The 129,734-nt window shown below is 33.9% G+C and overlaps 14 protein-coding genes and 2 pseudogenes across 28 annotated transcripts; 6 read left to right on the top strand and 10 right to left on the bottom strand.

The window, feature by feature from the left end:
- Positions 1 to 2,891: 2,891 nt before the first annotated feature.
- LOC18595991 (Integrase-type DNA-binding superfamily protein) lies at positions 2,892 to 4,021 on the bottom strand. Its single transcript, XM_007024200.3, has one exon. It carries the CDS (start codon positions 3,862 to 3,864, stop codon positions 3,145 to 3,147), a length of 720 nt encoding a protein of 239 aa, XP_007024262.1. The 5' UTR covers positions 3,865 to 4,021; the 3' UTR covers positions 2,892 to 3,144.
- Positions 4,022 to 30,185: 26,164 nt separating this feature from the next.
- LOC108662445 (cystathionine gamma-synthase 1, chloroplastic pseudogene) lies at positions 30,186 to 30,859 on the bottom strand (annotated as a pseudogene).
- A 54-nt stretch (positions 30,860 to 30,913) lies between these two features.
- On the bottom strand, positions 30,914 to 32,394 carry LOC18595989 (cystathionine gamma-synthase 1, chloroplastic pseudogene; annotated as a pseudogene).
- A 13,592-nt stretch (positions 32,395 to 45,986) lies between these two features.
- On the top strand, positions 45,987 to 49,844 carry LOC18595988 (uncharacterized). 2 transcript variants are annotated; one of them, XM_088807103.1, is made up of 9 exons: positions 45,987 to 46,402; positions 47,039 to 47,115; positions 47,729 to 47,957; positions 48,068 to 48,222; positions 48,308 to 48,353; positions 48,456 to 48,547; positions 48,721 to 48,817; positions 49,168 to 49,224; positions 49,478 to 49,844. In XM_088807103.1, exons 1-9 carry the CDS (start codon positions 46,253 to 46,255, stop codon positions 49,592 to 49,594), a joined length of 1,020 nt encoding a protein of 339 aa, XP_088663229.1. In that variant the 5' UTR covers positions 45,987 to 46,252; the 3' UTR covers positions 49,595 to 49,844. The 2 variants fall into 2 exon arrangements, with proteins under 2 accessions (XP_088663229.1, XP_088663230.1); XM_088807104.1 differs by lacking the exon at positions 45,987 to 46,402 and having other exon boundaries at positions 47,751 to 47,957.
- Positions 49,845 to 50,049: 205 nt separating this feature from the next.
- On the top strand, positions 50,050 to 52,213 carry LOC18595987 (uncharacterized). 2 transcript variants are annotated; one of them, XR_016026993.1, is made up of 5 exons: positions 50,050 to 50,222; positions 50,631 to 50,719; positions 50,831 to 50,928; positions 51,422 to 51,611; positions 51,858 to 52,213. XR_016026993.1 is itself a non-coding variant. In XM_007024196.3 (4 exons), the coding sequence occupies exons 1-4, from the start codon at positions 50,213 to 50,215 to the stop codon at positions 51,519 to 51,521; spliced, it is 297 nt and encodes a 98-aa protein (XP_007024258.1). In that variant the 5' UTR covers positions 50,052 to 50,212; the 3' UTR covers positions 51,522 to 51,751. The 2 variants fall into 2 exon arrangements, 1 of the variants encoding a protein (XP_007024258.1); XM_007024196.3 differs by lacking the exon at positions 51,858 to 52,213 and having other exon boundaries at positions 50,052 to 50,222; positions 51,422 to 51,751.
- Positions 52,214 to 53,108: 895 nt separating this feature from the next.
- LOC18595986 (uncharacterized) lies at positions 53,109 to 60,086 on the top strand. 3 transcript variants are annotated; one of them, XM_088807305.1, is made up of 14 exons: positions 53,109 to 53,845; positions 54,224 to 54,647; positions 54,908 to 54,999; positions 55,279 to 55,437; positions 55,642 to 55,978; positions 56,392 to 56,510; positions 56,597 to 56,669; positions 56,916 to 57,139; positions 57,247 to 57,303; positions 57,411 to 57,579; positions 58,580 to 58,702; positions 58,794 to 58,964; positions 59,519 to 59,578; positions 59,669 to 60,086. In XM_088807305.1, the coding sequence occupies exons 1-14, from the start codon at positions 53,688 to 53,690 to the stop codon at positions 59,774 to 59,776; spliced, it is 2,274 nt and encodes a 757-aa protein (XP_088663431.1). In that variant the 5' UTR covers positions 53,109 to 53,687; the 3' UTR covers positions 59,777 to 60,086. The 3 variants fall into 3 exon arrangements, with proteins under 3 accessions (XP_088663431.1, XP_017979110.2, XP_088663432.1); XM_018123621.2 differs by having other exon boundaries at positions 58,571 to 58,702; XM_088807306.1 differs by lacking the exons at positions 58,580 to 58,702; positions 58,794 to 58,964.
- Positions 60,087 to 60,266: 180 nt separating this feature from the next.
- LOC18595985 (ENTH/VHS family protein) lies at positions 60,267 to 65,680 on the bottom strand. 2 transcript variants are annotated; one of them, XR_001928536.2, is made up of 6 exons: positions 65,109 to 65,680; positions 63,968 to 64,714; positions 63,566 to 63,721; positions 61,775 to 62,740; positions 60,923 to 61,018; positions 60,267 to 60,512 (listed from the first exon to the last, which is right to left on the bottom strand). XR_001928536.2 is itself a non-coding variant. In XM_018123622.2 (5 exons), the coding sequence occupies exons 1-5, from the start codon at positions 65,313 to 65,315 to the stop codon at positions 60,977 to 60,979; spliced, it is 2,118 nt and encodes a 705-aa protein (XP_017979111.1). In that variant the 5' UTR covers positions 65,316 to 65,680; the 3' UTR covers positions 60,575 to 60,976. The 2 variants fall into 2 exon arrangements, 1 of the variants encoding a protein (XP_017979111.1); XM_018123622.2 differs by lacking the exon at positions 60,267 to 60,512 and having other exon boundaries at positions 60,575 to 61,018.
- A 5,431-nt stretch (positions 65,681 to 71,111) lies between these two features.
- UPF3 (Smg-4/UPF3 family protein) lies at positions 71,112 to 79,506 on the top strand. 6 transcript variants are annotated; one of them, XR_001928522.2, is made up of 14 exons: positions 71,113 to 71,411; positions 72,060 to 72,166; positions 72,372 to 72,467; positions 72,591 to 72,689; positions 72,790 to 72,869; positions 73,798 to 73,893; positions 75,479 to 75,602; positions 76,688 to 76,788; positions 76,963 to 77,473; positions 77,593 to 77,652; positions 77,770 to 77,888; positions 77,974 to 78,028; positions 78,645 to 78,744; positions 79,019 to 79,506. XR_001928522.2 is itself a non-coding variant. In XM_018123375.2 (14 exons), the coding sequence occupies exons 1-13, from the start codon at positions 71,272 to 71,274 to the stop codon at positions 78,010 to 78,012; spliced, it is 1,464 nt and encodes a 487-aa protein (XP_017978864.1). In that variant the 5' UTR covers positions 71,113 to 71,271; the 3' UTR covers positions 78,013 to 78,028; positions 79,019 to 79,506. The 6 variants fall into 6 exon arrangements, 4 of the variants coding, with proteins under 4 accessions (XP_088663282.1, XP_017978864.1, XP_017978862.1 ...); XR_016027018.1 differs by having other exon boundaries at positions 78,645 to 78,790; XM_018123375.2 differs by lacking the exon at positions 78,645 to 78,744 and having other exon boundaries at positions 76,963 to 77,203; positions 77,312 to 77,473.
- Positions 79,507 to 79,743: 237 nt separating this feature from the next.
- LOC18595983 (putative methylesterase 12, chloroplastic) lies at positions 79,744 to 83,713 on the bottom strand. Its single transcript, XM_018123376.2, has 5 exons — positions 83,009 to 83,713; positions 82,011 to 82,250; positions 81,761 to 81,904; positions 81,069 to 81,203; positions 79,744 to 80,252 (listed from the first exon to the last, which is right to left on the bottom strand). Exons 1-5 carry the CDS (start codon positions 83,249 to 83,251, stop codon positions 79,980 to 79,982), a joined length of 1,035 nt encoding a protein of 344 aa, XP_017978865.1. The 5' UTR covers positions 83,252 to 83,713; the 3' UTR covers positions 79,744 to 79,979.
- Positions 83,714 to 85,997: 2,284 nt separating this feature from the next.
- On the bottom strand, positions 85,998 to 91,641 carry TRZ4 (tRNAse Z4). The gene is made up of 12 exons (XM_018123878.2): positions 91,211 to 91,641; positions 90,574 to 90,663; positions 89,688 to 89,732; positions 89,538 to 89,592; positions 89,348 to 89,391; positions 88,872 to 89,264; positions 88,486 to 88,754; positions 88,248 to 88,395; positions 88,098 to 88,148; positions 87,440 to 87,843; positions 86,682 to 87,345; positions 85,998 to 86,343 (listed from the first exon to the last, which is right to left on the bottom strand). Exons 1-12 carry the CDS (start codon positions 91,601 to 91,603, stop codon positions 86,026 to 86,028), a joined length of 2,874 nt encoding a protein of 957 aa, XP_017979367.1. The 5' UTR covers positions 91,604 to 91,641; the 3' UTR covers positions 85,998 to 86,025.
- Positions 91,642 to 93,089: 1,448 nt separating this feature from the next.
- PNSB3 (NDH-dependent cyclic electron flow 1) lies at positions 93,090 to 94,827 on the top strand. Of its 3 annotated transcripts, XR_016026946.1 has the most exons (7): positions 93,091 to 93,359; positions 93,464 to 93,574; positions 93,668 to 93,724; positions 94,141 to 94,203; positions 94,288 to 94,359; positions 94,498 to 94,560; positions 94,662 to 94,827. XR_016026946.1 is itself a non-coding variant. In XM_018123358.2 (6 exons), the coding sequence occupies exons 1-6, from the start codon at positions 93,147 to 93,149 to the stop codon at positions 94,737 to 94,739; spliced, it is 585 nt and encodes a 194-aa protein (XP_017978847.1). In that variant the 5' UTR covers positions 93,094 to 93,146; the 3' UTR covers positions 94,740 to 94,827. The 3 variants fall into 3 exon arrangements, 2 of the variants coding, with proteins under 2 accessions (XP_088663207.1, XP_017978847.1); XM_018123358.2 differs by lacking the exon at positions 94,288 to 94,359 and having other exon boundaries at positions 93,094 to 93,359; XM_088807081.1 differs by lacking the exons at positions 93,464 to 93,574; positions 94,288 to 94,359 and having other exon boundaries at positions 93,090 to 93,359.
- A 453-nt stretch (positions 94,828 to 95,280) lies between these two features.
- DELTA-TIP (delta tonoplast integral protein) lies at positions 95,281 to 96,939 on the bottom strand. The gene is made up of 3 exons (XM_007024177.3): positions 96,660 to 96,939; positions 96,142 to 96,392; positions 95,281 to 95,814 (listed from the first exon to the last, which is right to left on the bottom strand). Exons 1-3 carry the CDS (start codon positions 96,784 to 96,786, stop codon positions 95,446 to 95,448), a joined length of 747 nt encoding a protein of 248 aa, XP_007024239.1. The 5' UTR covers positions 96,787 to 96,939; the 3' UTR covers positions 95,281 to 95,445.
- A 2,763-nt stretch (positions 96,940 to 99,702) lies between these two features.
- Positions 99,703 to 106,808, bottom strand: LOC18595979 (Putative eukaryotic LigT). 3 transcript variants are annotated; one of them, XM_007024174.3, is made up of 14 exons: positions 106,678 to 106,802; positions 106,122 to 106,185; positions 105,119 to 105,260; positions 104,564 to 104,736; positions 104,177 to 104,214; positions 104,022 to 104,101; positions 103,483 to 103,550; positions 102,517 to 102,835; positions 101,672 to 101,784; positions 101,522 to 101,587; positions 101,109 to 101,199; positions 100,885 to 100,952; positions 100,390 to 100,427; positions 99,703 to 100,223 (listed from the first exon to the last, which is right to left on the bottom strand). In XM_007024174.3, exons 1-14 carry the CDS (start codon positions 106,701 to 106,703, stop codon positions 100,037 to 100,039), a joined length of 1,473 nt encoding a protein of 490 aa, XP_007024236.2. In that variant the 5' UTR covers positions 106,704 to 106,802; the 3' UTR covers positions 99,703 to 100,036. The 3 variants fall into 3 exon arrangements, with proteins under 3 accessions (XP_007024236.2, XP_088663724.1, XP_017978845.1); XM_088807598.1 differs by having other exon boundaries at positions 102,517 to 102,742; XM_018123356.2 differs by lacking the exon at positions 106,122 to 106,185 and having other exon boundaries at positions 106,678 to 106,808.
- Positions 106,809 to 108,985: 2,177 nt separating this feature from the next.
- LOC18595978 (protein JINGUBANG-like) lies at positions 108,986 to 112,120 on the bottom strand. Its single transcript, XM_018122503.2, has 2 exons — positions 111,092 to 112,120; positions 108,986 to 109,819 (listed from the first exon to the last, which is right to left on the bottom strand). The coding sequence occupies exons 1-2, from the start codon at positions 111,740 to 111,742 to the stop codon at positions 109,091 to 109,093; spliced, it is 1,380 nt and encodes a 459-aa protein (XP_017977992.1). The 5' UTR covers positions 111,743 to 112,120; the 3' UTR covers positions 108,986 to 109,090.
- A 441-nt stretch (positions 112,121 to 112,561) lies between these two features.
- LOC18595977 (DNA-directed RNA polymerase subunit beta) lies at positions 112,562 to 116,881 on the top strand. Its single transcript, XM_007024169.3, has 4 exons — positions 112,562 to 113,057; positions 114,272 to 114,716; positions 114,840 to 114,955; positions 116,239 to 116,881. Exons 1-4 carry the CDS (start codon positions 112,613 to 112,615, stop codon positions 116,658 to 116,660), a joined length of 1,428 nt encoding a protein of 475 aa, XP_007024231.2. The 5' UTR covers positions 112,562 to 112,612; the 3' UTR covers positions 116,661 to 116,881.
- A 468-nt stretch (positions 116,882 to 117,349) lies between these two features.
- On the bottom strand, positions 117,350 to 120,839 carry LOC18595976 (auxin-responsive protein IAA27-like). The gene is made up of 5 exons (XM_007024167.3): positions 119,966 to 120,839; positions 119,270 to 119,484; positions 118,300 to 118,441; positions 117,880 to 117,941; positions 117,350 to 117,642 (listed from the first exon to the last, which is right to left on the bottom strand). The coding sequence occupies exons 1-5, from the start codon at positions 120,526 to 120,528 to the stop codon at positions 117,605 to 117,607; spliced, it is 1,020 nt and encodes a 339-aa protein (XP_007024229.1). The 5' UTR covers positions 120,529 to 120,839; the 3' UTR covers positions 117,350 to 117,604.
- Positions 120,840 to 129,734: the final 8,895 nt, after the last annotated feature.

The raw sequence follows: 129,734 nt of genomic DNA, 5'->3' as shown, positions 1-129,734 counted from the left end.
AAAAAATATAATTTTAATAATTTTTTTAATTTCAATAAAAAAGTATCTCATTTAAATATTGAGCTTTAAGCTTTTAAGATTATTGAACTGCCACTAGCAAAGAAAGATAAGAAGTAGTTTGATAGTATCAATTTTTAAAATAATATACTAACTATTAGAATCTTATATCATTTTATCTTATATGAAACTTAATCTAAAAGTTTCACATTTTCTTTTATTTTGTTTTTCAAGCACTATTTGTTGGTGTATGATCAAGAAGAATTAAATTTCAATTCAAATATTCATTTACCCAAATCTTTGAATTGAGAAAAAAAGTCAATTCTTGAATCAAATACTTAAATATATATATATATATAATAAGGTAAAATATCCTTATTTTCTTAAACTTTGATCGAAATTATATAGAAGTCCATTAGTTTTCGAAATAAACATCTCGTTTTAAAAAAATATTTTTCATCTGACTCGTAGGTCCAGCCGTTAATATTTTCATTAACTTGTTGACGTGATAAGAGTGAAAAGATAATTTTACTCTTAATTAATTTTTAAAATTATTATTATATAATTTTATTATTTTTTATTAATTTTTTAAAAAAACCTCCCAATATGGAAAGCACCAGATTTGGTGCCTCCTAAAAGGGTCCCGATCAGGGCTCCCTAGGGGAGCATCGGGTTCCCCTTCGTTGGGAGCACCAATCTGGTGCTTCCCTCCCTTGGGGAGCACTGATTGGTGCTATTTTCTTTTTATTTTTTTTAATTTTTTAAAAATATAATAATAAAATTTTAAATTAATTTTAAAAAAAGACATTTTAATTTTCTTGTAATCTCTATTAATGGTGTTTATATTTTTAGAGTGGAGTGTCCATTTCGAAAATTAATAAATTTACTTAAAATTTCAACTAAAATTTAGAAAGTTTGAGATTTTCTTCTCTAAAAAATAAATATGGAGAAAAGTCTTAAAAATTAATACTTAATATTGTGTTAATGTCAAACAATAGTTCAACTGTACACATCCATGGTTGATTCTTAAGCTCATTAGTCATGGGCACATGCTAAGAAAAAAATATAATCCCCAAAGCTTCCATCAACCTCGTGACAGAGGAAGGCTTTGATTCATTCAAAAGTAAAGTTTCTGGAATATTGTTTCGTTTTTCTCCTTTTGTAAAGCTTGACCCTTTTGTCTAATTTTACAAGTAATTTATTTCCAAGTTGTTAAAGCTAACTAAACCCTTGAGAATATCAATCCCCACTTTATTACTCACCAGTATTAACTTTTTGTTTTTTCGGTTTGGTTCTTGCTAAAGCAAGTAAAACTTGACCAATTAAATAAAACCAACTTTATACATCTTGATTTTCAAGTAAAATATGCTATTTTACCTTATGGTTAGACGGTCTAATTAACTATTCATAAATGGTACGAAGATAATAAATAATAAAATCATCAAAATTTAGCACTCATTAAGTAAAAAAAAAATTAATAGAATAGCGAACATTTTTAACATTTTTTGTTTTAGGAATTTAATTAGACTTATTGAAATGGCAATATTATTATAAAGCTTAGGTAAGTGACAGAACAACCGTGACACTGGCCCATCTTTGTGCATAGACATTAGACAGCGAAAAAGGTGGTTACGTTCTTGCTGTTTATGGGCCGTTTAGCTCTGTAATTCCCCTTCCCCACTTTTTTTTTTTTGGTTTTGTCATGAACAAAATCATGAACACTGGGGCTTGGTCATTGCCATTAAGGGTGGCAATTTGGATGGCATGTTGTTTACATGTTTATTTCCTGTTAGATTTGTTTATTTTGACTCAAAATTAACTTAAAAAGTCATGTTGTTTCATTTTTCAGTCAAATAAGTTTGTATCATATTTCTAGTAAATAATTAGAAGAAAATTCATTATTATGATAATCTTAGCACACAAAAATTTATGACACCTATTTGATGAGAATTTAACTCGAAAATTGATTAAACTTTTTTAGTTTTAAAATTTGAAATTTAACTTGAACTCGATTAAATATTCATTTTTTAAAATCTAAACTCAACTTAAGAAAAAAAAAAAGATTAGAAAACCTAGAAGACAAAAAATTGCAATGGTAAGCCTAATAGCTTTTGTATTCATGATTAATTTTTTGGCTCTTGTCCAATTGCCTCAACAAGCATAATAAGCATGATGATAGTTTACCGTTACGAGAAAGATTATGACATGAATTTGTCTTATATATAAATATATATATTAAATTAATTTCACTGAAAGCCAAGAACCAATCCAAATTGTCCTTCTTTTTAGTATGTGGGTGCCTTTTGGACGGTGGAAATCCTTTTCATCCATAAACTGTTAACTAGAGACACAAAGTCTTGTTTGGCTATCAAAAATGTTTCTCCAAAGAAATGTCTCCTCACATTTCAACATCAAAGTGAAAAACATTTTATCTCGTTCGTTTGACATGACGTCCATTCTTATCATCAGAGTCTCTCCATTTCTTTTTCAAAACCCCTCTTCCAACGGTCCATTTTCATTGCATAGGCTTTTCTTTTTTTTTTTGGATTTTTATCAAATTTCAAATATCTTCAACGGTACATTTTCCCAATTTTCTTTTTCTTGCAATTTAAAGCTAATCCTATTTCGTATTTGGTCGGTTAGTTCCCCACCCAGTTATACGTGGATTTGGGTTCACAAATACATACAAAGTCGAAGCGACGGAGAGATGACAATGACCATCAGCCATAAAAAGACTATTTTGATTTTGTGTAAAAATTATATAAAGTATAAAGCACGACCATTTCAACTTAACTTGATCAATAAGTTAAACAAGATTCCATAGGTTTGAACCAGTTGAAAAAGCTTGTTGAGTAAATAAGACAGGACTTAATTTCTCAAAGATTGTAGGGAGCTAAACAACCATAAATTGTCATTCATAAACTTGGAAATAGAGATCTCATGAGCAAAGGTTGTTCAAGTTGTATACATATTTATAGAGAAAACCTAACTGTGACTTGCGTGTGAATTATATTACAAAAATATGAAAAAGTGACAAGTGACCTTGTTAGCCCAAAAAAAGGCAAACAAACTGCAAAATCCCCCAGGACTACAGTAATCCTAAACAGGGGAACTAGTAAAAAGGGCAGGCCCATCGACTTTTACAAATTATTCCCACATGGAAGTTCCAAAGCTGCCTGGGATTAAATTCTCTGTTGCCCATATCTGATCACAAAATCCTCCATAGAAATCTTGTGGCGGATACGCCCACCCATCAACCGAGTCAAGCAGTATAAACTCGTTCCGTGAGTCAAATAGCGAGTCGAAATTCCCTTCTATATTTGGTAACTGAACAATTTCACCCAGTTCCTCAGGTTCTTCCGACGCATTGGACTCTGACAAGGATGAAGATTCCGGCGATGAAGAAGATGATGATGATAGAGTATCGAAATTGACCATTGAAGCAGCTTTAGCTGCAGCAGCTTGAATGTCACGGGGCATTAATGAAACTGGTCGGGGAAGCAACTCGGCAAGCTCAGGGAAGTTGAGAATGGCCGAGTCACCTTTGATGCTCAAAGCAGCTACATCATGCGCACGCGCTGCCATTTCTGGGGTAGGGAAAGTACCAAGCCAAATGCGAGATTTCTTGCGGGGTTCACGGATTTCGGACACCCATTTGCCCCAGCTCCTCATTCTGACTCCCCTGTAAACTGGATGCTTGCTGCTTGAGTCTCTTGGTTTTTTAGCTCTGCTATCTTCAGGGGATTGAGCAGGATTGGACTTCCTGGGCAAGTTCTGGCGAGTTTGTGAAGAAGAAGATGCGGAGGAGTTGGAGTTATTGCTGCTGCAGCTCTCAACTTCTGATGATGAATGGTTTGTCTCTGTCATTGTCTTAAAAAAGAGTGACCCAAATTTTTTGGTAATTGTAATGGCGCAACAAGGCTAGAGAAAAGAGAGAGATTTATGTAGAATATATATAGAGAGAAATTGGATGGTTTCTGCGATGATAGAAAAAGGACGCTCTCTCCAAAGTGACCCTTAACCTACCATTATTTGATTATGACAAAAACTTGCAAATAAAAATGCACGGAAATTGTAGGCATATGTGAATGAAGGAACTTTGGTAAATAAATAACCTACAACAACCCCAAAGAAAGACAGATAAGGGAAGGAGTGTGGGACCATGGCGAATGGGTCATCAGCTATGGTGAAGGTGGGTTCCACACGAACATTCAGATACAAGTGTCTCTTTGCAACGTTTGGAATTGAAACTGTGTTGTTTGCGCCCACTGCTGCTAGTCCACGTCTCACAAAATCCTTTCTTCTTCTTCTTCTTCTTCCCTGTTTTTATCTTTTTCAAAGCCACATCATGGTGACTCCAATCATCGCCATTTTCACTGTTGCTGAACGTTTCTATTCTCTCAATTACTCCAGTTTCATTTATGTTTTATATGTAACCCGTCCCAATTGAGGATATAACCCACTTGCTTTCATTTCTTTTAACAAGACAATACGATCTCAATTCAATTGGTTTATGAATTTGCTTTCTCATCCACTAAATTTAGTATTCCTTGCTTTTAAAGTACTAAATTTTCAATATCTCCTAAAGGATATCTATCAAGCATTTACAACTTCAAATTCTAATTTATAATATTGAGTCTGAATCTTGATATGGAAAGAGTAGAGTCTATGAGATAAGCCAAAGTTTTTGTTATATATATAGATAGATAGTTTTAAATCCCAATTAAAAAATATTTACTTTCATTAAGACATGCTTAATTGTAGGATGAATGAATGTTATTAGTAAAATCTAATTTGTTTTCTATTTTATTATTATAAACTTTGTTCTTATAATTAAATAGCTCAGAAGTTAACACTTGAGAGCTAACCACTTCAAGGCAAGAAAGGACAATACTGATTTTGTGATTCCGATGGCCAAAATAGCTAAACATTATACCATCGGCAAAATTTTCCTTTTCTCATTGGTTTTTTTGCTTAATGGTCAAAGATCAACCAATTCATATCCTCCTCTAATGACACTAAAATTCTAGAGATTCAAATATTTCCTATACAAGTTATCAATGCTAAAAAAAAAAGGTAAAAAGTGACAAAATACATGGACTTTTATTTTTTTCCGAAAGATGAGCTCTCTCTCTATATATATGTGTTGAAAGGAGCATCAAAATGTCGATTGAAGTCTGTCGTAATTATGAAGTGACAGATTTAGTGCAACATTACATTAAAATATAATGATTAAAATATATAAATAATTCAGACCATTGGTTTAGAATTAGAAGCTGTTATCCCTAATTTCCTCTATTTTTTTTCTTATGATAAATTAATCCCTTCATAGCACGCATAATCAAAATTTAAGATTAAAATAAAGAAGATGTGGCTGATAGCAAGAAGTTTCTACACTGATTACATCAGACTGCTCGGTGGCAAAAGAAACAACTCAGAGATTTCATTTATGGGACCCTTTCTTTGACTAATGAGATTTCCTCCATCATCAAAGAAACACACACAACAAATCAAAGATATTTTTGTCTCAAGAAATTGAGTATTTTATATATTTTGGTTTCTCAATTATTTGACTCTCATTAAACTCTGTATCTAGTTTTTTATTTAGGAAAGAGAGAAATTGAATTTACTCTTTTATATATCATCAATTATTCAATCAAAAGTTTGGATGTAATCTTTGTATTTATTATATATTAATTAGTCTCAGAATTTTAGACGAACAGAATTTGTTTGTAATAGAGAGTATATGTTTTATGCTTAATATATATATAACTAATCAACACTTGTTTGTTATTTAATTTAGCAGCCCCGGAAATTTATTTGTACGTTAGTATTTCACTTTCTGACCAGATTTCTGATTATGATATTTCTATATTTAATTCACCAATATTAATTGCCCCTTTTTATTCCTTTAAATATATCACTCAAACCCTAATCATGCATATGTTATCAAATCAAATGAATAAAAAGAGTAAGCCAAGGTTTAATTAGCTGTATGATCAGCTCTTATATAATGTGTATCATATGAAAAGAAAAATGGTTTCCATCTATAGTTTACTTTTGCAATAAAATAATTTTTTTAATCAGAATTTCGTGTCACGTGGCTAAAACTATACGGATCGATGTTGCCTTAACAGCTACTTGATTGAAGGAGGAAAAAAAGAAGAAGAAAATAATAGTGTTATTTTTTTTTTCTTAATGAATATTCCCTATCACATGGCTTATGAATTTGAGGCAGGTGTGGCTTTTTAGACCAAGGTTGAATTGTTTTCTCTATTTTCTTGCACATGATTACTAAAATAGAGCTCTAACTTTTAGACCAATGTTGCAATCTATAATACTACAAAAATATAGAAAAAGTTAAAATGTTCAAAGTTTCTCTGGAATTTCTTGGAGAGGTTAATAAACTTTCTTAACAAGAAATATCTTTGCTCAATTTTTAATATTTTTTGTCCCTAACTAAACAATGTAAGGTATAATGGATTAGGTAATATGATTTAATTTAATTAAAATTTACCGGGTTGACCTCATACTGTTGGTTGCTTACTAAGTCATTGCTCTATAGACATAAAAATTCTTAATTCTCCTACGTTTTTATCCTTTCATTAAAGGAGTAGGGCAGACGAGAAATACATGGTCCTTAATTTTCCTTTCCATGGAGGCCGTATTTGATTTCAGCTTCTAATTTTACTGACTAGAATTGGCTTCTGTCACCATATTTATGAATATACTGAAAATGAGACATGGCCACTGAATTAGAATCAGCCTTGCACATGGGGAAACCAATCATGAAAAGCCACTGTTAATCTCTTACCAGATGCCTCAGAGATATCACATGTGTTTCATCCATCTATATAATATATATATATATATATATATATATATATATATATATATTAATTATGTATATGGAGATTACATTCACAACGTAATTTTGGTTTGAAAGATTGTTAGGATTTTCAACCTGTTGGGATGAACCCTGTAACTAATTGGGATTTGGTTAAGGCTTGATTCCAATCATACAATATTATCATTCATGTTGAATGATTAAAGATTTTCCTTCATCAATAAGACATCAATTATAATGAATTGTAAATCTAATTGGATGAAGTCCATGAGATTAATATGCCTTGCAAAGAAATTGTAATGAATTACAGTTATGAGATCCTTATGCATCAAAGCATAATCTCAAAATGTTGATGGCCAATGTATCATTGAGACTAGACATCAATGATGCTTAGAGATTGGCATATTCTATGTTCCTTTGGAAGTAAGCAATCGATCTCACAGATTGAAGTTTAGAGATATTTGGAACTAGAATATAAGTGCTTGTTTTAAAGAGCAAGTTCACTGAACATGACCTAGTATGAGAAGTGCATTTCGTAATACACTTCAGTGTCTATGCAACACTTCTCATGTGTCAGTAATGTAAATACACCTTAGACTTGAGACATCAGGTTGTCTTATATGTGGAGTGCTATACTTTAATTTTATCCCTACGGGTACCTAACCAAGGATGCTAAAACAGGATGCTCTTAAGTATAGTATGAAGCATGTGAAGGTAAATGAGTGGTCAAGATAGGAATCATCACTTCAAGTGTTTTAGAGGACATATCCTATCAGTTCTTGGTTAACATTAGCTTATTGAAATCGTTGGCTAAGGCGATATGGAGATTATGAAAAAAGGTTTCATAACTCTATATAAGGTTAATGCTATAACTGTAAGAACAAATATGAAAGTCAATAAGAGTAGACACTGTACCAAGCGCTTATCATTTCCGAGATATATAGTGAGGGAATGAATTACATTGATAGACTATACGCTGAAAGGTTGTCAAAGAACCCTTTGACTTTCCTAACAATTGGGTGGCCATGATGTATTGCTATATGTCAATCTTGGTCTATGGAATTGATTATAAATTAATTGATTGAAATTTATATTAATCAATTAAGTCATTAATCAATTCCATTGCCAACATGTTGGGAACCTAATGGGTCACACACAATGATTGCATTTGAATTAAATTGGGAGAGTGATGATTTAAGTTAGGCTTAAATCACATGCTAGGTAATTAACTTCTATAAACTTAATTAAAAGAGTTTAATTAAGTTTTAGACATAATTATAAATAGTTATAATTATAAGGCCTTGATTGCAAAATATAAAAGAAATTCATTTTGATTTTAATTTCCAATGACTTAATTAAAAGAGTTTAATTAAGTAATGAATCCAATATTATAATGTGTTATAATATTGAGGGCTTAATTGCAAAATAGAAGATATTTTAATTTAACTATATAAGTCACCTTTTAACTATTTTCCATATGAAAGTTTTTCACAATTGAAGAAAACCTAATTTTTGTTAGAAATAAAAAAGTGTTTTTTCTCTTTGCCACCACTCCCTTTGTGTGAAGGAGAAAATTGTTTATGAAGCAATTTTTAAGAGAGGTTTGGCTAAGATTGTGAAAAAGAAGAAAAGAACAATTGTTGTCCTCTTTGCTAGTACAAAGTATAGTTAAAAACTCTCTCTTTCTTTGAAGGTTCAGGTGCAATCATGTGTACTACCGTTGGAGGCCAAGCGCTTGATTGACTAGGGTTTTTGCTCCTTATGGTGTTCACTGGATTGTTTCAGGAAGTGCCATTGTGATTATGGAATTACTTGGCAAGGTAACTTTCTAAATAATAATTTTTTTTGTGTTTTTATATATTAAATATTACCAAAGTGATCTATGGGTGGAGGTATGTTTTGCTTGTTTAGTTATAAAGTTTTAATTTTCTTTCCACTACGTATTTTGAGCATGCCGTCCATAGCCAAACTCATCCATCCTTGGTTCGATTTTAACACATTTTTTATGTCTATTGTTGTTAATGCCTTGTTAAAAAGGAGTATGAGGTGTTCGGGTTTTATTCTACACAAAGTAGTAAGCTTTAAAGTTTTACAATTTGTTTTGGTTATTTTGATTTCTAGATAGATTTTAATTATAAATTTTAAAATTTATTTGTCATAATATTAATCTCATTATAATGTCAAAATATTGCAGATTAACAAGTGCATGAGATGCACAAATTAATTTAGTAAATAAAGACTCGATCTCATGACATTATGGTGTGATTCAAATGGCAGAATTCGATTCTGTCCAGCTATGGTATTGGTCCATTTTCAGCCATAAAAGTGAGGTTTAAGTGCTTCATAAAATACAGAAAAATTAAGGGATCAATCCACATTGGAAATGTTCCAAGATGTGTGATTCTGTGTGGTAAATGGTGGAGGTAAAGCTATCAAAACGTGGTTGAAACAGCTACTGTTTGCAGCAGTGACAGTCACGGTTTTATTTGGCTTGGCAACTAAGAAAAGTCTAAATTTGTGCAATTAGTTGCACCAATTGGCTGAGGATTTTTTTTATGGAAATATTCCATAAATTATCCAAATTGTTGCCAAGAATTTTAAGGATTTAAATTCCTATAATTAAGCCTTCATAAAACTGAGTTGGTGGAGTCAAAACTGTTACTGCTTTTGCAGTAGCAAGCCACGGTTTTGACAAAAAACGTTTCCTAAAATCCTGAAAAATTATTATAGAATTGTTCCATAAGTTGTCTATCAAGGAAAATTTAATTGGGAATTAAATTCCTGATTTTATGCCACCAAATAGCTTCAAAAGAAAGACAAAACCGAAACTGCCTCTGCAGATAAAGGTCATGGTTTTGAATTTTTTTGAAAGTGAAAAACATCTCCTAAAATCCTGAAAAAATATTATGGAATAGTTCCATGAGTTATCTATCAGGATAAATTTTATTAGGAATTAAATTCATAAGTTTTAGTCACAAATAATTTCAAAAGTTCTCAAAAACAGTTTCTGCCACCTGCAGATAAAGGTCACGGTTTTTGAATTTTTTGAATGGCCAAATCACCTCCTAAAATCCTGAAAATTTATTCTAGAATATTTCCATGAGTTAGCTATCAAGATAAATTTTATTGAAATTAAATTTCTAAAGATAGATCACCATAATGCCACGTAAGTAGGACATGTCTGCTGCTGTCTGCAGCAGGACACTGTCTTGGTTAAGACATAGAATTTGTCCAAATTTTACACCAATAAATGATCAATTAAATTAGTTAATTGGCTGAGGATAAGTTATGGAATTGGTTCCATAATTATGCTGATTTTTTGAAACATTTAATTTAAGGAATATGATTCCTAAAATTGAAGATGTCAAAGATAATGCATTAACATCCATAAATAAAGAAATATGATTTCTAAAATTATGGAAGTTAAAATATCTTCATTAGCCAATTAAATATTTATGGAATATGTTTCATAAAGATTGATAATTTATTTAATAAATTATGGAATGTGATTCCTTAATTTAAGGGTGTCAAAATTTAAATAATTTAAGACTATATTAATTTAGGAATAGATTCTTTGCAGTAGTGGAAGTCTAAATATTTATGGACAAATTTTGTTTTGAATTGACTTCTTACAAGATGATAATTCTAATTTGACATTAAATTTAAAGATTAAATTGTCTAAGATATTTCCTAATAAGATTAGGTAATAATAGACATTCAATCTTTAATTAAATGAGATTAACAATAGGTTGTGTAAAATATTTAAGAGCACAAATTAAAATTGTTTTAATTTGTAATTTGTAATAAAAAAATTTAATTCTCATCCTAAGAAGATTAGGAATGGATAAATTATTAATTTTGATTAGTAATACTTACCATATATGAAAGAAGTTTCCATATATATAGAATTAAATGGTTACCCGAAAATTTGAAATTGGCAAAATTCAAATGTTGAAAATTGCTAATCTCAAATACCTCATATGATTAACAATTTGAATGAGACATGTCTTTAAATTTTATTCACATTGATGAATATATGTGGATGATTATGGACTTAGGCCCAATATGATTATGCTATGGTTGAATGTATATTTTTGGTATTTTTGAAATAGAGCTTGCGTATCCTGCCATATCTCTTTATCTCAATTTGTAAAATTCGTTCCTTATCTTACTCCCCTAAAATGTAACTTGAGTTTTCTACATTCAAATGTAATTAGAATTAGGATAGATTACAATTTTAATTTTGAAAAAATTGACAATGAAGACCCAAGGTGCCAAGAAAGACAAGGACATTACAAGCAAATTTTGAAGATTCTTATATGTAATCCCCTAAGTTAGACTCACCTAGTTTCCTTTAATGGCTCAACGAAATTAGTATAGTTAAAATCCATAATCATCCAAAGTAGTTTGCATGTGATAGATTTATTTTATACAATTTAATAAATGCTATGTAATGCAAAGTAGTATGCATGTGATAGATTTATTTTATGTGATTTAATAAAATACTATGCATGCAAAGATGAGACCCTAATAAAGGCAAAAAAAAAATCCTTCATTATTTATTGAGTCACATGCCACGCATGTGCAAGTTGTCCTCCACCATATAGTAAGATAACTTGGCTGCTTTTTTTTAATCGGAAACTTGTTGAGCACACTTAAGGTCACACTTTTACACGAATATGTTTGAGCTATTAGTGGGTCTTACTCAGCTAGTTTCATAAAATCTAAGTGCTTGGAAACTTGATTATTTTGAAACTAAAGGCAAAGGTTAGGCGAAACATATATGATATGTTTAGGCAATGTGTTGTCACCTAACTAATCTAGGAGTTGTATAGAGATACAATTGGTAAGCTCAGTTATCTACCAAATCCACCTATCATGGTTTGTTGAGCGCACTCAAGGCCATGACTAGATGGATGGGATCCTAGCACACTGAAAGAATCCTAGTAGAGATCTCTCGAGGTGATATGGAGGGTTACCATCTTGTAGCAAATAGTGGGAGAACTATTTAAAATTATAAAACCTTGTTTTAAATAGTTTATGCATGATATTTACTTATTGCTTTATTTAATCTATTTAAATATAATTTATATACATCGCTAATAATTTGTCATTATGGTGCATCTTAGATGCAAATCAAACTCATTAGACCAAACCCTTTTTAATGGTACTAAGACTTGAGAAATGTTCTCAAGCAAAAGGTTGTTCGTTCTGCAATCTCTACCAAATACAATTCATAATTAGGAGTGAGCTTCCATGAGATGGAATTTACATTACTTTAATTATGAATTGGGAAGACAACCACAATAATGGCACTAACTGGAAATGTTCTTAAACATCTTTATGGTAAAGATGGACAAAAGAGGGATTAAAAAAAAATGTTTCCTTAACAGAGCTAAAGAAGAACAAGCTTATAGAAACTTCTACTTTGCCAAAGTTTATGATTGAGCTAGAAGTTACTACTGTTGTATTAACATCATAAGTATTCAATACTAGATGTTGAATGCATTTAAGTAATGACATAAAGCGCAAAATAATAGTAGTAAGTCAATGCTCAATATAAATGTCAAGAAGACTGATTGCATATGATCTCAATTATGGCATTTGTGTCTTGGTCATTGAAGTAAGAATTAGAGTATGAAGATACTTAGATCCTTTTGATTAAGAATCATAAAGGAGCTAGTAATTCTTATATGACCACATCAATTTTCATGCAAAAGTGAATGACTTGGTATCTTCAAAAGGTGTTATACATATAGATGTATACGAACCATTGAACATAAAATGTTATGGAAAATGTTCCTAATTCATTAAGTTTACACAAAACCAAATTGAGATTTTTTCTTGTATACTTAAAGAAATAAAATTTGAAACCTTGAAATGTTCAGAGAACTCAAATATAAGATCGTAGAAGCTATACAGTATGAAGTACTCTTATTAAGATATGATCTTAGTGAAGATTACTCTTACTTATTAATTAATTATTCAAAAGATGAATGTAGATGCATGTGAAATGAAACTTTCTTATGAATAGAACATAGAGATGTTTGTTCAAAGAAGAAAGCAAATTCATATAGTGATATGATTTGGTCCATATCTCTCTAATTTATATATAGCCAATTATGTTATTCCAAACCAATATGATTCCAAGCATGCGTTGAGATGTATGTATGTAACATCATGAAAAATTCAAAAGAGTTTGATTATTACTCTCACAAAAGATCTTAGATTTAATGGGAGCATGATGACACTAAGAAAGGAGTTTCTTAGTTATTAAATGGTTACATTGGAATCTAACTCTTAAGAATTTGCATAGAGATGCATAATCATATGTATGAGAACTCCATGGATCTAGTAGGATGCATTGGAGATGTATTATTCATATGAAATGAACTATTAAATATGTTTTTCGTTGGAGTTATACACTTTGTTCTATTAAATGGGATCCAAAAGGTTAGATTTAATAAAATGTACGAGTGTATTTATCTCATACACAAAAGGAGGTTAGTAAGAGTGAATACAATTCTTGGGTGATGCAATTACATGGGATGCAATGTGTATACCAAGAAAGTGCCAAAATTTAAAAAGGGCGAATGGCACAATGAAAAGTGACAAATGCATATGATGCATACAGCATAGTTTAGTTGGAATGGTTCTAAAGAAAGAAAGAGGACTATGTACATGTACACAATTAAAGTCATATATGTAGACACCCATTTAAAATCAACCAAAAATAAAAATAAAAATAAAAAAATAATAAATCATAAATCATAAAAAAAAAGAAAGAAAAGAAAACGGGGAGAGGACTGAGCGTGTGCTCAACCCCCATTTCCGGTGTATCATTACAGGGCACTTAATACCCTTGGAAAGCAGCCAGATTTTGGAGAACAGTTACCTCCGTCAATTAGCCCCCATTTATGCTAGAGCCTTGTGAAATCATACTCAGAAAAGCATGATTTCACGACTGGATTGTCGAAATTTTTAGACAATCTTGCTTTTAAAAAGAGGGGGCCTCAAACAGATTTGAGGAAGGCAAAAAAAAAAAAAAAACAATCAAAAATAGAAAAAAATATGCAAAAAAGGGAAAAGCATGGGTTTTGTTTTTTAGAGTTTGCTAGTTTGGGTTTTTGGAGAGATTTTGATTTTTAGGGAGGGGTTTTGGCTTTGGGCAAGCACCAAAGGAGTGAGTTTTCTCTTGGGGTTGGTGTCGCCGATTGAGCTTAGAGAGAAAAGAGAGGAGCGGTGTCGGTAGAAAGGAAAAAATGAGAAATTTTTGGCCAAGGGAAAGAAAGAGATTGGTGAGATGAGAGAGAGAACAATCGTTAGAAAGGAAGTTGGAGACGAAAAAAGAATAGGGGCATAAGTGGCGGAAAAAAGAGGAAAAGAGAGTGGAAACAAAAAGTCAAAAAAGAAAAGTCAACAAAAAAAAGAAGAAGAAAGAGGAAGCTGCGTTTCAAAGAAGGAAAACTCTTCATTTGGGCTTCCAACAGCACATTGGGCAAGGAAGGTCTAGTGGGCTGCAAAATTCTTCTTGGGTCACCATCTGGGCCCAAGTTAGGTAAAGAAACTATATTTCCTTTTTATGGGCTTATTGTGCTTTGGGTTGATTCGATTGAATAGGTGATTTGGTGATATAGAATTGAGTTGGATTATTTAATATAATATTTCAAAATTTTTAGATAATATTTAAAATATGAAGATTAGTACAAGTAAGAAATATAATGGTGAATGATGGTAAAAATAGTAAACAACAAGTGTTTTAAATATTTTGGTAGCCATAAAAATTAGGAATTAGAAAAACATATATATATAAAATAAGTAAGTAAATAGTAAGAAAACCAATAATGGATTTAGTTTTAGTTTAAAATAATAATAATAATAATAATAAGTGAATGAGAAGGATAAAATAAAACAAGAAAAAAGAAAGAAAGAAATATTTATAAATATATACTTGTAAATATATAATAAAAAATAATAAAAAATCAAGATACTAATATAAAAATTATAAAATAAATAAAAATGATTATTTGAGTAATTCCACCTAAAAAGGGCAAAGAGTTGCCTCTTTCGGGTGGGTTACTTAAACTTGGAGTTCGAGACGGATTTTCACTGAAGCGTCGGGATAAAGCCGAACTCTAGACTCCAATCCCTATTAATACAAACAATTGTTATTAAAATATAATAATAATAATAATAATAATATACATTAGAAAAATAAATAATAAAATAATAATAATTAATATGTAAACAGGACAATAAACCACTCTAAACTATTAAACATATTATCACATAAATTATGAATCGACTAAATCAATAAACGCGGTCATGTAGACATCATCGTCTTATACTGTCATAGAATGCCACATTTATCTTGTTAATGGGGCAAAAATTCCGATGATGGGATTTTCTTAAAGAACTTGTACCTTTATAGTGTTAGAGTTAAAGCATGCATTGACTCAGCATGCAATGACTTTCTCATTTTGTTTTACTATGTATTTTGCTTCATTGATCTATACCAGTGTTATGAGGTGTCTTAGTGCATGGCTAGTTAATAACACTTGTCTCTTTATGTTAACAAGTGTTAACCACATATATCTTGTATAAATATTTTGGTCCATGTTGAATGAAATACAATTTTTTAACCAGAAATCTCTCTCTCTCTCTCTCTCTCGTTTTGCTTTTGTTCCTTCTCCATAGAAGAGAAGTCCACTGCTCTATCATAGTTTCATCTCTTTCTCAATTTCATTACATATAGGACACAGGATATAGCCTAGATAGACTGATAAAACCCTAGTTTGTTTTCCTTCATGCACGTAAACTCTTAAATACAGAAAATTTCTATTCCCATAGGAGTTAGGATGTTAATTTTCATTAGTAAAATTATAAAAATACTTTTGATTTAAAATTAGTTTTTTGTGAGAATAGAAATCATCCAATACCTATTAATACAAACAATTGTTATTAAAAGATAAAAATAATAATATACATTAGAAAAGTAAATAATAAAATAATAATAATTAATATGTAAACAGGACAATAAACCACTCTAAACTATTAAACATATTATCACATAAATTATGAATCGACTAAATCAATAAACGCGGTCATGTAGACATCATCATCTTATACTGTCATAGAATGCCACATTTATCTTATTAATGGGGCGAAAATTCCGATGATGGGATTTCCTTGAAGAACTTGTAGAGACGAGTTCTTCCCGAGATATCCCTAGGTGAGGAAAACTTCGAGACTTCACCAAAACGTTGGGATGGTCTACGAATGATTTTTCAATAAAAGATTGCCGACCTCATCATTTAAAATTGGACAAATCATAACATTATTTTTCGATTGTATCACGTGCATTCGTTAAACTAACTAAAAGATTCAATCAAAAAACATAATAAAGAATTAATTAATAAGAAGGATTAAGGAAACACAAGAATAAAATCAAGGTAGGCTACAATAGGATAACTTAAGATTAAATGGTACCATTTGTGGAATGGGCGTCATAGAGGTGCTAACCCTTCTCCGTGAGTAATCGCACTCCCAAACCTATCTCTAAAAAATGTGGACCAGTTCTCGTTCTGTCAACAGATCTAAAATTAATTTAGGACTTCGTTGATTAGAATCTGGTTAATAGGTGGCCAATCACACATAAATAAAAAAGATTGGTGGCGACTCCAAGATATGTTATTTTCGCCCATGTCTAGCAATCGGGTTCCCGGACCCGGCACGTTACGATAGATTAGCGACTCCACTAGGGACAATAGAGAGTCAAGCCATTAATTAATCATAAGTTATCCTAGGCCTTAAATAATTTAATGTTTCCTTAACCTCAAGCATTTTCCTTTATTTGTTGCATTTGTTGTTTTGCTATTGTTGTTGCCATTTAATAATTAAGGGTAATTTAGGATAGAGGGATGTGAGATTATTGGTCCAAAATCGATATAATCCTTCACACACAAGACACTTTTTGCATTCATACATAAGCCTTCTACTCTGGCTTTGTCCTTAATTAGGAGGGGGTTAAGTAGCTACACTCTCGTGAGGTAATACCTTTGCATGGGCTAGTGAAAACTCCCACTCAGATCGAACCTAGTCCGTTTGAAGCCTGTAATGAGTGAGGATCGGGGTGCCTTACTAGTCAATGTGGACGACAGTGAGGAACGATTTGGGAACCTTTAGCTCCCTTTTCGACCCAAATCCAGCATATAAAATACCTTGAGTAGCCTTTACCTATGTAGAGCTTCACCCGTGAGAGAATACCCTCTGATTAGATACACATGAAGGAATTTTCATAGTCCCCATATCTTGAATTCTTCTTTGCAAAGTAATGAAGGTATCATGCTACTAATTATTTTCATCTTTTTAATCAGAATTACTTTTGGAATTTCTAATTACTGTACTAACTTGAACTTGCTATCCTTTTCATTTTGCATATGCATGTTTGCATCACAATTTTGCATATAAGAAAAGTATTTGTCACCTAACAGCCATTGACGGAGTAGATGTAAAAGATGACTCCTAAATTGCAACAAGAAACAATATCTTATGCACTGAATTACTTTACTGACGGGTGTTATGTGACAAGTACTTTTAGTACATGATCATTCATTTATACATGCATAAACCCCCATTTCATGATAATAAGTGTTTTCGCCTATAAATAATGATAATGGGTGCATTTTTTTCATCTCATTCATGCACCAAAAATGCATCTAATTCATGTTTATGATTTAAAAATAAAGATTTCAAGATAGATCGACAACCTAAAATCAGTGACCAGCGTGTTCATAATACGCGTTGACGAGTAAGAATCATGGAAGAAGAACAAAGGGAGCTAATGGATAGAATGGAAAAAGCTCAAGAAGAAATGAAAGAGCAGTTAGCAAAGATGATGGAATTGATGGTGGGCTTGAGTAAAGGAAAAAAAGTAGCAGAAGAGTCAACTCCGCCAAAAAACACACCGGCACAAGACACTGAAAACTCAAGGGATTATCCACCTTATCCCCCGAGGTTCACTCCACCCAACGCCCAGACTTTTCCAAGGGTCCACCCTCAGGTGACATCATCTGGTTATTACAATATGCTACCCCCGATGAGCAATCAACCAACTCATGGGCAATTTGGATTGAATTCTGGGATAAATCCTGCTGAACCAATACACGTCTCAGATTTAGACGATCCAAAAGAGCAAGAGAAATTAAGAAAGGATTCATCACAAGTAGGAGAAAATGAAAAGGTCCAAAAAAAGTACGATCTGTTGGAAGAGCGCCTTCGCGCTGTGGAATGAATGGATAGGTTCGGAACCATGGATGCAGTGGAGTTATGCTTGGTTCCCGATGTGGTAATCCCTCACAAATTTAAGGTGCCAGTGTTTAAAAAACATGATGGGACAAAATGCCCAATGGTGCATATTACCATGTACTGCCGGAAGATGGCTGCACACTCACATGATGATAAGTTGTTAATTCATTTTTTTCAAAACAGCCTAATTGGATCGACAGCCAGATGGTATGTGCAACTTGATCGGAGTCACATCAAAACTTGGAAGGATTTAGATAGAGCCTTCATGGCACAATACAAACATGTTGCTGAATTAGCCCCTAATCGCTTTCCACTTCAGACCACGAAAAATAAGGTTGGTGAGAGCTTCAAGGAATACGCCTAGAGATGGAGAGATGTAGTGGCACAAGTGCAACCACCCTTGACAGATAAAGAGATAATTGTATTGTTTATAAATACGCTCAAAGCTCCTTTCTATAAACGGTTGATTGGCAACGCTACTAAAAATTTTATAGATCTAGTCTTCTCAGGGGAGATAAGTGAAGGGACAATCAAGAATGGAAAAATAGAAGGGGACGAAATCGCTAACTCCAAGAGAGGGACCACATTCAAGAAAAAGGAAGCGGACGTACAAGCAGTTGCTTATACCAGCCCACAAACCTATGATATCAACCCTTACCATCCATATCCTCCATATCCACCTTCCTATCCAAGTATAGGCAACGTTGCCAAAAATCCCTATGTCTATCAGCCTACTCTACAACCAGTCTTTCAAACCAATGCCCTCCAACAAACACCAGCACCGAAACCCACATCTTCGATCGACAACTCTAATAACACTCAAAAGGGATCCAAAACCACTCAAGGAAAAACCCAGTTTGATCCTATCCCAATTTCTTACACTGCTCTATTACCGCAGTTGATTGAAAATCGACTCCTTGCCCGCACCACTATAGAACCACTTAAACCTCATTTTCCAAAGTGGTACGACCAAAATGCATAATGTGATTATCATTTTAGGGTTCAAGGGCACTCTACAGAAAATTACATTACCTTAAAACATAAAGTCCAAGCACTCATTAAGGCAGGACTTTTAAATTTTGCTAAAAAAGATAATTCAAATGTCGACGGGAATCCCTTGCCTAACCATGGAAGGCCGACAGTGAACGCCATGCATGAAGGGATGACTCGAAGGGTGAAAAGGAGCATCGTTGAGATTCAAACACCAATGGATAGAGTGTTTGAGGCGTTGTTCAAAATAAATGCCATCACTCCAAAACCAGTAGACACAAAAGAATTGGGACATGACCTCACTCACTTTTGCAAGTTGCATATGGGGGCTGTTGGACATTCCATTCAAAATTATGACGACTTTCATCGCAAGATGCAAGAGTTGATGGATTTGTCAGTAATTGAGTTTTATGTAGAAGACGGAGAAGGACAATTCTATACTTGTTTGAGACTTTTTCGTTTCGCAAGTTACATTCATTCTAAAGCACCGACAAAAGTCAATTAGGTTCTCCATATGTTTTATGAGTTGTCAATCCATATGATTAAGGATGAGGAACCTAGCAGGAAGATCCTTGTGGTATATCTAGTACTGTCAGGAGAAGAGCTAACCAATTGGACAGCCACAGAGCCTGTCATCTTTAAGTCTTCAAAAATCTAATGAACAATTTTACCTAAATGCCTATGCCTAAAGGCATTAGGAGTAATCTCTTGCTTAAGTAGTGCTTTCTGTTACCTTAATCATTTAAATAAGTGACAATGCATGATGTGTTTCATAGTTCATCAACTTTTTGCATATTTCCTTTTCATTTATTCTTTTAGCCAATAAATACTTGCCCATACATATGTCCAATTTTACCTATTTGCAGGTCTTTAAATGATGAACACGAAGACAATCTAGACAATAATTTGAATTTTGATTTCGAGATAGTTCCAAATGTTGATGAATTGAAAAATGAAGAGGAAGTGGATGACTATGACTTACCCCCTGATTTGTCGAGATTGTTGGAACAGGAGGAAAGAGAGATTTTACCTCATCAGGAACTCACAAAAACGATTAACCTGGGAAATGGGGAAGAGAGGAAAGAGGTTAAGATTGGCACCTCGCTATCATCTGGTGAATGGCAAAAGTTAGAAGAATTGCTTCGTGAGTATGTGGATGTGTTTGCTTGGTCATATCAGGACATGTCGGGTCTTAATACTGACATTGTTGTACACAAGCTACCTTTGAAACCGGATTGCAAGCCGATTAAACAAAAATTAAGGAGGATGAAGCCAGATATGTTGCTGAAGATTAAAGAAGAATTAAAAAAACAATTAGATGTTGGGTTCTTGGTGGTGGCTAAGTATCCTGAATGGGTAGCTAATATAGTCCCGGTTCCTAAAAATGGTGAAAAAGTTTGAATGTGTGTTGATTACAGGGACTTACACAGAGCGAGTCCGAAGGATAGCTTCCTTTTACCACATATCGATACTCTTGTAGACAATACAGCAAAACATGTTTTATTCTCATTTATGGATGGTTTTTCTGGATACAATCAGATTAAGATGGCACCTGAAGACATGGAGAAAACAACGTTTGTAACCATGTGGGGAACGTTTTGTTACAAAGTAATGCCATTTGGATTGAAGAATGCAGGTGCCACCTACCAAAGGGCAATGGTAACTTTGTTCCTTGATATGATGCATAAGGAGATAGAGGTGTATGTGGATGACATGATTGTAAAATCTCGTACGGAAAGGGATCATACTGTTAATCTCAAGAAATTGTTCGAGAGATTGCGAAAATTTTAGCTTAAGTTGAATCCTGTAAAATGTACTTTTGGTGCTACTTTTGGGAAATTATTGGGATTCGTAGTAAGTGAAAAAGGAATTGAAGTGGAGCCGAATAAAATACGAGCTATTCAAGAGTTGCCAACTCCTAAAACGCAAAAAGAAGTGAGATGAGTTTTAGGGAGGTTGAACTACATTGCTCGATTTATATCCCAACTCACCCTCAAATGTGATCCAATCTTCAAGCTGCTTCGAAAACGATACCTAGAAGCGTGGAATGAAGAATGTCATATAGCCTTTAATAAAATCAAAGAGTATTTTACAAATCCACCGGTGTTGGTACCACCAACGGCTGAAAAACCTCTTATTTTGTATCTAACTATGAACAAGAATTCCATGGGATGTGTACTGGGGCAACATGATGAAACTGGAAAGAAAGAACAAGCCATATACTACATGAGCAAGAAATTCACGGAGTATGAGTCCAAATAGTCTACGCTCGAAAAGATGTGTTGTGCACTAGCGTGGACCTCCCAAAGGCTCTAGCAATATATGTTGTATCATACAACATGGTTGGCGGCAAAATTGGATCCCATCAAGTATATTTTTGAAAAACCTTTCTTGTCTAGAAAAATTGCACGATGGCAAGTTCTACTGTCTGAATATGATATTGTGTATGTGTCCCAAAAGTCAATCAAAGGGAGCGTCATTGCTGATTTCCTTGTAGATCAAGTTGCTGAGGATTATGAACTTGTAAGTTTCGATTTTTCAGATGAAGATTTAATGACCATCTTGCACATAGAAAAAGATGATCCCAACGAACTTAATTTCTGGAAAATATTTTTTGATGGGGCATCCAATGCTTTGGGGCACGAAATTGGAGCAATGTTGATTTCTCCAGATGAAAAGTATTATCCAGCTACGGCAAGGTTGAATTTCAACTATACTAATAATATGACAGAATATGAGGTGTTGGTGATGGGTTTACAAGCAGCAATCGACATAAAGGTTGACATGATAGAAGTTTACGGAGATTCAGCTTTAGTGATATGTCAAATGAGAGGTGAATGGGAAACTAGGGATTCTAAACTAGTTCCATACCAAAAGCTAATTGTAGAATTAAGTAAATAATTCAAGAAAATTAGATTCAATCATTTATCTCGAGAAGAAAACCAGATTGTAGATGCTCTAGCCACTCTAGTAGCAATGTTCAAAATAAATAACGGGTTGACATCCGTCCTTTTAATTTGAAAATTCGAGGGGTCTCTGCTCATTGTATGAATGTTGAAGAAGAACCTGACGGCAAACCATGGTACTATGATATCATGCAAAACATTAAGCATCAGGTGTATCCTGATAATGCCACAGAGAATGACAAGAGATTATTCAAAAGGTTAGCAATGAGTTTTTTCCTCAATGGGGAAATACTCTACAAAAGAAACCAAGACTAAATTCTCCTCAGATGTGTGGATGCAGCCGAAGCTAATAAGATAATTGAAGAAGTCCATGAAGGATCATGTGGAGCTCATGCCAGTGGACATATGTTAGCTAGACAAATTATGAGGGTTGAATACTATTGGTTGACTTGGAAGCAGATTGTATAAATTTTGCTCGAAAGTGCCACAAATGCCAAATTTATGTTGATAAAATCCACACTCCACCATCTCCATTACACTTCTTCACAGCGCTTTGGCCTTTTTTAATATGGGGAATGGATGTGATTGGGCTCATTACTCCAAAAGCTTCTAATGGACATCGATTTATATTGGTGGCCATTGATTACTTCACAAAATGGGTAGAAGCAGCTTCCTATGCTAATGTGACGCAAAAAGTGGTGTGCAAGTTCATCAAAAAGGAGATAATATGTAGGTATGGGATTTCAGAAATGATCATTACTGATAATGCAAGCAATTTGAACGGTACAATGGTAAAGGATGTTTGTGCTAAATTCAAGATCAAGCATCATAACTCAACAACTTACCATCCCAAGATGAATGGAGCGGTAGAGGCGGCCAATAAGAACATTGAGAGGATTATTGAAAAAATGACTGAAGTTTATAAAGATTGGCATGAGAAACTTCCTTTTGCTTTGCATGCATATCGAACTTCTGTACGTACCTCCACAGGAGCAACTCCATACTCATTAGTATATGGTACAGAAACAGTTCTACCTGTTGAAGTAGAAATCCCATCATTAAGGGTGTTAATGGAGACAAAGTTGAAAGAAGCTGAATGGGTCCTTTCTCGTCAAGAGCAACTGAATCTAATTAAAGAAAAGAGACTTACCGCCCTATGTCATGGTCAAATGTATCAACGACGGATGATACGACCATATGAGAAAAAAGTTCATCCTAGGAAGGTTCGAAAAGGAGAGTTGGTTCCCAAGAGAATACTCCCTAATCAAATTGATTTTCAGGAAAAGTGGACGCCAAATTGGGAAAGACCATATGTGGTAAATAAAGCTTTTTCGGGAGAAGCTTTAATTTTGGCTGCCATGGACGGGGAAGATCTGCCTAATTCGATAAATGCGGATGCGGTGAAAAAGTACTATGCTTAAAAAAATAAATAAAAATATAAATAAAAAAAATAGGGGGTTTGTGTTAAAAACTTGAAAATGGCAACTCATACCCAAAGGAGGAGGCTCACGCTAAAAACACGAAAAGGGCGGCTTGAGGCCAAAAGGTAGGAATTTGGAATGAAATTGTCAGCCTAGGTGGAGTACAAGAGTGAGGTAAAATTACACTATGAATAGAGCTCCACAATTTCACAAAACAGGGGGAGTTATAAGGTCTGCAACCTGCAAATTTGCTCAAGGTATTAATCAAGGACAATTCTTGAAGTTGAAAATCATATTGTTTTCTCTTAATGGTCCGAGTGTTCATTACTTAAAAAGATATAATGTTTGCTCTGTAAATTCTCTATTCCTTGAATTATTTAAACTCTCATATATGAAACTCTCATTTTCTTCTTTATTTCAACCTTCTTGTTCTTTACCATCCCATGATTTCACATGATGATTGTCATAGAAATGAATGATGACTGGTAAAAGAAGGAAACTAATTAAGCAAGAAATTATAGTCATTGTTCAACAAAAGACTTAATGATGAGGAAAAGGAATGGCAGAGCTTTAAACCTAAGCAAAAAGTCAAATGTCAAAAAGAAAAGGTGCTTAGGGAAAATCCAGAGTTACCTAAAGTAACCAAAAGGAAAGTAAACAGGCAAAATGATCGAAAGTTGCAGTGAAAAATTGGATGAAGCAGGATAAGGGTCTTGAAACCTTAATGAATCATAAAAATGAAAGCATTCTATTATTTCAATCATGCATACATGCCTAGCCATGCACATGGTCATTTTCAAAACAAGAAACCAAAATTAATTCAATGTCCCAAGTTTTGAAAGTAGGAATCCACCTAATCTAAAATGTTGAGGTTGTAAAACTTTGATAGAAGGATTTGAATTTTTCATTGTGAAGTTAATCCAATTAAGTTGAACCTATTTTAAGATAGGTCGAACCTAAATCAAGTCTAGGAATTTCAATATTTGAATCGAACCTGTTTTGAGATAGGTCGAGCCTAGATTAAGTTTAGGAATTTTAATTTTTGAATTGAACCTGTTTTAAGATAGGTCGAGCCTAGATCAAGTCTAGGAATGTCAACTTTTTAAATCGAACTTGTTTTAAGATAGGTCGAGCCTAGATTAAGTCTAGGAATTTCAATTTTTGAGTCGAACCTATTTTAAAATAGGTTGAGCCTAGATCAAGTCTAAAAACGTCAATTTTTTAAAATCAAACCTATTTTAAGATAAGTTGAGCCTAGATCAAGTCTAGGAATTTCAATTTTTAAATCGAACTTGTCGTGAGATAGGTCGTACTTAGAAATTTTATTTTTTTCGAACCCAAGTCAAGCCTAGGGATTTCATTTTCAAACTTGTTTCAAAATAGGTCAAGCCTAGATTGAATTGCTCAAATCAAACTTGCCTCAAGATAAGTCAAATGCAGTGTCTACGTCTTTGTGCTATTCTTGATTCTCAAGAATGTGCAAAGAGGGGCAACTGTAGACACCCATTCAAAATCAACCAAAAATAAAAATAAAAATAATAAATCATAAATCATAAAAAAAAAGGAAAGAAAAGAAAACGGGGAGAGAACTGAGTGTGTGCTCAACTCTTCTCTATGGTCTATCATTATAGGGCACTTAATGCCCTTGGAAAACAGCCAGATTTTGGGGAATAGTTACCTCCGGCAATTAGCCCCCATTTATGCCAGAGCCTTATGAAATCATGCTCAGAAAAGCATGATTTCACCGCTAGATTGTTAAAATTTTTGGATAATCCAGCTCTTAAAAAGGGGGGGCCTTGGATAGATTTAAGGGAGGCAAAAAAAATAATCAAAAATAGAAAAAAATAGAAAAAAAATATACAAAAAAGGGAAAAGCACGGGTTTTATTTTTTAGAGTTTGTTGGTTTGGGTTTTTGGAGAGATTTTGATTTCTTAGGGAGGCGTTTTGGCTTTGGGCAAGCACCAAATGAGTGAGTTTGCTCTTGGAGTTAGTGTCACCGGTTGAGCTTGGAGAGAAGAAAGAGGAGCGATGTCGGTAGAAAGGAGAAAAAGAGAAATTTTTGGCTAAGGGAAAGAGAGAGATTGGTGAGATGAGAGAGAGAACAATGGTTAGAGAGGAAGTTGGAGAATGAAAAAGAATAGGGGCATAAGCGGAAGAAAGAGGAAAGGAGAATGGAAAGCAAAAAGTCAACAAAAAAAAGAAGAAGAAAGAGGAAGTTGCGTTTCAAAGGAGGAAAACTCTTCATTTGGGCTTCCTACAGCACATTGGGCAAGGAAGGTCTAGTGGGCTGCAAAATTCTTCTTAGGTCACCATCTGGGCCCAAGTTAGGTAAAGAAACTATATTTGTTTTTTATGAGCTTATTGTGCTTTGGGTTGATTGGATTGAATAAGTGATTTGGTGATATAGAATTGAGTTGGATTATTTAATATAATATTTCAAAATTTTTAAATAATATTTAAAATATGAAGATTAGTACAAGTAAGAAATATAATGGTGAATGATGGTAAAAATAGTAAAAAACAAGTGTTTTAAATATTTTGGTAGCCATAAAAATTAGGAATTAGAAAAACATATATATATAAAATAAGTAAGTAAATGGTAAGAAAACCAATAATAGTTTAGTTTTAGTTTAAAATAATAATAAGTGAATGAGAATGATAAAATAAAACAAAAAAAAGAAAGAAAAAGAAAGAAAGAAATATTTATAAATATATACTTGTAAATATATAATAAAAAAATCAAGATACTAATATAAAAATTATAAAATAAATAAAAATGATTATTTGAGTAATTTCACCTAAAAAAGGCAAAGAGCTACCTCTTTCGGGTGGGTTACTTAAACTTGGAGTTCGAAACGGATTTTTACCGAAGCGTCGGGATAAAGCCGAATTCTAGACTCCAATACCTATTAATACAAACAATTGTTATTAAAAGATAATAATAATAATAATAATAATAATAATATACATTAGAAAAATAAATAATAAAATAATAATAATTAATATGTAAACAGGACAATAAACCACTCTAAACTATTAAACATATTATCACATAAATTATGAATCGACTAAATTAATAAACGCGATTATGTAGACATCATCATCTTATACTGTCATAGCATGCCACATTTATCTTGTTAATGGGGTGAAAATTCTGATGATGGGATTTCCTCGAAGAACTTGCAGAGACGAGTTCTTCTCGAAATATCCCTAGGTGAGGAAAACTTCGAGACTTCACCAAAGCGTTGGGATGATTTACGAATGATTTTTCAATAAAAGATTACTGACCTCATCATTTAAAATTGGACAAATCATAACATCATTTTTCGACTGCATCACTTGCATTTGTTTAACTAACTAAAAGATTCGATCAAAAAACATAATAAAGAATTAATTAATAAAAAGGATTAAGGAAACACAAGAATAAAATCAAGGTAGGCTACAATAGGATAACTTAAGATTAAATGGTACCATTTGTGGAACGAGCGTCACGGAGGTGCTAACCCTTCTCCGTGCGTAACCGCACTCCCGAACCTATCTCTAAAAAAATGTAGACCAGTTTTCGTTCTATCAACAGATCTAAAATTAATTTAGAACTTCGTTGATTAGAATCGGGTTAATAAGTGGCCAATCACACCTAAATAAAAAAGATTGGTGGTGACTCCAAGATATGTTATTTTCGCCCACGTCTAGTGATCGGGTTCCCAGACCCAGCACGTTACGACAATATACATCATATTAAAAGGTCTCTAATAGGAAGATACATAGATCGTTAGTCCATGGAACTAATAAAAGGTTCTAAACATTGTTAATGTCACAATGGAGCCATACTAGCAGAACTTGGGTTTCATTGGATCTAGATATAGTAATATGACATGATGTGATGCATGAACATCACGAAGATAAATAAAAGTAATTAACCAAATTAAAGGGCACAAGCGAGTCTACATGCAGACATGATTGCTAGATGGATTGAATCCACATGTGATAAGGTAACAATTGGCTTTGTGCTAGTGGGAGATGTTAGGATGAGCCCTGTAGCCAACTAGGATTGGTTAAGGCTTGATTCCAATCATGCAATAGTATCATTCATGTTGAATGATTAAAGGTTTTCCTTCGTCAATAAGACATCAATTATAATGAGTTATAAGTCTACTTGGATGAAATTCATGAGATTAATATGCCTTACAAAGGAACTGTAATGGTTACAATTATGAGATCCTTATGCATCAAAGCATAATCTCAAAATGTTCCTAGTCAATGTATCATTGAGATTGGATATCAATGATGCTTAGAGACTGGTATATTTTATGTTCCTTACTTTGGAAGTAAGCAATCGATCTCACAGATTGAAGTATACAGATACTTGGAAGTAGAATATAGGTGTTTATCTTGGAAAGCAAGTTCACTAAACATAACCCACCATGGAAGTGCATCTGGTAATACACTCCAGTGTCTTTGCAACACTTCTAATGTCTCAGTCGTGTAAATACTCCTTAGACTTGAGACACCATGTTGTCTTATATGTGGAGTGCTATGCTTTGATTTTATCCCTACGGGTGCCTAACTAAGGATGCCAAAACATGATGCTTTTGGGTATAGTATGAAGCATGTGAAGGCAAATGAGTGGTCAAGATAGGAACCATCACCTCAAGTGTTTTAGAGGACATATCCTATCAGTTCTTGGTTAACATTAGCTTATTGAAGTCGTTGGCCAAGGTGACATGGAGATTATGAAAAAGGGTTTCATAACTTTCTATAAAGTTAATGCTATAACTGCAAGAACAAAAATAGAAGTAAATAAGAGTAGATACTGTACCAAGCTCTTATTATTGCGGGGATATATGATGAGGGAATGAATTACACTGATTGGCTATACGCTGAAAGGTTGTCAAAGAACATTTTAACTCTCCTAACAATTGGATGGCCATGATGCATTGCTATATGCCAATCTTGGTCTATGGAATTGATCATAACTTAATTGATTGAAATTTATAATAATCAATTAAGTCATCAATCAATTCCATTGCCAACATATTGGGAACCTAATGGGTCACACACAATGATTGCATTTGAATTAAATTGGGAAAGTGATGATTTAAGTTAGACTTAAATCACATGCTAGGTAATTAACTTCTATAAACTTAATTAAAAGAGTTTAATTAAGTTTTAGACATAATTGTAAATAGTTATAATTACAAGGCCTTGATTGCAAAATATAAAAGAAATTAATTTTGATTTTAATTTTCAAAGACTTAATTAAAAGAGTTCAATTAAGTAATGGGCTCAATATTATAATGTGTTATAATATTGAGGGCTTAATTGCAAAACGGAAGTTATTTTAACCTAACTATATAAGTCACCTTTTAACTATTTTTCATATGAAAGTTTTTCACAATTGAAGAAAACCTAGTTTTTGTCAAAAAAGAAAAGTGTTTTCTCTCTTTGCCACCACTTCTTTTATGTGAAAGAGAAAATTGCTTATGAAGCAATTTTTAAGAGAGGTTCGGCTAAGATTGTGAAAAAGAAGAAAAAGACAATTGTTGTCCTCTTTGCTAACACAAAGTATAGTTAAAAACTCTTTTCTTTGTTGAAGGTTCAGGTGCAATCGTGTGTACTACCGTTGGAGGCCAAACGCTTGATTAGCTAGGGTTTTTACTCCTTGTGGTGTTCGCGGGATTGTTTTAGAAAATGCCATTGTGATCACGGAATTACTTGGCAAGGTAATTTTCTAAATAATAATTTATTTTGTATTTTTATGTGTTAAATATCACTAAGATGATCTATGGGTGGAGGCATATTTTGGTTGTTTAATTATAAAGTTTTAATTTTTTTTTCGTTGCGTATTTTGAGCATGCCATCTATAGTCAAACCCGTCACAACCAAGCTACGACCTCAGAATATTCTGTTTTGACATTCATGGACTTTTTCTTCTCATCGTCTTATTACTCTCTTAGGGTTATTAATAAATAGAAAATTTAAGGATAAATGCGACCCACATGGTTTTCATTTTTCACCTTCAACTGCCTCATTTTGACTAGTAAAAAGTTGTGTACTAATATGACATTTGAAGCTATGTAGTAGCTTGTATGTAAACAGCCGCCCCAAACAATGCAATATTAGTGTTTGGGGCATGTGTCGAAAAAAGGTCCTGGAATTAATGGATGGTATAAAAAGTTGGTTGAACTTTCTTTAGCACTATATATAGGGTGAAGTTGAATCATAAGTTTCACATTTCATTTTGCCCATGCACATGTTGCTTTATCTTATTTTCTTGAAAAAGTCCAATGTCTTCACTCTTCTTTTACTTCTCCACATATCTATCATTGTCCTTTATACGTACAAGACTTCATTACTAATTATTCACCATTGCGCATGTGAAAAATAACTAGAGATCCATTAAATTAGGGGAATAGCAGTGGGCTTCTTTGAGTCCCTGCACACTGTAGGCCTGAGTCTAAGCTTGCCCTGGCAGCATATCAATACATCTCAAATTGTCTCAATCTAGACTGCAGTTTGGCTCAGCTCAACTAACATTAATTGCTTCATTGGGTTTATTCTACACGAAAACAAGTTTGGGCTGATCTAGGAACCAAGTCCAAGTATCCTTTAACTCATACAAGAGTGGGTTTTTTTTTTTTTTACTGAATCAAAATCTGCATCGCATTGAGAAAAAGCATTAAATAAAGTTGCACATTATTCAAAAGATCATGACTTCATTCAAGCAATGAGCTGCCCAATTGAAACACAACAGAAACTTTGGAGATCAATGCCAATTGAAACACCAAAACAACTAGACCAGACCAAAAGGTTTGTAATGAACAGTCAAAAATTTTAAATATAAATATAAGGAAGGCAATGCACGCCTTTATATGGTTTCTAGGGGCCTGGAGTATATCAGCCTTCAAATCTTTGAAGTCTTCAACTCCAAAGCTAAATCGAACCAAGTTATCCTCGATTCCATACTTACGCCTCTCAGCTTGGGTAAGATCCCAATAAGACATTATAGTTGGCTGATCCGCTATGCTTTCACATCCTCCCAAGGATGGGGCAATGTTTGGTATCTTGAATGCATCAACAAACTTGATAGTGGTCATCAAATCTCTATCCACCTCAAAACTGACCACACCACCAAAGCCAGTCATTTGTTGCTTGGCAATTTCATGTTCCGAATGACTTGGCAAACCTGGATGATAGAAGCGTTTCACCCAAGGATGAGCCTCTAAAACTTTGCCATCTTTAATGTTGTTGAATTCTGTTGTTGTACATGAAGATGCAATGTCTTCATGCCTCTGATGATTAGATACGATGCATTCGGATTGAAAGTACCGCCCAAAATATGATGCAAAGTACGAATTTCAGTAATCAACTTTTCAGAACCACTAACACAATGTTTTTATATGTTTCTTTCTTTTATTTTTTGCCTGTTGAGAATTTATGATAAGGATGAGGGTCGTGAATTCTTTGACGTTATTGTTGGTCTTTTTGTCAATGACTACCTTGAATTGCAGCGTTGCCTCTTCCCAGCCAAGATCATTATGCTATGGATAGTTTTTTTTTTTTTTCTGTCACTTCTTTGGGATGTATATGGTCTGTACAGACGATGAAGGATCAGGCCTTGAGGTTGCCAGGAGATTTGGATGAAATTGTGTGTACCCTGATCTCTTATGCAACCTTGGGTGCCCACAGGATTGAATTTATCTGTTTTTTGTTTTCTGCTTTTACTGGGTCACAAAGTTGACCGTGCTTTTGTACCTTCCAGACCTTGGCTGGTCTTGCTCTCCATTATTATTATGAAATGGAAAAGTGATGCTTTTGCTTTTCAAAAAAAAAAAGCCACTAACACAACCAGCAAGAATATCGTTGTGGCCCCCAATGAATTTTATTACATAGTGCAAAACAAGATCAGCACCAAGGGCCAGCACCTTCTGGTTAAGAGGTATAGCAAAGGTACCATCAATGCAGACAAGTACTCCTTTGCTGTGGCACAGCTTTGAAACTTTTTCTATGCAACACATTTGAGGAACAGATTTGTTGGAGACTCAGTAAAGAAAAGAGAAACTTTATTCTTGTTCAGTGCAGCCTCCAAGTCATCCACATCAGCACGGTCCATAACAGTAGCCGAGATTCCCATTTTAGGCAGAATTGTCTCAATGAATGTCCTAGTCTTCTGGTAGCAATTCGTTGTTGTCACCATATGCCCACCAGCAAGAACCAATGCCATCAGCATGACTTGACTGTGCTAACGCACATTCCATATGCCACAATTAGGGTCAATTCAGCACCCTCAAGTGCACTTATCTTCTCTTCCGCAACCACTGTCGTCAGATTTCCACGCTGTCCATATTCAAAACTTTCATGGCGTGTCTCCTTGAAGTCAACAAGCTCCTAAGTTTTAAGTGTTAATCACTGGAGTAGTAATTGCAACAATAACTATACCCCAACCTAATCTGTCAATAGCATGAACTGTGATGGTCCTATCAGAGCTCAAAAAGAATGTCGTTGAATTATCTGAACCCCCACTCAGTACACTACCGTTGTCATTACAACCTTGTACAACTGCCACGTCATCAGAAATGTGGACGGTGGTGGCTGCGGTTGCTTGAGCTGCAGCCACCGCTGAGGAAGGGGAACTTGAGGCGGGACTGTTCGACCACGAAGCCGCGACGATTTGCGGGACACCAATGTTGCTACAGTTGGGGCAAGCCTTGATGCTGAGCTGGCGAACGAACTTTGGCGAGAAACGAAAGATCAGAGACGACAAACCCTCGTCGTCGATTCCTCCAATACAAAATGATGCCGTCGTTACCCGTCGGCTCGATCGGACTCGAGCTTGTTGCCTATCGATGCACCGGAGAAATCGAGATCGGGACGGCACTCAAATGAAGAATAAGCATTAAAAACCCTAAGAGGATACGGCCATTTTTAATGCAAAAATGGCAGCATTCTCCTCCATAAAAAAGTGGGTTTTGAATAGTTAGAAATAATTGTAAAACGAAAAAAAAAAAAAAGCAAAATCAATACGAGTGGATATAACTAGGTCCAGCCATCTAAATTTTTTTTTTAGGATTGGGAGAAGGGAGGTTTAAACCTACTCTTTACACTTTAAAAATAACTTGAATGGAATGGATGCAATAGACAAAAGGATTTTCTGAATTTTTTAAAGTACATCAAAACATTGAGTTTAGGCAGCCGACTGTTAACAAATTTAACTTTTGTGAAAATGCATGATAATAAGGAATGATTTGAATAGTTTTCAGTAAGGAAAAAGAGATAGAGACTTATTTAGATAGCATGTGTTTGGGGACAATGTTGTGACAAAGAAAGATAAAAAAACATACTATTAGAGAACAAGCATCATCAGCCTCATCTGTAAGTCAATTTGCCACTACACCAACTAGAATAAGTGCAGCATCCCCAACATCTGCTGCAATTAAGTTCGAACTAAGGCAACATGTACAAGCACATTAAGCCTAAACATTCTACATAATTTTTTAGGAGCATCTTCCACAAGATTTTCCCTTCCATAACATCAACTAATTTAAAATATTATGTAGAAAGTAAACTACAGGTTTACATGTTTTATTTTTATTTTGGTATACCTACATGTATATATTACCATATAATATTTTATATAATTAAGTTTTTCATAAGAAAAAAATTGCATTTATATATATTAGTGGGAAAAGAACTAAAGAAATTAAATAAATAAACACGACAAATATAAAACAAAAAAAAAAGACAAACAAACAAGCCAAACCCAATAAGCTAAAGGGCCCAAAACCATACCAAAGTTTGGGTTAAGGACTGCCTAAGGGGTCAGGTTGCTGAAATGGGCTATCATCTTTCTCTCTTTGCCCAACTCACTGCCCACGCCCGTCTTGCTAAGGATCAGCCTCAAGCCTGCACTTTCAGCTACAAACAGCGCTGTTTCAAGCACTATTGAAGAGCTTTCTGAATCCTCCGAAACAGTGCCGTTTTAGCACCTATCCTCCTTAAAATCGTACCATTGAAGCCTCTTTTTCTTTATTTCTCTCTTTCTCATTCTCTCTCTAGTAGACAGCTTCAAGCCTGCACTTTCAGCTACGAACAACACCGTTTCAAGCACTATTGAAGAGCTTTTTGAATCCTCCGAAACAGTGTCGTTTTAACACCTATTCTCCTTAAAACCCTACCGATTTAAACCCCTTGTTCTTTCTCTCTCTTCATTGCTCTCTTTCTCATTCTCTCTCTACCAAACGAACCTCTCTTCTTCTTCCCAAACCCTAACTGCCTTAAGCTCCAGTCCTTGCCGTAAGCCTCCACCGTTCAAGTCGTCGATCTTCCCTTTCGCTCTTCCGTTTATCTCGCTCAGATTTCTACCGTCACTCCTGATGCCCTACAAATAACCAAAAAATCCAATTACATCTTTTCTCAGAGCAATACTTCATTTTTCTTTGTATATTTTTGGTTTTTTACTCTACAATTTTTTGATTTTTTCTGTTGATTGTGGTATGCGGCTGGTAGAAAAGCTAGTTGTTTTTTGATTTCCTAAGTTTTCTAAGGTTTTCTAATTTTTTGGTTCAAGGGTTTTGTTTAATTTTTTTTTGTTTTTCTAGGGCTTCCTCTTTTCTTTTTTTTTTCACATCTTGTATTTATACGGAGCTGAGGATGCCGTTCTTGGCACCTCCTCAGTTGGCCATTGGATCCCATCATCTTGGCCTCTGCCAGGTGCAAGAAATCTCAGCTGGCAGAGCGCATTTTGCATCACATGGTTGTACAATTTCTTTGTTTGCTTGTGTGGCCAGCTGGCTTGATTGAGCTTCCAGATTATTCTTTTAGTTTTGGGTTAATGCTATTTATTAGCTTAATTTGATTAAATATTAGTGTTTGATCGATTTTTATCTTAATTATTTTAACAGAATCTGTTAGTGAAAAACTAGGAGTTGGGTCTGGTCTAAGCGAGGCCTGAAATTGTTAAAGGCCCAAAAGAACCCTTTCAAGAACTTAATTCTGACCTTAGACTTAATATCAACCCATAGAACAAATAGAAATAATATGTGATTATAAAAATTAATTTAAATAGATAAAATGGTCATATTTCTTTTGTTGATCATTTTATCAAATACATGTGGTTCTACCTTATGAGATATAAAACTAATGCATACTTTTTGTTTCCTAAGCTTTAAAAGTTGGTTGAAAACGACTTCAAAACTTTTGGAGTGTTCATCAATTTTGATGATGGTGGTGAATTCATTAAGCTGCAATCTGACTTTGCTTCATTGTGCATATAGCACTTGCAAACACCGCCACACACCCTTCAACGTTGAAGGAAGGAATAGAAGTATTGTCTAACATTATTGCATCAAGCATCCATGCCATTATCATATTGGTCATTTTTATTTTCTACAGTTGTCTACTTATTTAATAGGCTGTCATCCCCGTTCTTGAAAATTAGCATATTTAGATGTTTGTGTTATCCATGGGTCAAACTATAAAACACACCTAAAGTTGAAATTAAATCTAAACCTTGTGTTTTTCTTGGTTTTTCAAAATAACTGAGTGCCTATTATTATCCAGATCCTCATAAAATAAGGCTCTTTGTATCAAGACGTGTCTTGTTTGATGAGTCTTAAGTTTCCATTTACCACTAAATCTTCATCAATTGCTCTAATTTCTAGTGATTCAAATTCTACCTAGAATTTTGCCTATGCTTCACCCAATATTGTTCCATTAGCAGAGAACTTAAGCTGCAACTCAGTTCTCTACTCATCCACCTGCGCAAGTGGCAGAAGCGTGTAACAACCCTCCTTCCTCAGCTTAGATACAATCTTTTACTCCTACTATTGATCCGAAGGTTAATCTAAACACCTATGCATCTGCCTTGCCACAGGTTCAAATAATCCACCAGGTATCAAAATAATATCTTAAAACCTAAGCAGGTTCACCAAACGACTAAACATCCTTTACATATGTTCATTGAGCCTTTTAGTGTCACTCAAGCATTAAAATGTCCTCATTGGAAACGAGCTATGCTTGATGAATATGCTACCCTCACTAATAACTAGAATTGGGAACTAGTTTCCTCACCATCAAATAGAAAAATAATTGGCTGTAAGTGGGTGTTTGGAGCTAAAAAGAAATCTTGAAGGGTCCATATCTTGATACAAGGCCAAATTAGTGGCCAAGGGCTTTACTCAAAAGCTAGTTCTTGATTTCCGTGAAACATATAGTCTTGTAAGAAAACCTATCACTATCGAACTGGTTCTTTGCTTAGCAACATCAAATACATGGCCCTCTCCATCAAACGGATGTCAATATTGCTTTCCTATAAAGTGAACTCTTTGAGAAAGATTACATGAAATAGCTCCCTAGTTTATACAAAAAAAAATTAAACCAAAATTTGTTTGTAGACTAAGGAAAACAATCTATGGTCTCAAACAAGTTTCGAGGGCATGATATCAAACATTAAGTAGCATTTGGCTCTCGTATGGTTTTGTCAATTCTATTGGTGATTCATCCATATTCATTTATAATAACAATGGCAAGCCTACCTATACGTTGGGATATGTTGATGATCTTATTTCGACAAGCAACAATAAAAAGCTCATTCCTAACTTAATACAAACTTTGTCCTTGCAATTCTATATGAAGGATGTTGGCTCACAAAACTATTTTCTCAGCATTGAAGTTATTCTTACAGTACAGGGTTTATTCTTGTCTTAACACAACTGTATCTATGATATTCTTACACAAGCTGACACGTTAGGAGTTAAGGATTGTACCACAACTTTGTTTATTTCAAGGTCACTCACATTGCATGACGGCTCTATAAAAGCTAATGAAGTAGAATTCAGAAGATTATAAAAAAAAGGTAGAATTCAAAAAGTAAGTTTGTTCACTTCAGTATCTCACTCTCATAAGACCCGATATATGTTATGTTGTCAATAAACTTTTTCAATTTATGCATAAACTGACCACAATGCACTATCAAGACCTTAAAAGGATATTGAGATACCTTAAAGGAACATTGTTTCATGGTCTGCTCATTAAGCAAGAAGTTACTTTCTCTCTTAAAGTCTTCTCAAACTCTGACTGGGAAGGAAATCTAGATGATAGAACATTTACTTCTGCCTTTGTTAATATCTTGGTAGGACTCCCATTTTTTCGTGCTCAAAAAAACAAAAAATAGTAGTCAGGTCTTCCACAAAGGCTGAATATAAAGCTATTGCAATTGTTGTTTTCCAGGTCACATGGGTTTAATCTTTACTTCAAGAACTCAAAATATTTGCCTTTAACTTTCTAAATGTGTATTATGACAATTTAAGTGCAACTTACACTTGCAAAAATCCTGTTTTTCACACAAAGATGAAGCACCTTGCTTTAGATTACTTCTTTGTTAGAGAAAAGGTTAATCAAGGACAACTTCATATCAAACACATTTCCACACTACACCAATTAGCAAATGCACTTATCAAATGTCACGACCTAATCTCAAACCATGACCAGCGCAAGGATCCAATAAGCAAAACCCACTGAGTTCAAGCAAGTTTTATGGTCATACTAATATGAGATAGATTTTCACACATTTCATATAGCAAAAGTCCATTATATTCATAAACTATTCATATCCAAACACTTAACATACTTTGAATATGCTTAAATTTAATATTATAACATCAAGTGCTAACATTATCTTTATACATTCTCCATCATAAGTATTTTTAACATGACAGAACAATAGAGTGATATAGGTTGGTGGGGCTTAGTGAATGCCATAGTAACACCTAATGATAAATAAGGATAGAATTGCTCCTCTACAATCTAGCTAACTCCTGTTTTGAAAACAAAAAACATGAATTTTGAAAGGGTAAGTACAATTACTCAGTGAGGGATAAGGAAGGGAAACAAGTATTTATGCGAGAGTATTTAATAAATCATGCAATTTTGTTTGAAAACATAAAACTATGCATACATGTACTCAGAATTCATCATATCTAATTTATAGAATGTTGATATAATCATATTCTGGAAAACCAAAGTCTTGATGTCTCAAATAACATAAAAAAAGAACCATTTTTATTGAAATCAAGAGATAAGCATTAATACACAAGAAATTAGTCTTAAGACTTCATTCAAAATATGTATATTTTGGTGTTTTTCTCATTTCAAAACTTTACCGCACTTAATCTAATCACACAGCTCACAAACTATTTAAATTCCAACATGTTCATAGTGAAAAGCTTATAACAACATATATCAAATAGTCCAAGTATCATGATGTAAATTTAATACATTAGTTGAGCAACTTAAGAAGTACAAAATTCAAACAAATCTCACATGATGGTTGGCCAACCCATATAGTTAATGCTCTCCAGTCTATTAACTTCATTAACGCATGTGCCATCCTCCGGTCCCAAGACTAGTGCCATTTACCCCACTTTCCCATGTTAGCTAGGGTGGTCTTATTGTGCACAATAGGTAGCAAAACTACTGTTATCCTAAGTCCTCACTTTAAGTGCTCCATATTGAAAATGTTTCACATTTTCTTTATAACTCATTTCACTTTTTAAAAGATCTTTATGTCCAACATGTATTAAAAAGAATATGGTCATGCTACACATAGCATTTCATAAAACAAGTTAATCATAGAAACCATATATGCTTACAACACTGCTCTCAAATAAATTAATAACATTACCAATTTAGACATAGTTGAAGACAAAACATACAATATAAAGGGCTTATTTTCTATGCATATTTTTTAAAACATTGATCATAACATAATTAAACATTGCATGCAATTTAAAAAAATAATTTAAATGCATATCCCTCACCTTATATGTCACTAAATCAAGGCTAAGCTACTTAACCAAGGTCCTCTAGCTAGTTAATCTTGGAGTTTCAATAGAGCTTAACATATACAACCAACACAGTAAAGGAGTCTATCATTTACTTCAAGATTAGAAATTTAGTTAAATCATTTAACAACCTCTAACAATCGTTTCTCTTACTTTAGGTTCTCCCTATCTTGCTGTCATATTTTTGCACCTATTTCAACAACTTAGGTTTTCCCTGAAAACTTTCTCTCACATACATTCTTTTAAGCTAAAGAAAATATAATTTATCACTTTAACATTTTCCATCTAATTAATCTATCCTTAGAACTAAGTTCTCTTCAACATTTGTCTCAAAATTCACACCCATTTTAGTCACTTACGTGTTTTTAGAAGTCTTACTTTGGGTAATTTAAAAATAGAAAAATTGAATTCAACTCCTAACAAAATAACAAAAACAAGAAAACTTGGATTTATGAAAAATAATATTGAATATAAAACCCTTGAATAATAATATTTAGAGTGTCAATTCTATTGTAACGTGCGGGTCCAGGAACCCGACCGCTAGATGCGAGTGAAAACTCTAAAAAAATTAGGAATCGCCACCAATCTTTTTTACTAGGTGTGATTGGCCACCTATTGACTCGATTCTAATCGGCGGAGTCTTAATTAGATTTAAGCTCGTCGAAAGGACCTTAAACTGGTCTACATTTTTTGAGATCTAGGTTCGGGAGTACGGTTACGCCCGGGGAAATATTAGCACCACCGGAACGCCCGTTCCATGAACGGTACCATTTTTAGATTATCCTATTAGGCTTTGTTTTTTAATTTCACTATATTTTCTTAGTTATTATTCTCTTATTTTATCTCCTATTTAACCTAAAATGGAATGCAAATGTGAGGCAAGATGAAATGCATGGCGTGGGATAAAAATATGTTGGACGAATAACCTTTTATTGAGGATATTTTCCCGGATCCGCCCATCATACTGGTGGGATTCGGGGTATTCTCTCACCTAAGGAATTATCCGAGAAATTCGTCTTCGCAAATTCAACAAATAATTCCCGTCATCGAGGTTATCGTACGTTTTCTTTTAAAATAATATTTTTGTGCATAATGAACCTAACTCAGACAAAAGCCTTTTATTAAAGATGTCTCTCGAGCCCTCCCATCATACTGGTGAGACCCGAGAACACCTTTTCACCTAGAAACTTTTCGAGGAATACCCGTCTTCGCAAAATCCTCGAAAGATCCCATCATCGGAGCTTAACTCGTGAGCAAATATTTATATGCAATGATATGCACGATACAATATATATATATATATATATGCTATGCTAATGCAATTATCTATTTTTTGGGCAATTATACTATTTAATTATTATTTTCATTTTTATTTTCCTCTTATCTCATTTTTCTATTTTTTCTTATTATTATTTTTTTTATACTTTACATTTTTTTATTCTAAGTTTCTCTTGTATTTCCTGTTTATAAATTGTTTATGGTTCCATGTTATTTTAGTGGACAAAATTTTTTTATTTTTTACTATTTTTTATTTTTTTATTTTTATTTTATTTATTATTTTATATTTTGATTATTATATTATTATTTATTTTTTTTGTAAGCAATCTTCTATTCAAATCTAATGCCTAAAATTTTATATCTATGTTTAATTCCATTTTTTACTTTCTATTTTATTTCTTTTATATAACATTTTATTAATCTATAGTTTATATCACTAGATATTTAGTGTTTAACTTTGAAATTACTTATTGTTTTGGAATTTTTCTTGTTGATAGTTTATACTACTTGTCTATTTATTTAATGCCATGGATATTACCTTTTTATACAATTATTATATATATACATTTGAATCGTTATTATTTTTTTATTATTATTATTTATTTATTATATTTTTTTTAAATATGATTTCTGTATAGTTAAATTTTCATTTATAAAAATTTTGGGATCTCGAAATCAAGGCCCTCCCATCGTACTGGTGAGGCCTTAATTCGAATTCCGAACCTAGGGAAAATTGGTCAGGGATTGCGACTTCTCGCGTCCCGTCCAACCATCCCATCATCAGTTTATTATATTTGTAATTAATATCATGGTATTTTTTTTTAAGAGTTAAATTTTCTAAGATTGATTCTCATAACTATTTTATTGTAATTATTTTAATAATTAATCTAATATTTTCCATTTTCTTAATCTAATCTATATATAAATCTTTAGCCTACCACTTATTTCATTTATTTATGTATTATTATTATTTTATTATTTTTACTCTTGCTATATTTGTTCTCTAAATCTATCACTATAAACATATTTTATTTAGCAATCTACTTTTGTTTTGCATATATGCTTCATTTACTTAAGTTTAAATATTCTTTTCATTCTTAAATATTCTTATTACTATGTGTACATGTATATATATATATATATATATATAATATTTTTCCATTGGTATTTTATTTTAATATTTATGTAATTTAGAATATTAAGTTAAAACAACTAAATCCTAATCATACCTATTTGGAGATTGATCCTAAGGACCAACATAATAAACCAGCCCCAAATCACTCCACAAATTTGAGAAGAATAATAGAAGGGTTTACCTTTGTGGGTCAAATGGACCCAAACTATCAGCCCAACCTGCCGTCCGTTCCAAAGCAACGTCCGACCCCTTTGTGGCACCAAAACTTTATGGGCAAAACGACGTCGTTTTGCCCATCGATCTTTAAGCTTCTTCTTTCTTTTTTCTTTTCGTTTCCTGCTTTTATTTCCTCTCTTTAGCGGCCGGTTGCTTAACTTCTCGCTACACTTCCTACCCCTCTTCTCACCCAAACAAAAAAAACCCCTCTATTCCATCACTATCTCACCACCAAACGGACCTCTCTCTCTACCGTCGGTTGATTGTCCCTTCACCGTTCAAATCGGCTCTCCACCCTCCTTGTTGCAGCTCTCTTTCTCTATGCCCACCAGCGACAGGACCCAAAGCTTCCTTTTCACCGGATCTCTCTTATTCTCCCTTAATCGACAGCCCCAAATCGGGTTTCTTTTCCTGTCGGCAGCGCCATGATCCAAAATTTTGTCCTCTTAGTCGGCGACAGCAAGACCCCAACCTTTCCTTCTTTGTCCGGCAGCGAAACCCACACACCAGATCTCCTTTCCCACAACCGGCGGCACTCCCTCAAACTTCCTGTTTTCTCCTTCGATCGGGATACCTAAAAAGCTCAAGACTTTTCCCAAAATAGTCGCATAAAACCCCCTAAATCTCTCTAAAAACCAGCTAAGAATTCCCTCAAAAACCCAGCTACTCACCTCCTCCCATTGCGTATTTTTTTATTTTTTTTTGTATTTTTTTTGGCATTGCTTGGTATATATATATTTTTTATATTTGTGGCTGATTCTGGCTGTTAGAAGAGTAGAGAAAATTTGGTTGTGGTATTCGGCTGCTAGAGGCTAGGATTTTTTATTTTTTTTTAGGGTTTTTGAATTGTCGGTTTTTTTTGTTTAGGTGTTACAATGGGGTTTTATACCCAGTTGTCCAGCTTGGTCCTGGCTTCTACAGGGGCTTTGCTCCACTACCCTGCCAGACGCGAGTTTTTCGCATCTAGCATTGTTGGGGTGCATGGTTGGTACTGGCAGGGTGCATCCGCGCCCTGCCAGTACTCTCTTTTTTTTTTAACTCATTTCATCATTTTTTAATTAATTAATAATAATTTTTTGTTATGATTTTTTCATAGTGTCTACAAATTCAACCTTAATTTAACTTTGGAATTGAAGAACACATGCTCATGGTTTTTGACAAGTAAAAATGGACAAGAGAGAAAGGTAAAGGCTGAGATCGTACGATGAAACAAGAAAAATGAAGAACAAAGTAAAAAAGTGTAGAGAAGACAAGGGAGGTTAAGCTAAGAAGAAAATGAGAAGTGTGGAGGCCGGCCAAACTGAGAAAAAGAAAAGGCAAAGCTTCTTAAAGGTGATTCGGATTATTTTTATTTTCTAAAGAATAATCCTTGCAAGTTTTACTTTTATTCAAATAATACATTATTTAGCTTTCACGAAAATGATATATTATTTTATTTAATCAAAATAGTATATTATATATATTATTTTGATGTAAAGTTCGATCTTGACACATACCAAAAAGGAAGAGCTTTTAGAAGCTTATCTAAGTAATATTTCTTTTCAAATGATATTTTTGATATACAATATTTGATAAAAAAAATTCACCTGAAAATAACCATTTTACCTTTAGATTCAATTTTCTATTTTTTATTTTTTTTCTATTTAGAAATTTGAGGTTTTACTCCAAACCCTTATTTAAAGCTTGATTCCTTTATCTTCTATCCAACATTAGTGTCACCAATGGTGCACCATCTTGCAGGCACATGTTAGAGAACCTCATGTGATGGTCAATCTGCTGCCACACCAACTAGAATAAGTGCAATAACTTCAATAGTTGATGCAATTAAATCTAAACTAAAGCAACATGGGCAAGCGCATCAATGCAACCATGACATCAAATCATGCATGAAGCAACCACAACAAATTTATGACAACAAGAATAAAAATATGTTGCAATAATCCATAAAAAGTGATTAAACAGGTAAGAAGAAGGAAGCATAAGCTGACAAATTCAAAGATAAGAAAGACGACAGATTCAAAGATAAAAAGATTGGAAGAACCTTGACTTTACCTCAAGTTGAACTCAAATGTTATATTACTTGCAATCCTTTATAATTTTATGGCTAAATATCTAAACAAATCCTGAATTATAATAAAAGTTAAATTTTTATATTTTTATTACATTCAATTAAATTTTTAAATTTTTACTTTAGATCAAATAAGTCTCTTTCATTAATTATTGAATAACTTTTGTTAATCAACAATACAGTTGGCACTTTTATACAATATCATTTGTCATATGACATGTTGATGTGTCATTTTGATGATTTCAATGCCAAATGATGCGACAATAAAACTTATCACCTAGAGATTGTGTATTTACTTTTTTGACTTGTCACTTATTTAAAAATAATAAATAAATATTTTGAAAAATAAATTAAATAAAAGGTCATCAAACTAATTTGAATCTTAAATTTGATTTAAGGTTTTTGCTGAAAATTTAGCAAATTATCCAAGAAGACAAAAACGTAAATCCTTAACTTTCATTGTCCATTGATATCGTTGGAAACAAAATTTTATCGTAATTCTCAAATAAAATCTAATTCCATTCTTGTATAATTTAGTTCTAAAACACACCATTCGAAAATCCTAATACTAATTAATTAGTTCCGACATAAAAAATTAATTAACAAAAAAAAAAGAATTTTGTACCTTCTTCCAACATCACTCGCCATGCATGGTGTACTATTTGATCATACATTAATATGATGAACCCCATAATTAAACTTCTAGAAAGCGTACTTTTCTTTTCTTTTTATTTAGTTGATTAATTTTTTCATTTTCGTGATTTTAGGGCTGAGCGAGGAAGACGTTGGAAGATGTGGAATTGACCGTGACTTTGAAGAAGAATCATGACAACCTCTTTTGTTTTCATAGATGGCCTAGATGAAAATTTTTCCAAGTTTCTTTGATGATTTTTTTTTTTGTTGTGTTGTTATTTTATTTTAAGTAATGATTTTTTTACATTTATTTCAATATTTTTGTAGAAATATTAGGCAGTTCCATTCTTAAGATTAAATTTTTTGAAATGTTGGTTTTTGTATTCATGGTGAAACTATCTGTCTAGAACTAATTAATTAGTATTAGGATTTTCAAAGGATGTGTTATGGAATCCAATTATACAAGAATGGAATTAAATTTTATTTGAGAATTATGGTAGAATTTTGTGTTCAACGGTGTCAATGGACAATCAAAGTTAAAGATTTGGTTTTTTGTCTTTTTAGATAATTTATTAAATATTCAACAAAAACCCTAAATCAAGGTTAAGAACCGAATAGGATGATAATGAAGGTTTGACTTGAAATTTTTTTTTATCTTTTTTATGTTTTTTTAAATTCCTCATTCAATTATTTTTAAACATGTAACGGAATAAAAAGATAAACACACAATTATTAGGTGGTAAGTTTTATTACCATGTTATCATCCATGTGACATTAATGTCATCAAACTAACATGTCAACATACCATGTGGTAAATGATGTGATATAAAAGTACTAATTGTATCGTTGACAAACAAAAATTAGTTAAGAGATAGTGAAAATGACTTGTTTGATCTAAAATTAAAATTTATGAACTTAATTGAATGCTAGATAGTGAAAATGACTTGTTTGACCTAAAAGTAAAATTTATAAACTTAATTGAATGCAATAAAAGTATAAAAGTTTAATTGATTTTTTTAGTGTAGTTCAAGAATTTATTTAAATAACGAGCCAAATGCTCGGGTGCGGTCTAACTTTATCTTATCGATACCTATTGTACTATACATATACTACAATGAAATGAGAATGTAAGGCAGTTCTTACTCATTTCCAGTTTTACAATCTAAGTTTTTTAAAACCAAAGTATAGAAGTGAGGAATAAGAATACATGGCATGTAATTTCTTGGTAACGACTTCAATTTTACAAATTATTGGATACAAGCCATTATTAAGAACAAATTAATTTGTCATGTGAAAACAAAAACAAAAAATTTTATAAATAAAATAAAATTTGCTTGTTGCAATATGCACCAAATTTTTTTGCTTTTTTGTTAATCTAAAATTTCAAATTTCTTTTGCAAAATATGATTAATATGTGATTTTAATTAACTTTGCCAACTATATATGTAATACTACTCTTTATGATCCTTGGTCATCCAAATTCAAAGTGGTTGAAACAATAGGCTGCCTAACAGTATGCCACCACTAATTTGGAAAGTTAACCTGTAACTTAACCGGAAAACCCCCCAAAGTTTATCCTAAATAGTAACTTAAAAGGAATAATTATTTTTTACATGTACTTGAATTCGGAAAAAAAAACCCTGAAAATAGTTCAATAAATGGATTAGGATTGAAGGAAACAAAAATTTGAGTTGAGTGAGTTTGTTCAACTAATATCTTGTGATTATCTGTCTGATTTTTTATTTTGACTACTTAAAAATCTGAAACTTTGGCATTGATATGTTACAAGGAGCCCATAGTTTGTAAGAAGGTCAAAGTCAGTAGGCCTAAACTCTTAAAGTAGATGATCCCACAAACTCATGATTTAAAAAAAAGGGCCTTGGTTTGGTGAACATTCTCATTTGCATTTGATTTGGTCAAAATCCCACTTTGGAAATAATGGAGTGACAATATAAGATAATGGTGCTGTCCACGTTTGTTGGTAAGGGCAGCCCTAAGGCATAGCCTTCATATTTTGGAAGAAAAAAGAAAGATTCTTTGACCCAAGGTGTGAATAATCTTTGAGGATTTGATTTGTTGCTCCAAATTGTAGGCTAGTAATGAGGAGTGATTTGGTTTTGTTGAATGAAAACAACATGCACTTTGTTTCCCTCTAAAACTTTGGGCCCCATACTCTTTGCATTCCTATCATCCCCTACCCTAAAACACACACACAAAGTCTTCAGAGTTGTTATGCTCTACAAGCCTTTTATTTTCAATAGATTACCCTTTTCCTAACTCACAAAAACTCCTTTGAATTTAAATTCACCAAAAAAAAAAAAAAAGAGAGAGGAGGTTTTAAGAAATGTAAGTAGCTTGTTACTAACGGTAGAATTGAAGAACATAAACAGTTTAGTATAAAAACCAAACATAAAACCCAAAGCTGAACCCAACAACAAGGCAGCACAGCAACAACAACAACAACAATCAACTATTTAGTAATCTGAAAACTATCAAGTGTTTAGTAAAGCACAATTAAAACATTAAAACACTAAACTTTGTTAATCAAACACAAACAAAAGCCCAGCCGAACCCCTCTCTCTCTCTCTCTCTCTCTCTCTTCCTTCCTTGAAAATGAACGTGTCAGAAATCGGTGAGTCGAACCCGGTTGGACTCGACGAGTCGTATCGGCCCCTGCCTTCTCTCTACTTGGGTTTCCTTTCCATTTGGTTCTTCTCCGCTTGTTCTTGGACGTTCAACACTTATAAAAACCGCCACTTCCAGGTCTTTTTTCTTCTAGTTTCTTTTGTTTTCTTTTTTTAGAGAAAATTTGCGTTCCATTTGATCGAATTTTGCTGCTTTCTTTGTTAAATCTTTAGCTTTGGTTGGATTTTTTTTCGGTTTCTTTTCCCACAATTTGTTTGATAGAAAATGAAAATTTATAACTGCTTATGTTAAGCTGACACCAAAGTTCATTGTTTTTTCTTTTTTTTTTTTTTGTGTTTTTCTTTTAGTTTTCCCACTAAGTAAATTGGGTTTAATTGTTGATATAATTGTAATCAGTTTATTAATGAGAAGCGTGGCCTTTTTTTTCTTTTGCTTTAGATATAAATAAATACAGCTTGAAAGAAGAAAATGCAGTTACCTTATAAAAGTTCAAAAATTTTAAGTCATCTTGAAATTGGCCAAAGAAGTTTTTAAGTTTATCTGTTGGTTTTGAACTTTAGATGTTCCTTCTAAATCCAGTTATCTTATTTTGTTCTTTTCTATAAGGTTAAGGCACATAGTTGTTTCATGGAAATTTTGTCTCTTTCATTTTTGTTCCATTCCTAATAATGACAGATTGTTGGATGTTTCGTATGAACTTTTATCATTGTTGTAATTTTGTTTTTCTGTTGTGTTATTGTTATACTAGAACAGACAAATAATTTACAGTGGACTCTTGCGTCTGTTCCGTTGATCAAAGCCTTTCAACTCACACTATCCTTCCTTTTTTGGTAAGTTCCATCTTGCAACGAAACCCAAATTGTTTATCTTTATTAAGCTTTGAAACAAAAAGTTAGAAATGGGCTTTTATGAGCATCACGTTTGTATGTAATTCCAAGTATCCAGAATTTTGTGATTCTTTGGTTAAAAACTTAGAAATGGGCATTTTGATTGCCTCATCAGTTGCACCCATAATGGGAAAGAGCTTGTTAAAATTTGTGATAATGACAGCTTTGCTTCTCTGAGTGTTACTCCATTTTAATTGATTCGATGCCACTATTCTGCATATCGGAAAACCTCTGTAATGCCAAGTCTCAAAATTTCCAGTCTGCAAGGGAAAGTTTCAGGCTGGGTATGAGGATGATTATGATGATCAAAGAGATGAAATAAATATCAGCTATAGTGGAGACAATGGGAAGTCTCCGTCAAACAGCAAAGTTAATGGTATTTATTTATTTAATTTGGTTGTAGTTTGAATAATTAGAAAGCCACTGCCGAAACTCTGGTGTATGTACTACAAGCTGCATTTCATGGCTATACGAAGTTTAGCTATGTTGCTTATTTAAACTCTCCTTTACTTTGTGACAAAGCTATTGTTCAGATTTTAAGGGACTGTTCTTGCAGGTATTCATGCTTTTATCTTCAGGTATGTTCACTGTGGATGTCATTTGGGGTGTATGTAACTGGAGTGCTCTTTCAGACAGCTTCATTTGTTTCCTTTGTGCTGATCTCTCATGGATACTGCATCACCTGTGAGCGCCTTTCAGTAACAGAGCGCCGGACTACTGCTGCACTGGGATGTGTATTTTACTTAACTCTTGTTGGCTACAGAGCTTCTGTACCTTATTTCACGGTGAGTTTCTTGATTAGGTAATATATTCTGCTACTAATTAACAATAACTTCTGCTTATTTCACCTTTTAACTAATTCACTAATAGTACTTTTTAATGCACCGTTTTACAGGTTCTTCTACTGCTTAATTACATAATTTCATTCTATGTAATTTTTCACCATATATCACGAAATCTAGTAGTGTTGCGGGAACAGTTGACATTTATCGAGGATGAGGATGTCCAATCAATGCGTGATGCTGTTTATGCGAAGTACAAAATGTTCAAGTACGTTTCCATTTAAATATTTGAATTAATTGATTGTGTTTATTGAGAAAATATCATAACTTAAGCTTGGTTCATAACTATGCAGGAAATTTCAGGGTGCTATGCTAATAGTTGCCATGGCTGAAACTGTGGTATGAATATGTCAACCTCATCTTCTCTGGCTATGGTAATATGTGCAATGTACAGATCATAAGTTCATGACTGATATGACCACGTGACATTTTTATGTTTAGATATACTTAAACATGGATGACTTCTCAGAGAATTACTGGCTTCGGTTGTTGGTTCGAGAGTGGGCACAATTCTGCATCTTTATGTACATTGGGTATGCATGAATCACGCAATCATGAGTCCTTGGAAATTTGTAGTTCTCAGTCACTAGCGAACTCATGTGTTGTAGATCAAAAGTATCATCATAAAATGTTTATTAATCCCTTGCTTAGACATTAAGCAGTTCAATACAATAGTTAATGGTCTTTTGCTCCTTGTCATTTGCAGATGGACTTTTAGGTCACAAGAGTTGGCAACACATTTTTCAGTTATGCCAACTTTGAAATCCATAGTGGATTCAATGGTTCCTCCGATCTATCGTATAGTAAGTTAAAATTTGCCATTTGAACAATTAGAGAAGATTCTGACTAAATTCTTTTGTGATCTATACTTTGTATAATAGACTTAGAGAGCTGGGCATAAGTTTCCATCTAAATGGAGTCATTTAAAATCGTAATTTACATTGCATAAATGATTAAATTGATTTTTATATCCACTTGGTGCAGCTTGTCTCATTTTACATTATTTATTTTTAAGATATCAAGAAATAACTTGCTTGTAATTGTTAATCTATTGCCTTCCATAAACTGGAGTCGATGAATGGATTATACTTCTGTAAAAAAAGCTTCACTCTTATTTTCTATTTTCTGACAATACCAAGTCATGCAACTGCAGGAAATGGATGCCACAACTTTCAGAGAGTTTACAAGTCATGAATGGCACATTGGTGTGGTAAGCAAGTCAGATTCAACTTTACATTCATTGATGGTTGTAGCTTGTAAGAGCTATTTCCTGAGTTGTTGCTCCATGCATCAACATCTATTATCTTTGAAACTCATTTCACGCACCAATGCTATACTTTCTCAACAACCTGCATTCCGTATTTGCGTTTTTAACTGTGATGTCAATAGGGTTTTGTGTTTAGTAGTCTGCTGCTTGGAACATCAAGTTCCCTTGTTTACGAAAATGCTTTTTACTGCTGTAGCCAACTTCTGTCCGGGACAAAAGCCCTAGAGACTCAGTTTTGGTGATAATTCAGCATCCACATGCATTTAGGCCAACATCAGGGGCCGCACCTTCATCCAGAAAACAGCCAGCATAGTCTTAGACGGCAGATTCCAGTCTGAGGATCATGTTCATGCAAGAGTTACAAGCAAAGCAAAGTAGAGATTAGGATAGCCCGAGTGGCAAGCAGCAAAGTTTTACACAAATTTTTCCTTTCATTTTTACCTTACAGAAATCTGAAAGTGTTAAATGTCAAAATTCATTCACATGGGTTAGAGAAACATACTACCCATCAAGATGCGTATCCAAATATTCTCCATCAATCACAAATTGTGCATTTTTCTCCATTGCAATTTGCAACCTTCACTGCAATATTTTGAGCACTTAACGTAACATTAGTTTAACATTACGTGGTAATACTGCTAGTAATATTTCTAATACTATTATTTAATTAAAAAATATCATTAGTATTATTATCAATTGAAAACCATAATCATTCATATGTGCATAAACTCCACTTAAAAAACCCATCTTGATTCGGGTCCATCAACACTTAAAACCAACTCTACCCGATCCGACTAATTCCGGGTTGCCAACGCCCGCAGATTGAAAATCCCATTTCTGAAACCCCTGTGAGTCTTTTGAGAGAATAGCAAATTAGCAAACACTGGAAGAGCTAAAAGCAGAGGCAACTTAGCCATCAAAACACTGTCAAATGAGCGCAGGTAATGAAATAACATGGAGATTATTCCCCCATTTAATTTTACGAGATATATTGTGTTTCTTAGAAATAAATCTCTTCAAAGTTTCCAGCTTGCCATTATAGTCCTTAAAAATATCGTTTTTTCATGCGTTTGAAAATTGACAATCGTCAATTTCCCATACTTTTGAAGCTTGATAAAGAAACCCTTTTCTTGGGTCTGTTGTTTCTGACAAGCCCTTTATTTTCTTAGGTTCGATTGGAAATTCATAAGCTGTTTGATAAATGTCCTGGGAAGATGCTGGTTTTGTAATTTCCCAAACCTTACTGAAGATTAATTGAACAAATAAAGCCTCCCCATTTCTGCTGCTGGGAAATCTGTTTCTATTCCTTTTACTTGTGTTGAAGTAACTTAGTAGTGGTTTTGGGGCAGGTGGTGCATTTGGTGGGAATAGAGGGCTGAGCCCAGTGCCACCAGAGAAAGGCATCTTCCCTTTGGATCATTTGCATGAATGTGACTTGGTAAGTGATGTTGCTTTGAAGCTCTTTAAAGAAACTATTTTCTTGAACAAGGATTTTGTAATTGAGATTTTGAGTGGAAGGTGTCCTTTTTGTACTGGCTTTTTGTTTCAGGAGAAGAAAGAGTACCTCAATTGCCTTAAAACTTCTGGCCATAAATCGGACAAATGTCGACAATTTTCCAAGAAATACTTGCAGTGTCGAATGGAAAAGTGAGTGTTAATTTTCTCTTTTTGCATCTTTTTATGCTTTAAGTGTGCTTGTTTTTTTTGCCAAAAAATGATTTTGTGAATCAAGTTACAGTGGGAGTTGTCTTAGCTTCTGATAAAGAAAAGGATGTATTATGAACATATTCTTATTAGCATTTTTAAATTGTTTTAGATTTCTGCCGTGATTGGTACCCGTTTTCATGTTTTTCCTATGATATTGTTTTTGTTTTCTCACAGAAAATTTTGTTAAAGAATATCTGTTTGCTTAGAAGTTTAGGTTGCTGTGGCTCCGTTTTACTGACCTTCCATATATCATTTCAGTTTCTGTTTCTACCAAAAATGCCATGTCATAATCCTCTATATATGCATGCCAAACCCATCTAACATAGAACAAATCTCTATCCTGACCTAAGAGCTCATTTTTAAATTGATTATTCTGACTTTAAAATGGAAAATGGTTGCTCGTTTCTAGTAACTCCTGGTTGGCATTTCACAGGAATTTGATGGCAAAGCAGGACTTGTCGGAACTTGGATTTGGTAAGCAGTCCGAGATGGAAGCTTCTGGAGAAAAGAATACTCAGACGATCGATAATTGAAGCTGATTACCTGACGCTCTCAAGGATTACCGATGAAAGATTCTCGCATTACTGAGCATTTTTTCTTGGGCTCATGGGAATGTTCCTTGTGTGAGTGGTGGTTTATTCCTTATAGAAAAATACATGTCTGATAACCCAGAAACTAGAGCTTTCAAACTTTGTACAACATGACATTGTAGTAATTCAATATTGATGAGAAAGTTAAAAAATCGATGGAATTCATTGTTTCATCTTATTGTTAATAATGCAGCTAATTTTCCATTATTGTATATGCAATATAAAATGCTCACTTAATTTTCTGATATTGTACCATTCACTCTTGTTATTTCAATCCAGCTAGGTCTCTCCACATTGATTTCCTCTCGTCCTTCTCATTTCCGAGGCTCCTACTCAAACAAAGATGAGCATTTATCTTGATCTTGAGCCTTCAATCCTCATGCTTTCCATACTTATCTATAATAAGTTGACAGCCCTTAATATGAAGCCGAGGGTCCTTTGACCTTATGACATGCGGCCCTTAATAGCTTAAAGGCAGGCTGTTCCAAGGTTTGAAGCAACAGAACCGGATATATTTTGTAACCAATGCGAAATATACTTAGAGATTCCCAGGCATTCTTTATGAGATTCGTCATCATATGCTTATTTTTTTTATCATGTCAAGCCTCTTAAGGAATGATAGATAACGAGGTTGATTAAATCAAATGACATTTAAACTTAATCGTGTATTATATTGACATTGCAAGTGAAATTAAATATGATTATTTATCCAATATTGACCCCCAAAATTGCATACACATATATTACAACAAATATTTAATACACACAGACGATAATGAGAATTGCTTACATAGATGAAATTTGGTCCAACCATATGGTTTTATTTTCAATTAGCAATTTATGAATAAGTTGATCAATTTTCCTAATTTTTGTATTCAAAAAATTGTATTTTGATCTCTTTACTTAAATTTTGAGTAATTTGATTTTTATAATTTGACATATAGAACTATTAAAGACAATTGTTAGTAATGATTGAAAAACCCACTATACTGACGAGGGACTCACGTAGTGTTTACGTGTGATATCTTAAGGAGATGGATTTTATATAATACTTTTTTATTCATATATTATTCTTTTTTAAATGGTTAAATGGAATTAATTAATAGATGGGTGGATAATTTTTAGGGTGAATTTGGGTGGGTCGAGGGTGTTAGAGCAAAATTGCCACCCCAAAGAGACACACGGCGGGCATACCCTTTTGCTTAACACGGTGAAACCAGGATGTATAGTCAGTGCCTAGTATCTATCAATATGAGATAAATATAAATAAGCTTGTTATAGTGATAACAATCCAAGGAAAATTTGCAAAGCGATGACATTCCCTCGAATCTTTTTCATATCCCCTGAAATATTGTATTCACCTTCACCATTTGGAATGTATGGCTCCAACGTAGTGGTAAAGTTTTCAGGGGACAACAAGAAACCTCTCCAGATTACTTTAGGAAAATGAAAAACCAAGATTGTGGAATTCTTTTGCCTTGTGCTTTGAATCCTAAACGGAAGCCTGCTAAGTCCATTGTTAATGTTCCTGGCTTGGCTGGAGCTGGTGGCCTTAATAGTGCTGGCAATGGCAAATATCATCACTGGTTTCTGTCAGAAAATTGGGGTTTTGCAAACAGCAGGAGTGCTGAACTGTGGGCAATCAGGGAATGGCCATATATTCACATCCATAATGCCTTACTTGTTCTTCTCAATGAGTGCAGATGCCTTTATGGAACAGCTGAATGTGGTAGCAGTGAGGCACACCTAGCAGGAAGGGAAAATAACTGTGCTGACAAACTTGCTAGGAGTAACGGTGACGAAGGGGATGCTTTTGGGTTGCATATTAATGGATTTATTAGCTGTAGGATGAGCATTTGTGTTCCTTAGAGCCTGTCTGTTAAAGGGTAGATGACAGCATTGATGTTTCCTAACTATTTTTGTTTTTTTGTGAATTCCCTCTTTTCGGACCAAAAAACAAACAACAACTTTAATTAATCCGTAGTTACTGTCATTGACAACGGCTGGCGGGAGACAAACCCTAGGACAGACACACACACACACACCAACTTCTACCTTTCCATATAATTACAAAAACAAAACTAATTTTCTAGCTCTCTCTCTACCTCGATGGCTACGCTAGTACTAAAACTTTCTTCATTTAAAACCTCAAACAACACCATTCCTCTCTTCTTCCTCCTCGTTTTTCTCCCTCTTTCTTTCTGGGTTTCTTCTTCTTTCATGGCTTCCCATTTGTCTCTTCAACTGCCCCACTTCTCCTATTACACGTAAGTTCTCATGTTATCTACGTGTTCCATGTTTTGCTTTGTTGAAAGTTGAAACTGTTGAGTTCAAAATGCCTGCATAAAACAATTATCTTACTTATTGCTTTTGTTAAGTTATTGTTTTTTAGTTTTAACTGATTCAAAACATGCATTTATTTGATTTTTTTTATTATATATGTGAAGTTGGTTGACCTTTTTCTTTTTCTATTTTCTACATAGCTGCTTAGTACCCACTTTGATTCATGTCGTATCAGCTTTGGCTCAAGTTTTGTGCAACTCTTTAAAACCAAAAAGGCTTGAAGAAGAAAATTAAAAATGGAAAGCAATGTAATATTAATGGATTTGTTGGGTTGAGAAGTTGAACATATTTATCTGTCACAGACAAACTTTTCGATCATATAACGGATGGAATTGGAAGATTAATTCAAGTGCACCCCATTGTTCAAAGTTCCGAGGAAGGCAGCAAGGGAATAATTTCTTGGCAAAAAAGAGCAACTCACTTGGACTATGGTTTGCTGGTTACACTTTTTCAAGGGTTATATTTCAAAGTGCATTGTCATCAATGTCTTCTTCACCTAACTATTGCGGTCCAACTGAGAGTGGAGATGGGGCTCTTGTACCTGAGCCAGATCCTCCTGCAGTCGAATTCAATCGGGTGAATTGTCTTGTATGGGTATTACATGAATCTGCCAGAAGCTTTTCCCTTGCAGTTGAGTCACTTGAATTGGCTGGAAGCAGTGCAGAGCTTGCAATGGCTTGGAATGGAAAGGATGTGCATCAATGGCATAGACATATTGCTCATCGGGTATGCTTGAGGCCCCTAAATAACATAAACAACGTGCCTGTGAAAGTTTTTAAAAATAGTCTACTAATGGTACATGTTGATGGAAACTACTTATAGACAGGTTAATAATGATGCAAGCATTTATGGGTTTTTGTTTGTTGTTTGTTCCTCGAACAACCATTGCATAGATATTTTTGTAGAATGGAGACAGGCATTCTTTTATGAATTAATAAAGGAAGTGAGGTCTAGGAGAAGAATCATTGACTAATGTAATTCTTCAGGTAGCTGTTTATGCTTTGTTGAAAACAGCAATCGAAGTGGAGATTTTGCTCTCTCAAGAACGTCATAATAATCCATCCCCAGTTAGAAAGATGTAAGTTTTTGTAGCAGTTCACCAAATCTCTGTTATTATTATAACTGATATAAGAGATCAGAAACTTCAAAAACCAACTCCTTTTGTTGTCAAAGATTTCATACTGTTAGATTAAACTCAGATAGTTTTTGTACTTGGTTTTTGTGCTAATACATGTGGAAAATTCCCAAGAAAACATATGTTTCTCTGGTCAATCTACGGTCGTTTCTCCTTCTCAAGTATGCCTGGTGATAATATGTTCCTAGCAGCTCTAACATTTTGTCTTGCCATTTGCTTCAGCTTGACCCCAGAGACAGATTTGTTAGAGGAGTTCATTGAAACTCAGTTGAAATTGAGACATTCAGAATTGGTACAATGGTTCAGAGTGGTGGAACTTCCACGGATAGCGGGATTTTTCATTCCATTGTTAAAGAAGTGGTCTATGGAGTATGCAGGAAGGTTTGCTCAGAATACACCTCTGCTTTTAACTTAAAAGTTTTTTCCCTATTGGATTGTTGACACCCCTCCTACTTAATAACTCCTATAGCCAACGTGGATGGAGTTCATATGTTTATTTATTCCCTCATGCTAAGAATGTCCCTGCTGAAGAAATTCAGTGATCATTCTGTACGTTGGTTTTAACCTAAACACAAGAATATTCAGTGGTGTTGCAGGAATTATTGTGGCTATAAGCTGCTGTGCTGCTGTAGAGAAATTGGGTTCTGATCGTACTTCTTGTCCCTTGTCTACAATGTCAATAGGGGATGTGCTAGTGGAACTTATGAATCTTTCACATAGTATTGTTTCTGTTGACAAATTACATCAGTTAGCTACTGAGGCAGGATTTGAACTTGATTTCCTGTCCCATTTTGGTGCAAAAATACTGTCTAGCAAGAAGAGTGATGAGCTTGAATTTTGGATTGGATTGGCTCTGAGAAAACTCTCCGTAGCTTTCTGCAAAGAGACCATGATTCCGGGCAAACTGGCAATTTATAGCAAGGTTTGTTTTTTATGATTCCTGAGTCATTTAGTATTTTCTGTGAGAATGTCCTTTGAGAACATATTGTCATCTCACTTCAAACTAATTTAACAGCAAATTTCCTTTCCTTTTTATTTTTCCCTAGCTGATATGGCCTCTTTGTCAATAAGTATTAGATATTTCAACCTTTTATTTTTATGTGATTTCTCATTGTTACCTTGTTCTTTGTGTTTCCCCCTAACAATTTATCACTTCGTGTATGAATATTAGACTTGTGGACTTACTTTTAATGTACATTGGGTCAAGAAAAATTTTAATGACTTCAATTAATATTGAGTTGTCCTTGTCTTTGTCTTTCACACTCAATGTTTCCCTGCTCTCATGGTTTTAGTTGTTAAGCAGCAACGTAAACATTTGGTTTTCAATTTTGACAGGGTCAAGCAGATAGCTTGGCTACTTTAGGACTTTTTGCATATCTAGGAAGGAAGACTAGATTATATTTGTCACGAATGCGCATAAATGATCTTGATGAGCTGGTGAAGGACTTCCTGAGGTAAAATATATTTGATTTCGTTGACTCCTGATGATTGCAATTCATCATTAAAATATACTTTAAGAGGTGTAGTGCTTTGGGTGCAGCTACTTGGAATGTGGCAGCCTTTTCATTTACCCAGAGTTCTCTTCCATATCAGTTTACCAATTCTTCATGGAGGTTAGTTTTATTATTCTTCTCTGTTGAAAAGCATAATGCGAACCATCTTATGTGGATTAGAATTGGCTGTGAATGACTTTTCTTGAGATTGATTTCCATGGAGTTTGGCAAGAGGCATTATAGTTTATTCTTCCCCTCTACTCCTGGCCTAGAATATCACATTGAACTATGAGTGTAAATTTCAATCAACATGTTTCAGTCCCTCAAATCCAAAATTAACCGAAATGCTAAAAATAATATTTACAGGTAGTAACTGATGAAATAGGATGGCTTGATTTTTATGATACAACTCGTTGCATAAGCAACCAAGAAAAAAGAAGGTCCAAGCAGCATACAATTCAGGCAGAGAAAGAAATTATATTATCACAAGTTTTTACTGTTTGCTATGATGTCTTTTCTGGGTTTGCACACTTCAGCCGCTCAGCTCAACAGCCATTAAATTCTGAATTGTTAGCATTCTTACTCCGGAGGTAGCCAATAATATTTCTATTCTAATTTGAGCTTTGGTTATTTCACCTTTTTTTCCTATTGGAGCAGTAAATTGGCTTTTTAAGACATGGTTCTCTGAATTTTTCAGCCAAAGCCTGTTAACCATTTGCCTGGAGGATTACTGGGCTGCTTATGATAGATCAGGGTATGTTAGTTGTTTCAGATAGCATTCCCATGTTATTGTCCACAATTCAATGAGCACTGTTTTATAAAAAGAAGAAATAATTGTGCTAATATTGATTTCTCTGGCAGTGAACCGTTAAAGATTACAGAATCAGGAGCCTCTAGGCACACACCATCGACAGGAGCTACTGGCACAACCCAGCTTGCAGTGGTCATGGAAGCACAAGAAGAATTAACTGGTTTGATGACAGAGGAATGTCAAAATGATGAATCTGAACATGAGCATATGCTGAAAAAGGTATGGATTTTATATTAAGATACACAACTATATATGTATATTTCCACTACACTGTCAGCAACTTATGTTATTTTCTTTCATCATAAGTTCTGTGGAAGAAATTGTTTTAGATTTGAAAAGAAAACATTGGTGAAATACTGTATGATTGTAAGTAGAACAAATGCAGTTTATGCATTGTAATTTGACTGAGAAAATTAAAAAATCTCATATGCAAGTTACATCTTCCTAGTTATCTGGAAATAATTTCCCGAAGAAGAGAAGAGACAGTGTGATAGATGAAGTGAACAAGCACTTCTAGTGTGTTCTATGATCAATATCAGTCAAGGAAAAAAGTCTTTAAAGTTGCAGTGCCATAGTGTTTTGCATGTGAAACATGATTGGCTGAAACCAGGATTTATGGAGAAGTGATTACCCTAGAAAGCATAGAAAGTTATGTTCTTTTCTAGAAAACATATGCTGCTATAGTATTAGGGGAAATCAGACATGATTATATGAACAGTGAGTATAGAACCAGATAAGATGACCAACTAGGTTCAGTTTAATGGCGCAAGAATGAGATAGATTCCAGGAGCAGGATTAAAATGATGATAGAGGTATGATGTTCAGTGCTGAAAAAAGTATTTAATATGCCATGAAATTTAACCTATGAGGAGAAGTGTGCAGAAAAAAGCAATTCCCATGTATGGTGCTAAGTGACGAGGTCTCATTATTTGGATAGTTTTCACATTTAAGGTCATTAGCTAACAGAAAGGAAAAGGCTACTTTGTGAAAATTGAAACTTCATTCAGTAATATTTGATCACTGATGTAAAAGTAAAACTGCTATGCAGTTTTGAAACCAACAAAAGCACCAGCAAATTACATTATTTAAATACTTTGACAGGTAGCTTCAAAGAGATCTTGAAAATCATAAATGAAGCCTTGACAGCTTAAGTGCATATTTTTTGGACAACCATTACCATTATATTATATTTTTAAATTTTTGCTACCAGTTGCTGCAGACCTCCAGTTCAGCCAGCACACATGCAATAACCTGTGGGGAGGGAATTGACATCCCCAAGTCGAATTCCCCGAATGAGAGTTTAATTAGAAAATACAGCATCAAATTGATATCTTCAAGTTTTGTAAGGCCACTGGTCCTGCTTCTTGTCAATGAACAGAACCACACTAGAGCTTATACTTGAGCACTAACAGTACCCAGTGAGAGTTCTGCAGGATGTATGGTTGGGAACTCAGTTGCTATTCATTGACATCACGGTTTCCCTGGAGCTACTCCTAAAGCGTTTGCGTGGCCAGAAGGTTACAGCAAGAGATAAGAGGAAGTTACAAAGAACATTGAATGACATTGCTACACTTATCCCCGTAACAATTCTAATGCTCCTTCCTGTAAGCAGTTTTACCCTCTATTACAAATGCTTCATCACTCATTGAGTGAGCAGCTAGTTACTCATGTGTGATAAAGCTTATCATTAAATTCTTCTATTAGGTTTATTAGTTTCCATGTCCTTGACTGTGGATCACTTGCTATCAGGTCTTAACATAGAAGAGGAAAACTAAATGGAATAGAATATCAGGATACTTTGTGGAATGAGCCTTCATCCGTTGTAATGCCTTTTAAAATATCCCTTTAGCTTCCTTTTATTATGCTTCAGTTGCCATCCATGTTGTGGTTTCTGGAATGTGGTCATCATCTAGCTCTAATCGGAAGGAAGCAATGTCCTTAAGTGAACTAACATTTGCAGATCTAAAGTTCTGCTGCGGCTACTTGTATGTTAGATATCATGCTTGTTGGTGTATTCTATATATGATCCCACTTCTTGTAACTTGTAACAAAATCTTTGGGTCTTGCATGTCTATTCTTGTGCATGCACACTGGTTGTGTGCATTTTAGATACTTGTTTCAGTAGCTTACGTCCTTTTTGCCCTATTGTCATTGCCAGGTATCTGCTGTAGGGCATGCGGCAATGCTAGCAGCTATCAACAAGTACATACCATCTTTGGTGAGACTTTTGTGGTGTCTTCTTCTCTTTACCCGTATTCTTTATACCTTAAACTTGTGCTAATCCAACTCTCATTGACTGCTCAACTAGATTCCATCACCATTTTCTTCTGAGCGTTTGGATGTTGCAAAACAACTAAAACGAACCAAGAAGATGGAAGTTAAATCGTGGAGCAACCTTGAAGGCACCAACTTGTAAAATATGGAAACCCTTTTCATGTTAATCCAGGCCCTGCTGCCTAATAAAAATTAAATTCCGTTTGACATTCAGAATCTGTACATACTCATTGATACGTAGATACACTAAAAAGTACAATGTAACTTTGAATGCATAGCCTTGGCCCGCCGTTTACATTTATGGGACCAGTAAAGTTCCTTCTCAGGACTCTGTTGAAGCAAAAGGTTGATGAAATTCGAATTAAAGTCAATAGCTTGCCTGCTGTTGCTGATGACAAGAGACCGCGTCTGTATGAACTATGAATTTTCCAGTGTATGAACATTGTCCTTATACCTTCATTGTGCCTTCAATATGTTTCAATCGCATTAAGTGCATTTGAAATTTACCTTTCTGATGTGCGTTACTGAAACTAACCTAATTAGCGAACCAGGCATATTGTTTAGGGGATATGACCCAACTGATCTGTTGAGTGGCAATGCAATAAGAATTTGTGCTGCTCGAAAAGAATTACTGATTTGGGAATTGATCAAGTTTCTTCCTGGTCCGTATTCGTTTGGTGTGGCATATTGTTTTGTAGATATTCATGATGCCTATTAGAAACCACTGAAATAATTCTTACTTTGAGTTGACTATCATACAAGGCATGAACAAAAGTAACGGCGTTGAGGCAGGGAATTAGGTCAGAGCATTTGATGTATTGTTTTAGACTCAAGGCCCGCCTTTGATGTATTGTTTCTCAGTCCCAAAAGCTATGCCACTGAAAACAAAATGTGGCATTAATTGTAGTCGATTATAAACAATTAAATATAACAACCAGCGAGAGCAAACAACTAGTTGAAACATTTATTAATTTTCTATCCCTCTGCATTTAACACATGCACTTCGCCTGCAGGTAGTGGCAAAAACTGGAGGTACAAAAACTCTACAAATCCATTACAAGAAGAAAAAGAAGAGAATTTAAACAGAAAAAAAAAAAAGTACTTGTAAAACTAAAACAGCTAACTGCACAACATTTTCCCCATTTTCTTTCATCTCAAATACAAACATAGCCTAAAAGATTGTAGCCTACTCTTTAATTTAAGGACGTCCCCCCACTTATATTACATGCAATGCAATAATCAAAGATGCATGTAATATCACTGCTCCATTATTTCAAAAGAATATTACCATCGTTGAAGTGCCAGGAGATTCTACACGCTAGGTCCGTACAAGCACAACACCTTACATTGTCCTCTTTGGATCACGAGCAGCTGCAAGATGGTCCTGCAAAACATAAACCAGATACAAGATTTTATGAGGTGTAATCCACAAACAACTTCAGATCTGAACCATATTTCATCTGATTCAAATCTCATGTCATATTAAAAAAAAAAAAAACAGAAAACACAGACAGAGGCAGAGCCATGTTGTCAGCTAGGTTAGGCACTGATAACCAGCATATGGAATGTAAATAATAAAGAAACGATGTTGTGGCATGAAACTAGACAAGTGGTCCAACCAGATTGAATTAGCACTTTTTTAAACAGATGTGTGAGTAACTGATGCGCCACAATATATGCAAATACAATGGAGAAGCGTCAACTATATTAAGATAATGCATTCTGTCATGTGAGATTTCACAAGTTCAATGGCAAGTTATACTTGTCTCTGCATCAAGCATCCAGCATAAACAGCAATTCTTAACTAATTTCGCACTCCACCTTTGACATGCTGTTTTAACTGCCTAACTAGTGGATAGAGTTCGCATGAACAAGATTTTAATACCCAAGTACCTGGCTAAGATAATTAGGTATGACCACCAGCAGGGTGGCTAATGCTTTCCATCAAACATTAAATAACATGTACCATGACTCACAAGACAAACAGCAGAAGTCATTGGAAAACATAGACACATTCCAGGATAGGACTCATAAATTTTGTCAATTTATGGAACAATTACTTCAAGAACATAACTTATCATATGAAGAGGAAATGGGTATAACACCACCTTAAATAGCACATGCTAGAACTTAAACTTACCGAAATAAAATCAAATGCTCTGGTGTCCTCTTTCTTTGAACTGTTCATCATTGAACTAGGTGTTTGAATAGGAAAATTGGACTGGAATATATCAGGCAGAGCTGAAGAATATCCTCCATTTGATCCACTGGAAACATGATTGATGGCAGCATTTTGTGCATTAAGATTAGCAAGGTGTTGTAAGTTAGACATTGTTGCAAGCAATTGCTGCTGAGCAAAGAAACTCCCCATAGCACCATAATTCATGGGCTGAGAAGAAAAGGCTGGGTTCAACATTATTCCAGGAGAAAAGGAATATGGCATGGTCCCTAAAGGAAACATCGGATTTGTGTTCATCCCAGCGGCTTGAGAACCAAGGGTACCACTCAAAGCATCATTAGAAGCTTCATGGCTAGAATGAGTGTTTATATCAGCAAATATATTTTCAGGGTGTGCCTCAGAAGAGATTCCTTTCTGCTTCAAACTAGATGAATTCTCATTCATCGACAAGCCAACCATTAAATCATTGACATCATTTTGTTTATTCTCAGGCTCAAATGGAGCTTCAGAATTGGTCCCAAAGATATCAATTAGCTCAGATTTTATATTTGCAGCCGCATGATTACCATTGACAACTGACTTGTCATCTATAGTCATCCCAGAGAAGAGATCGTCCACATTTTCTCTACCCTCATCAGTGTGAAATGAGACGTCTGCAAAGGGATCATCATCATTTTTCTGTTCACTGGTGCTGAGACCAGCATCCAGACCATCTCCAAATAAGTCATCAATAAGCGGGGTTGCTGTCAGATTCGCAATATTTTGATCATGTTGGTTTTTTGTGGAATTATCTAATCCAGTGTAATCATCTGGACCACCAGTGTCTATCAGGTCAGGCATTTGAACGGGAGTGGTCTCAGCCTTCAAAGACTTTTCTGAATTACTTGCCAAACCACCTGTCTGTTCCCCATTCAAAAGGATCAACACCTGTTTACCAGATTAAATATATATGTCAATTGTGACATCTACTTCATTAACTAAGAAAATAGTATCCCTACCAGCTCTATATTAGCATTTAATAATAACTATTCAAAGTCATATAACATTAAGGATCATAAGGTTGAAAGAAATAAAAGATTAAGCAAAATGATCATACAGAGATCACGAATACCGTTATTTATGCAGAAGAGTAATCAAAACAAGGGAAATGAAACATAATGTGACATCTGTCAAGAGCAACCTAAAATATCTCAATTTATAGGTTTGTTAACAAGTAAAGATAGATGTGTCCTCAAATAATAATAAAAAGGAAACGACAAACAAATCAATTTGAAGGGGCTATTTACACTTCCGGACAGATGTTTAAGGAAAAAAATGAGGTAGCATCAAACCTCATTATATAATAGATCACAAAAATTTCATAGATTTCTTTTATTTAAAAGAAGAATTAATACACTATATCAACTTAGATCTGCATTAATATGCTATCAGTAAATGCAAACCTTAATAAACTCAAACAGTATGGGCAGTTCAATTGGTCACTTAATCATGAAACCAAGGTACAATCAACATTTAAAAATAATTTTAATTGAAGCTATCCATATCCCTAAAAGCAAGTTCTCAAACATAAGTTAGTTGAATTTTCCTTTTCCCCCATGAAACCAGTTACTGAATTAGAGTATACATTAGTTGCTAAGTAAAACAAATGGAAAAAAGAAAAAGAAAACCCTTCAACCATGCCACTGAAAACAGTGCTTTCATATTTTATTTTCCTCATTAAAAGTAAAATAGAAGGCTGACTGAGATATTTACCTTGTTAGCCTTTTCTCTTAGAGAAGTTTGGGGAGACTCTGAACATCTCAAAACAACATCTTTGTTCTCAGTAAAATAAGAAGCCACAATTAAAAAATGCTCATCTTCCTTTCTCCTCAAAATGGACTCAAGCACACACACAGCTTTCATGCGAACCTGACCATCAATAATTCTTGTTAAAGTCAAAAGACAACTAAGGAAATAAATACTCCATTCATAGTCTCGAAAAGAAATCAACATAAAATTATCCCCATTGTAAACATAACCACTTAATGAGAACAGTGTGCCTGTGTGGGTGGCAAAGTTTCAAGAGCCTAGATTTGAGCTAAGTAACCATACCCCCCCACCCCCCAATTGTCACCTTGTCAACTCATGATTTAATGCATGGGAACAGAGAGTTACCTGCCACATTGGAGATAGAAGCTTAGATTCAAGGGCATGACTTAAAGCCAAGGCATCAAGCTTTGCAGCCTCCACAAGGAAAGCCTGAATGGCATCTCGAGTAGGTTGTAGACGTACACCACCGGATGTTACTATGGTTTCCAACAATCTTTCTTCACGAGTTTTAGTCTCCGAATAATTCGAACTAGCTTCCCCATTTGTCGTTTCTGTCTTTAATACTTTTGAATCCTGGCCCCAAGGTCCACTAGCAGTAATCTTGGAAACCCCTTGAGTATCATTTCGCAATTCAACTGGTTCATACCTATCAGAATGGTCACTTTCTGTTGTCAATGATCTTCGAAGAGTAGGACTCTTGTAGTTTCCATTATCGTTCTTTCTAAGTGAATGACCCTGAGTAAAACTACTAATTCCCTGCTTGATAGATGCACTTCCAATGCCAACTACCTCACTTAGAAATGATTTCTTATCATCCGAGGGCATTTCAAAGTTTGTATTCCCAAATCCTTGTATTCGTTTGTTAAGGTCATCTGCAGGAGAAGGTTTAGTATTATTATTGTCCTCTGCAAATATAGCAGAAATAGCCTCATGAGCTGTGTCCCGCACAGCCTTATTAAGTGCATCCCCCTTCAAAGGATCTGGCTGCCCCTTGTAATGAAATAACTGACGCACTGCCACTGAGTTCCTCTGCATCTCCCTCCTAAACTCCACACCAGATTTTCCCACTGCATATTTTATTAGCCTCAAAGCCTGAAAAAATCCCACTAGCAACTGATTACGACATGTTCTGATCATTAACAGTTATAGGATACTATTGCCCACACATTAACCCTCAGTACCTCAAAACTTCTTCGCCTTTCAAGAATATCAGGCCCATTTTATTGTTATTATGTTACTTGCGTTTTGCTTTCAGTAGCGTTTATATACAAATACAAATAGAATATTTTGATACTGATACTTAACTAATCAAAATCTATGTTAAATTTAACACTATTATACAGCTACTTGACTAAATTGAGATCAATTTTTCTCCTTTTTTTCCCTCTTCCTGTGAAATTTCTCAGCCAAAACAACAAATGAATTAGAATTGACTAGATTTAACCCAAAATCAAACAAAATTAGAAGGGGAATTGAATGAAATTACCTTTTGTTTGACGATGGGACTTTTGTGATCGAGTCGTTTCAAGATAAACTCCGAGACCTCTTTCACAATACTTACATGCGACGATCTCAAGAGCTCACAGATCTCTTCTAACTTATAAACGGGCGTTACTTTGTCTTCATCCGAGGTTGCCCCATCGATCATCCGCGATCTCCAGTACGATTCCACGGCTCGCCTGCTCGAATCCATTTCGATAATAAAAAGAAACACCAAAACCCAAATTGATTGCTTGAGTTAAAGTGTTTAAGATAGATCTATTTGCTTGATAGGTTGGTTGAATCAGGGCCGTTGAAAAGGAGGGAAACTGTTGAATTTCGATTGATTGGGATCAATAGACAATCCAATGGGATTCAATTAGGGTTTTCCTTTTGTTATTTGGTTTCTTCCTTCAAGAATTAGGAAAAGAGCAAGAGCGAGAATCTGAAAACTTCGTAACGTAGACAGAGGACAAGAGAGAGAAGGAGAGAGCAATCGACAGATTTTATGTTTTGGAAGGAAAACACGTCAGCAGAGGAATGGAGGGGGGTGACTCACCAACCTGTGTGATTCCCCTTGTTAATGTCTCTGCCGCTTACGTACAGCAATTACTAGTAGGAATGAGAGAGGATATGGAATTTGCTAATTTTCAACTTGATTAAAATTTAATTAATCGTATTTTGTTCGATTATAATTAAAAATTAACACTTAACGCTCAAATCTAATTATTATTATTCACAAAAAACTCAAATCTGATTAAAATAATTTAAAATCAATTTATATACATTATTAATCAAAATTAAATAAATTAATTAAAATTAATTCATAAAAAATAATTTAAAATTTAAAATCATATTTTGAACAATTAGTAAATTTTAGTATGTATTCATTAATTATAAATCATTTATAAATAAATAATATATAAAATTAATTTTAAATATAAAAAATTATTATTTATAATTAGATTCAAGTTGTGCATGTAAAATAAAAAACTAAATTCAAGTTGTAGGTATCATAAAATCACTTCCTGAATTCTACACGAACTTATGATTAGTAGTAATTTTACTATCTAAATCTTACTTGAATCAAATTAGAAAGTAATCTAATCTTGCTTAATCTAGTCAAGTGATATAGTATCTCTGATTATGAAATATCTATTATCATCTTTAGTTAGCAATGGTGTTATAATTTAGCCCAATCTTTTTTAAAGTCAAATTTGAGCTTGGTTCAATTTATATATTAATTTAATATTTTTATTATTAACAATTTTTATAAATAATTTTATATTAATATTAATATTTTTATATATTAAATTTTAATTTTAATACAATATATTATTTAATAATATAATAGTACCATTAAATTAGGAATGCTCCTTATCTCACTCATCGTGAAACTAATAGTGTGCTGATTGGATGATAACACAAAATAGGGATTTATTTTTGGATCTTCATATTTTTAATTCTTCACCCACTAAGATTATTTATATTTTTACTTGCAAATAATCTAAGTATATCTTGATCTAGAATAATGTAATTAATTTTTATTTTATTCTCTAGTATCCAAAGAAAAAAAAGGCTCAACCCAAGTCAAGATGAGTTTACAAGCCTAAGCGAGCTGCTTGATCTTTGGAAATCTCTATTAATTTAAAGGTATAATATCTAGAAAAAAGTCTCTAAATTATTTTAAAAAATTTCAATAAGTTCTTATATTTTTATTATATTCAAATCCTTATATTTTTATTTTGAGCCACATAAGTCTTTAAATTTTTATTTTGAGTTAAATAAACTCTTATAACTAATGATTTACTTAATCAAAATACTATTTATCATTATATATTATGTAACAATGATATAACATGTTAATATATCAAAATTGATAATAATGTGACATATTAATATATCATAATTGATAATGATGATATGATATTTTTCACTTTTTATATTAACACTCATACCATATAAATATAAAATGACAAATAGTATTTTGACTAATGACAATTAGTAAATCATTAATCATAAGAGCTTATTTGACCCAAAATAAAATATAAGAGTTTAATTGAACACAATAATAGAATAAAAACTTATTTGAATTTTCTTAAATAATTTAAAATTTTATTCAAACATTATGTCATTAATAAATCATTTTTTTATTTTTTAAATTGCTTCATGATAATTTTTTTTAAATAACTATCAAATTTCTCATTATCTTATGACTCAGCGTTAAATTTTATCATTATAATTCAATTGAATTAAATGTTGCCACCCTACTCTGAAGGCTGTAAAGAAGTACATGGAGTAACCTTCATAACAGAAAGCATTAAAACGTCAAAATACTTAGGAAGTCACTATATTAGAGCATTTTGTTCAATTTAATCTTTCTACTAAAAATCGCAATAATTTAGTTTTTCAATTTTATAAATTGCTTCAATTTAGTTTTTCTCTTTAACAATATCCAAGTTTACCGTTAAATGAAATAATGTCAGCATTGACGTATCTCATTATAATGACATGACACCAACATTATGGCGTGACATGACACCAACATTATGGCATGATAATGTGGTAGTACCATGTGGCACAATATGATGGTGTGGTAATGTTGACATGTCAGTGCCATGTGGTAGGTCAAAAAATTTTGTACTATGTTATAAGGGTTAAATTGAATAAAAATATATAATATATGAACTAAATTAAACAAAATTAAAATGTTGAAGGATTAAATTAAAAAAATATTTGAAAAATACAATTATTTAAGTAGGTAATAGATACACTTATTAATAAGCTAATAGTTAAGTGTAAAAAATTTATGGTATTAAAAAATATATAAATACTTTCTTACTTAATTATTTGATTATAAAATATGTACATTAATTTATCTTTTTTACAAAAATTAAGTTTGAATTCTCTTTCTATTAAAAAATTTTGAAAAAAATTTCATATCGAAAGCCAAATTCAGATAAATAACTTGCATTATGTTGAAATAAAATAATATAAAAAATTAAATAAATTCTTGTTTTCTTCTATTTATAATAGTATAAAATTTTGAAATTTATTTGATTTAATTTTTAATTTGAACTAAACTCAAATTTGCAAGATAGGTTGATTTAGTTTTTTCTTTTAAAAATGGAAAAGGGAGATATGGAGTTAGCAATAAGTATAAAAATAATTATTTATTCTGACTTGCTTAATTTGGAAATGACAAATCTCTAATTACAATCATAAAATCTGAGCTATTTCACCCTTTTAATTTTTTATTTATTTTTTATGCTTTTATTTTGTTTAATATTTGAGATTATACTTTTTAAATTGAAATTTCTTAGATTAAAAACTACATTTATGACTGATAGAGTTAAATATAATTGTAATTATTTGTACCATTTTATTTTGTATTTACAAATTTTTCGTAGATCCAAATTAATAATTTAAATTTAAATTTAGCAAAATTTAATTGTGGTATTTATACTTAAATAAAATCGTTTTATAAGAAACTTTGAGTAAATTTAAATAAAAGGTAAATTGCGTAAGAGTTAAATAATTTCAAAAGAATAGGTATTTGTAAATTATAAAAGTTGTAACTAAATCAACCTATTTTGCTAATTTGAGTTTAGCTTAAATTAAAAACTAACTCAAATACATTTTAAATTTTTATACTATTATAAATAGAAGAAGACAGAATTTATTTAGTTTTTTATATTATTTTATTCCAACATAATGCAAGTTATTTATTTAAATTTGGCTTTAAGTATGAAATTTTTTTAGAAATTATTTGTATAGAAGGAACATTTAAACTTAATTTTTGCAAAGAAGATAAATTAATGTATTTATTCTAAAATCAAATAATGAAGTAAGAAAATATTTTATATATTTTTAACACTATAAATCTTTTATACTTAAATATTTAACTTAGTAATAAGTATAACTATCATCTACTTAAATATTTATATTTTTTAAATATTTTTTTAATTTAGTTCCTCAACATTTCAATTTTGTTCAATTTAGTCTCTATATTATATATTTTTATTCAATTTAACTTTTATGACATGACATAATTTTTTTTTAAAAAAATTAATCTGCCAAGTGTCAGTGTCACGTCAGCATTACCACATCATCATATTAGTGCCACGTAATCATGTTGTTGCCATGTAATCATGTTGACACCACATTATCAAAATATATCATGTCAACGCTGACGTCATTCTTTTTAATGATAAAATTAGATGTAGTTAGGAAAAGGGATTAAATTGAAATAATTTTCAAAATCGAAAGACTAAATTATTATAATTTTGAATAAAATGACTAAATTGAACTAAATATCTTAATACAGAGACTTCTCAAATATTTTGATCACATTGAAATGCATCCATTCATATTCATTTACAACCTAGCATTTCGCTAGTCTTGCTGGTTCATGGTGGTCCATGTAACATAACTCCTTTTTGCGGTCTACCAATTTTGCTTATGTGGAAACAGCTTAAGCCTTTATAATGGAATAGGGGCGGTTCAATAAGTTTAAAGGTTTAAAGCGAAATGTTTAATGAAACATTTTCTTATTGAAATTAAAAAAAATTATTAAATTTTTATTCTTCTAGCTTTTTGAGATGTAAAGTTTTTATATTTTTTAAATGGCTAATACAAATTCAATAATCAAAATTTTTAATTCAAATAAATCAACTATCACATAAAATAAAAATAGTATAACAATATAATATAAATTAAAAAATAAAAAAATTTATAAATATTAAATAATAGTACCTAATTGTTGAATGCTTATTGCAAACCGTAAATGAGGTTCATGACTTTATAAAGATAATAACATAATGGACTTCTTGTGTATTATTTGAAGGAAAATTGAAGTTAAAGGAAGAGGGAAGAAAAAGTAAATAAGAAAAGAAGAATTCAAAAGTAGATATTATATATTGAAAAATAAATAATTAGTTTTATATATAGGAGAAAAAATAGTTGTTAGAAATAATTAAATATGTTGATTGAAAATAAAAAAAATAAGTGAGAAAAAAATAATTATTGAAGATGATTAAATACATATAACTGTTAATTAATTAGAAATAATATAATATTTTAAAAATAAAAAAATAAAAAAATTAAAATTTATTAAACACATAATTATAAAAATAAAAAATAAATAATTTTATTAATTATTTTTTATTTTTATAATATAATAAATTATATTATAAAATTATAATTCCTTTCCAAATTAAGAGCCTCAAGCCCTTCCTTGGGTTGGGTGACTTTACCCAGGGGCCGGCCCCGTAACGGAAGAATCATCGGTTCAGATAAAGCTTCATTCAAGCAAGCTTTCAATCGTGGAAAAAGTAATTTCAGGTTAGAGAGTGAAATAGTTGGTAAACCAATCAGGCGATTGCTTTGGTGGTTGCATAGTTTAATCCTCTCTCTCGAAACGCTACGCGCCCACTTGCTACGGTCACTCTTCTCCTCTTTTGCTATTTAGTGTCTATTTGATTTGGTTTTTTTTTTTATAATTTATTTTTTAAAAAACAGAATTTAGATAAAACATGAATTTTTAGAAATTCTTAAAAAAATAATTTTTTAAAAAATAAAATTAAAAAAAACCCTTCAAGAAGAGCGATAGAGAGGAATTTTATTTTTTTAAAAAATACATATTTTTTTGAAAAATTTTTCTTTTTATTTCAAAAATATTTTTATTTATTAAAATAATTTTAATATTATTTATTTTATTTTTATTTGTACATAATTTATTATTAATTATAAATTTCATGCTATGTAAAAATATTTTTTATATTTTTTATTTATTAGATTTTTTATGATAATTTTAATTAAAATTAAAATTTATATAAATTATTTTACTAAACAATTTATTCATAAAAAATTTATAAATATAAATTTAACAAATAAATTTAGTTTAATTTTAAAAATTAATATTTTTTATAAAAGGTTTTAAGTCAAGAAAAAGAAAAAAAACTCCAGCTGACTCATGACTTTAAATAATTTTATAAACTATTAAAAAAATTATAACATTTAATTTACTAAGTTAAAAAAAAATCCCCCGCAAAAAGAGAGAAAAAAAAAGCTCTTACGAAGTTTGTGTGTTTTAGACTAGGAAGTTGTTACAAATTGAATCCAAAAAGAAAAAGGAATTGAAAGAGGAATTGAGGAAGAGAAATCGATAGATGAAGGAACCGTTGCGAAGAACGAAGGTGGTGATAAGGCATCTGCCACCGTCAGTCACCCAATCATTTCTTTTCTCTCAAATCGACGATCGTTTCTCTGATCGTTACAATTGGTTCTCCTTCCGTCTCGGCAAGTCCAGGTTACGGTTTCGATTTTTTGTTCCCCCAATTTTCATTTGTTTTATTCGTTTTAGAATTATTTCTAATTTAGTTGCTCAGCAATCATATGGAGCAAGTTTGTGATTACACTGTTGACTTTTGTTTAGGCCTTTAGAGATTGATATTTGATAAGATATAGTTATGTTGTTTCATTAATATAGTAAATTTTTTTTCTTTAGCAGTTGGAAAAAGTGGTTGAAATAATTGAAAGTAAACTTTGAAACTAGTTTGAGAGTCAAGGTTATTTGTTTGTGTTTTTATTTCTTTAGGAATGTGGGTTTTTTTTTTTTTTGTTTAATGATATTCCGTTTCTTTGCTGAGGAATAAATGCATGAAACGGAAAGAAATTTTTTTTTTTTTTGGGTAAGCAATGGAAAGAAATTATTATATTATACAATCCTGCAAAACGCTAATCACATTAGAAGACATTAGGAAGAACATGGGATTTAACTGAGACATGATTGATTTCTTAACATAGCGTGTGAATAGTTGCTTTAAAACTTGTGGAAATGAAAAAATCTTGAAAATTTTGATTGAGGATATCTTTTGAACACTGGCCTTATTTTGGTTTTTTACCTTGTCTTTGATCCCTCAGGAATTTTTTTCTTATTCTAAAACACTTTTTGCAGCCATAAGCATCAGAGGTACTCTCGAGCCTATATAAACTTCAAGAGACCTGAAGATGTTTTTGAGTTCGCTGAGTTCTTTGATGGGCATGTATTTGTTAATGAGAAGGGTATGTCATGGTTAAATCTCTGATTCTTTATGATGTTTATGAACTGCTGACATGTTTCTCTTGTTTAGTGGACAGCTTATGTGATGCTTAGTAGATATCTAAAATACAACTTCTGTTTGCATTATGTTAATTTCTTATTCTTTGAGTTAGATATACCCGTTGCTCCTTGTATTCTAAAATATCGTTTTGATGCCACTTTTTACAGGTACTCAATTTAAGGCCATTGTTGAATATGCTCCTTCACAGCGTGTCCCAAAGCCTGGCACTAAAAAGGATGGTCGTGAAGGGACCATTTTCAAAGGTGCTTCTTTTTTTTTTTTTTAAAAGAATTTTATTGTTATTATATGGAAGCTTTTGTGCTAACATTGAGGTGACTATATGGCCTGTTATCTCATACTATGTCTTTATTTTCTTTGTAAATTAGATCCTGATTATCTGGAATTCCTCAAACTGATTGCAAAACCTGTTGACAATCTTCCTAGTGCTGAGATTCAGTTGGAAAGAAAAGAAGTGGAGCTATCTGGTTAGTAATGATAGAAGGAATAAAATTGTGAATTCTGGATATGAGGTTTGTCACCCTTATATGAGTGTGATTTCTTTGATACCACTTGATTCTTTCTTAGGTGCTCCAAAAGAAACCCCTGTCGTTACACCATTAATGGAATTTGTGCGTCAGAAACGAGCTGCTGAGAGTGGAACTCAGGTATATTACCTTGGGAAAGGATGCTAGGTTATATCATCTGGGTTCCGTTTCTCTTGTATATTTAAGCTGAAGACATTGTGTGCTTTCAACTTTTCACTTAACATAACATGTTATTTTTAGCTCATTGAGCTTGCACTACTTCTTATGAACCAATTTCATAAGATAATGATGGGCATATAAGGGACAGGATTAAGGTATTTGCATGGTTTCCTTCTTGTTAAATTTCCACATGAATTGTCAGAATCCAGTTTGACCTGAAAATGTCCAAGACACATCACCCAGGCATGCTGCAGTCTAACATGTTAAGTGATGCCAATGTATATTGATGCTGCAGTCTAACATGTTAAGTGATGCCATGGTATATTGACTATATGATATTAATAAGTTTAAATATTAGTATTATAATATTTAAAATGCCAAACAATATAAATATATTGATTATATGATATTAATAAATTATATTTTATTTAATTTATATTTTTTATATTATATATTTTTCAAACTTTTAAGATTCTAATATAACAACTTGTTGATTTTTAAGTATTTAAAATTTAATTAAATATTTTTAATTTATGAATATTTTATATTAGATTTAATATTATTTTAAATTTATTAATTATTTACTTTAACTTATAATTTGTACTATAAAAATATACATTAATATTATTTTTTACATACACTATTCACCTGCTATGAATTGTGTCAGAAATGGAAATATTGTATCTGAAAACAATGGTAGTAAGAAATTGTTGTTTCTAATGATTTTGGAAATTTTGTTTTTGTTTTCAAAAAATAAAAAATGAAAACATGTTACTAAGCATGCTTTCTGTTGCTATTTTCAAAAAAATGAAAACAAAAATAGAAAATAGAAAATGAAAGTGATGCATAGTCCTTGTGTGTCCACTTTTTAGTTTGTTTTTGGTGACAGGGGCCAGTTACTAGAAGAAAGATTGGCAGAAAAGCTGGTGCTGCATCTACAGGCAAGTCTGGATCAAGTAGCAAGCGTGGCTCTGAGAAGAAAAAGGTGTCTAAGTCAATAGTTTTCTTATTTATTATATTGTTGGATAATTTATTTGAGCATATGGGAGTTTGCTGCTTGGATATAAACGTTTAGCATTGTGGACTGTGCTTGTTAAGTCACCCTACCGGTGAATGAGTGGCCTTTTATTTGTACAAGAGCATAGCTTCTACTTTATCTGGATCATCTGCTTTATAATTGTGACTCTGTTTGTAGTTGATAGTTATTCTTTTTCCCCTCATGTACAAAGATCAGCAAGCACCGTAAGGAGGCACTTGCAGTGGAATAAGATGTGACGATAAGCTAGTTTCTGAAATTTGGAGCATCTTGAGATTTCTCTGGAAAATAAGTGTAGAGAGGGTGCATGCATCCATAGGATACTCTTTTAGGTAGATTGGTCTAATCTCCAGACCTCAGGCTCTAAGGTGAGAATGTAAACAAGCAGGTGTAGAAAGCCCATATCAGTGACGCTGTTTAGAGAATGAGCTATATATTAGGGACCTGAATCTCTGCACTATCATAAATGCTGCGATGACTGATGAAAGGGATGGCTTTGTAGAATGAATTGTATCCTCTAGGCTAACGGACTGTTGAACCCAGAGGAAAAAGGAAAGTTTAGTTAGGCAACATCTTTCCCTTGTTTGTCATTTGCTCAAAAGATGTTCAACACCTAAGCAGACCAGATCTAAAACCAGTAAAAGAGAGTGAAGCTTACCATTCACATTGGCTAACTATAAATAATTTTATCTTGATCAAAGAGACTGAAGTGTCCTTATTTTGAGCTAAATGATTTTGCTCTTTGTCATGCCTCCTCTTAAGAAGGAAGAAATTTGTAAGAGATATTAAGAAATGTAAAAGTATAATGATATTGCTGAAAGCTTATAGAGAGAAGAAGGGCTTTGCTTGCACCAACAAACTTAAGGTAGAGTGAGGGTCAAGCAGCCCTGAACTTTGTGACACTGATTAAAGGACAAATTTTCCTATAAAGATGAAACTTCTTCCCTTTTGTTAAAGTTTCTTTTATCTTGTTAATCTGAAGTTTCTGGCACTTGGTTGCCAGGACAATTTGTTTTACACACCATGTAGCTTTGTCTGTTAGATAGCCCTTAGCTCTGCATAATGAAAGCTGAAATATTGATAGTTTTCATTTGTTTTGGAACCAACGGCTTGAGAAATTATCTAAATATTGAAGTGACACCTGTCTATTAGCTTCTGTTACTTTAATGTTCTCAATCTTCTGTTGGCTTTCCTTCTCTTCCAAGTGGTTTTTAATAAGTAAATCTTTAGATCCCTCCCTCTTTTGCAAAACTGCTATTAATGTGATTGCAATGTATTGTTTGGTTTTGCAGTACTTTGTCAGAAGCTGCCTAACTTATAAAGAAGATAACTTTAGTAACAAATCATCGGAGCAAATTTTGCATGAAGTTTTCATATTCTCAGTTGTTGTTTTTATTGCATCTCTCCCTCTGTCTGATATGGGCAATTTTAAATGATTTTTTTCCAATGATTATGTGATACTCTGTGTGCATGTGCAATTTTTTAAGGTGAATGGTTGTTATTTTTCATTGAAGTAAACTTGATTGATTGGCAGTATATTCTAAAAGACAGTGTAAAAGGTACACATCACAAGGACAAGTCCAAATTTTTTGTAGCATCCAAGCAAGAGGATCAGCCAGTGCCTTCTGTTGGGAAAGAAAAAAGAGAGAATGGAACTGGTGAGGGTTTAAATACAGTATTTGCAGGGTTTTATGACCACATGGCTAGCAGAATTTGTATCAAACATGCTAGCATCATCATTATGACTGTTTGTTTCTGAACATAGACAATATTCAGTTCTAGAGAAAAATAAGTTTTTTCTTTGGTTGCAATTAACAAGCTTCATGCAGTTCTATAGTGAATTGCTGGATTAAATTAATATGAGTTTCTGAGTGTTCAAAATCGTCTGTAAAAATATTTCATGTTGTGACAATGGATATTTCATAAAAGGATTAACCAGAAAGCTTAGCATGTTTTTAATGAATATGTTTTACTGAAAAGCTAATCATAAATGTTTCAGAAAAGGACTGTTTTACACTTTACCTATCATTAAAGCCAGTGGCCACCTGTTATTATGCATTTGATTTAGCAGTGATCACACTTCTGTTTCAAAGATTTTTCTTGTGCCTTTTGATTGATCATGAAGAAAAATATATCATCATGAGTATGATAAATGGTATGAAATACAAGAAATTAAGTATTTATCACTCAAGATGGTCCCAATAGCAAGGATATGAGGATTATCCCTATGCTACTTGGAATTCAGAGAGATTATACATCATTGTACAGATGTAGCTGGCCTATGGAGCATTGATATAGCAAAACTAATGAGGCAATGCTGCTGCAAATATAACACTGAAATTTTGTTTAACTGAAGTCCATGATGGAGCTTTAGTTTCAACCAGTGTCATACTTTATTCTACCCTTATTTGTCTCTAGAACTCATCTATATTTTTAGCAGTGTGTTAAAATTGCTGACATGAAGGTGTTAAATCACACTGACCTTTTGATTTCTTGTAATTATTTATTATACTGGAATGAGTGCAAGACCCACATGTTCTGTGTGAACTTACTTTTGTTTGCATGCGTGTCTATTTATATGTAAATTGATACAATTATTCTCCTTCGGGTTGGATTATATTCTTTCTGTTGACTGAAAGTTGGTGATATATTAAATACCTTAGGTTGCAGTTTATTTGGTTTTTAACTTTTCTTCTTTATTGTATTTCCCCCCATATTTTTTGCCTAATTAGTTTCATTGCAGTCTACGGCATTGATGGTCCTGTAACTGGAATTACTTTAACTGCTGATTCTGGGAAGAAAAAGATCCTGCTCCTAAAACCAAAAGATCAAGAAGCTCCTCATGTAAGATTTTTCTGTTTTTGGTCTCCTTTCTACTCACTCATGGTGTCCATTGTTATCTATATTCAAGGTTTATTGTACTGGCTTGAGAAGTGTTGTATGTGCTTGTGGACTTGATTTTTGAATTGGTTCTTTCAATTTTCTGGATGCAAATATGATGTCTTTTAAATTTCCTAGGTCCCACAGGGTGCATCAGAACAGCAGGGTTCATCATCTCCTGTAGCAAATTCACCTGGTTCAACTGCTCCAAAACAGAGTCAAAGACGTGAGGCTGGTGGAAGGTTGATAAGGAGCATACTTTTGAGTAATGAAGCAAGCCAAAATCAACCTTTAGCAGGAGTCAAGCCTCAGCAGAAAACTCAAACTATGAATTTGGACAATGTCAAGAGACCTCCTCGACCTGCTAATACACGATTGGGTATGCATGGTCATGTCTCTAATAATGAAATACCTGCATTGAAATCTGATGGTGATAAAAAAGGAGCTTCAAATGACAAGTTTATCAAAAAGGGACTGCATGGTTCAGGTTCTGGGAGTGAGAAGCATGAAAAACGTATAAGAAATAAGGATAGACTTGATCGTGGTGTATGGGCCCCTCTTCGAGGTTCTGATGTTTCACAAGCTAGTGAGGAGCGCTTCTCACCCTCTATGTCACAATCTGCACAGGCCTCTTCTAATTCCATTGAAGGTTTTGGGATAGAATTCTTGTATCAAGTTATTGTTCTGTTTGAATTTGCAAGAAATGAATCTGCTTAATGTAAAGCTAATTTACCTCACTTTCTGCCTTTGGTTTTCCTGTTATCCAAGGAGAAATGAAAGGCGACATACCTAATGGAAGAAGCGGGCGTAATGTTCCGTCAGAAAATGGTGAGTTTATCTATAATTGGTTGATTCAGTATTGTTGTCACATGCACATTCATGCAGTATTAATAGAATGCCATTTTGTTGATACCACTGCTACCTGAAAAATTTGCTTTTATGCAGGTTCAAATAGACATTTTGATCGGCGCTCAGCAGCCTATAATATAAAGGATGATGGGTCTGTCATATCAAGTGAGAGCAAGTCTTCCAAAAGAGGTGCTACTGGCTCTGGAGCCCATGAGGTCAGTAAACTGTTGTTAAATCAGCTGCAGAATTGAGCTGTCATCTTTTATTTGTTATTACATCTTTTTCTCTGTCTGCTTGTAGAAACAAATTTGGGTTCAGAAGTCATCTTCAGGTTCTTAGAAAATCTACCTAGTTGGTAAGCAATTTTGTATTTAATTCCGTTAAATTAGCTGATGAATTTTCTTACATAGTCTTCCCATATTTCTGTTACTTCGTTTTCTTTCTGGGCTTATGGAAGTAATTAATCTAATCTAATCTAATATAGATATGTAGAAGACAAAGCCTTTGACAAGAATGTAAATAATCTTATGTGGATAGCCTAGCTTTCTGACGTGTGGATATCCTGATTTAATGCAACGCGTTTTTTGATTGATGCTAAGTTTGATTAATTTGATACATCTTTAATGTAAAAAATAATTTATTCATTTAATTGCCTTTAGTCTCATTTTTGCCTTGAAATGTATTGCCTCCTATAAATCTAAAGGCCAAATTAATGGAATGAGAGTTTAAATGGCATTTAATTTATAGTAGTAAACATGGAAAATAAGAAATGTGGCATTTGAAAAGGTTGACTATATTATTAGATTGGGCAAATATTCTACTTCTTTTTTTGGAAGAAGATTAGGCAAGAATTCAGAATTTCAAATTTTGTATTGGAAGACCACATTAATTTCATGTATTTTATTTCAGCTTATTACATTACACATTTAATGATGACCTTTCTATTCATTTACTATAATGTCTTTTTGTAGTAATGTAATACATATGATCTTCCAACAAGAATATCTATTACATAAGTAAAAGGAAGCCCCTCCTCTAGCCACGTGGAGGCCATAGAAGAAAAGAAAAAAGGTATTGAAGAAAGAAAAGAGAGGTAGAAACAGAAAGAAAAAAACAGGTAGAAAGAGGCCCGTGTGCAACGCACGGGCCATAGTCTAGTTACACAAATAGAATTTTCTTCACCTCTGCTTTGCTAGAGTTTTATTCATATATATATATTTTGTCTTTGCAGTTAGATTTTGCTTTCAGAATAGTAATTTTAATCAACTATATTTTGCTATGGGTTTTCTTTTTTCTTTTCTTTTATGTTTTGGTTACTAACTAACTCATGACAGATCTTTTATAGTGTAAAAGTGAATCTTTGAGCCTTTGTGCGCCGAACATGATGCTGCCAGAGAACAGCTTTCTTTTGTGAGGGATATGGGCTTTAATGAGTTTATTTTGGAGGGTGATTCGATAAGACGATGTTGATTTGCAAGGCTCTACAAGACGCCGAGGGGAATTGGTTTGAATGCTGGGCTATACATTGATCAAGAGCCAGATGAGGATACTCAGATGCTGTATTCTAAGGCAAGTCGACCTGGAATGGTGTAGCTCATGATCTGGCTAAATAAGTCTTGTACGCCACAGGTTTCCATTTAAATTGAAGAAATTCCTAAGATGTTGGTAGTGAAGGAAGCTTTAGATTGAATCTCATAGAATGAAAAAAATCCATATTTTGGAATTGTTTATATGTGTAGAATATTATTGGTGAAGAATGATGTTTAGACTTTAGATTATCTTCAATATGGTTTTGCTACTTTATTATTATTTTTATAAGTTTTGCATTGTTTATTAGCCTTTTCAATTTAATTTCTGCTCATGGTTTATATGTTCACTGCAAGAAGAAAAATGGAAGCTAAAGAAAGAAAGAATCTGTTTCACTGCCAAGGCAGGGGCCAAAGAAAATGAGAAGCAACAAGTTAAACAATTCAACAGAGACCATATGTCTACCACTTGCCTTTCAAAAAAAAAAAAAAATGTCTACCACTTTCCAAATCATGTTAATGCATTTTCCATCCATAGCCATGATTAACCAAAAGTTTTGTTGCATTGCTTGAAGAACATGTAAATTACAAAGAGAATCACAGCCTATCCCTTTAATGCAAGAAAAAGAATAAATTACAGACAGGTGGCCCTAGTGTTCTACATACAAGAACGGCCTATCACAGCTATGTAATGACCAACCTCCTGTCGTCTGTCAGAAAATACAAGTAAAGATTAAAGAATAGTCCCCTTTTCTGTTCTTTTCTTATCTGAAAATTAAGCTAAGGAATCTGAACAATTTCTACTAATATTTTGTGAAGTGACTGTGGCTTTGAGAAGAATGGGCAGTGGTCACTCCCTTTAATCTTGAAAACTCCCGCAGGTGGGTTTTCTCTTACTAGCTTTTCTTGCACATCTGGTGAAAGAGCCCGATCATCCAATGTCTGAATATAGAACCGCCGCCCGGTTCCATACTTCTCCGGGGACAATGACAGTTTCTCCATGATAGGACCCAGTGGGGTGGGTCTCATGGAAACCATGGCCAAAGCAACATCCTGGGAGGAACCCAATACCATGTTTAATAATATGATTCTGTAAATTGGCTACAATGAATCAACTACTTCTCAGGCTTCTCACTTTCATAAATAGTGATCAGTCCACAATTTTCATACGGTATTTAACAGTACACCATGTATGCACACAGCATTTAGACTCGAATGGTATTAACATGTTCAATGCAACATTTCATTCCCCGTTAAACCCAACATGTCATCAATTAGTTTATCTTGAGTCTCTAACCTACATCATAACGTCTTCTTGCAGAATACAACATTCACTTGTCTAATGATGCAACTTTGTTTTTTATTTTATATTGTCCACAAACTATTGCATCACGAGTTTTCATAACCATAATGCAGACCAAACCAAAGAAGAGAACAAGTCACGTATACAACAACATAGATTGGCCCCAAAATGGCCATGTAGATGTATACTTCATAAGAGAAAAGGATGGAACACCTAGCTAAAAGCATAACTAGTCACAACACATTATGCAAATGTGTAATGTATAGACTAATGAAATGACTAGCCTAACTGCATAAGGTGTTTTGACACCATACAAATTTAGAGCTTCAAAGAAATAATTCTCTAGCGCTCCCATTTTCATACAACTTGGATTCGTTGATAGACAGTGGTCAATATTCTGTTGCAAGAAAAGAATAACAGAACAATGAATCCTAAACATATAGCCTGAAAAAGAGCTTTGATAGATTATTATGCAAAAATGAAGATTCTGCAATGGGGAAAAATGATAATCGGAAATTTCAAGGCTTGCTAGTTTGACACTCTTGGCCAGTAAGGCTATAGCATACCTTTGTTGGCGATTGATTGAAATATAACCCTTTCATTAGCTGGTTCTCAAACATGAACCCTGTAGGAGGCTTATCTTTGCCGTTTCCATGAATCAAAAACTGTGACTCCTGCATGAAACGTTCAGCAGAACCAAGCTGCAACAAAATTTTTTCGATGAGCCCATGTAACCAAATAAGTAAGAGCAATGAAAACTGTGGTAGAACCTTCACTAAAAAGATTCAGTAATAATAACTACCAAGGTTGGAATAGAATTGGTTCTTTGACATGTTTGGTCAATATCAGTCCATGACAAAAATACCACGGCAGGATGATTGTTCTTTTCAGGTCTAGCTGACAGGAGAAATTGATTCATGCTGGAACTAAATTTTTTTTGCAGGTCCAAACTTTTTATTTACTTCTTAACTAAATAAAGTCCAGTGTCTCCAGATAAAAACATTTATAAAACATAAAGGGGAAAAGGTAGCACGTATTATCATACATCTGGCAAATTAAATTGGATGTCTGTGAACAGCAAGAGGTATCAATCTATTATCATTCATCCAAGAAGTAGGGCTATAAAAGAGCAGATACAATTTATTCTAGTATGCGACGTTATATTTATTTATTTATTTGGCACAGAAGAAAATGCATTCTGGATAAATCTGTAATTACTTGATGTACAAAAATTGGCAGCCAGGCATTGATAAAATACCTCTTCAGCAAACACATCAAAAGGTCTCTGACCATTAGACACCATTGTAGCACAAAGGAAAATTGCTTTGGAGATCTTTTCTGGGAAATGCTCCAATGCATAAGAAAGGCATGCACCTCCGCTACTGTGACCCACCAAAATAACCTGCGTGTAATTCATAAATGCAAAAAAAAAAAAAAAAAAACTTAACATATGCCCAGGCTTTTTTAGATGAATAAAACTCATAGTAATATCAAATGTACCCTCTTACCTTCTCATCTTCAGGAAGGTTCTCTAGATATTGAATCAATGGTTTTGAATATTCTGCCAATGTAGTGACAGTGTTTGTATCTGTCAGATCAATACCAGATCCTGTGAGATCCAATGCAGTAGGCTGAAGCCCCACTTCCTCCAACTGAGCAATGGTTTTATACCAACACCAAGCTCCAAAGCCTTCTCCGTGTATCAGAATAATTCTTTTAAACTTGACATTTTCAAGAGATTCCAGTACCTACAAGTACGTGAAAATAGTATTAGACAAGTTTACAGAAAGGAGTTATAATTTAGAAAAATGTTATACCAATACAATTATGTCTATTTCACTGTTTTTACACCTCAGTATTTCTATTTTCACGTTAGCTCAACAGAAATTGTCTCCAAGAAGTTAATTACTGATCTTTTCACCAGCATGGACCATGTTCCAGATCCTTTATCATCACATCAAAATAGAATAAAGTTGGCTTTTAAAATTGCCGTTCGTAACACATCTGAAAGAAAGGTGATTCCTGTGGGCTTATAAAGCTTTACATTGATACAAAAAGTGCATATCATAAGATCCCCCGTTTATCTTTTCATCAAAAATAAAATAAAATAAAACAGAGAAGACCTCTTTATCTTCTCAACTAAATTTTATTAGAGACTTAAAATCTCAGTTGATACTATAAAATTGCAAATTGCTAAAAGCAAAGAGACTCAGCTATTGCTTTGCCAGGCTCTCCTTTTAAATTTTCCAATGAAAAGAAAAAGAAACACATCTTGTCCCTTATTTTACCAGCTTGACCATTGACTAATGCTGTTTTCCAACATGATTAATAACTTTTTCCTAACTTTTGCTCCTGTTTCACAATCAATCATCAAAACCCCACTTTTTCATCATAGATCCAATCAACTAAAACAGTAATTAACACAATGATTACACATGAAAAGACGGTCAGGAAAGCTAAGGTAAGTAATTTTATATTGGTATTTAATACAAAAAAAAATGCCCACCTTTTTTTCATTATTAGCTAATGGATCAGAGTGTCTTCTAGAGCTGGTGGTGCCAATTCTCCTAGACATGGATCCATCAAATCTCTGAGACAATTGGTGCTGATGAAGAGCCATAGACAAAGCTTGCCTGTGCAAAAACTCTTCTTCAGCAAGCATTTTCCTTTGAGACCTGCCCACTCTCTTGCTTCTGGATCCATTATCTTTGGTATCTTTCTTTTTCCTGCAAATGAAGCTATTACCCATTATTTAAAAGAACTCAAAACAAGTTAGTTTTCTGAACACAACCCAGAAAGCTTAAGGAGCATTTCTGACAGAAAAGCGAAAGAAAGTCCAGAGATTGTGCAGGAAAGGAGAGGTTTTTAATAGATAGAAAGTCGCATAGAGGATAGAAAAATATGTATATGTATATATATATATATATATTTTCCCTTTCAGCTTTGGGATTTTTTTATTTTTTTGCTAATACATAAGGATTAGTTGAAAAATGAGATAAGAAGAGAGAGAAAAGAGTAGGTAAAGAGAAGAAGAAAGCGCAGGGAGAAGTAGGCTATAAATGCACAAAAAAACATTAAACAAATGTGTGAAACAGCTCCTTAACTCCAAGAGCCAACTGAATTTAAGTGCTATTTATTGTTTATGGAGACTCTTCTTTCAATGCTTTGCTCTCTCTCTCTCTCTGTAGAAAATTGTAGACTTTTCTTTCTTCTTCTTTTTTGTTTGTATGCCGTTGGATTTGGGGTCACCCAGTTTTACCGCTAACTGCTGTTAACGCCAAGATATGACGAGTTCGGTGCGTGAAAAGTAGGAGGGACACGTCTTTCAGATACACCTGTTCGGTTCTACCATGTTAAAAAGAAATTGGTTAAGTCTTAAGGGAGATATGAGATGTGGATGTGGTTTAATGCTAAGCATCTTTACTCTTAATTAAGTCCATGTTTGGAGAATATTTGCTCTACTTTTCCCTATTCATTACCAACACAATGAACCCTTTCATCTCTTCCTCCAAACCTATTTATTGTACGAAATTCTTATTTGTTACATATTAGATTTTATCTCTATTTTACCTACGATGCAATATAAAAATAAAATATTAACATAGTTTTAGTGTCCCGATGAGTTGATTTGTTTATTCTTATTTTTAACGATTTTAAGATTGTTTGAATGTCATGAATCTAGTACAATGAGATTGAGATGGTAAGTAGATCACTAGTACTCATGTAGTACGAAGGACTTAAAACAATTGGCAGAGGAGGAGGGTGATTCAACATTTGTCAGCCTTGAAAAGTCGTCCACCTCAATCTCCCTTCCCTTGGCTATCCCATGTGAGAGATTATGTGGTGTGGTGATTTTAAGGAGGAGAAGCATCACAATCACCGATTTGTTTCTTTTCCATCACTAAACCAATGGAGGCAATACCATGATAAGGAGGGCTCTCCCATCCATCCCTTTAAACCAAAGAAAGGCTGATTTTGAGTTGTAGCTGTCTATTTTAATTGATATTTAAAATCCACGCATGAAGCATCATTCATGTTTCCTTTTGAATATTATTCTTCGGAGTTTAGGGCTAAAGAAATTGATATATGGATGCATGCACGTCAATTTTTTATTAATGCAATCGGATATAATTTTATTTTTTAAACTAAATTATAATTTTTCTTGAAAAACGAAGATTCATGCTGCTACTTATTATCTCATTTTTTTATACTTAAAAAACTCCAATTTAAGAGTAAGGGGGGAAATAATAGTACTATCATCATTACTAAAATATCATTGGTTTGTGCACATTATGGTCATTTCCTTAGCTATCAGCTGGCATTCGCCCCTTGCTGGAACAAGATGTTAAGTAGTGTTCATTATTGATGGAGTTTGTTACCTTAGTTTGAAGTAAGATTTTTGGACTGTCCAGAGAAACTTGTTAACCTAACTTCCGGTACTAAGCATATTGTCATTCCCTTCTTCGACAACACCGTTGATGCCAAGCAATTCTATAGCTATGTGGCAGTATTCTTTTATTAGATTGCTTGTAATTTCCCTCTCCTACCCGCCAAGCTAGCTGGGTTCCATGAGCAACCAAATTGCTGAGCCTAAGATCTCTAGAGTCAGCAACTAGTGTTTCAGAAAGGATCCCTTATATGGATTTCATTTGTTTCAATTCAAGCTCAATGGAGAATGTTTTCTTGTATTGACTGTGAAACAGGAGCCCCTCCTCCATGCAGCTAAGAGTGAAGTGACCATAGGTTTCCCCTTTTTCAGGTTAGGATTTGTGACCATTTCCTCAATTTGGTTACTGGCAAATGAGGTTCAACAACCAAATTAAATATTGGAATGAACAGATAACTGTCCTGTGATGACATCTTGGGGGTGGGGGCCATATTAATATTGGTCCGGGTGAAGATAATTTACGAGTCCAATTTGTCCATGTTAGGGCCACATCTCAGTACTCTATACCTTGGTAGAGCCTGGAGCCTAATTTGTTGATGTTTGACCAAACTAATTAGTAATGGCTGCATTAAATTAATTATTAGTTTGTGAAAGAAATCCCAAAAATATGAGACAAAAGACAGTTCATGATTAATCCAATAAAGCTGTGATTCTCTAATCAATCATGTGCCATTCTTTTCCTCTAACTTTGAGTTAATTATATATATATATATATATTGAGGGAATAAGATCAGATTTTCGGTGTTGGATTATTATCAGTTTGATCATGTAATATTCTCCCTCCACGCTTTCTTCTTTCAGTACCAACCAATCGGTAGACCAATGATGAGACAAAATTTACCCCCACAGAGCTTGTTTTCCATTTTGTATGAACAGTCAAAGACGTTTGAGATGCTGAGAGGTTTCAACTTTCAAACCCAAAGGCCGTTTGGGTAGCCAAGGCAGCTCCTCTCTGCCGCCAATGTAACAAACTCTTACAGACAAGTTTAAAACATCCAAAAACTAATATGGAAAATGAAAGCTCTTAATCAGGAGAGAAATATGCGAATTGCCAAAAACAATTAATTCATTAGTTGTTAGGAAGCTACACCCACAGTATCTATAACATCATCTGACTCATCAACTGCCATCTCGTTTCTGAAAAGCAATTTAAGGTATGGAACAACTTTGGGGAGCACAGGCAAATCTGCTATGTTAATGCTCATCATGTCAAAAGCAATGCATGTCTTGTGCATGTGTGTCTCATCAAATACAGGAATTTTCGGGTATCTTTGGCTGAAATGGGTTAGGACAATGCGATAAGCACCAGCAGAGTTTCCCACTTCAATGGCTTCCTTGGTTGTGCTGTGGTTTCTCGCGACGGCCTCCTCAACCAATCCATCCTCAAAAGTTGCCTGCAGTACGATCAACAGTAGGCTGGTCAAAATTATATTACCCTGGTGATGCCAATGCAACTATAAAGAGGTCATCAATTTCAAAGTAAATTCAAAGCTGAACAAACCACTCAAGAACCCTAAACAGTGAGATGACATACTTGATAGACATGGAAAGTATGAATACATTTAAATGCCACCTATCAAATATCTTAATCCTACAACAAAAAACCCTCTATAAATCGATCTTGAAAATATACAATCTTGAACAATGCTATTTAAGACAATTGACCGCAAAGTTATTAGCTTAGGATGAAAATCAATTAAACATAACTTAAATATCGAAATCAGTAACTTGCCTCATGTATGAGAACTGTTGCACCACGAGATGCATCTACCAGTTCTGGACAGGGCCTAGTGTCACCTGAGTACACAATCTTCCACCCTGGGATCACTTTTCCAACGCTGTTGACACGCTCTGCAGCTTTCAAAACAATGCCAAATGCCTGGGGACAGTGCACGACAGGAAAACTAACTAAAGCCTCTAATCCTGCTTCTCCTAGCACTTTCTTCAAGTTCTTCAGGAATGGATAAGCTGCAGAATGGTCAACTGGACTGCCTGGTCGCCTCCAATAGCTCTGCATGCGGCTTCCTCTAGCAAACAAAGTTCCATTAATATCTTGCATGCTTTCATTGTTGACATTTGAATGTCTTGGACTTCCTGGAGATGATCCATCATTATTGGATTCTTTATCGCTCTCAAAAGTATCCCATGAAGCTTCTGTGGTGCTCCTACAGTCAAGGAACTGCATATCAAGATCTTCAAGTCTTTGATATGCATCTAAATATCGCTTAAGCTGTCGTGGCCCTATAACCAGCAATGGTTCATGTGGCACTCCCTTCAATAAATCACGTCTCAGAGCAAGCACTCTCGCCAAACCGGTGTGGTGATCAGCATGAATATGAGAGATCCAAACGCATTTGAGATTTCTAATAGCAGTATCTGCACCATCTACACCATATCTGTTTCCCCCAATAGACCAACCATCATGAATTAAAAAGACAAGGGAAAAACCATGATAGCACAATATCTAACTAAAAATTTGTGACATGTTACCTTCTTTTCAGTTGTCCCAGGGTTCCTTCTCCACAGTCCAAGAGCAAACTTCCTTTGGAGAAAAGATTGATATAGACAGAGCTAACATTACGATACTTAGAAGGCTGGGATGAACCTGTCCCAAGAAGCACAATTTCCAGGTCATCTCTCCTTATGTTTTCCAGACAATTAGGCAGAGTATTTTCAGCCAACCATGGCTCTTCAACTATAACTCTATTATCATTCAAAGGAGTTAACTCCTCTCTACTTCCTTTAAGCCCACGCCATAACTGTCTGACCTGTTGTGCAGCATCTGCAATCTCTGGAATTTCTGAATGCAGTTCATCAATTACTTCAGATTGACCTATCAAAGTTGGAATATGAGATCTGTCCAGCCCCAGCTGAGCATAAGGACGCAATGTGAACTGTCCAAAATAAGTATGAAAAACTGTTAACCAGGAAACTGTTGCAGTATTAAAATTTTCTTAAAGTCCAGAGCTGAATATAGATAAACAATCTGTGATCTCCACAAAAGCTTCTAAACAGCAATATTTGACTTTTTTTTTATAGAAACCCTCTAACCACTCAATTATTTTCACTATATTCATGGAAGAAAAAGAAAAAAGCACTGGCATCTAAACCCCCCCCCCCCCCCTGTGCCAACACAAAAGAAAAATACCTTTAAGAGATTTTCAGCAGAAATGCTTTCACAGATCTTTGAAGCGCGACCCTGGTAAAAGGAAATGAATACTCAGTTGCCTCCAAAACTTTCAAGGCACAATCATCAACCTGATGGTCCGAAAATGTCACTTCTAGGATGTAAACAAACCTCTCTTGAAGCAATAGCATCTGATTCTTTGTAATTAAGGTGCTGAAGAGACCAGAAACCTGGAGCTGGAAAGAACTGTGGGCATAAGTAATTAAGTCGTGCTGCAATTCTTGCACTTGATTTTAGAATTGGAACCTCCAGATTCTTCCTGCAAACCGAATGACATGTAAGAGAAATCATCAATTCAATAGGCAAGTGGCGCAATTATCACTTTCATGCAGGAAGCAAAGTGGCTTACGTTTCATGTCCAGCCATAATATGTTGTGCTGAACCGAATTTCTTCATCCATTTCTGGTAGTTGGGACTGCTTACAACAGAAGCAGGACTTAAATGAATGACACAGTTCACTGGTTTAGTACCTTGTGTCAGGTGACCTGATACATCTGTATAATATCCATTGAGGCATTCTATGGACAACAATTCCTGTACATGAGATTCTGTTGGACAGTCAACCAGGAAGACAATGGGACCAGGAACAGGAGGATCCATTACATCACTTGGATGAACCTACACATATTAAGGTAAAAATATTATGGGTTGAAAAGTATAGTGACCGGACAAATAACTGATGCACCCAATGCATAGAGGGGCCATGAATATTTTCCTACTTTGCAGATCACCCACCATGATATCTAGGCTGTCTGACTTCACAGATTTACCATGTTGCAGCTCCCCATACTTTGGCCCAGCTTTTAGGCCCAGAGCCGCAGCCTTTTTTGGGTCAAATTTCCCCATAAGCTCAGGCAATTCACATACATATATCACAGACATTTCACCGGGCTTTATTTGGGACTGTCCCGAGCAATGTGGTTGTAGGAGAATTGCTGATATTTTGACAACCTCATCTTCAACAAGAACAATAGGATCTGCAACTTTACTTGGAGTAGGCATATCAGCAGCATCATCCGAAGTGGAAGCCGGTCCAAAGCTCTGTGTGTGAACCATAGCAGCATGTGGAATAAAAGATTTCATCGCACCAACTAAAAAATTGAGATCTGAGGGGCCCCAAATTTTGACCTTCACAGCAACATAGGCTAGTAATTAAGCAATGGGCACAACAATGTCAAGGAAAATTGAAATTAGATGAGCTGAGTACTCACAGTATACCCTTCTTCTCCCATGCCAGCCAAAGTCAGCAGCAAACCTGTGACAAAAAGTTAAAACTCAGCAATTGACAGGCTCTACCATCATCTTTGCATGTCCAGTCCTAAAATTAACAGAAAACTAAAGCTTAAAAATAATGGTATATCGACTTTCTACAAATGTTTCAAATTGAGATTCAAGATAAACCTGGAAGTCCACCCGCAGTCTCTGAGCAGACACGAGAGAGAAATATGTGATCTATCTGGAAATATCCACAATATCAGACAATCTTTATAGAGTGAAAGTGAATAAATTGGCACATATATATCACCTAGAAAACAAAAGTGTATTCTATACCTTTGACAACTTAATTTTATGCTCTGTGCAAAATCGTTGCAGTCCCTGCCATAACAACAGTTAATAATTGATAACAATATTGATAGGAGCTCATAAGTTTTCTAGAGGAATTGTATCTTAACATATTTGGTCACCACTAATACTCTATAAAGTTTAACTCCAAAACAGACAAGGTAAGTTAGGCTCCTGAAAACAGAAAGCTCAGCAATTATATGTCTGTTTCTCCAGCAAAAAAAATAAAAAGTTCCTATATTTATACAAACAAAGGCCAGGTATCCATTCTATGTTCTACTATATGATAGGCCACTGTACATTGACCACACCTCTCAGTTGAGCATCCAATGAATTGAAGCACTGCCGCTCTGGTCACAATACATGTTTCAGTCATGCGATTTTTTAACAATTGGGCAAGACCAGACAACAGCTTAAGCATTCACTTCATTGAATGAAATATTTATAGGTCACTATTAGGTATTTGCTAAATTAACGAAGAAGGATCATAGCTCTGAGATGAACCATACTTGCTACATTCCAGTAATTGCTCAGAATACATTTTCTGTAACTTTTTTGAGTGAACTAATAAAGAAGCAACTCTAATAAATAACACCTGGAATTATACTAGGTCATTTCCTTGATTAATATTTATCTCACCAATCACATTACTACTCTACTGCAGTCAAAAACTATATATATATTAAGCAGAGTTAGAATATTTGTTATACATAATGAGGAAACATCGGCCATGAGTATGCTTTAGCAGCATGCTGGATGATGCAAATAAATCCTAGTACTGAAGCTACGCATGAGAAATAAGTATGGACTAGTTTCTACTCTTTAGAATCCCTAAAAGTGTAGCAACATTTTTAACATAGGCCACCACGCTTACCTCCCCAGCATTAAAAATAAATCTTTGCTTGTCAAAGAAAAGCAAGACTGAAGGTGATGTGTCCTGTGTATCCATCCCAGTCCCCAAAATCTGCCATAAATTAAAAGATATCTGACATTAGCAATCAAAATAAATTAAAACTGCCCAACACTGTCAAGTAAAATGTTGAACTTTCACAAAAAGAAATCATAATAATAATAAATCCCAGTAGGAACACAAGACAAAAGACACCACCACGGAAACACCATACTGTGTGAAGTATCACTATTCTGCTATTCCAGTACGAACATCATGTTAATCGAACTTAATTTTTTTTAAAAGCAGTGAAAAGCAAAATCATAAATGATTAAAACCTAACCAATGACTTAAATTTAACATTAATTCTAACATAATTGGTTTATATAAAAGTCAAATAATGCATTTTGTTATCCAAAACTTTCTCATTTTTTATTTTTAATTTTTCAGAATGATTGTTCAAAACTATCCCTAAACAAATGTGACTAAAATTTCAAGAGTTGATTTACTCAACATTCACAACTTCGAAGTTTGGTCTCAAAAACAAAAGAAACACATTTCAGAAAACCACTCAATTCCCATAAAAAACCCAAACCGCAGACAAAAATGAAGAGGAAATTACCTGAACATATGCAATAGTATTAGTGGGATTAAGCTTGCGTTCTTTTAACTGAGGATTCTTGTTAGGCCTATCACTCTTATCTTTCCCTTCTGCCCTTCTTTTATTAAACCCAAAAGACGAAGAAGAAGAGCCTCCTGACTCCTCAACTGTTTCCTCCATTGCCACTTCTCTGCCTCTGCCTTTCCGCTCGTTGAAAGTGCTGCTTCTCCTTCTGGCAAGGTTGAGAGAATCACGATAGGGAACGGAACGTGGTCGTTTTGAGGGAGAGGAGGAAGCGAGGAGGGTGAAGAGAGAGAAGGGTTTTGGATTGGGTTTAGAGATGAAGAGAGGGAGAGAGAGAGCCGGTTTTACAGGAAAGAAGAGGAGGCGCAAGTTTGGAGAAATACATGGCATTTTTCTTTTTTTTTTTTGGTTGTCTTTTTTAACAAATTGGGAGGTTTTTGTAAGGGTTTTAGGCTCGAGGCCTTTTTGGGTTGGCTCGGGTGTTGCGGAGGAGAGAAATAACTGTCTTTGCAGTCTGCTTGGCCTTTGGCAAATCCCAATTGGCTCATTCATTTTTCTTTGTTTTGGACAAGGTGGAAAATATTGCTAGAAAACGGTTGGTGGCATACAAAATATTACTAGTTATAATGTTAAAAAATTCTTTAAATTCTTTAAATTATTTAAAAATTTTTAAATAAATTTTTATATATTTATTTAAATCAAATAAGTCTGATTAATTTTTATTGATCAAAGTTTTCATTATTGTTTTATGTTCATAAGACATTGTCGTAACATTGACGTAGAAGGTAAAAAATATAATAAAACAATATCCATCATATCATGTGAACATATCATGTTATCATGTTTTTGTATTAAATTTAATGATATTAAAAAGTAGAGATGGTAACTAACAAATACTCAAAGTATAAGGATTTAATTTACATAAATTATTGTACAGGGATTAAATTTATTCTTTTTATAGAGTACACAGACTAATTACATAATTTAATCAAAATAAAAATACAATAGCTTAATTGAACTCAATAAAAATATAAATGCTTATTTGAATTTTCTTGAATAGTTTAAGGATTTTTTTAAGATATTATGTAATATTACTACTACTAGTTAATTTAAGACATAATATCTACAAAAGTTTCTAAACTATTTAAGAAAATTTAAATAAGTTTTTATATTTTTATTATATTTATTTTGAGTCAAATAAATTTTTATAATTAGTAATTGATTTAGTCAAAATATCATTTATTATTCTATATTACATGACGCCGATGCAACATGTTAATATATTATAATTAATGATAATATAATATATTGATATATCATAATTGATGATGTTGTGATATGTCAATTTGTTATGATAATATGATTATGTAATATTTTTTACTTTTTACATCAACATCATGTCAATAACATTTGGATATAAAATGATAAGTGACATTTTAATTAATGACAATTAGTATTAAAAATACAAAGGTTTGATCAAATGCAAATAAAAAAATAAAAGCTTATTTAAATTTTTTAATTAGTTTAAGATTTATGTAAGCATTATGTTTTAATTTGGAAAAAAATTTAATTAAAAGTACATATTAGTTTAATCTTTTGCAAAATTTAAAACCAACCAGCTGCAGTGACTCAGTCGGTTAGCGCGTATGGCTGTTAACCATAAGGTCGAAGGTTCGACCCCTCCCTCTAGCGATAATATCCGTTTGGGTGAGATCTTAAACCCATTTGCGATTTGTAAACGTGGCCCATTTATGCAAATTGACAGTCTTCAGTTGAGCCCAAAACAAGGCCCATGATCAACGTTTGGCCCAATTTAAATCTTAGATAAGATAAAAAAGAAGCACCACAAAAGCCATGCAAAAAAACATATAAAATTCATTGCTACATCTAATTACTTAGAGACCTTTTTATTATCTTGAATAAAATATCTGAAATGGGTACTCTCCAGCTTAACACTCATGGCTTAGCTACCCTCTCAGTACCCTATAAGTTCAACTTCACCAGCAGCTCGCACAAGGCCCTTGGACTCTCCAGGCATCTCAGCATCTCTAGAGGAAGAATCAGAGCTGTTAGCACCGTCCTCGAGAGCGAATCCCTGGCCAGGGAGCCTGAGGAACCACCTGCAGTTGATTTTGCATTTGTTCATGTAAGTTAAATATGGTATGCTTAACGCTCTAATGACCAATATGTTACATATACTCAACATGAATTTGGTATTTAAAGAGAGATTTTGCATCTTGCGGTTTTTAGTCTGTTTTGCTCCCAGATGGTACCCCGGATGTTCATTTCCGTAGTGCTTGTGGTGGGCAGAAACTTAGGGATATAATGCTGGATAATAACATTGAGTTGTATGGACCATATGTAAGTTCATGAATTGCAATATGTTTTCATGTATGTTGACTTTTATATATGGCACTGTTGCAAAGTGAGTTTATATTTGCTGTTAATTTTCAGGCTAGACCTCTGTTAAACTGTGCAGGAGGAGGGACCTGTGGGACTTGTATGGTGGAGGTGAATTATACCACTTTTGGAGCTCATCTTTTTGCTGTCAAGATTATTATGTGATTTGTCATTTCTAGACTCTGTTTTCTTATGCAGTATGTAGTTAGGTAGATGGATAAGCAAAAATAATATTGTCAAAAGGATTAAGTAACACCTCAATGCAATATCAGTTTAATAAGATTCAAGTATTCAACACTGACAGTGTAGGAGTTCTATCCTATATCACCTGCCAATAGTGTGCCAGGCGTCTTGGTTGTTTTTGCTCAATGGGAATAGTTGCAATTATAAGTAAAAGAATTCTCTTTTCACTTAGAAGATCAAAGGAGAAATAATATGTGTTAGATTGGGTTAGTAATTAGAAGTTATTCCTTGTTATATTCAGTTATGTATTTCAATTTTCAATTGTATTTCGTTTTTACTGTTAGGTTGTGGAAGGGAAGGAGCTACTCACTCCTCGTACAGACAAAGAGAAGGAAAAGCTGAAGAGGGTATATCATAGCTTATGATTGCATGAATTCTTCATCATTGTTCATTTCATTTGGGTTGATCACGTTGTGATTCTAATGCCTCAGTCGATTCCTCATGACCATGTGGTGTAAAATTTCTCATGACCAAATGCTCTTTTTGGTTTCTTCTTTCCACTTGTAAGTAATTAACCTATACAAACTCAAGTGACGAAGATAATATGAGGATTTCAAAGATATGCTCATTGCTCTGTAATTGTACTATATGTGCTGAATTGTGAGGAATAGCTAATATTCATGCTCATGGGTTATTTGCAGAAACCGAAAAACTGGAGACTGGCTTGCCAAACAACAGTGGGTAAACCAGATTCAAGGGGACTGGTTTGTACTCTTTCACAAGGCCTTTCTATATTAGCAAATTAATCTTTCTGATGAAATGAGAATGATCATAAAGTGAAATCTCGTTTCCTTATCCGACGCAGCTGGTGATTCAACAACTGCCCGAGTGGAAAGCGCATGAATGGACTTACGAAACAATAGCCCCTTCAGAGGAGCCTTAACGTACTTAGAAGACCTTTTTGCCTACAGTTATTGTACAAAAATTCTTTCAAATGCCGCCTGCCATCAATAAAATTTTTCTTACTACGATGAGATAAGGTGTACTATTATGGTTAACTAAACTGTGAAAATTGGTATGAAGAATGAACCAAAAGCATTGTACCACTACTTTGCTTGCTGCTGGTTAAATATTGCAGAGGGTGTCTTCTGCCAGTGCCACACACAAAACACATCAACTCCATCATGTATTATACTTATATATATAGATAAGCCTTCACATTCCAAAGAGGCTGTCCCAGCTGGTCATCCCTTAATATGAATCTTAACAGAAAAGGTCGATTCCTTCATTCGTCTAGATAGGATAGTCCCCTTGTGTTAGGCGATGCTGTTCTCCTTTCCTTTATGGAATAGGGATGACACTCCATTGAGGTCCACTATCTGGTTCAATTATTGCAAGGATAGGACCATATATACTCCAAAACAAAAAATAAGCACAGTAAAGCAGACGACAAAATTGTTCAAGAAAAAAAAAAAAAGAGTGGCTGCACATCACCAACCTCATCCATTTCCACAAAGCAACGTTGACAACAACAACCAAAAAGAAAAAGAAAAATGATGCTAAAAAGAAAGAAGAGCCCAAACCGCCATTCTTTCTTTTATTACATGGCCAAATGGATTCGAAGAGCAGGGCAACTGAGCTATGCCAGCTCAGAAGTCATTAGACAATGGTGCATGTTCAGACTGCATGAACACATTTCCGTAGATAAGTCCAGCCAGGCCACCACCAATTAGAGGGCCAACCCAGTAGATCCAGTTGTCGTGGAAGTCGCCGCTGGCGACAGCTGGCCCGAAGGAGCGGGCTGGGTTCATGGATCCACCAGAGAATGGGCCAGCAGCCAAGATGTTGGCTCCAACGATGAAACCGATGGCAATGGGTGCGATGGTGCCAAGTGAACCCTTCTTGGGGTCAGCCGCCGTTGCATAGACAGTGTAAACCAAAGCAAATGTGGTGATGATCTCCATCACTACTCCTTGAATGGCTCCAACTCCAGCGGCAACGCTGTGGATGGGAATTGCCTGCAAAAGAAGTAAACAAAAGCTACTTCTTCAAGTTTCCTAGACTATGACTCAAACAAAAATTTTGGTGACCAAACAGATTAATTATCCAATTAAACAAGGCAAATGCTAACAAGTGCCCCATAATGACGATATTTAGAATTAGAAAAACAATTTTTTACCAAGTACTAGACTACAAACATTGGATGGAATTAACTATTTCTTAAGAGAAACAAATGCCCTTAGCTAGGTACATAAATTTTTGAGCTTGTTATACTAGTAATTTATATTTAACTAGATGGGGAGAAGTCAATGAAACTACTTGTGTATATGCAATTTAAGCTTTACCAAGCCTCCAGTGACAGCCTTGAGTAGGAAGCAAGCAACGATGGATCCAAGAAGTTGTGCAATCCAGTAAAAGATGCCCGTGAGGATGGTGATCTGGCCACTAAGAGCCAATCCGAAGGTGACTGCTGGGTTGACATGGCCACCGGAGATGTTGGCACCGACGGCAACAGCAACAAAGAGAGCAAAACCATGGCAAATAGCAACTGCTATTAGCCCATCCGGATCAAGGGCAGCATCTGATGTCAACTTGTCTGCACAGAAAGAAAAAAAAGAAAAAAAGGTTATACCACAAAGAACAACTAGACCAATTAATGTAACATTATCATTACCCTTTGCATGCAAACGTTTAATATAATTTACACATGCTTCTACTTTTTTCATAGCAAATAAACTGTGATATTGTGATGTTTAAAAGTCTATCCGAATAGCGGGATTATAAGTTACTATAATGTTCAAAGTTGCATTCACAACTCTGCAGCCATTTTTGAATATTTGGAGTGAGTGGGAAGGGAACTAACTATAAGCTATGGCAGAGCCAACGCCAGCAAAAACAAAGAGCAAGGTTGAGATAAACTCAGCGAGATAGGCCTTGAGAGAGCCTAAACTGAAGGAATCATCGAAGCGACCGAAGGCGATTCTAGCCATCTTTGGAAGAAGAGGGAGGTTGGTGAAGAAGATAAGGATAGAGAGAATAATCCAGATAGAGTACAGAAACCTTTTGTGGTCAGATATATATACTAAAGAGAAAACATAGAGAAATAGGAGTATAATAATACAAGGTCTTATACATTAAACAGGTTCATGAGTTTCATAATGTTTTATTATTATTATATATGTGAAAAATTTTCCATGAAAGGGATAAAATCATGGAAAGTACTGGAGAAACATATATATCCAGTCAGTTACCGTCCTAGCTGTCATTAACGTGCTTTATTAGAAATGTCGGGAAGCTCATCAATGATTCTTCCATGTGAGTTGTGACCATCCTCTCTCTTTTGTGTTTGTCTGAGAGTGGATCCCATGGGGTCATACGTGAAGAAAACAACCATAAAGAAAAAGGGGACGATAGGAGGTGACTTGGTTTGGGCCACACAGTGCACCGACCACGTTCAAGGAATGAGGGTCGGGGTCGGTGCGATGTCAAAAATGAGTGGTCGAGTCTTAATCGGTACTATATTAAGATGAGATACACAGCCAGAGTCGGTAAATATTTGGCTTTTAACTTATTTTTCATTTGAATTATGAAGAATAGAACGGCTGAATTAAGATACATGTATTATACATACAGGGAGGAATCTTAAGCAACTTTTGGCCCTGCTTGTAGATTTACTATATATGCAAAAGGAGATAGGGGTTTTAATTTCATTTTAAATTAATATTATCTGTTTATTATTGAGCTTAATTGATTTGTTTATCTCATCAAATGGTGAGATTTGATTATCCACTTTGTATTTCTTTTTTATTAATCATTAGAGAATTGTAACGAGATCTCATTAATTTGGACCGTTGGATATAATTCAATTGAAATTACTTGTATTTGCAAATAAAGTTAATTAATAGTTATTGAGTAAGAATATACATCATCATATTTAATTACAATTTTATAATCTTCATTTTGTTGAATCAACTATTTGGATCCTTATAGGTTTGGCAATAATAAAATTCTAAAATTAGCTAACAAATGTTATTATTTTGACGTTAACTCAAACATATAAACATATTGATCATTGTAGTTTTTAGTTTAGACCATTTAAGCAAACAAAAGTTAATTAATAGTGTCAAATACTAAATAAGTTAAGGGTTTATTTATAGTTGATACATTCTTAGTGTATAGATTTCATACAAACCAAATATGATCATATTGTTAATAAATAAATTTAAAAATTGAGAATTGTAAAAAATAAATATTTACAATTTTAACAATATTTATTTAACTTTTATTTTTATATATTTATATAAGGTGGCACTCTGTAGTTAATTAAGTAATAGTGTATAAATATTATATGTTGATATTACATCAAATATAAACCCAAATCCCCATTATTATTTCGTTAATGGTAATAGAATTTGAAAGTTAATAAAGGTTAAACATAAAAATTCAATGGTTTAGGCCCCCTAAATAATTAATTACACTAAGAAAGGTATTAAGTCAATCAAATTCTCAACCTACACTTACACTTTCAAAAAATTAATAATTCTTATCTAGGAAACTTTCTTCAGCACTGAGACGATCAAATCAAAATTGTCTAATGTCACATATTTAAGATTAATATTTAGTTATAAAACGAAGAATATATAAATAAAATAATGAATGACACATGAGGCATTGAGGTTTAAGGGTAATATTTAAATTTCGTAAAACAAAGAAATATCAATTGTCATGGCGTTATCATTTGGGGTTAAAGTGTAGTGTTGAAATTTCATAACCAAATAAAAAGTGATCATGACTATATAAAAGGATTTGAGGCTGTTCAAATGAAAACACACACAAACAAAAAGGGGTAAGCATGTCATCAACAAAAGCATAAAAGGGTTCTAAATTATTCAGTCATATCCGACGATCCAAAATGATGGGATGAATTTCACCTTATGGGGTCACCTTCTTTTGTCATCTAAGCGGCATGGGGTAAGAAGGCAATCAAGACTTTTTGATGAAATGCTAATTATACTAATCTGGAATTTTCTCTCTAATGGAGGATCCCATGCTTTGCTAATTTCCAAAGATTCCCAATTAAACCACTTTTTATCCCAATGTTAGGTAGTTGGCTAATCTCAACAAGTTGAGATTTCCTCTCATTTTTCTTTAATAAATGACATGCACTATCACAAATGTTTGCATCTCAACATTGAGCTGATGGTTTCCTCAACATCTGTTTAAGCAACTCAAAGCCCAAACTTCTTTAGACCTTCCCAATGATTTCTTCCACGACCAAAATCTATACTTTGTAGAACTGGGATGCCACAAAAAATTCAAATAAATTGGTACTGCAATCAGAATTAAGTCATGTTTATTGTTTAAGGAGCATTTACTTCAAGGGGGTACAGAACTATGATGCTATCTACTTCCACGGTTGAGAGTGACTGGTGCAATGCAGCAGCATTTAGCAGTGTTTCATCGGCTGTGGGACAGACCCGATAATGAAGACAGTCAACTTAATTTCCCAGGCATTGAATTTTAGCTCAACTGCTAAATGCCCTTGAGTATATATAAACTTTGTATGTTTTTATCCATTTCTTGGAACAAAAGCTTTCTTATCATGAAAGAAACTCTCTAGTGTTTGTTTCTTTGGGATTTGACATATCGTTTTCATTTTCGACTCAAATACAAATACAAATACAAATACAAATACAAATGCATGTGTCTAATATCTGTGATGCGGAAGATGGAGAACATCCCCATCCCTGTTTAGTATTAACGGGAGGAAGGTAGCCCCAACCCCACCCTCTTGGCATTTCTAACTTTAATGGCTTCATTCCATCACCCCTGCTTGCTGTCCAACAAATGGGGCTTGCCTGTTAAATGCTTCACACATAAAAGCATTTGTCGGAGACAACAAAATCTTGATAAAATTTGTTTATGATCCATTATTATGGAAAAGCTAGAATCTTGAAGCTTAAGCGTAAACAATTCCGGGAAAGATCCTGGCCTCAAGTGTTCAGGATCATAGGATTTAAATCCTTCTACAATTTGTCAAACAGATAAAACGAAACGAGCCATGAAACATGAAGTTTAGCCATTCTCTATTCCAACTTTGCCATCAATCAAACAGGACTCTCTCGCCGTATTTTTCTGTTGGAAGGAGTTTGTTTCATACATGTAAACATGAATTCAACACCAAAAAAACCATCTCTCTAATACTTTATTCTTTTTATTTATTTATTTTTGTTGGGGGACTCAGTCAACTTGCATGTTTTCAGGAAAAGGTATTGAAGCACAACAATGGTAATAACCATTCTCATCAAACTTGAATCTTTGTGAAAGATGAGCTTCACGGATGAGATACTCGCCCCATTCCTCAGATCCAAACTGCTTGAAGATGCCTCGTGCGTCGAAGGAATCAAACTTTCCCCTCTTTCCCTTCCTGAACAGTACAGCCTAAATGTTAGCTACACCAAAAGTATGGAAAAGGGTGAAGAAAACAACCACAGGGAAGGACCAACTCATGGAGGTTGTAAAGCACCATGTTTTTTTTTTTTTAAAAAAAAGAAAGAAATGAATTCAAACAAAATAAGGAAACAGGGTGGCACCTTTTTCTATGCCTTGCATTCATCACAGTGGCATGCAACTGAAATTTAACAACAGAAGATACCATTAATACTTTTGAGACCAAAAGGAAAGAAAAGCAAATGAACTACAAAGAACCAATAAACAGTGCTTCACATCAGGCAAGAGTTTAAATATCTACTTCTAGAGAAGTTATTTTCATTCTCCTCTTAATTTCCTTCATCACAATAGTCTAAGTAGGTTCGCAGGTAACAAGTTTGTCCTTTGGTCTTTGACTTACAGGTCACAAGCTCTATATATTGCTAAATGGTAACTCTAGTTTGAAGGAAAGACTAAAATCTCTTTATGCGGATAGATTAGAACAAACAAGCATGCCATATTTTGTTCAAAGAATAAGCATCATTGATAAATACAGAGACTTTGTAAGAGGAAAGAGTGAATTATTCAAAGAAAAGCATTGCACAAGCATTTAATATTAGAGGACAAGAGAATGAAACCCAGAAGGTCAAAAGTCTTACCTTTAACTCATGCCTAGCATCTTTCTCTAGAACAAGCCCAGCCTCAACAAAAGCATTGATAATAACTTCTAAGAAATATCAAGGAATTCAAAAGAGAATATTCACACACAAAAATAAACTATAAGTTCAATGAAAACAGGGACCATAATTATTTGTTTCCTTTTTCCTATTTCCAAGTGCAGAAACAAAAGAAAAAAATACTATAACCTGGAAAAATAGGATACCACAGGCACATAAAAGTCGATTTTCACTGCCAATTTCTTCCACAGGAGCATAAACAACTCGGGCTCTGGCCAAAGAACCTCTCATGCAATTCTGCACATACAGAAAGATTTGGACCTCAAATATGTGCACATGTGTGTCTTATATAATGGCCCTCAAACATATAAATAGTAAGTAAAAGCAACCCTTTCTGCCCCCTAATCTCATCAAAATAAATTGAAACTAATTAATTAATTAAGGAAAAGACCATAAACTAGAGCCCAGCACTAAAGGACAGTCATAAAGAGTCAATGCTCTCTGACATAGCACACTAACGGCTAGAACAGTATTACCACTTTCAATGGAACCTCTTAACAAGTCAAAACCACGTATTAAGTAAGCCACTGTCAGAATATCTGGGCTATAATAAACTTACCAGACCCTTGAGTCTTACAAATATAGGTCGATTATCCAAAGCATCCATCACTTTTGAGGAGATACTCTGGTAGAAAAGCAATAGATTATTCAATAAGAAGTGCCAGAACCGACCAATATCTAACTGATTATATGATTTAAGAGAATTTACCTTCAATACCTCAGCTGCTAAATTAACTCTTTCTTTGTTCCACAACTTCAACATGAGCACCGTCAAGTGAAATGTTTTAGGTTTAATAAATATGGACTTTTCAATTCCCAAGTCTGTAATGTGCAACATACATCAGTGAGGTTTGTTAAAGCAAAAGGAAGAGAAAAATGATAAGAACAAGAAGAGTTTTTAATTGGCAAGAGAAATACAAGGAAAAGAGCATCAGCAAATTCAAATAAAGCTATCAGATGATATAATACTCTCAAAAGGTGGAAGAGAAATAGCTGTGTAATTTAACTACATGATAGGATTACAAGATAGCATATATATATTGGCCAGAGATGCGATTACTTGATTAATATCCTTTAAACTCCCAAGGTATATGACATAGCATTGCAACTTAATAATCAACTAAAAACTTTTGGCAATTGCAAATGAAAACCAGGCAGCAGCATGTTATTCAGTGGCTAAGGCTTACAACCACAAAGTCTCTGGGAATCCTTTTTCAGAAGGAAATTATTTATTCACATCCAATACAAAATGCAATGGTTCCCAAAATTATCTAAACATGAAAACCTTGCAAACAATGATAATTCTTAGAAGTCCAGGAAACTTTTGAAGTTGACAATAATTCAGTACTTCAAGCCTTAAATCTGTGCAAATACTTGGAACAACCAAAAGAAGAATTAACTTCAATTTCAGACAAATAGAATATAAGTATTTATGTCTGTGTACATGTGTGCACATGCACCAGAGTATCATGCTATAAATATAGAATAATGAGATCTCTGAATAGAAAACTGTATAAGCAAGAAAAGCATCAAAGAACCAGATTGTTCGCTTGCCTGATAAATTAGAAGACTTTGATTCTTTAGGTACATAACTAACAAGAGGAATGCCGCTTACATCCACCTTAACACTTTTCTTGTCATCAGAAACTTTAACTTCAACTGCCATGTCAGGTCCTTTACCTAACTGCTGCTCCTGAGCTTCATCTCCAGAAGTATCTCCATCTGAGTTGTCTTCCTGATTGTCATCTACACAGGCATCACTAATTCCCAATATGGAGTTCTGAAAGTCGACAAGCTTGTCAACCAGCTCAGGATGTATAGCCAAAGGAAGAGAGACAAAGTGCGAGTAGTCAAGACTTGGGGTCTTAACGGCCTGTAAATGGAAACCAACACCGCACACCACACCCCCCCCCCCCCCCCCCCCCCAAAAAAAAAAAAAAAAAAAAACAGAGACAGTAGGGAGCATTCAAAGAAAGATGAATAGTGTTATTCAAGAATTTTGACAGAGGATCTAAGGGAAAATGTGGGGGAAAAGCTGAGCGCATTTAACAAATAGGCATTAAAAATGACAATAGCACTGGACAGTAGACAATGCAAATAATAGGATAACTATTAAAACAGGACAAAATGCAAAAAAGTAAAAATTTTAGCACAATTTAAAGAAAGATAGGAAGCAGAAACAGAAAAATGGAAAACATTTGCCTTATGTAGGCAAGTTAAAACAAGAATCATGCCATGACAAGTCTTTCTTTTCCTGCTGCTCATCAAATGATGCTGTTTAAACTCTATTTGAAATTTAACCAATATTTCATTGACAACAATAGTTTTTTCTTTTGCATGCTTCTTTTCAAAGCAAATTTTTTTGGTGGGGGAGATTTGTAGACCTGACCAACAGTCATCAGGCTCTTATGAAAACAAGAATCATAAACAATGTATTGATCATCAGTACCATGTCTCATGCATTCTGACTAAATATTTTAGCAAATAGCACTACAAAATACAGGAAAACAGCTGACCAACCTCATCGATTATATGTTGTATCTCTTTTGAAGCTTTAGTTACACTATCAGCTGAAGTGCCTTCAATCACTGCAAGCAATAACTATCGTAATTAATTCCATGTATTCACATATTTCATATGTCAAACAAAATTCAACCTAAAGGCTTAAGCTGTAGGGTAGGGTCCAAGAATAGTTTTCATTCACCAAGACACCCCTTCATGCACAAGCCCATCGGGTTAAAAGCTGGACAATCTACAGGCACACCACATGCCTTGAATGCTGAATTGAACTTTCAACAGAACAGTGGCAGAAAGGTTTTGAACTCTGGACCACACAGTCAAAGGGGGTCTAATACGATGTCAAGAACCATTAAATAGAAGCTTAAACATTTAGGTGAAGGTTCAAGAAAAGTTTTAATTCACTAACACCATACAATGAGTAAAATCTTTAAAACCAGATCAGTGTGACATTGATAAGATTAAAATTGTGGAAGAAATGTGATACACAATAGTCAATGAATGCAACCAAAAACGTTTTTAGAGGATAAAAAGAATCTTACTAATAGAATCCTCCTGCTTTGATGATGGAAGTATAATCTGAACTCCCATCTCCTTTTCAATCTTTTCCTTTGTAGATCCTCTGCAGAGGATATTATAAATCAAAGAAAAAAACTGTAACTAAAGACTTAAAAAGTTTAGATTCCGAGTTTCATACTCTTTTCCTCTGACAAATTGAATTAAAGATGCACCAATCTGCATATCAAGCACAAAAAACAAAAATTTTAGATTCTGAGTTTCATACTCTTTTAATCTGACAAATTGAATTAAACATGCACCAATCTGCATATCAAGCACACAAAACAAAAGGGAAATTGAAGCTTCTATGGAAGGAAATGTCAAATGCCTAAAGTAGATACCAAGATCATATATAAACAGAAAGTTGAAGCAGGCGCTAAAGCTAGAATAAAAGAAGCTGCAAAAGCATGTTGTACATAAATCTTAAAAGAAAGTCCTATTCTAGAATCATTTCCTCCAGTAGGCTCAACAACTGTTTATCAGAAAGGTAAGAGAATTGTTATTAGGTTCAACAATTAGAATTTACCTCAACAGACAGTGAGTGCTTTTCATCTGAAAGCACTGGCTCTTCTTTTAACGCTCCATCTTCGATATCATCCTCCAAAGCCTTAGGACTAACAGTTGCATTTGTAACTTCATTCACTTCTTGCATTTCACTTCCATTTTCAGACTCAACCATCACATCCTTTATGGCATGCTCTGCAAATTAACATAAAAGACTTCACAGGTGACAGAAAGTATGACTTAAATCAACAAAAAATCCAACTATCAATCAAATCTACTGCAAAGTAGTATATGCTCCCAAACTGCTAAATTGTAAAAATTATATGCAGCAAACCGAGTAGCCAAAAAAACAAAATAGAAAGTTTTTATGTCTTCCATAAATCCGGTAGGAATATTTACGTCAATTGAAGCATTAGAAATATTCTACCATATCATTATTCACGCCAATAAACAAATGTATGATTACATCATTGAAAAAGAACTGTGGAACAAAATTAAAGCCTAACCTAAATTCACATTGAGTAAAGGAAGACGAAAGAGAAGAAGAACATTATGTAGTTTCAAAAACAGAACAAACCTTCGAGGGAACTAGGTTGAGTACATACTGGCTTCCATACAGGAGTGCCAATCTTTCTTTTCTTCTTGTCCATGGTACCCAGCTTTTTTTTTGCCACACCTATCCTCAAATCAAGGCTCAAACTATGATAAGAATAGTACCCCTGTAAATGAATTGGTATTACATTAATCAACCTGGCCACAACCTTGTACAAGTTTCATCTTCTCCACCTCTAGCAAATCTATGGTCTATTCAAATTTAGATGCATTTAGAAAAAAAAACAAATTATATCCAGACACCTTCTGGTTATTCTATAGAATATGAATACTACAATTGGCATAATGTGTATAAGACCACTAATTTCAGGAAAAATAAAATTCTGTGACATATCTTCCAAATTCTTTACTTTTGCAAATATAAATACTCTCAACCCAACAAGACAAGTACAGAATTCCTCTATGAACCAGAAGTTTAATATTTCTTTCAATGCAGTAAAGGACTTCATAATCATTAACAGATAACACAAAAGATCAACCTAAAATACTAGGGAAGGAAAAAGGCGAAGAATCGCACTGCTGAAACAAGGAAATCTCAAAGAGCCTGCTCATAAAACTTGATGAACTACCAAAGTTACCATTTTGAGCGAATGCTCCATCTAGGTTCATGATACAGTTTACATCTCAGAAAAAGATAAGAAAATATAACATAAGGTATCTTCGTTATTGTTACTTCAAAAAACACAAATGATTTGTTTTCTCACAAAAGATGCCTACACTGATGGAATCACAAGGGAAACCACAATAATAAATATCTTTTATTTGCAAAATATCAGCCAAAGTAAACATATTGGCAGCATGGAAAAATCAAAGGGTAGTAATCAAATTTAAATGCTGGCAATAAGGCTGTTCTTACTTAAGTTAATTGCAATTCATCGCATGAAAAGTTATAATTAACCAATGCTTAAGGGAAAAAGGAAATCTTTGAAATCATGGTAATCTTAACACAAATTCTTTGAGTTCAGAACCTGAAAGTAATTGAAAGGCTTCAATTTGACATAAGTGTTTGTTAACTTTAACAAACGGACAACTCTGCAGAGATAATAACAACTCAATTAACATATTGTTTCAAAAAGAAAAAAAAAAAAAAAAAACAGAAAGCTTTTTCAGCAATTAAAAGCTTCATGAATCATTTCTTCATTGGTGTTTCTCTTAAATCCTTTAAACTTAATCAAACTTCCCAATACACTAAACAACTGCTTTAATTGCAACAAATTTATATATACTGTGTAACAGACAGGACAACAGAGAAAAATAAAAGAAAGTAAAATTTGAATCCAACTATTTGCAACAAGAAAAAACCCAACTCTATTTTTTATTTTATTTGGGAAAGAAACCTTATACAAACAACTTCATTGTGCAAGTTCCCTTCTTTTTTGTGTTTTTGGGGAGGGTTTCTTTTCTTGTTTTACAAAGTTTAAATGGTGAAAACGGTGGTGGTCTTTAACTGAGTGCTATCATTTCCTTCCTAGTTTCTATAAGTTTCTCAGCAACCAAACAGAGGGTTAAGTAAAAGAAGCGTACCTGAAGAGAGACCTGCAAGCTACCATTCGTATGTTTCTACTTCTTCGGCTCTCCCTGCGAACTTGACCAAGTCGGATTTTTTTTTGGTTTCTTCTCTGTTTGCACACGTTTGAATGTTTTGTGTAAAACACGTGTTAATGGAAAAATATGCAGGGATAATACTTAAAAACAAAATGGAAAATAAAAACTTATTACCTTTTATTTTTCTAGGAATTTTTTTGAATTTCTCGGCCAAAATAATATATTTTCTGAATTTAGATGTTATAAAATAATTTAATGATTTGAACTATTCTTGTAAATAATCAAAAAGATCAAATAAAAAAATAATAATTAAAATTTCTACCATTAGAATAATCAATTAATAATATCTATGAATTTATTTTGCACATTTTAATCTGACTTGTTTGACTTCTACAAAGAGTTTTTTTTTTTTGCCTCTTAAAATTTTTGACCATGTAATTTTTGTGTTTAACCCTTTTCGGATTTAAAAGATTAGTTTTTTTTCTTTTCTGATAGGTAAGGTAACTAAAATAATTATAATATTTTAAAAAATTTTGAATTATTTTAAACAGTTTAAATAAGTTTTTATTGTTCTATTACGTGTATTTTTATAACTAATAATTGATTAGTTACCATTAGTAAAAAATGTAACTTTTTATTGTTTAAACTCACATAATATTGATGTAAATAATGAAAAATATCATATAATTATGTCATTATATTATATCAATATATCACGTTATTATTTATTATAACATGTTAATATATCACATTATTATCATATGATATAAAATAATAAGTAATTTTTAATTAATTGATTTTTAATCATAGACATTTATTTGATTTAAAATAAAGATAGAAAATTTTGATTAAATGTAATTTTAAAAAATAAAGACTTAATTAAATTTTTTTGAATAGAATAAAACCTTATTTGAGTACTTTGCCAATATTAATATTTAAAAGACGGTTAAGGAGCAGGAAAAAGCTTTTTGAGAAATGTAATGAAGCTGAGGAACTTGGGCTAATTGAAACCTGTCCATGAAAGCAAAAGCAGCTTATCAAAAAGGAAAAACGAATCTTAAAGAATCTGTCTAAAGAAGCAGCCTCTCCTTTTTCTTCTTTTGATGGCCTGCAACATTTTCTATACCATACTTGAGAAAGAAGGGATCAGACAGTCTGGATAGAAGGCAAGAATACACCAAGTAACCTCCATAGACTGCACCTACAAACCTTCTACAATAATCAAGGCACCCAATTATAACTCTTTCTACCGTATCTTACAAACATGCACAACCCTTTTGCATGCCTAGAGCTAGCAATGGTTTGTCGAGATGTTGTGTTTGGATGCAAACGCTCCCGTTCGGTGAAAGACTATCTTCTGTCAGCTTTGGTGATTATAGCCACTCTTTTCGGCTTGCGTATACTTTGTTACATTGTTTACCGCTTGTTGAAGAGGGGGGATGGTCATGGTGTTGAGAGTTTGAATGATGGTTTGGAAATGCAACCTCAAAATGCTAGTCATGCTGATAGGGTTTGCCTAAGGAGAGCATTGCCAGAAACCAGGTTTGTGTATTTTACCTAGAGAAGGTCATCGTTAATTGTGAGCTGCGCAGCACCCAATCTTAACTCTTAACATTCTGTCATTTACTACTTACTAGCTAGTTCTGCTTACGGAACATATCTTCCGATTATATTGAGGAAAATATTACTCCATATACAGTTCTCATCAAGTTGTCATACATACATTTAGTCAGGTGTGTTGTTCCATGTCATTTGTAGCAGCAAATTAAGAATCATAGGTCAACTATATATTTTTAGTAGTTCAAAAGCCACAGCCTTTGGTCCATGGGCTCGCCTTTCATGGCCCCTGCTGGAGTTGGGAGGTTTTTCCTCCATTAACCAGAGCCCCAAAAAAACGAAAGAACGAAAAGAAAATGCAGCAGTCAATTCCCTCCCATCTGCCCAAAGGTAAAAGAAAATGAAAAGGAGAGAATAGAAGAATGGCGCCACATCATGCAATCAATGTCATGAGATAAGGGCATACACTCGTTAGAGGGCGGGGAGATACAGGACCAGGATTCAATGCCCTCACCTCCTGGCATCCTGACCATTGTACTGAAAAAAAGAAATAAATATAACTGTATACACAGCAAAAACATCAAACTAATTGTTTGCCTTTGTTGGCTGCCACTAATGGAATCTGAAGACTTACCTGAAACATCGAGGTTCCCCGCTAGAAAATCTTTGGCTTTAAATATCTATTTAGCAAAAGAATAGCTGCCATTTACATGTATATAGAGACTAATGCTTGTTAGTATACTGCAAAATTTTCATTACTGGTATAAACTAGACATATATAACTCCTGCAGTCTTATAGTTAACAACTACACTGTACACTTGGAAGACAAATTACTTAAACTCCCTCTTCTTCCAACTCAAAATAATCATTTTTCACAAAGCGGCCACTTGCACTTTTCATAGGTGTTACACGCCATACCTTTAGGACTCCATCAAGACTCCCAGTGCAGATCGTGCAACCATCCTCAACCTCCTCCCCTGAATGCCCCAAAAAAGCAGTAACACACCTGATAGGTCCTCTGTGGCCTACCAAAACTGCTAAACATACGTGTTGGCCATCTTGTTCCCTAGTCCAAACTCTACTAGATGAATCAGCTGAACCACTAATCACAAAATTAGACACAGTGGCCAGGCACATTACTGCATGAGTGTGACCTTGGAGAGCACCACCATATCGCAATTGGCCTGACAACCAGCCCTTAAGCCAGTAATGCACGTAGCCATCTGTACACCCTCCATATAACACTCCCCCATCTCCAGTTAGAGTTAGAGTTTTAACAGGTGAGCATTTAGCGGGTAGGGTTACCATGAGTGAATGCGGCCACTCCCCTCTACAAAAATTGCGCCGCCAAACTCTGATGGTGGCATCATCAGAGGCTGTGTAGAGTATTCCATCATCAGCCACAACAATAGCATTGATTGGTTCTGAGTGGGCTGGGATGTTCTCAATGCACTTGAGATCTGATATTCTCCAAACTTTCACCGTTTTATCAAGAGAAGCTGAGTATAGTATGTTATCGGATATGTTGACTGCTAGTGATGTTATTGGCCCCATATGCCTCATCTGTTAATTTATTGAACAACATTAATTAGTGTCACATTTCCAATAAACAGAGAAACACAAACTTAGGTATTTATATTGTAAAAAGAAAAAAAGAGAGAGGCAAATTAAAATTTAAAGTGAACACTGTCACCAAGGGTCAGAGACAATTCATATATGTATACATCTATTCATAGCATGTAACATTTTATCTTAAAATTAAGGTAAATATTATAACTAACTACTGAGAGAATCCACAAGTGCTGAATCTATGAAACAGTCTAAAAAGGAGAAAAAAATGAACTTCAAGAACTGACACTTCAATTCTCATGCAATACATATTTCCTTTTTTATGGAAAAAAGGAAAAGTTCTGTTGAAATCATCATAGCAGCTACTCATCAATCTTTCCAACCCGATCTCTCTGCACATATAATTAGAGAGAGAGAGAGAGTAACGTCTGTGTTTGTGGTATAGAAAAGAGGTCGCTGTGCTACCTTCATTGATTTGAACCTTTTCATCTGCTATTAACACATTGAAATTGAAATGCCTAACTCCAACAGTACTATTTTCTGTAACTTAACCAATAATTTTCAGAGTTTAGTGCATTTATGGTCATAAAGAACATTAGCAATATGTGTAAGACAATAATTAATTCGGTGTCTAAGGTGGGAAGTGATATTCCTTTTCATTCCTGTCTTTTTCTTTTCTCCTTGTTGTTTTATGCTTCAACAATGAGCCTCTTGGAAAACTGAATATTTTTTTTTTTAAATTTGATAAAAGGATCCAAACTCTATTCTTTAAATAAAGGATCATCTATCAACTAATGAATCAAACATTTGAATGTTCTTCAAAAATTGAACTTGGTGGATAATAAACCTCATTCTTTTCCAACCAATTTAACCATTAGGGAGCTGTTGTACATATATAAGTATTAAGGAGATATCTTTTCCAATCCATTAGAGACTCCAATTGATCCACCGTATAAAATGGAATGCAAGATAAGATTGAAAAAAAGAAAATATGGTTGAACTTTTCAGCACTAGACTCCAAATTAATTCCATGAATAAGCAGGGTAAACTTATAGTGGATGAGGTGAAGCCCTTATTCCTAAAATTAATTTAGTCGTTGAGTTTAATTGAATCTAAAAGGGACCCACTCTCACCGTCATAAAGATATCTCCAGAGTTTATAACTCTTGTCCCTCATTTTCAACCATATTTTTCATCAAGCAAAACACGACACGTAGCAGGCAACAGTCTAGAACAGATAATGTCATAAATGCACACATTTATATACCATCTTATCTTTCCCGGCGATGTAGCTCCGGACATAGCCTCCGGTCCTCGGAATCGTGGCCAACTTGACATGCTTCAACGTACCATCCCACGTCCTTCGCCACACACGAATCTTGGTATCACCATAGCCCGCGAAAAGCCTGTCGTGGGACACCGCTATTGCAACAACGGTGCATGCCTTAGTCTTAAGCACTCCGCATTCTGAGAACTCGGGCAGCTTCCATATACGTATTAAGTTGGTATCAGAGCCGGTGTAAACAATCCCATTCGAGATGGCTATGGATAGAATCTGACCGTCCTTTTTGAGGACTGAAGACAGGCATTTATAAGAAGCGTCAAGGCTGATGGTGTGGTTGGAAGCAGGGTTGGGGCTGAACGTGCGGAGAGGTGAGGACAGAGGAGAAGTAGAGTGGAGACTTGGAGTGCTGTAACGAGGCGGGGAGAAATGGAAGCCAGCGAAGGAGGCCTCTTTGGTGGAGATGCTTCTCAAGAAGCTATGAGCTGTACTTTCTCTTACTGCAAAAGAAGGGTTTGGAGGTGAGTTGGGAGCTGGGTCTAATATTGAGGCCACATTCGTTTTGGGATGAGTTGTTGTTTCCCTTATTGCAAAGGATGAGTTTGGAGGTGAGTTGGGGGAGTCCAGGGAGGCCATGATCTCTCTCTCTCCTATGCAATATTGCAATTGAAAGAGCTTGTAAATGATTTATGTGGACCTTGGTGGCTATGGTGGGTCGTCTCTCCCTTCCCTTCCCTTCCTAAATGCAAAGAAAAGATTGGTGGTAAAACATCCTATGGACTAAGGAGTGAACGGTCAACCTTTCTGGTGTAAAAAAGTGAATAGTACTGGTGATTTGTCCAATCAGATACTGTATTGTATAACTGCAATCTCGTCTATAACTCTGGAGAGCCATTAACTCCTTTCTATAATTTCCCAAACCACTCCAGATCCTTAACTTTTATCATTCAACCATTCTAACACTTCACTTCTCACCACATTCCAACTTCATGAACTTTTGAGTTGCTTTCTAATTGTTTCTAATTTTACAAGTTAATGAGCTGATTTTTTTTTTTGTAATGAATTCGTTTTTTTGAAAACAAAACATATTTATCTATACATTAATTAAAATATTTTATTTATCTCTAACTAAATTGAATATGAGTGTGTATATTATAATATGTGATTTGAATAATTAGATAAATTGTTGTGGACTTATTAAGGATTTTGGGTTATACACCTTGGCCTAGTACAATAGCCCATAGAACCCAAAAAATAAAATAAAAGTTTTGAAGTAGGGATAATGATTTCAAAGCATTTTTAAAAATTTAATTTAAAATTTCTCTGTAATAGCAATATTTTGCTAAATTAGCAATTGAAGATTAAAATTATAAATTTAATGTATTAAAAAATATATTACTTAATATTTAGTAAAATCAGATCAACCATTAAATAGACAATGAAAAGATAAAGAAATAAACTAAACAAGGCAGCCCCACCATTTCCCCAGGTTTTCGCTTCCCAAAAATGAGTACTCGGCACTCCCAATCCCACTCTCACTCTCACTCTCACTCTCACTCTCACTCTCCCAAAACCCCAACCAAAATGCTGGACCGAGCACTCTCCTCCCGCCGCACGCAGCCCCACTCCGACTTCGACTTCCCCGCCACCGCCGCCCCCACCGCCGTCTCTTCCGACTTGGAGTCCTCAAGCTTACTCGCCGACGAGTCCAAAACCAAGAAACAACACCTCTATCTCTTGGCCACTAATTACATTTCTCGCTTGGGACTCGTGAAATCGCCGTGTCTCTGCCTCTCTCTTTGCCTTCTTTTCGTCCTTTTTATGCTTTTCTCTTTGATGCTCAACTCTCGGTCCTTCGTTTGCGTTTCCTCTTATGACCCGATCTCGCGGGCTAGTTTCTTCGGGCTCGATGGGCTCGACTCCGATTTCGGATCCCTCGGCGTTCCTTGGTGTAAGTTTTGCTTTATGATTTATTGGAGTTTTCGATCGGATCTGAAACTTTCTTTGTTTTTATGTTTACTTCATTCTCATCAGCTGAATGCGGCGCCGCTTCCTTGCTCAATTATGATAAATTGCCTTGCTTAGCTTCATTTTTCCATTGTTGAGCTATGCATATCACTATCTGCTCTTGATTTTCAGATTCTTAATGGTGATTAGATCAAATGTTTATTCTTTTCCTATAATGATTAATTAGTTGAAATAACCTTTTGAATACAATTAAATAAATTACCATTTTGTATGTACTATTAAATCTTTGATTTTACTTAATGCATTTATTAGAGCATAAATATAAAAGTTGATTCTTTTTTTTAAAGCTTAGTTCTGGAATAATTGGTCATGCAACTATCTCTATAATAGTATTTGATAGCGGTTAAAGAAAGTGGGTTGATACTTTTCAACTTTATTTGGGAACTAATTTTCAAGCAGATTTATCTTTTCACTAAATTTGGCTAAAACGTTTATGCCATGTTTGGAAACATGAATTTGGATTTGTATTTGTTATATAAATTGTGAGGATGAAATGAATACACTATGTAGAATTTAGTTAAGATTCAATATTCCTATGTATGTATTTGAAAGGGTATGAGAAGATGAATTTTAAATTCACAAATTTGCCACTAAATAGGGATGCTAATAAATTCATGAGTATGAAAATAATCATGAAGGTCATATGTTTGTATGTGCTTTATTGTACAATTTATATTAAATTTGAAATCCAAATCCTTTCTTTCTAATTTAAGTTAAGTTTGTTAATCAATCAATTTGAATTTGCCTACGTGGCTTCAAATCTGTATTTTGTTCATAAGAAACCATGAATCCATGCTCAACCCTCTTTATTGCTTGTTGTTCAATGTCAATTGATCAAGAACTAATCCTCAATTTCTCCTGGTCATTTGTTATATAGTATGAGTTTTTATTGTCCATGTCAAAATTTAGGCCATTTGGACTATTTAATAATATTTGACCTCTTAACTTTGCGATATGCTCCTTGGATTGTTTTTGTAGTAGTTTATGGTGTTTAAGATGGACTTATTTATTTGATGCCAAACTTGATCAGATTTTATTAAATTTTTTTTTCATGCTAAACAACTGATTTTATGTTAATCTTAACTCTTAACTCTTACGTTTGTGCCCATTTAATGCATATCATATCCTTGGCAAAAGGCAGATCGAAACATGGAAAAACAGTTGAATGGACATCCAAAGATTTAATCAAGGGCTTGGAGGAGTTTGTACCAGTATATGAAACACGTCCAATCAAAAACAACATGTACGGAATGGGTTTTGACCACAGCTTTGGGCTTTGGTTCATTGCCCGGTGGCTGAAACCGGATATAATGATTGAGAGTGGTGCTTTCAAGGGGCATTCAACGTGGGTTCTGCGGCAAGCAATGCCTGACAGACCAATCATTTCACTCACACCCCGGCATCCTGAGAAGTATTTGAAAAAGGGGCCAGCTTATGTTGATGGAAATTGCACATACTTTGCTGGAAAAGATTTTGTGGATTTTGGAAGTGTTGATTTTGATAGGGTGCTGAAAAATCATGGAATTTCTGATTTCAGCCGGGTTCTTGTCTTCTTTGATGACCATCAAAATGAATTGAAAAGGTACTAAATGCATCTAAGTATTGGTTAACAAGTTTAAAATTTTGTTTATGATGATTTAAGACTACTTAATGTCTTGCACTTTACCTTTTTTGGTTTTGAATTTTTTGTGCTTTTCATGAACAGGCTAAAGCAGGCATTGAAAGCTGGCTTCCACCATCTTGTTTTTGAAGACAATTATGATACTGGAACCGGAGATCATTATTCATTGAGGCAGATATGTGACCAGTTCTATATAAGAGGTACATGTTCTCACACCCTTTTTATCTTCTCTTCTTTTATTCCTTTCAGTTTCTGAGTGTCCTCTCATATTGCTTTCTCTGGTCCGCATCTACTTTTATCTTCTCTCATTTTGTCTGCTATGTATATCCTTGACTTCAATTCTTGTCCTCCCTCATTCTGCCATACCTTTTGTAAGATCATCAGTAGGTATCTGATTAGGAGTTCTAAAAGTTGGAATACCAATTTTCTTCATAAATCATATTATTCTTTAGAATCATCATTGTCATTGTCACATGACTAATAAGTTGAATTGGCTTTCTTGATTTTGTCCCTCGTTATTGTCATTTTACCTCCTAAGTGTGTAATCATTTCTAGTTGAATTCCTTTTTGTTCATCTTCTCCGTGTTGTAAACTGCTGCTTAACCAACAGTTGTGATGTCTAGCTATGCAGTGAATATCATACATTACCAGTCCAGACTTGAAGGGTTCAATGCTGTTGCAAGGCCATCATGTCTTGATTGGTTCTTTTATTTGCTTTTCCTGCAAATTTATCAGTATTGAAATTCATGTGAGTAATAACATATATAAACAGAAATGAGATTAGTCAAATTTAAATGAAGCTAAAATGAAGGTTTTGTCATATCACTTGGTTAGTAAGAGAGACTGGTTTACGATTATACTTTTAAGAGTAACAAGACCTAATCTTCTGGTATTTCTTGTTTGGCAGACTAGAAGGGTTCAATGCTGTTGCATGGCCATCACGTCTTGATTGGTCTTTCTATTTGCTTTTCCTGCAAATTTATCACTATTGAAATTCATGCCAGTAAAAGCATATATGAACAGAAATGAGATTAGTTAAATTTCAATAAAGCTTAAATGAAGTTTTTGTTGTATCAGTTCATAAGTGAAAGACTGGGCTCTTAAAATGTTATGATTATACTTTTAAGCGTAATAAGACCAAATGTTCTGGTATTTCTCATATGGTTTTATTTCTCTTAGTATCTTGTATTTTATTTCCTTTTGTTGTTGCTTGAAGTTGGATGATGGGCAAGTGTTAACTTATAGTGTATAAATATGATCTCTTGCCAGCACAAAGAAAAGATTTCACATTGTGTCTTGAGGAATTATTTCATTTTCGGAGGCTTGGTATTTCTCTTTAAAACTCTATTTCGAGTTCTTCTGTAGTTCCCTAAGTGCGATAATAGTTTGTGTAAATTTTAATATATAAAATATAGTATGTTTGAATCATTGGTTTTTGAGGTTGTTTTCTTGTCTTACCTAATATTGAGCTTTGTTCATTCAGGAGGTGGCCATAGCTGCTTTAGGGACAGTGATGAAGCCAGGATTAGATCGAAAAGAAAGAAATTCTGGGAGAAGGCTGTGGATATAGATGAACTTTGTGGGCCACATGAAGCATGGTGGGGTGTTAGTGGGGAGATGCGGGATAACTTTAACCACAATAAGACTGCAATCTCTTATGGCGAACATTTCCAAAATAGCAGGTTTGTTGAATCGATTCTTGATGTCTATTGGGAGCTACCACCAGCGGCTGGTCCATCCCTCACCCATCAAACTCGCTATGATCCTGCTCGGGCACCTACTCCTATTGTTGAAGATGGCCGGTATGGCTTGTTTCAGCGGCTCGGTTTAGGCAGGCTTGAGAGATCTGTATTTAATGGATATACGCAGATGGTGTATCTGCAGATTTCGAAACCAGAATCTTGAAATTTTCCAGGATCAGATCTGTTTTAACTTCACTAGATGACACTCGTGTCCATATTTTTTCTTTTCCTCATAGCAGTTGAGAATATTTTCTTGTTAAATGTTTAGGATCATACCTTATGATGTGTTTCCATTGTAATTTACTGGTGTGACTATCAATGTTTTTTTTTTTACTTGTCATCCAAAAGCACAATCTAGTAATCTTCGGAAGAGTTCACTGATCATCCACTATTGATTCTATGTCTGAATTAAATTTTGTTGTGATAAATCTTATCGTTCACATAGAAACCGGGTGTCCTAAATAATTATCAAGGAATGGTGCGAAAGCAACATGGAAGTGAAAGCCATGCTGAGTAATCCATTACCCAAAAAGAAAATATCTGAAACAGGGTCATTCTTTATTTGCTCTAATCAGAATGAGTCTAATGCAAAGTTTGAATTGATGGGATAAGCGGGCTTGTTCTCACTCATCACATTTTAACATTTGTCACCCAAGCTTTAGATTCACTGCAACTGCAACTAATCAGAGGCTTTTCTCTCTCTCTCTCTTTTTATTTTTTGTTTGTCTGATTGAGTAGAAAGACTTTTTGAAGGCAGGCGTGCTCTTCTTTTTGAGGGAGAGATTGGCAATCGGCAACCAATTCATTTACACAGTACTGAAAATACAGAAATGGAGAAAAGATAAAAAGAAGAGAGAGGTAAACCAGACAACCTTAAATAATTGGATACGTCTCCAATGCCATCATCTGTCTTTTTTTAAAATTCCGCTAAATACATCAAACTTATCATATCTGAAAACATACATACATACATATATATATATATATATATATATATATATATATAATTAATTCATTCATTCTTGAGTAAAGTGCTCAACTCATCACCCTTCAAATTCCGGAGTTTTCAAGACTTGTTTGTTTTTGGTCTTCACCATGCTCTTCCTTTTAGGTCTGGTTCTTGCATTTCTCCATGGCCCTTGGAGCTGGAAGCAGGCATATGGACTCACTCAATATCAGGATGACTTCAAATTGATACTCAGGGAAATCAAATATGTGATCAAAATTTAAAGCAAGCCAATTCAATGTTGCCTTTAAATTATAAATAAAATTGGGAAAAAAAAAAAAAAAAGAGAGAATACGTTGGTGTTTCTGCTCGAAGATTTTAAAGTTGGAACCATGATTAAGGAAAAGAATGCCATTATTTAATCAGTAAGAGATACCTAGTCCAATTGCCTCCGAACCTTTCATTATCCTTAGTCTCCTACATGAATCCGTGAACATCCTGAGTAACAAAGATGACATGATAAAGGAATCTATCATCATAAAGAAATAATATAGTAAGACAATAACTAAATGTAAGAAATCAGATTGCAGGAATATAAGATCAATTAGGCTGTATTTTAGGAAAAGTGTGATACGTTGCAATGTCAAGTTGCACAATAATGCCAAGCCATTTTTCAAATCAGCATTGATATAACTCTTCATGATCAAATATAGGAAATGACGGCAGATAATTTCAGTCAATTTCTTTCCTGAGTTTGTAAATTACACAATTTAGCGCAAAAACCACATCCCACCAAGAATCATCCAAGATTTTGAAAAGAATATGTAAAGTGCTATCTAGGAGGATAAGCACTTACTCCCACGGAACATCACCGACAAGCATCCAATCACCGTCCTTGTCTTCATATGTCAGGACGTATTCAGATCCATGGAGAAGATCCATCAAGCGACTCTCGGTGAGACCATCTCGCACGGGAAGCCCATGCGAACTGCACTGCCCTGAATCACAGTCATCCATACACCCAAGTCAGCACACACTTGACTACAAAATGACAGTAATGTTCTGGCTGTTACAAAACAAAATCACACTCATGATCTACTAAAGAGTGTTTGGTGGCTGAAGCTATTAAAAACTCACTAAGCTTGCATTGGCAGTGAGAATTTCAGACCAAAACTGTCACCACACAAAGTTCAAAACCTTGCCAACAAGCATATACAAGGAATTTTTTATTCCACAAGGTTTTTTAATTTATGCCTACTTTGCACATGAATCTTGTTATATATGAGCACTATTTTAAATGAAATTAATAATGACAATGAAATATTCTATGCATAATTTATTATGCAATACAGTTTGTTATAGAATTAGGAAATCAAAATATTAAAAAATATTTTGAAGACTTAAGAATTTATATTTGTAAAAAATTTGTATTATGGCAGTTAATTATATGTGATAACTCAATCCAAAATAAAGGAAAAGAGGGCATTTTTATTCTAAAAAGGGTGTTAAAACCCTTATTTAATTTTAGGTAGAGTACACATATCAGATACTAAGATAATCCCTTTTTTTTTTTTTTAAAAAAAAAAAGATACCTTGTGGCTCAGAACAAGCATGAAAAATCATTTCTTGGAGTTAGGAAAAGAACAAAAATTACGGAACATATTCACACTTAATGCAACCGTAACTCGTTTTATCACAATAAAGATGTAATTTATGGTACTCATGATTAGTCGACCAATTTTGCCTTTCTAAATCAACCTAATGGTGGGCACACAATGCATGCTAAAGTAGAGCTATGTATGCCTGATGGGATTGGGCAATCATACCAATGGTAAAACAGCTGAACATCTTCTCCAAAGCTGATGAGAGTTCCGTATAGTTTTTGTAGGTCTTGAGGTCAACCTTCCTCAGGTACGGTGCTCCATCCATGCTCACCTTTACATAGAGGCAACCAGCAGCATCATCACTGTTCTTCGCCAAATTAGAGGCCATGGTATTCTTCCGGAATGAACGAATTGGTGGCCATCCTACCACCTGTGCCCTGTTACGGAAATCTTGCTCAATAATTGATGCAAAATTATAAACTGAACAGTTGTTATACAAACAAAAGTTGACCAAAGAGGTCGAAATTCCCAACAATTAAAGAAATAAGTATGTGATGGCATAAAAGAAAGAAAGCAAGACATGGGCTAAGATGAACACCGCATTAAAAACTCGAAAACTCTAAGAAAAGCCCCTCTGGTTTCAGAAGAACTTTTCAAATAAACTGCCAAAGAAAGAGTAGACCAATTAAAATACGGAAAATCAGATGCGTGCTTCATATTGCTTCGAAAATTGTTGTACCATCAACAGCACGAACAAGGAAAAAGATATTGCTTACTTGTTGAAAGAGAAAAAAACCACTATAAGCTAACTTGTTTTTCCTTAAAACTTCAAAATAGCAATTTCTTCCCCATTTTCACAAATTTCCTCAGCAATTAAAAAGAAGGTAAAAGAAGCAACAAGTTTGAAGATAAACATACTTTGCAGCAGGAGCACTAGCATGCTCATTTGGAGGAGAAACAAGATTCTTTTTATCTTGAACTGGCTTTGGAGACTGAGGAAGACCACCAACCTCTTTCATGGCAGGTATAGATACCTTTGCTTGCTGGGAATTGTTTTTGCTCTCCAAACAACCTCTAGAAGAGGCCAAGCCAGCACCTTTAGCCAACTCTACATCAGATTTACCATTCATAGGGAAAACCCATTTCCCATTAGACGCATCAATAGCATCTGAGAAACCCCTTTTAGCTCCAGACACCAAGTTCTTCAAAGGGCTTACAGAAAAACCACTATTTTTATCATTACTCTCCAAATCTTTCCCAAAAAGAGAGACTTTTCTCTCAGGAGACTGAGAACCTGGCAAGCCAAGCCTCAGTTCAGTTTCTTTGAGATTAAGAGTAGTATTGTTGGTAGTTTTGTTGGCTTTGTCTTCAATGGAGTGAGTTGAAGAGGAAGAAGAAGAAGAAGAGATCTTCTCAGAGCTTCTTTCCATTGGAGAAGTCTCTGTTAAGCCTATGTAATCATGTTCCAAAGGTGTAGACATCAAAGTCTGAAACTCTAAGAACTTCTTATCTTAAATATATACAATACAACAAGCAAAATAAAGAAGAAGAAGGCTAATGTGAGAAGAGAGAGAAAGAGAGAGAACCAGTCTGGTTAGGCTCTGGGGAGAGCTGGTTTTTGATGAAGCAGAAAAAGAAGCTTCTTCGGCCTTTCTGGATAGCTGCCTTGCTTAATATTATAATTTTTTTTCTTTTTTATTTGTTTTATTTTTCTCTAAATTTTTCTTTATGTCTGGTGTTGCAAAAAAAGAGAGAAAGAAAACCTTTACTTTACCATAACAAAAGGCGAGATGACTTTAGATTTGTATGAACATCATCCATTTGTAGACATAAAAAAAGGACGAAAGAAAGAAACTTGAATTTATGATATTTATTCTTCTTTGTGAACACTGTAAATTGTAATCAAACTACTACTATTAAAGATATTTGATCAATGTTGTTTAATCACTTTGATTTATTAAAAGGTAGTTGATTGTCAAAATATAACATTGTAATAGGAAAAGATGTAAAATTTTCCTTTTTCACCTGTCAAGCTGTGAAAGAAATTATTTGATCACCACATTAAACAAATCTTTGTTGATTATACCAGAAGTGAATGTGATTCAATCTTTGGGTTTTTGCTGTTTCTTACATCAACTTTGTAGATCAACTCCACCGACAACTCACTGAGCAGTCCGGGCAACCTTTTACCCACTGTTCTCACAATTTTTGTTTTGTGCTTTACTATTTCTTTAACACGTATCCCGCTAACCAACACCGAATCTAACGGTGCATGTTAGCAAAAAGACAGTAAACCCATTTTGAAAATTGTTTTTTTAAAGGAAGAATATAAATGCATATGGGTAGTATATTGAAGGAGGAAAAGTGAAGGAGCAAGAGCCAAGAGGAGCAGAAGGAGCAGCGCAGGCAGGCAGGCGGCAGCACAAAGCGGGGAAAGGGATAGCACGAGAAAGAACAACTGAGCGTGTCAAGAGTTGAAAATGAAGCACCGTGACAAAATAAAATTTTCAGACCTGATGATGATAACTCTTCTTTTGGTGGGAGATGAGATTTTTTTACTAGATTTTATTCTATTCATTTTGCAATGCTGAAGGGGACAACATAAAACCAAAACCCTAACCCTGAACGAAAGCTCTTGAAATTTGAGCATTTTTTGTTTGCAAGTTGTCATGGAACAATCTACATGCAGTCGTTTTGGCATTTCTGCATCCTATAGCTTCATTTCTTCAAATGTGGGTTCCAAAAATATAATATAATATATATTAATAAACCCCTTCAACTTTACCTAATCTCCACCCAAATTCACTTTCTAAAACTTTGGTTAATGCCATAAATTTTGCTTTGAAAATGGATGATGCTAATTTTATTCAAAATCTCAAAATTAACTTCTGATCATTACTTATTTCATATGCCAAGAATTGATGATTAATTGGAAAAAAAAAAAAACTGAGTATTAGAAGAAACTAGGATATTATTTTCTTTTTCTCGTCGAAATCTTTTTATGACTTTGCAAGTTGCCCCTTCCCCTTTTTTTTACTGATGGTTTGCAGTCAAATTGTCGGGGTCAATCTTTTTCTTACCACGCCTGTATCTGCTCGAAATAATTGTGTAAATCCCCAAAAACAGTCATCACCTCGCGTGCGCCTCCATCCGACGCTCTACGGAAGCTTCAATACATGAACGGGTAAGATCTTCCCACGTCACCATTTGGGGTAGTTGGGGGACATAACGGCGTTATGGTTGTTGGGGTTGACGGAGGTAAACCGTAATGATTGAGTCATTGACTCTTTGACCGCCGTGGTGAACCAGTTACCTTGACCGTTTACCCTTGGTCGCCTAAAAAAAAGGTGATAGTATATGATTTTTGTTTCTTAATTTGAGCCTTTTCTACACCAAATTTGAAATTTCTACATGGCAGTTGACGTCTTATTTTAACCCTGAGAAAGAGGTTTCGAAGCTTCAATCTTATGCTCAAATCTCGCTATTTTAATTTTATATTTTTTATTTAATTTGCTTATTTATTTTTCATAAAAATATTATTTTATACCTTTTTTTAAAATTATTTCATCCTAAATATAATAATATATATACAAATAATAATTTTATTGTTTGATATATACAACAATTTGTTAAACCTTAAGTCCCTTCTCCCATTTAATGAACCTCTCCACTTTTGTGTCATTAAATAATTAATCAGACACTAATAAAAGTTGTAAGGGTGCATTGGGAAATTGGTCATCGGAAAGTTGAGCTACAAGTGGATCGTAAATTAGTCTTGCAGGCAATTAATTCATCTCACTTTCAGCCACGTGCTAACTGGGATATTATTCAAGCCATTCAACAACTTCTTCAGCTTCAATGGGAAATTAAAAAGCAACATATTTTTAAGGAAGGGAATGTGTAAGCCGATTACATGGCTAATAAAGATTTTGATATAGTTGATTACTATGTGTTTCATTATGTTCCATCACTTGATATTAAAAATTTTCTGATGAACAGAATATTGAGAATATGTTTTTCTCGTTTGGTTAGAATTTAATAAATTTTGATTTTTTAAAAAAAATTTAAGGGTGCAAGTCTTGAATAATTTAGTGACATTTTTTTGTAAATTATTAGACAAACAGGAAGGACAATGAATGAATAATTGAAGATAGAAAAATAAGTATTATCGTGAGAAAGGGGACCATACTAGTGGGACTCCCTGGGTCCTCGGGGAAAGGTGGTATTGTAAGCAAGTAAAACAGAGTGTGTTGAAAGGAATAGAAAGGAAGATTGAAGCAAATTCTGAAATTTCTAGTGGTTTGGCAAGTGTGAAAAATAAGGAAGATAGAGAGGATCGGGAGAAGAGTTTAGAGCGAGCGGGAGAGAGAGTTTATAAATTTTGCCTAAAGAGATTGTTCTTGTACAACTATTGTAACCAATTAAGGGGATGCAATTAGTGAGACATTAAAAGCTTTTTCTAATGAATGTTTTAACTCATTGGTGGTCATCGTAAGTTTCGTGATAATGCAAGTGTGTTTAAAGAAAGGGAAAGCACTTATAATTCATTAAAAAGTTAAGAAATAAAATCTTTTTAATTATTTTTATATACTTCAAAAAAACTAGATTTCACCGATGAAATCCATTATGTCGATAATAATCTATCGGCAATTATCGATGGAACAAGATTTTGAGAAATATCGACAAAAAAAAATCAACGAAATGAAATATGTTGGTATTCCATTGATAATATAATTGCACGCATGAACAAGCACGAAATTTACCGATAGATTTGCCCATCGGTAATATGTTACTGATGGAATTTGCCAACCTTATTATTGACAGATTACCTGATTAGTAATGTGGTAAGACATTGGTAAGTTTACCAACGAACTTATTGAAGGAATTTTCGTCGGTATTTATTTTTTAATTATCGACGAAATATTTCATCGATGATTTAGTCGGTGATAAATCTTAAAATTCATGCACGAGATTTTTCCCCCAATTTATCACTATGTTAATTAGTGACAGGATTCTTCCATCGACAATTAAAATAAAAATCTCAGCATGGGATTTCTCCCCTCATTTCTCCTATTTCTCTTCTCTCATTTCTCCTCTCTATCTCCTTCACTCTCCACTTGATCCTTCCAGTTGACTGTTCACCCCACATGAGCGCGCCATTTGCCAACAACAGACCCACCCACGATGACCAACGACCCACGCCGACCATCGCATAGCCCTCCCACTTTTGAGTCCCCATCCTTACACTTCTCCCACTTCTCCCGACTGCTCCTTTGGCCACCCCTGGCCACCATTGAACCTCTCATCCAGCCGACCTTCATCTTTTCCTTTCTCCCATTCATTGCACTCGTACCTAAGCTAGTAAGGTTTTGGCTTTTAAGGATTGAAAATTTTTTGATTTAACTTACTTGAATTCTACTGTTTGCTTCAAGGTTTTAGGGACAGTGAACTTTTAGTTTTTGTTAATTAATTTAGTTTTAGATTGAATTTAGTTTTAATTAATTTTCTACAAAATCAAGCTACTTAAATATGATTGATTTGTCATAAATTTGGTATTTAGTGAACACTTAGGAGCAAATCCCTGTGAGATACAATTCTAGACTTACTGTCTATAGTACTTGTTCGATACATATACTTATGTGCACTAAACCCATAACAAGTTTTTGGCGTCGTTGCCGGAGATTTATTTTTCCTATTTATTTTGCTAATGTTACAAGTCAATAAATTAGTTTTAATTGAGTTTTTCTTTTTTCTTTTTGTTTTTCAAGTTTAATCTGTTGTTGTAAGAAAAGAGCAAAAAGCTTGGGAATTGTATCTTGTGACCCAGAGATTGATAGAACATTCCGAAGACTTCAATGAGAAAATGAACAAGTTTGTACTTAAACTGTTGCAATGGCTAATCAATAGGGTGAGCAGTAAATCTAAATAACGAGTAGTGGAAAAGAATCGTTGTTTAAGAGATTATGTTCTTCCTTTAGTACAAAGGATTCCCTCAAGCATTAGAAGGCCGACTATTCAAGCAAACAATTTCGAGATTAAGCTAGTCATCATCACCATGATCCAAACTTCAGTCCAATTTAATGGTCTTTCAAATGATCCAAATGCCCATAGTTTGAATTTCTTAAAGATATATGACACCTTTAAACACAATGGAGTCATAAATGATGCAATTCGTTTGAGGCTTTTCCTTTTTTCATTGAGGGAAAAAGTTAAAGTGTGGCTGAATACGCTCCCTACTAGATCCATCACAACATGGGATGACATTGCTTAGAAGGTTCTTGCTAAGTTCTTTCCTTTAGCTAAGATAGCAAAGATGAAGAATGATATCACATCATTCATGTAGCTAAATTCAGAATTATTGTACAAGGCTTGGGAAAGATAAAAAGATCTACTTAAGCATTGCCCTTATCATGGTTTTTCAAAGTGGCTTCAACTACAAACTTTCTACAATGGACTATTGGTCATGTTCAAACCACCATTGATGCTAATGTAGGAGGAGCTCTAATGGAAAAATCAATTGATGAGGCATATGACCTGTTAGAGAAGATGGCATCGAACGACTACTAGTGGCCAGCAAAGTGATTAATGCATAAGAGAGTAGTTGGAATTCATGAAGTGGATGCCATTACAACATTATCAGCACAAGTAGCAACTCTAACTAAGAAACTTGATTCTTTTGGTGCTAACTCAATTCAAAGTCCTTTTGTAGTTTGTGAGTATTGTGGAGATGAGTATGTAAATAATCTGTGTCCAAGCAATACAGAGACAATTCAATTTATGGGGAACTGACAACAGAACAACCTTTATTCCAACACCTACAACCTTAGGTGGAGGAACCATACAACCATCTCTTAGGGCAATAATTAGGGATCATCTTCAGGTTCATGGTCAAACATGCCTTATGGATTCCAACAGTAGGCAAAAGCTCTTATTCTATAAAAGAAACCATCTATGGAGGAATTATTGATGCAGTACATAGCTAAGATCAATTCCATCATACATAGTCAGGCAGCCTCGATAAAGAACCTTGAGACCCAAGTTGGTCAACTTGCCAACTTCTTAAACAACAAAGCTCAATAGACCTTACCTATTGATACAGAGGCAAATCCTAGGAGCGAAGGTCAAGAACAATGCAATGTTATTACTCTTAGGAGTGGAAAAGAGGTTGGAATTAGTAGCAAGTAAACTGAACATCAATATAAGTTAGTTGAGAATGAGACAATGGTTGAGAATGCTAACAAGCCAGTTCAAGTGAAGGATACAAAGGCAAACCCACAACCACCATCTTTTCCTCAACACTTTCAGAAACAAAAGCTTGATCATTAATTCCAAAAGTTCTTAGAAGTATTTAATAAGCTTTACATCAACATTCCTTTTGCTGAAGCTTTGGAAAACATGCAAAGCTATGTGAAGTTTTCAAAAGACATTTTGATTAAGAAGAGGAAATTAGAAGAGTTTGAGATAGTTGCACTTATTGATGAGTGCAATGCTATAATCTAGAATAAGCTTCCACCAAAGTTTTTCTATTCCTTACACTATTGGTAGTTTTAAAATTTCTAAGGCTTTGTGTGATTTAGGCGTCAGTGTAACAATAATGCCTTTGTCTATTATCAAGAAACTTTATTATAAGGAGATTTAACCTACTATAGTTACCTTATAGTTATTAAACAGAATAATCAAGTACCTTGTTGAGATTATAGAGGATGTATTTGTTAAAGTTAGGCGTCTCTACATTCTAGTGGACTTCATTGTGCTTGAGATGGAAGAGGATGTGAAAATTCCTCTAATCTTGGGATGACCATTCTTGGCTATTGCAAGTGCAGTCATTGATGTGAAGGAAGGCAAGATTGCTTTTAAAGTTGGAGAGGAGGCAGTCGAATTTAATAGTTTCATTGCAATTAAACATCTTGCCTTTACAGATAATTGCTATAGAGTGGATTTAGTTGATGCAGGTGAGGGTAAACCTATTTCTCCATCTACAAGTGAGCAATCACCAACTTTTGAGTTAAAACCACCACCTCCACATATCAGAACCAAGCAATCGCATGAAGAGCATCTTCCACCACCTCATAGTTATCTTGATTTTGAGGTTGGACAACAATTAGTAGTTTCTAGTTCACGACTCCATATTTTACCATAGCAACTTCAACCATATTGGTAGAAAACCTTTAAATTGATCCTCCCAAAAACTTTGGATATAATGAGGATGAAGATGAAGATCAGAGGATCTTGCTACACAAGAAAGTATTCTTGACTTTTCTTCTTTACTTTTTAACATTAAGGACAATGTTAATTTTAAGTTTAGGGGAGAATTTTCAATTTTTAAGGTTTGTTTTCTTTATTATGCATTTATGGTTTTAGCTCTTAAGTTTAATTAAGTTATGTATCATTTAATTTGTTGCATGTTTTAAGAACTTGAGCTAGATTTCATTGCACCAATTTCTTTTAATTTACATATCCAATGATGAGAACCTAGTTATATTCTTATTTTGATTCTTATTGTTTAAGTATTATGTAAATTATTATACTAAGCTTCGTGGTTAGGATGAGATTTTTAAATTTGAGCACCATATCTTTTGTTTAGATTCATTGTACGTATTTAAAAAAAGGTTTATGTAAATGTAAATTTTTGAATTATGTGTTAAGTTCTAGAATTTGTTTGATTTCTCTTTTGAGTTGAAATCTTAGGCTGTACTTAGTTCAGGAAATGATTTAAGCCATCTTTGGACCAATTAAGCCTTTTTAGCCTACTTTTACATAATTTATCCTTAGTTTCCGCTTTTAAGTCTAATGTAACCTTTTCTTTATTTTAACACTTAATTATTAGCCCAAACCCTTACATAAAAAAATTTCAATTTTTGCATCCCTCACTCCTAAGTGCATAAGTCAATTTAGGAAATGTAATGAGCTAGATAGTGAGAAAGGTAGTAAAGATGAAAAGTGATTAAAAGATCAAAAGTATGATTGTATTCAGTTTACTACCTTATAAAAAAAATAAGTTTGGAGGTGTGATATTGAGAAAAAAAAAAGAAAAAAGAAAAGAGAAGAAAAAGAAGAAAAAAAATGAAGTGTTGAACAAAAAGAAAATTTTGATGAAAAAAGGGTGTACTTGCTGACAAAAATAAAACTCGAAATATGTTTTAGAATGACTATGTGCTTAGGGTGATTTGAGCTACATAATATTCTATATTCTACCTTAACCCTAGCCATACATTACAAACTTAATAAAGTCCTATTGATCCTTAACTTAGTATTAGTCTACATTAGTGGAGTGAGAGATGAAACGCAAACATATGAAATTTCAATAATAATTTAAATTTTGTATGCATCTAAACTTATCCGAATTGTATAATGTTCTTGGTGAAAAGATTGCACACACACACACAGAAATCCATATGATGATGAGTTTGCATTTGGATTTGAATAATATTTGTGTGTTGCTTAGAGTTGAGATTATGAATTAACTTATAAGGATATTAAAGGTGATTGCTAAGTTGGTGTAATTTATTTCTAATTAAGTTGTTTTCTTCATTTATGTTATTGCATTTTAGTTTATATTTTGCTTAAGGACTAGCACAATCTTAAGTATAAGGGTATGATAGCTCTATTATATAGAGTTATTTTGACACATTTTGAGGACTTAAGTAACTAGATCTTTGAAATTTTAGGTTCGAATTTTAGTATTTTTGGTGTTTTTCTTAGTTAAGTTTGATTCCGTATTGATTAGTTTAATTTAAGTTATTATTAGATAATTTTAAGTTTTTTTGTTCTAAATTACTTTAAGTATAATTATTATTGATTTCTCTCATTACTTTTGTAGGAATTTGATGAGAAAGGCTTATTTGATGAAAAATCTTGTAAGTATGGAGATGACTTCATTTGTACATGCTGCAGTATTTTTAGAATAACTTGAGCTACAGAAGTCCAATTGACATAATTATTAAGCCATTGAAAATATACGAGATAGGACTACAACTTTCATATTTACCACTTCACCCAGTTTGAATCAAATCACGGTGAAAATTATGTTAAAAAAGGCTAGATTGTTGCAGTATTACACAAGGCAACATAAGTCAAGGTCGCGGCGCCAAGATGCTTCAGAGCATCATAGTAACACCAAAGAGCAAAGCGCTGCAGTGCTAGAAGAAAAAGATGCACCATACTTCATCTCAAGGCTACAACATTGATGAAGGAAGGTCGCAATGCCTGAGGAGCCAAGGCCTCGATGCTTGAGAAACCAAGGCCACAACACTAGACATATTTCCAAAAAAAAATTTTGTCATGGGATTTTGGAAATTAAGGATTTTGAAGACTATTTAAGGGGCCTTTTTCATAGGTTTTCAAGAGAGGCTAACAAGCAACTATTCTGGAGAAAAGAAACCCGAAAACAAAGCAAGAAAGTAAAAGAATTTGAGGGAGAATTGAGATCAAAAGCTTTAATTATTAGTTTCTTTCTCTACTTTTGTGTTTCTCTTAATTTCTTTGACTTGGATTTATAACTAATTTTCTTTGGATGATATTTTTATTAGTTATTATGAGCTAAACTATCTTTCTAGGATTGTGATGGATTTCAACATGTAATTTGAATATTTGTTTCTCTTTTATTTACAATGAATGGGTATGGTTTTGTTTATTCAAATCTGCTCATAATGCTTTTAGTTGTCTGGCTAGCAATTGAATGATTTGT

This window comes from Theobroma cacao, chromosome 6 (genome assembly GCF_053813885.1).
Source record: "Theobroma cacao isolate CCN51 chromosome 6, ASM5381388v1, whole genome shotgun sequence".
NCBI classification, from domain to species: Eukaryota; Viridiplantae; Streptophyta; class Magnoliopsida; order Malvales; family Malvaceae; genus Theobroma; species Theobroma cacao.
Note: the sequence above shows the minus strand (reverse complement) of the source record. Positions and strands in the feature narration are given on the sequence as shown.

Bases quoted from the DNA above. Each gene is read 5' to 3' on its own strand.
- LOC18595991 (XM_007024200.3), bottom strand. From the start codon at position 3,864: ATGACAGAGACAAACCATTCATCATCAGAAGTTGAGAGCTGCAGCAGC.
- LOC18595988 (XM_088807103.1), top strand. From the start codon at position 46,253: ATGAACGTGTCAGAAATCGGTGAGTCGAACCCGGTTGGACTCGACGAG. The intron at 48,548-48,720 runs GTATGCATGAAT...TGTCATTTGCAG, and splicing joins TGCATCTTTATGTACATTGG to ATGGACTTTTAGGTCACAAG. The intron at 48,818-49,167 runs GTAAGTTAAAAT...ATGCAACTGCAG, and splicing joins TTCCTCCGATCTATCGTATA to GAAATGGATGCCACAACTTT.
- LOC18595987 (XM_007024196.3), top strand. The intron at 50,720-50,830 runs GTAAGTGATGTT...TTTTTGTTTCAG, and splicing joins ATTTGCATGAATGTGACTTG to GAGAAGAAAGAGTACCTCAA. The intron at 50,929-51,421 runs GTGAGTGTTAAT...GGCATTTCACAG, and splicing joins TTGCAGTGTCGAATGGAAAA to GAATTTGATGGCAAAGCAGG.
- LOC18595986 (XM_018123621.2), top strand. From the start codon at position 53,688: ATGGCTACGCTAGTACTAAAACTTTCTTCATTTAAAACCTCAAACAAC. The intron at 55,438-55,641 runs GTTTGCTCAGAA...AAGAATATTCAG, and splicing joins TCTATGGAGTATGCAGGAAG to TGGTGTTGCAGGAATTATTG. The intron at 57,140-57,246 runs GTAGCCAATAAT...TGAATTTTTCAG, and splicing joins TTAGCATTCTTACTCCGGAG to CCAAAGCCTGTTAACCATTT.
- LOC18595985 (XM_018123622.2), bottom strand. From the start codon at position 65,315: ATGGATTCGAGCAGGCGAGCCGTGGAATCGTACTGGAGATCGCGGATG. The intron at 64,715-65,108 runs GTAATTTCATTC...GGATTTTTTCAG, and splicing joins GTCCCATCGTCAAACAAAAG to GCTTTGAGGCTAATAAAATA. The intron at 61,019-61,774 runs GTAAGTTTAAGT...TATGTTTTGCAG, and splicing joins GAGCATTTGATTTTATTTCG to GACCATCTTGCAGCTGCTCG.
- UPF3 (XM_018123373.2), top strand. From the start codon at position 71,272: ATGAAGGAACCGTTGCGAAGAACGAAGGTGGTGATAAGGCATCTGCCA. The intron at 72,167-72,371 runs GTATGTCATGGT...CACTTTTTACAG, and splicing joins TGTATTTGTTAATGAGAAGG to GTACTCAATTTAAGGCCATT. The intron at 73,894-75,478 runs GTGTCTAAGTCA...ATTGATTGGCAG, and splicing joins GTGGCTCTGAGAAGAAAAAG to TATATTCTAAAAGACAGTGT.
- LOC18595983 (XM_018123376.2), bottom strand. From the start codon at position 83,251: ATGGGTAATAGCTTCATTTGCAGGAAAAAGAAAGATACCAAAGATAAT. The intron at 81,905-82,010 runs GTAAGAGGGTAC...AATTACACGCAG, and splicing joins ACCTTCCTGAAGATGAGAAG to GTTATTTTGGTGGGTCACAG. The intron at 80,253-81,068 runs GTATGCTATAGC...GGTTCCTCCCAG, and splicing joins TCAATCAATCGCCAACAAAG to GATGTTGCTTTGGCCATGGT.
- TRZ4 (XM_018123878.2), bottom strand. From the start codon at position 91,603: ATGCCATGTATTTCTCCAAACTTGCGCCTCCTCTTCTTTCCTGTAAAA. The intron at 90,664-91,210 runs GTAATTTCCTCT...AATTTATGGCAG, and splicing joins ATACTATTGCATATGTTCAG to ATTTTGGGGACTGGGATGGA. The intron at 89,593-89,687 runs GTATAGAATACA...GGATATTTCCAG, and splicing joins ATAAAATTAAGTTGTCAAAG to ATAGATCACATATTTCTCTC.
- PNSB3 (XM_018123358.2), top strand. From the start codon at position 93,147: ATGGGTACTCTCCAGCTTAACACTCATGGCTTAGCTACCCTCTCAGTA. The intron at 94,204-94,497 runs GTATATCATAGC...GGTTATTTGCAG, and splicing joins AGAAGGAAAAGCTGAAGAGG to AAACCGAAAAACTGGAGACT. The intron at 94,561-94,661 runs GTTTGTACTCTT...TATCCGACGCAG, and splicing joins AACCAGATTCAAGGGGACTG to CTGGTGATTCAACAACTGCC.
- DELTA-TIP (XM_007024177.3), bottom strand. From the start codon at position 96,786: ATGGCTAGAATCGCCTTCGGTCGCTTCGATGATTCCTTCAGTTTAGGC. The intron at 96,393-96,659 runs GTTAGTTCCCTT...CTTTCTGTGCAG, and splicing joins TGGCTCTGCCATAGCTTATA to ACAAGTTGACATCAGATGCT. The intron at 95,815-96,141 runs GTAAAGCTTAAA...CTTCTTTTGCAG, and splicing joins AGGCTGTCACTGGAGGCTTG to GCAATTCCCATCCACAGCGT.
- LOC18595979 (XM_007024174.3), bottom strand. From the start codon at position 106,703: ATGGTAGCTTGCAGGTCTCTCTTCAG. The intron at 105,261-106,121 runs GTTCTGAACTCA...ATTCATTTACAG, and splicing joins AGCCTTTCAATTACTTTCAG to GGGTACTATTCTTATCATAG. The intron at 101,200-101,521 runs GTAAGTTTATTA...CTGTATGTGCAG, and splicing joins TTGTAAGACTCAAGGGTCTG to AATTGCATGAGAGGTTCTTT.
- LOC18595978 (XM_018122503.2), bottom strand. From the start codon at position 111,742: ATGGCCTCCCTGGACTCCCCCAACTCACCTCCAAACTCATCCTTTGCA. The intron at 109,820-111,091 runs GTATATAAATGT...ATAAATTAACAG, and splicing joins TCGCCGGGAAAGATAAGATG to ATGAGGCATATGGGGCCAAT.
- LOC18595977 (XM_007024169.3), top strand. From the start codon at position 112,613: ATGAGTACTCGGCACTCCCAATCCCACTCTCACTCTCACTCTCACTCT. The intron at 113,058-114,271 runs GTAAGTTTTGCT...CCTTGGCAAAAG, and splicing joins ATCCCTCGGCGTTCCTTGGT to GCAGATCGAAACATGGAAAA. The intron at 114,956-116,238 runs GTACATGTTCTC...TTGTTCATTCAG, and splicing joins TGACCAGTTCTATATAAGAG to GAGGTGGCCATAGCTGCTTT.
- LOC18595976 (XM_007024167.3), bottom strand. From the start codon at position 120,528: ATGTCTACACCTTTGGAACATGATTACATAGGCTTAACAGAGACTTCT. The intron at 118,442-119,269 runs GTATGATTGCCC...ACTGTGATTCAG, and splicing joins GTTCAGCTGTTTTACCATTG to GGCAGTGCAGTTCGCATGGG. The intron at 117,643-117,879 runs GTATCTCTTACT...GCCTGCTTCCAG, and splicing joins TTCGGAGGCAATTGGACTAG to CTCCAAGGGCCATGGAGAAA.